At 43.8% G+C, this 144,179-nt stretch overlaps 7 protein-coding genes across 18 annotated transcripts in view; 1 reads left to right on the forward strand and 6 right to left on the reverse strand.

Moving 5' to 3' along the window:
• Window positions 1-4,595: 4,595 nt before the first annotated feature.
• On the reverse strand, window positions 4,596-48,093 carry LOC306789403 (class I histocompatibility antigen, F10 alpha chain-like). 2 transcript variants are annotated; one of them, XR_013772653.1, is made up of 7 exons: window positions 47,954-48,093; window positions 46,413-46,679; window positions 45,276-45,554; window positions 7,407-7,709; window positions 6,899-7,003; window positions 5,824-6,264; window positions 4,596-5,684 (listed from the first exon to the last, which is right to left on the reverse strand). XR_013772653.1 is itself a non-coding variant. In XM_079285327.1 (7 exons), exons 1-6 carry the CDS (start codon window positions 48,021-48,023, stop codon window positions 6,194-6,196), a joined length of 1,095 nt encoding a protein of 364 aa, XP_079141453.1. In that variant the 5' UTR covers window positions 48,024-48,093; the 3' UTR covers window positions 4,596-5,684; window positions 6,175-6,193. The 2 variants fall into 2 exon arrangements, 1 of the variants encoding a protein (XP_079141453.1); XM_079285327.1 differs by having other exon boundaries at window positions 6,175-6,264.
• Window positions 48,094-51,381: 3,288 nt separating this feature from the next.
• On the reverse strand, window positions 51,382-53,120 carry LOC306789739 (gap junction delta-4 protein-like; the record flags this gene model as incomplete). The annotated part of the gene is made up of 2 exons (XM_079285812.1): window positions 51,382-52,424; window positions 53,066-53,120. 2 exons carry the CDS (start codon window positions 53,118-53,120, stop codon window positions 51,382-51,384), a joined length of 1,098 nt encoding a protein of 365 aa, XP_079141938.1.
• Window positions 53,121-57,476: 4,356 nt separating this feature from the next.
• LOC306789401 (class I histocompatibility antigen, F10 alpha chain-like) lies at window positions 57,477-63,974 on the reverse strand. 2 transcript variants are annotated; one of them, XR_013772652.1, is made up of 7 exons: window positions 63,843-63,974; window positions 62,311-62,577; window positions 61,127-61,405; window positions 60,312-60,614; window positions 59,798-59,908; window positions 58,702-59,142; window positions 57,477-58,562 (listed from the first exon to the last, which is right to left on the reverse strand). XR_013772652.1 is itself a non-coding variant. In XM_079285325.1 (7 exons), the coding sequence occupies exons 1-6, from the start codon at window positions 63,910-63,912 to the stop codon at window positions 59,072-59,074; spliced, it is 1,101 nt and encodes a 366-aa protein (XP_079141451.1). In that variant the 5' UTR covers window positions 63,913-63,974; the 3' UTR covers window positions 57,477-58,562; window positions 59,053-59,071. The 2 variants fall into 2 exon arrangements, 1 of the variants encoding a protein (XP_079141451.1); XM_079285325.1 differs by having other exon boundaries at window positions 59,053-59,142.
• Window positions 63,975-69,694: 5,720 nt separating this feature from the next.
• On the reverse strand, window positions 69,695-71,432 carry LOC306789740 (gap junction delta-4 protein-like; the record flags this gene model as incomplete). Its single annotated transcript, XM_079285813.1, has 2 exons — window positions 69,695-70,737; window positions 71,378-71,432. 2 exons carry the CDS (start codon window positions 71,430-71,432, stop codon window positions 69,695-69,697), a joined length of 1,098 nt encoding a protein of 365 aa, XP_079141939.1.
• An 849-nt stretch (window positions 71,433-72,281) lies between these two features.
• LOC306788653 (cyclin-Y-like) lies at window positions 72,282-92,394 on the reverse strand. 2 transcript variants are annotated; one of them, XM_079284246.1, is made up of 11 exons: window positions 92,077-92,394; window positions 79,594-79,668; window positions 78,807-78,824; window positions 76,599-76,633; window positions 76,201-76,295; window positions 76,068-76,103; window positions 75,438-75,495; window positions 75,098-75,217; window positions 74,420-74,586; window positions 73,781-73,943; window positions 72,282-73,370 (listed from the first exon to the last, which is right to left on the reverse strand). In XM_079284246.1, the coding sequence occupies exons 1-11, from the start codon at window positions 92,228-92,230 to the stop codon at window positions 73,254-73,256; spliced, it is 1,038 nt and encodes a 345-aa protein (XP_079140372.1). In that variant the 5' UTR covers window positions 92,231-92,394; the 3' UTR covers window positions 72,282-73,253. The 2 variants fall into 2 exon arrangements, with proteins under 2 accessions (XP_079140372.1, XP_079140373.1); XM_079284247.1 differs by lacking the exon at window positions 78,807-78,824.
• A 3,153-nt stretch (window positions 92,395-95,547) lies between these two features.
• Window positions 95,548-107,702, reverse strand: LOC306788672 (cAMP-responsive element modulator-like). Its single transcript, XM_079284276.1, has 8 exons — window positions 107,582-107,702; window positions 106,108-106,225; window positions 105,840-105,950; window positions 104,272-104,360; window positions 103,545-103,717; window positions 102,795-102,971; window positions 97,483-97,642; window positions 95,548-97,108 (listed from the first exon to the last, which is right to left on the reverse strand). Exons 2-8 carry the CDS (start codon window positions 106,213-106,215, stop codon window positions 96,964-96,966), a joined length of 963 nt encoding a protein of 320 aa, XP_079140402.1. The 5' UTR covers window positions 106,216-106,225; window positions 107,582-107,702; the 3' UTR covers window positions 95,548-96,963.
• Window positions 107,703-112,743: 5,041 nt separating this feature from the next.
• pard3ab (par-3 family cell polarity regulator alpha, b) overlaps window positions 112,744-144,179 on the forward strand; it is a 191,504-nt gene continuing 160,068 nt past the window's right edge. For all 9 annotated transcript variants that reach the window (XM_079284636.1, XM_079284637.1, XM_079284643.1 and 6 more), the window contains exons 1-2: window positions 112,744-113,122; window positions 139,940-140,041. In XM_079284636.1, the coding sequence (XP_079140762.1) occupies window positions 113,003-113,122; window positions 139,940-140,041 (222 nt within the window). In that variant the 5' untranslated portion in view covers window positions 112,744-113,002. The remainder of the gene's footprint in view (window positions 113,123-139,939; window positions 140,042-144,179) is intronic.

The raw sequence follows: 144,179 nt of genomic DNA on the forward strand, positions 1-144,179 counted from the left end.
GTGTCCTGTGGCTCTTGAAGGATCGTTCTTAAATCTGAGGAAATGACGAGAAAAGCCTTTCCTGGGAGGTCAGGTTGAAGAACACAATGCTGTTGATTTTGGGAAGCGTAGGTTCTCCACCTCTTCTGCTTGAACTTTGACCATTTTATTCTAATCTGTCTCTCCGAAATATCCATCTTTCTCAAAATGTCATAATAAGTTGAAGTGCCCTTTTGATGGAACAGCATAAAACAGAGTGTATGTGATTCAATGTGCTCGTTTGAGGGTTGATGATCGCATAAGGGCTGTAAAACTGAATTCAACCGCCATTTAAAAACGGCACACACAACGCCTTCAGCTTCCTCCGCGGTACACGCGCGGCAGATTTCAACCCTTCAATAAACAGCAACTGGAACTTTTTTTTTATTGCTGGCAGAAGAAAAAAAATAAATAATAATAATAATCATAAAATAATAATGTTTTTATTTTTTTTCGGGGGGTGATCTTATTTTTTTAATTCCCTTTTTTTTGGCTGCAGAAATGTTCTTCCATACTATTTGGTGTGGTATGGGGAAATGAAATGATTGATAGTCTCACACTGGGAAGGTAGCTTTTCATTTCTCTCCATAGGTTCTTTGTATAACGCAATATTTACCTTTGACCACTAGAGGGCGGTACAAGCAGCACTCTCCTCAGGTTCCATGATAAATGCAGGCAAAGATAACCTGTGAGGGTCATTCAAGGGCCAACACTTGAACGTGTTCTTCAGCAAAAGAGGGTTTCAACCATCAAAACTCCGGTTGATTCAGTCAATGAGTAACATTCACCATCATTTGTAAAATATTGCCTGATTTTGGACTATCTTCTGCAACCGAAAAAAAGAAGAAAGGAATACCAGAAAGTGATTTCATATCAGATCCAACTAGAAAAAGCATTTCCTGCTGAAAATGCATTGGAATGCTGAAAACTGAAATTAATTGCAAAAACATTGCTGAAAATAGAAATCCAATTCAAAAACAAATTGCAAAAAGCTTAATAATTCAAAAAGTTTAAAGATTACAAATATGAAAAGTCATATCACACCTCTCCTGAAAGAGCTGAACATTTTGATATTTGAACAGTTTCTGTGGCTTAAAAAAATTCATCAGTGGTGATATTTGTAGTAGTATAAGTTGTAGTAGAAGTATTATTAGTAGAAGTATTAGTAGCATTAGATTAAGTACTAGTAGTAGTAGTGATATTTGTAGTAGTAGTAGAAGTTGTAGTAGAAGTATTATGAGTAGTAGAAGTATTAGTAATTCGAAGGAGTAGAAGACGTCGTATCAGTAGTCATCGTAATAGCTGTCGTATTGGTCGTAGTATTTAATATCACAGTTGTAGTAGTAGTAATAGTAATAGTAATGGCAGTAGAAGATGTAGTAGTCGTACTAGTAGCAGTCGTACTAATAGCTGTAGTAGTGTTACTACTTTTAGTAGCATGAACAGCAGTAGTAGTAGTAGCAGTTGTCATATAAGTAATAGTAGTAGTGGTAGTAATAGCAGTAGTGGCAGTAATAATATTGATGGTAGCAGTAATAGCAGTAGCAGTAGTAGTAATAGTAGCAACAGCAAAAGTTATAGTAGAAGTAGTGGTAGTAGTAGTAGCAATAATATATTAGCAGCAGCAGTAGTAGTTGTCGCAGTATTAGTAAGAGCATTCATTTTTTTAACAAAAAAGCCTAATTTTGAGCTTGTTTAAATACAGTTAATCCATGGGGCTTTTATTTTGAAAGGGTGGTGCTGGGTGGGGGAGAGGAGACATAATCATGTCTGACACACAAACAGAGGTTATTAAATGCCTGGCTTCATCACAAGCATTTCAATTAGAATTCACTCTTTGCGGCTTTTATTTTGAAATGGGGTGTGTGTGTGGGGGGGGGTCCTCTAAAAGTCTCTAAGACCTGAATGACTGTATGAGAGAGAGAGAGAGAGAGAGACTCTGATATCTCTGGCAAACTTTCTCATTTGGAGATTGTACTATGTTTTATCTTTTACAGCTTACATGACTGTTGTCCTGCTCTGCCATGTCTTTCCTCGTCTCTCCCTCTTGTGTCGCCGTGTGTGTAAATGTCACTCGAATCAGGAAACTTATCAGAATACTCATATCTGATTGGCCGAGCTGCAATACGTAACACCTGCAACAAATCATGTGTGTGCGGCTTTTATTTTAAAATGGGGTGGGTGTGTGTGGGGGGGTCCTCTAATAGTCTCCAAGACCTGAAATGACTGTATATATATGAGAGAGAGAGAGCGAGAGAGTGCGCGAGAGAGAGAGAATGCGTGTCTGTGAGTCTGTGTGTTTATCAACATCACTAATTGGCTCAATCGCAAACACCTGTGTGCCTGAAGCCATTTCATGGAGATAAAACAGGGAAACACCTCTCAAACAAATCCTCAAAACTCCCATAACCGTAGCTCATATTGCTCCGATATTAATAAGTGCGAGGAAGGATGAGTTGAAGAACAGATCCTATAAAAATTGTGTCTGTAGTGTAAAAAATGTGGCTTAATTGGCGATCTAGAAATGGGGTACATAGCAGTAGTAGCAGTAGTAGTATAAGTAATAGCAGTAGTGGTAGTAATAATATTGATGGTAGCAGTAATAGCACTAGTAATAGTAGCAACAGCAAAAGTTGTAGTATAAGTAGTAGCAGCAGTAGTAGTAGTAATACTAGAAATATTAGCAGCAGTAGTAGTTGTCTCATTATTTCAACAAAAAAGCCTAATTTTGAGCTTAATGTTTACATACAGTTAATCCATGGGGCTTTTATTTTGAAAGGGTGGGGCTGGGTGGGGGAGGGAGGGGGAGAGGAGACATAATCATAATGTTTGACACACATAAACAGAGGTTATTAAATGACAGGCTTCATCACAAGCAGTTCAGTTAGAATTCACTCTCTGGGGCTTTTATTTTGAAATGGGGTGTGGGGTGTGGGGGAGAGGAGACAGAATCATAATGTTAGATAAACACAAACCGGTTATTAAATGACAGGCTCATCGCAAACATTTCAGTTAGGATTCATTCTGTGGGGCTTTTATTTTAAAATGGCATGTGTGTGTGTGTGGGGGGGGGGGGGGGTGGAGGAGGGGGGAAAGACCTCTAAAGATCCCTAAGACCTGAATGACTGTATGAGAGACACAGAGAGAGAGAGAGAGAGAGAGAGAGAGAGAGAGAGAGAGAGGAGTGTATGTGCGCGTGTGTCTGTGAGTCTGTGTGTTTATAACATCACTAATTGGCTCAATTGCGAACACCTGTGTGCCTGAAGCCATTTCATGGAGATAAAACAGGGAAACACCTCTCAAACAAATCATCAAAACTCCCATAACCGTAGCTCCTATTGCTCCGATATTAATAATTGAGAGGAAGGATGAGTTGAAGAACAGATTCTGTAAAAATTGTGTCTGTAGTATAAAAAATGTGGCTTAACTGGCGATCTAGAAATGGGGTACCGTGTTCTGTGGAAGATGTTTTTGAAGCAAAATTTAACATTGGTCTCTATGGAGCAGAAAGTTGGTTTTCCTCTCAATTAACGGCTTCTGTGTAACAGAGAGAGAATTTATTTTTTTAAATGTTTCTAAGTGTTTTCTCGTGGCCCTGGTATTCATAATGACTACCAGAAGGATGGAGGGAGCCAGGCACCCTCTCTGGCCCGCGCCAGAGCCTCCAAATCGTCCTGAACTCACCACAGACAGCCTGGATGAATTTAATTTAGAAGTTTTTTGTTTTTTTCGTGCCCCTGGTTATTGTTATTATCTTTATTTTGGTACTATCCCTCCCTTTATTCCCTCTTAACCCCACTTCCCCAGCAATCCCCTCCCTGCTCACGAAACATAATAATAAAAATACAAAATGAATCATTTAAATTATTCTGAATAGCCCAAAATCACAAATTTGGTTCCCCTACCTTTCCCTCTTCATCATCTAACATCTACAGGTGGGGGTCACGTTCATCAGTGCTCTATGAGAACAGTGAATATAATATTCATAGGGCTGCTACATAAAAACAGTTATTATATGTGTGGATCTTAAGAAGAGACATTTAAGTCTTACTGAACAGGAAACAAGAATAAAAGTGATATTACACATTACTGCTCAATGTCTACGGTTACGACCTGGCTCAAGGGCTGCAACATAAGAGAAACAAGAGTGAAAGAAGTAAAGAATAGACATATTTAACAGACAAATAACCAAACTAAACTCAACCAAACAACCAAAGAATGAATCAAAAGAAGCCGCTGCCGAGAGGAGGTGAGGCACAGCGCCATGTTCAGGTGGTGCATCTTTATAGCTGCTATTTCCAGCAGGCTCAGGTGGGGCTCGTGAGCTGCCGATCAACAACCTGAAAGACAGAGTGGGCAGCAAACAGGACACAGACCCCTAGTGGATGGGAGGGGTCGTCACACTACAAACACACAAAGTCCTTATTTCAGCATCATACATCAGGTTATATGATGCTCGATGAGGAACTTTATTTGTGTCATACCTGTGTGCGCTTCTGCTTTTAAAAGGTTGAGTCACAAAGAATATGTGGTGTTAATAAGCATATCTGCTGAATCACAGAGACACACATTTGGAGTTTTGGGCACTTTATTGAAAAGCAAAACAAAAGTAGAAATGGAATGAAATAGAGCCGCTTCATCAGCATTCATTGTAAAGCCAACAGCCTCCTCGTCCCTAAATACTATCAGGAAACATATTGAAGAAGATTTCTATCAGCTGAGAAGCTTCCAACATCTCACTGCCCTTTAGAAACTAGAAGCCCTCATTTACATAAAACAATGTTTCAAATCAGATCAAAAGATGAGATGAAACAATAAACATCCTCTTGATTATTGAAGAAAACACACAGAGACATAAATGATTCTTTCCTTTGACCTGCTGCTAGAAAACAAGGAAACATACAAACAAACTATTCACACAAGTGTGAAATAAAGGCGTGTCGTCCTGCTGAGAGTGGAGGCGGACTGGAGTCAATCCCAGTCCACACTGGGAGAGAGCTGGAGTCCAGTTTACCAGCAGCAGAGACACAGATAGGAAACCATCACACCGACACCTACGGGAGACTCCGGGCGTCCGGTTCCCGCAGCGTGTTTCTGGATGCTGCTGGTTGATTTGCAGCGTTTCCCCCAGTGATGGAACCCAAGCAGAGAAGCAGAGAACGACTTCCTCAGTATGAAAAGAGAAGAAACTCGACTGGTTGACAAAGATCTCTGATCTCAAGCTTTATGTCTTCATATCACCAGACCCGACAGTGTGTGTGTGTGTGTGTGTGTTACCAACATCGATTGAACCAGAAACCCAACAGCAGAAGCATTGAAGTGTAAATATGGAGGATTTGTTTGAGATGAACACGTCTTTGTGTGTGCAGAGTGCTGTGATGCTTTCATTGTTCTGAAGATCTCCAACAATAATCTTCCTCGTTTGATTTAAGAACGTCTCATCAGAGGAAATTACATTTTGTTCAGTTGAAACCAAACGATCCAAATCATTTCACGTCACCACTGATGTTTGCTCATAGCTTTCAAATGTGTTCCGATCGATGAGCATCTACAGCTAGATTCAATGGCTTCATGACATGAACGATGAAGAAGTGGTGAGGTCACAGTTCATGGAGGAGAGTGTGGTGGCACCACTTCTTGATCCAGTGAAATATTTATCCATAAACCTGAAGAGACCCAAAGAAAAGAAACACATCAAAGAGAAAACTAAATCATTCAGCACAAATGTTTCAATCAGAACAAAGACACATATTTACAGACTCATTGAGACATCAAATATTCATGACTCAGTCACAGAAGTGTTACCTTCTGTAATATTGAACCATCACGCTTATGAAGTCATAACTGCTTATTTTCATCTGATAAACTGGTGTCCCTGTTTGTAAAGGTTGATGTTTGAGACGTGATCTGAGCTGCTGATGTGAAGCTTTCTGAACTCATCTGTGTCTTTCTCTGAATCATCTCACTTCACATCAGATGAAGCAGCTTCACCTTTGTTGTGGAAGAAGTCAAAGATGTTCTTCACAGCGACAACGTGTCCCAGAGCTTCTACAGCGGACAGAGAACCGATCACAGCAGCTTCTTCTGCTGCTAGTTTAGAGCAGCTTTGTTTAACAGCAGCTGTGAACAGTTCATGTCCCGTATGAAGCAACTCACTGTGTGCAGGGCGCTGACTTCAGCGTTCAGCCTCAGGGTTCAGCTTCATAGAGAGCTCAGAGCTGTTTTCAGAGGTCAGAGGGCAATTGGCTGAAATAAAAAGCAAAGACGACGTTTTAGTTCTCCAGAGCCAACATGTCAGAATGTGTTGTAGCAGCTTCCTCCCAGTGGAGAGGATCCCCTCTTCTAGCCCCTCCCACTGATGAAGACTTCACTTCTCTCTGACATCATCACGCTGTCATCACTGGAGGAGGCAAAAGCAGCTCCACAGAGTAAACCTGTGACTGAGTGATCCTAAGCACACCGCTCACTCTGACTCCTCTCCGAGATGAAAGAGGTTTTATTCATCATCTGAGCCTTGTAGAAACAATGTGCATGAAAAAACTGACATTATTCTAATTACAAAAATACTGTTTTTATTTATTTTCCCCCCAAAAGTCCAAATTACTTTCATCAACAGTCTAAAAGAACACGTAGAAAACAACCAGCTGCCTTGAAGTGTTCGTCATATATTATGAAGAATAAAAGCAAATATGATGAAATAACATCAATAGAAATGAATGTTAGATATAAAATATGAATTAGTCTCTTCTAGTCATGTCATCATGACATTACCGCTGACTGTTGAAGTTTGCTTCTCTGTCACATTCTGAAGAAAATGCCGAAAATCCAAATACTACTGAAATACTACTGAAACACTAACGTCTGTGTTCGGGTCTCTCACCTTTCCTGTTCCTGTTCCTGTGAAACATGAATCCACCCACAGCGATGCCGAGAGCAAGAACCACTGCAGCGATGATGATGATGAAGGTGATGTCAGCGGGCTTCTCTGTTGAGCAGAAAACAAGAATAAAATCGTCACAACCTGAAGAGATGAAGCAGGTTAGAAGAGGAGAACATCCGTTCATCCAGCAGACCACAGTCCTGAACACACACACCATGTGTCTGTCCTTTCTTTATCTGCTCTACACGATGACTGTCTCTCTGCTTGTTGATCTCGTCCAGCTGTGTTCTCTCTGTCCAGCTGTGTGTTTCTCTTGCTTTCTGTCTCATGTTGGTTTTTGACACGACGACAACTTCTGACAAACGTCTTCAAACTCCTTTCTGACCGTCAGCACATTTTGAATAAACTTGAACTGAACTCAACTTCCCGTCCTCATAAAAACACACAAAGTGTTCCAGTGAACTGAAGGTGTGCTTCCCACCTTCATCACACCTGATCTCAGCCTCACCTTCGTTGGTCTCGATCACCTTTCGGTCCAGTCTGGTGACGATGTCCTCCTCCACACCAGACAGCTGGAACACACAGTCGTACCTCCTCCAGTCTTCAGCTGGGACTGATGACAGGTCCAGGTCAGCGCTCATCTGGAAGGATCCATCGTGGTTGGGGAGGATCTCTCCGAGGTCCACGTCCTCATGGAGCTCCTCTCCATCTTTGCTCCAGAACAGTGTGGCTCTGTCAGGGTAGAAACCTGTAGCGTGGCAGCTGACTGGAGAGGAGGAAGTCTTCTGGAGGAGAGACACTGAGGGAAGCTCTGGAGAGGGAAGAGAGAGACGGGTTATAGGTTCTTCAGTGTTATTATTTACTGTGGATTCATATCATCATTCATGTTGGATGAATGTGTTTTAAATGCCTTGGTAACACACACACTATATAGATATATTGATGTATGTATGCAATGCAAATACATGTCATTGAGGTTGAATTGATGAAAGAAGGGAGAGACAAACAGATGAAGAGGTGAGATGATCAGAAAGGGAGGACAGTGAGTGTGAGAAAGACAGAGCAAAGAGACAGAGAGAGAAACTGAGACAGACAGAAACAGTTCAGAGACAAAGAGAGAGAACGGAGGGACAGAGGGGTGATGAGTGTGAGGGAGGAAATGTGGTGAAGGAGAGAAGGAGGCAGAGAGAGGAAGAGAGGTGAGGGAGGAGAAAGGTGTGACACACAGCAGCTCTCTGTACGTGGCTGACATGTGTTGTGTTGATAAAATTAGCATATATACAGTTTTAATCAGCAATTAGCTCATATACAGCTTAATCAGCAGCTAGTTTATATGCAGCTTTAAGTAGCAACTAGCTTATATACAGTTTAATCAACAGCTAGCTTATATACAGCTTAATCAGCAACTAGCTTATATATACAGTTTAATTAATCACTAGTATATTTGCAGTTTTAATAACCATTATCTTATGCAGCACTATTAACCACTTATACAGTGCTCACAACACAGCAAGGCCAGAGAGAAGCAGGTGAAAGGTTACTTATTTAACTGCGTCACAAGGAACCGGCAGCCATCTTTCAGAAAGATAAGACAGTGAGATTCAAGCGAGGGACTACGCCCAGCTGAGCCCGGCTTTCTCCACACACTACTTCTGTAGGTCCTCATGCTTACAACACCTCACTCACACTGACGGAAACCAACGCCTATTGGGAGGGGCCAAAGGTGAATGGACATTCACGGCCTCCAACCAAGCGTTGGAGGCTTAAACGTGCTACGTTTGCATCTTTGACTTTGACTAATGTATCAAGGGGGCGGACCCCATATATTAAGGATCATGCTGATGTGTTGAAGTGTGTGTCTAATGGTGAATCTCTGCGAGTGAAGCTATTAGTGACCCGTGCACGTATTACTGCAGGGCTGAATAACTTTGTTCGATAAATAAACCTATTGCTTTTGATTTAACTATACGCCTCTGAGAGCTTCTGTTTCATTCTTAAACCTGCTCTAAGTGTGAAAACAGCTACAACACATTTTTTCACAACAAAGTGGTGACCCCGACGTGATCTGATACGATACAGAGCTTCAGGTTAGAATGTTAACAGGCCTCTCCTTTTGATTCCAGATAACGGCGCAACTCTCCCTTCGAGGCTGGGAACCCGATAATTGCCATCGGAGCGAAATTGCAGCTTCGGGGAGTCTGAGACGCACCGGTGCACATCTCAAGGTGAGGCAGAAACCTATTTAACTGAATTCTGCAACATTGTATTCATAGACATATACTAAATTTTGCTCAGACTGTCCGAACTGTAAGTATTTGCTTAGAAATAGAGTAATTGTAAAGATTAAACACACAGCAACAGAGTTGTTATACAGCCATTTGGGGGGTTCTGTGAATATGTATGAATGAGCCCATCAGAAAACGTCAAATAAAGGCGAGAAATTACGCACTTGTGATAGCGTAGATGTGAGGTGTTGTGAGCCGTGTAACGCATTTGCTCGCAGACACGCGCTCCACGCTGAGCACTCAAATTCGTGTTACAAAAGGCGTAATTTCTAACGTACTTATGGGATGTTTTGGGCTACGAAGAAATTGCATAACATGACGGGGATATATGTATATGTCATTGATGTCATTGATAAACTGTAAATTGTATTGAGAGAATTGACCGTGAAATATTCGTATCAAGGCATCGAGTGTGTTACGTGTGGTGTAAAAACCAAGTTAACTCTGCTTAGAGTAACTCTTATAAAGTTTCTGCATGGGAGCACAAGTTTTAAGTTAGCCGATGTATCATTGATAGCGGACCAAGAGAAAATTACCTTATTGAGATCATCAAATCTCCGGATCTAGATTTGTGTGTGGCGCTTAGTGGAAAACCATGATATCTCTGCTTAGAGAATCCTCGACGGAGTTTCTGGGCGAGAGCACAAAATTTACGTTAATTGATGTGTCGTTGATAACGGACGTTGTGTAATAAAGTAACCTAAAGCGAAAAGGACCCGCAGAGTCCTAGGTTACTTAAAAGTGTATTAAATTGTGTTGTTTGATGTATTGCGTTGGTGGTGTGGTTGGTAGCACCGCGGACTTCCACGCGGAAGGGCCGTGATCACGGCCCAGCCAAAGCAGATATTGTGATGCATTAAAATAGCGCTGTTTTCTTTGATATGTGTACGATAGGGACAGAATTGATTATAATTTGACTGATTGTTTGCAAAAAGCAGTTTTTCATTTGTATCGTGGTCAAGTGGTCAGCGGTACACAGTCTGTTTGATGAGATCGAGATAAAAGACAAATTGCTGTTAAAATGCGTTCCTGATAAATGTGTGTCTAAAAGAAAAAAGAGTCAGCTCATCCGAAGGCCGTGCTTGTGACTGATTTATGCTTAAAGAGACGGCAGCGTGTGTTTTGATTATCTAGTATGAATGCGGGTGACTCCGTGCTTGTGACTGATTTATGCTTAAAGAGACGGCAGCGTGTGTTTTGATTATCTAGTATGAATGCGGGTGACTCCGTGCTTGTGACTGATTTATGCTTAAAGACACGGCAGCGTGTGTTTTGATTATCTAGTATGAATGCGGGTGACTATTTGCTGAGCTGTACGTTTTAACTTTTGTTTATTTGTTTGACTGTATTTCTAAAGATATTCCTTTACCGCATTGGTGATCTCTGCGCATTTAAAAATGGCAGTGTGTTGCAATTTTGTTTGAATGAAAGTGAATGTTTGAAGCGTACATAACCACGGCTGTGTATGGATTCGATTTCGTTTAAATGAGTGCGATTATTTGGAGCATATATGTGAGCGCTGAGACCTGGTTCAGAGTTTATGCTGTTTTTGTGTTTGAAAATGTTCGTGCGTTGTTTCAAAGGTTGGTGTCCAGAGTAGGAAAAACACACATTATACACGACTGTTACATTCACACACACACATAAATCACTAGAATATGCTGAGAGACAGCTGAGGGTTAATATAAGTGTCAGTTTTACTGGCGTAGTTAAATTTATTGGAAAATTGTGTTCCTTAGGGATCGTTAGCAAAGTGTAATGCGGAAACACAGCAGTCACTCATGCAACCAGAGAAAAAAAAAAAAAAAAAAAAGTTTTAAAGCTAATACACAGCTTCTATTGTTCCAGCCAGACAGTCGCTAAAAATTATGAATGTACAAGGTTAAAAGCTGCTACAAAACTTCTATTCATTTAGTCAAGACTGGCGCTGGGAATATTAGGGAGGGTTTGACTACTCCTGATAAAAACACAGATGCGGCCTTGCTTTGTGTCTACTTACAAGGACAGTTAGCGGCAGATATTTGAAAAGGTGGGGGCAAGGTTGACTCTCTCTGTCTTATAAAATATTTAGTTACAAGCCATTGCTTGAGTAATCAAAACATAGCATTTCACACCTAGCAGGGGTATATAGGGAGATTTGTAAATAATATATATTCATACACTGTTAAATAATATGCGTTATACTTGTAAAGCTATATTGCGGAGTTGTGAGGTCACTGTATGAAGGTTTAAAACGCCGAAAGAAGCACTCCGTCATTCTTTCGTACAACAGAATAAAGGTCAGTGACCTCTGAACAGTAATGCTTGCTAAAACCATAAGATTAGGGCTGAAAATTGCCAAATTAGTATAATGGACGAGCTTTTGTGTCCATTCACACAGAGACTTCGAAATAAATCTATAACTGTACTGTTTCCGTCCTCTTCACCATAAGTGTTAATAATAAAATAGATCATCATTTCACACACACACATATTACAGAGAAAAGCAGGTTTTAAGACATGCAGCAGTGTGAATGACATTGATCTGAGTTCAAACAGACACCAGAAGACTTGGGAGAAGCGTTGGCTCCCTCTGCTGGTGCTTCATGATAAGAAAAAAAAAAAAAACATTTTTCATGCATGTTGGTTTTTTCTGTGGCCTCTTCAAGAACTGCAACAGGAACATTGGACAGGAGCTTTGGCTCCATCGTGTGGACATTTGGGAATACTGATTTCAGCCTTTTATTGCATATTACAGAAACACACATCATGGCTGAGAAATACTCCTCTTATCTGTGCATCTTGGAGAATGCAGTCCAGGAACAGAGCAGGATTAATGGACGAAGCAAACTTTGGCCAGTGGAACAACACGCCTACAAAAGATTGATAAAAAGATGGAAAGATAAAGCCATTTGGGATGGAGAACGGCTGAATTGTTCCCCTTCAGAAGAGATGGTACAACAAATGAGCAGGGAAGTGATGAGACACTGTGAAGAGAAGAAGAACGAATGGCAGGACAGAAATCCAAGATATCTAAACATGGGAAAAAGAACAGCAAGAAACAACGCAGCTGCAGAAAAAGGCGTCTGGCCTTATCTTAAAAGGTGCTTCGATTTTGATAACAACAGGATGGGCAGTAAGCTGATTCTCACTGGAATCGAGAAGAGATGGATGGAGCGGGCTGGCAAAGAGCCATGGAACGCAATGGAGCTGGATGCTGAAGCAGCACGTTCACCACTAGAGGCCGCCAAACACAGCGGAGGCATGTTCCCGGCCCTAACACCCTCATCCACTGCCCCTCCCTCATATGCCAACAACCCATTCACCCCTATCGACAATGACAAGCCCAAGCATGAACAAAGCAACCTGTATCCTGACCTGCCACCGCAACACAAAGACAAGCATGAACATGAACAAAGCCAACTGCACCCGGATCTCCCACCTCCCCCTCCAGATTATGTGCCCACAAACCCTTTCATTCAGGCTCCAGTAAGACCAGTATCAAAGGGGTTCCTGAAAGGCATCTTCGCAGTAGAGGAAGGAGAGCTGCAGATACCTGTCTCAGTAGAGGAAAAGGAGAGAAGAAAAAGAGCGAAGCAAGTTGAGAAGACTGTGGGATACCTGATGACTCAACTGAGCGCCCTAGGGCTGCCAAACACACCCGGACCTGCAACTACACCTACACTAATTGTCGACGCACACAATGGGCCACGCTTCGATGCTTTCGAATTGACAGCCCCACTCGAAACTCGGCACAGAGTGAGCAACTCAATCAGAGACCGTTACCAACACAGACAAGAAGACGACACACAAGAGGATATTCAAACCCTGGAACAACAACTGGAGGAGCTCGAACAGCTGGAAAAAGACCATGCAGCAGCAACAGGCTATACGCCTTACATGGAGGCTAGGGGATATGCTATACCACAAACGGACCTGTGGGTTCCTGGTACAGAGGAAGAGAAGGAGCTGATCGAACTAGCTGCACAGCCAGCCAACGAACACAAATGGCCACAAACACATGAGGTACAGAGGCTAACGCTAAATGGAAATTTCACAGGATATGCCACAGCCCCATCAACAACGCGCAGTGGACAACAATATGGGCCTAACTCATGTCAGATGCCACTCAGAGCAGCTCCAACAGCTGCAGCCCCTCACCAGATGGCATTTATTCCCTTCTCCTTCATGGACATGTCAACACTGCTGACTGCCCTTCCTTCACTGTCTTCAGGAGCAGAGCCATGGCTAGACGAGCTAGATAAATATACAAAGTCCCACAAACTGGCACTTGGTGACTACAGAGGCCTGCTGGCCAGAGCATCAGACCCACACACACTGAAAAAGCTTGAAGCCGCAGCAGGAACCACAAACGTGCCTGACCCCACGCCCATAGGCGGTGTCAGGCTGGTACTACATCAGGCCTTAAGGAGAGAGTACCCCACCCCAACAGACCACAGCCAAATGTCAACCTTCATGGCCAAGCCTGGGGAGCCTGCTGCAGATCTCCTAGCTCGCGCTGAGCAAGTATGGAGAACAACATTTAGAGAATCCCCAGATGCATCTCAGACATCATTGGCACTCTGGAGAAGCATGGTGACCAAAGGATTGCCTGCAAAGGTAAGAGAGGCGATTGAAAACACTGTGGCCATCGCCTCCTTCACTCAATCGTCATGGAGAGAACATGTACTGCATCACTATGATAAACACAGAACAGCTGCAGAAGCATCAGATGTGGAGCTCAAGGCACTGCAAGTGGCACTGATGAAGAGACAGCTGTCTGACCTGGACACGGCCCAAAAGATTGCAAAGGACAAAAAGAAGCAGATGGCTCAACTGGAACCACTAGCAGCACAAGTGGTCCCTGTAATGGTGCAGCAACCATGGCAACAAAACCAAAGAGGAGGACAAAGAGGAGGTGACCAAGGGGGTGGCCAAGGAGGCACTTTCTACTGCTACAACTGTGGAAAACCTGGTCACTATTCACGTGACTGCCGCTCACGTAGTCAGCCGCAACAACAAGGCCCAACACGTGGAAGAGGAGGAGGACCCAGAGGAAGAGGAAATTCTCAGAGAGGAAGAGGAGGCTTTCAGGATCCACGAAACCAGAATCAAGCTGGACAGCCATACCAGGCGCCACTAGGAGGCACTGAGCAATGGACGCAAAATGATCCTAGCTCCGGAGAAAATGTCAACCAGGCACTACAAGCTCAGTGGGCGAATAACTATTATCCCTACTAGGACACCCCACAACCACCTGGCACCGGCATCATGAAATTTGGACTAGCAAGTGAGCCAACTCTCACTTGCACAATAAACGGACAGGCACACACATTTTTGGTGGACACAGGGGCAACATATTCCAGCCTCACGTCTCCACAGGTCCTGTCATCTAAATATGTGTCAGTGGTTGGGGTCTCAGGCGCGCCAGAACGCCAGTGGTGCACTAAACCTTTAAATGTCCAAATTGGAAGTCAACAATGGTCACACAGCTTCCTATCAGCGCCAAACTGCCCAGTAAACCTACTGGGCCGCGATCTGATGACTAAATTCGGTCTAACAATATGGCTAAACAACGAAGGGGTCCAGGTCTCACTGGACCCTCCCCCTGCAAGCACACTATCAATGCCTGTGCGAATACTATCTATGCCACAAACGTCCATTAATGTGGAATCATTGGATGAAGAAGTGTACTGGCTGAGATGTCTAGCCACAGGACCAAGTACACCAACAATTCAATTCTGGTTCAACATACACAGAGAACAGATCCAAAGACTGCATCCATATAAAACTCCTCTGCCATATGTGCACTGCACTATGAATGTCACGGACGATCCAGACTGCCCATATGCTGAAGATTGGGACATCAATATGGCACACCTAACTCCAAAAATAATATGTCATGATGTGTATTGTGGAAAAGAAGGCGTGGCTGCAGCAGTGATATTGGATGATTATCAGACCAAGTGGTATGGTCTCAGCAAAGAATCTGCTCCACACGTCACCCTAGCGGTTGGATTTGGACAAGAGGCCAGAGGACTCGGCCCCATGATAAAAAGAGCACATACTCTGTCATGGACACACACAGATACAGCAGGACTGCTGAAGGCAACAGAAGAAGATATGTGGCGATGGATCATCTCTACCAAAGAACACACACTACCTGAACATTTACCACTGCCACGCCATCATGGTAAACCATGCACTGACCATCCTGCAACTCAAGCTCTATTGGACGGCGTGCCTGCGAAACTATGGACGACTGGCCCTTATGATGTGGGAAAATTGGCAACGGTCAAACCTGTGAAGGTGACGCTGTTGGATCCATTTGCACCTCCTATCTGGCATCCACAGTACAAACTAAAGCCAGAACAAATCGCAGGCATCGCTCCGACCATTGCAGGTCTGTTACAAGCTGGAGTGTTGGTGAAAACTCAATCACCATACAATACAGCAATATTGCCAGTGCAGAAGGCCGGAAACAACACAGGCTGGCGGATGGTACAAGATTTTCGACCAATCAATGATGCCACACAACCGGCGTCATATCCAGTTCCAGATCCACATATTGCCTTAACAAATCTCAGCCCACAGCACTCTTATTTCACAGTAATTGACCTTGCTAACGCCTTCTTCAGCATCCCTCTGGACAAAGACTCACAGACACTGTTTGCTTTCACATTCAACGACCAGCAATACACCTATTCTCGCCTGCCACAAGGCTATCGTTGTTCTCCAGGTTTGTTCAACCATCATCTCAGACTACACTTGTCTGATATAGAGGTGCCGGATGGTGTCGTCCTCATACAATATGTGGATGACCTCCTGATTGCTGCCCCATCTTCTGCCACCTGCCTGGAGGCCACTGAGACTCTGCTGCTGCTGTTAGCCTCAAAAGGCTACAAAGTTAAGAAGACCAAGGTCCAAACATGTAGGAGACAAGTCACATTCCTGGGTCGCAATCTCTCATCTAGCGGCCTGGCTGTAAGCACAGCCCACAGAGACAGCATTCTCCATCATGACAGACCTATCACCGTGGGACATATGTTGTCATTCCTGGGTCTAACAGGCTACTCTCGTAGTCACATTCCAGACTACACTGACCTCACCACCTGTCTCAGAAGCCTGCTCAAGGAACCAGGAACTAGAAACACCTCTGCCCCACTGGTGTGGACACAAGACGCTGAAGACGCGTTCACCAAACTCAAACAGACTTTGTCACATGCCTCGGCACTTCACGCTCCAGACTATTTACTCCCTTTCCACCTAGATGTTTCTGAACAAAAAGGAGGGATGGTAAATGCAGTTTTGTATCAGAAAAAAGGGGGAGAAAGAGTGGTACTCATGTATCACTCATCAAAACTGGACCCAGTTGAAGTTGGCCAATCCACCTGTACAAGACACATGGCGGCAATTGCAAAGGCGATCGAGAAAACATCCCACATTGTCATGTGCCACCCTCTGAAAATCCACACACATCATGGTGTGGCTGCATTCCTCCTCAGCAAAGAATTCACGTTCGGAGCTGCAAGAAAATCGAAAATTCAAAGAGAATGCACAAGACCACATATTGTCTATGAAACAGGAGGAATCAATATGGCGTCATCACTACAACAAGGACAAGGAGATCAACCACACAGCTGCGAAGCAAGAGCAATCATTGAAAACAAACTAAGGCCAGACCTGGGAAATACACCAATCCCAGGAGCAGAAATGTGGTTATACACGGATGGATGTTGCTACAAAGGAGATGACGGAAACACAGCATCCTATGCTGTGGTGAGACAATTCGAAGACATGGAACACACAATAGTAGCATCAGGTATCCTACCTCAACCAGCATCAGCACAACTGGCAGAAGTCGAAGCGCTCATACAAGCCTTGAAAATAGCAGAAGGAAAATCTGTAAACATCTTCACAGATTCTGCTTACGCACATGGAGCAGCTCACGTTGATGGGCCCATGTGGCGAAGAAGAGGATACACAACATCAATGGATGCACCCATCAAACACAAGAAGGAAATCATGGCACTAGTGGAAGCTATGAAGCTACCAAAAAGAGTGGCAATCATGAAATGCAAAGGACATGATGGCAAGGCAAAGACCAGAATAAGTGTGGGAAACGACAGGGCAGATGAAGCTGCTAAAGAAGTAGGAGGATACAGACCAAAACAGATGGTTCTGAAAATAGCCATACAAGAACCCGAAATCACTGAAGAAACACTGATTGAGATACAGAAGAAGGCTGGACCATACGAATGGTCTGAATGGCAAAGGAAAGGAGCAACAAAAGGAGAAAGTGGACTTTGGAGATCCCATGATGGCAGAGTGGTATCACCAGCAGAATTATGTGTCTCACTGATACCAGAGGCACATGGACCAACGCACGAAGGAAAGAAAGGAACATTACAAAGGGTGGAAGCACTGTGGTGGCACCCACGCATGGAAAGTATGGTGTCCCTCTTCTGCGACGAATGCACCACCTGTGGGGATCATAATGTGAAGAAACCATACAAAACACCTATGGGCTCTTATCCTGTACCATCAGCCTGCTTCCAAGACATCAGCATAGACTTTACTGACATGGGACATGATAACAGAGTACAAGGAAAAAGATACATTTTGGTAATGGTGGACAGATTCTCAAAGTGGGTGGAGGCAATCCCAACTAAAAAAGAAGACGCACAGACAGTAATAAAGTGGCTGCAAACAGAACTGATACCTCGCTATGGTGTTCCTAGATGCATAAGGTCCGATAATGGTTCACATTTCAGTAATAAGCATTTGCAGGAAGTGGAAGCCAGACTAGGAATCAGACATAGATATGGATCAGTGTAGGGCTGGGCGATATGGCCTAAAAAAAAAATCTCCGATTTTTTTACAAAAAATCCGATTCACGATTTAAATCGATTTTTTTCCCCCAAAATTTTTTGCAGATGACAGAAGCTGTTGAAAACAATTTTTTCTTTTATTTTGTGATGATTTTCCCAAGTAGGTTGATAAAAATAAAGTGCAAACAAAACCTGAACATTGTAGAAAGGTGCCTGTAGTATACAAAAAGTATTTGGTCACTCTTTTGTTTGCCTGAATCATTTAAATATAAAATTAAATTAAACATAACATTAAATGGCATTAAATAGTAGCCTTCCATTGTAAACAACTGTGCAAATGTAACTTTTTACAGTAAGCTTTTCTAACTGAATACACTGATACAAACACAGCATGAAATAAAATGTATATGACCCTTTAACATTCACATTTTCAAAAGTGCAACATCTGATCGAACATCAACATAACATATTTTGCACAGTAAATAAGTGCATGTAAACAAAATCAAGTGCATTCACAACATAACCAACAGTATTAAACAGTAGTGCATGTTTTTTCTAAATATTTTTTGCCAGGAAGACAAGCCTGTCTACTACCTCTGGCTTCAGGCATGCACGGTGGCATGTAACAATGCCCCCCCCACACACTGAAAAGCCTCTCAGAGGGGGCACTTGTAGCTGGCACAGAGAGGTATTTCTTTGCTAAAGTACTTAGCCTTGGAAAGTTAAGTTGGTGACGCTTCCACCAGTCAAGTGGATCGGTGTCTGGGTCAACCTGCTGGACCACAGGTCAGTTGTTGCGGAGTAGAATGACATCCCCTCCAGCTCCGCAGAGATCCTTTGGCGTGTACTATTGTACAGCCGAGGCAAGGCAACGTCAGAAAAATGTTTACGGCTTGGTAGCACGTACCTGGGGTCCAAAGCTTTGAGACGGTGAATAAACCCCGGCTTTTCCACGGTGTATATGGGCACCATATCTTTTGCGATATACATCGCGACTGCATCCGTGATGGCTTTCCACCGGGCACTCTTCTTCTCATGCGGAGTACAGTTGGTGAATGTCTCCAAAATGCTGGGTTGTTGTTGTGAGGTGGCGGCGGCCAGCAGTGAAGCTGCTGGCCGCCATTGTTTTAGTTTGTAAACAATGCGCGCGCACTCTACTACGGGAACCCAACGGGGGGGAGGGGTGGGGGCGATTTTCTCGATTTTCAATAAAACACATCGCCTTAAAGCACACATTCGAATTAATCGATTAAATCGATTTATCGCCCAGCCCTAGATCAGTGTATCATCCACAGTCACAAGGACTGGTAGAGAGGGCAAATCAGACGCTAAAGTCAAAAATAGCAAAGACATGTGCGGCATCAAAGCTGACATGGGTTGAAGCCTTACCATTAGCTCTAATGGCAATGAGGAGCGCACAAGGAAATGAGACGCATCTTTCACCACATGAGTTAATGACAGGGAGGCAAATGCCTGGTCCTCCAAGAGACAGTAGTCATATACCAGCCTTAGATGTGCAGCAAGTTGAAATGAAGGCATATATGACTGCGTTAATCACTCTCACGGAGGCTCTCTCCAAACAGGTCCAGCGGACCAGTGCAGCTGACCAGGAGGAAGTGAAAAATCTCATCCGAGTGGGTGACTGGGTCAGGGTCAAAGTTCACAAGAGAAAGTGGACTGACCCCAGGTGGACAGGGCCGTACGAAGTGAAGGAGGTTACTTCACACTCGGTCCAGGTCATAGGTAAATCAGGAGCACCTTGGCACCACCTGACACATTGTGCCCCAGCATCTGAGCGTTCCAGACCCTTAGCAGAGGTCCGAGGTGATCTGGCGCAAAATGGAGTGTGAGTGTAATCTGTTGGGGAGAACGGACATCCAGCCACAGGGGATTCATCCCCCAGTCACCTGGAAAGACATGGGGATAGGTAAAAGAACTGGGTGGGTCCTATTGGGTTTGGGTGTGGCATTTGTGATATTCTTGACTTTGGGATTGAAAATGGGGGACAAAACAGTGAACAAACCAACTAGCGGAAACTATGACTGTCTGCCAGAGGCAATGCCAAATCTGACAGGGTTTGAGAGTCATCCAAGCTGCAATCTGACAACAAGTGGCAAGGATGTGAAAATGCCAAATCTGACAAGGTTTGAGAGTCATCCAAGCTTCAATCTGACAACAAGCGGCGAGGATGTGAACAAAACTCAAAACGACCTCGAGAGAGGGAAGGTTAGGCAAAAAAGAGATGCCTCAGAACCGGCATACAAGCCACCACCAAAAGCGTGTCGTGCATATCTGACCTTAAACTACACCCAGGGGAGCAAAACCGTTTTTACTTTTGATTTGTGTGATGTGATTAACTGTGGAAGAAGACCAAGAGCATGGAGAGGTCGTGCTGTGTATTTGTGTGCTGACAATGCCATAGTCAACAGATGTGAGAATTACGTGAACGTCCCGTCCATAGCGTTTTGTCATTCCTGGGGGGCGGTAACTAAGTACACAGGGCGGTGGAAGCCAACAATGCGAGGGGAAAGTCCGAGAAGGACCTTATGGGACAAAATAGACTTCCAACGAGACTTTTCAGCAACAGCCAATCCCTTATCTCTGTCTCTGAACAACGTCACCAAAAGCAGCACAGGAAAAAACATAATATGGTTCGCCCTATTAGTGGACGTCCCAGGCAAAGACCCGAGAGTAGGAATTCAAATAAACATAATTCCGCACAGACAACCGCTACCACCAGACCCACCTACTGTCTTATCAGAAGACTTTTCTAAATGGACTCCCCAACAGGTGATCCAATTAGCTACAGGACAAGGAAGCGACAATGTATGGTTAAATTGGATTGTTGATAATGCTATAAAAAACAAAATGAGTGGCTGTGTAGCTTGTGCTGCAGCTAGACCAGCTATGTTCACCGAACCAGCACCACTATATCCTGAATCTGACCAAACAGGATACGCGTGCATGACAAAAATGACTAAAATGGCTACTCCACCACATTGCACTACTCTGGCATCCATATTCCCACCGATTGACAACCAAACTGCAGTAGGTTATTTCAAAGCTTACAAAGGACTAGGATCCAGATATGTCTGTTACCATTTCACCAACGATAGAGCTCAAATCCACCTAGGTAGTGTGCCAGAAGACTGGTGCAACATGACACGACCAGGCTCAGAGATAGGTTCTTGGGCTAGGGGAGGGCTATTCTACTACTGTGGGGGTCTGCGCTTATTCACTAACATACCACCATCTACAATAGGAGTCTGTGCTATGGTGAGGCTGGCAATGCCACTTACCTTAGTGGGAGACAAAATAGTACAGGACCAAAACAAAGTACAAAGCCTGACCCAACGCAGACGCAGACATATCTTAGCTAAAAGAGCAGCTGCAGCTGAGTTCAGTCTGGACAAAGGTCCAACATACATAGATGCTATCGGAGTGCCCAGAGGAGTGCCTAATGAATACAAATTGGTAGACCAAATTGCAGCAGGTTTTGAGAGTGTCGCAAGTATTATTCCATGGATAACTGTGAATAAAAATGTTGATCGTATCAATTATGTGCATTACAATGTTCTTCGTTTGGCTAATCATACTAGGGATGCAATAGAGGGTCTGGCTGAGCAGCTGGCCCCTACTTCTTTGATTACTGTACAAAACAGAATGGCTTTGGACATGTTGCTTGCTGAAAAAGGAGGTGTTTGCTCAATGTTTGGAGACCTGTGTTGCACTGTCATCCCCAACAATACTGCGCCGGACGGTTCAGTCACAAAAGCACTGAATAGTCTGAGGGCACTGTCAAACGAAATGCAGGAAGCATCAGGTGTGAACAATCCATTTGGAGATTGGATGGAAAACATGTTTGGAAAATGGAAGCACCTGATCTTGTCAATAGCAGTGTCAGTGGGTGTGTTCATTGCAATATTGGTCTCATGTGGATGTTGTATAATACCCTGTATTCGTTCTTTGGTTGGCCGTCTCATCACCACTGCCCTCTCCAAGGAACCATTACCACCCCCTCCTTATGGAGCTTACCCAGTATGGGAAGAGCAGAACAGCCTGGTAGGGTCAGGAGAGGCAGAGGAAGACACCAGCGTGTGAACAGGGTAGGAAAGTAAAGAAAGTGACGTCCTTCAGACGTCAAGAGAGGGATTTGTTGATAAAATTAGCATATATACAGTTTTAATCAGCAATTAGCTCATATACAGCTTAATCAGCAGCTAGTTTATATGCAGCTTTAAGTAGCAACTAGCTTATATACAGTTTAATCAACAGCTAGCTTATATACAGCTTAATCAGCAACTAGCTTATATATACAGTTTAATTAATCACTAGTATATTTGCAGTTTTAATAACCATTATCTTATGCAGCACTATTAACCACTTATACAGTGCTCACAACACAGCAAGGCCAGAGAGAAGCAGGTGAAAGGTTACTTATTTAACTGCGTCACAAGGAACCGGCAGCCATCTTTCAGAAAGATAAGACAGTGAGATTCAAGCGAGGGACTACGCCCAGCTGAGCCCGGCTTTCTCCACACACTACTTCTGTAGGTCCTCATGCTTACAACACCTCACTCACACTGACGGAAACCAACGCCTATTGGGAGGGGCCAAAGGTGAATGGACATTCACGGCCTCCAACCAAGCGTAATACACGGCTTAAACGTGCTACGTTTGCATCTTTGACTTTGACTAATGTATCAAGGGGGCGGACCCCATATATTAAGGATCATGCTGATGTGTTGAAGTGTGTGTCTAATGGTGAATCTCTGCGAGTGAAGCTATTAGTGACCCGTGCACGTATTACTGCAGGGCTGAATAACTTTGTTCGATAAATAAACCTATTGCTTTTGATTTAACTATACGCCTCTGAGAGCTTCTGTTTCATTCTTAAACCTGCTCTAAGTGTGAAAACAGCTACAACACATTTTTTCACAACAAAGTGGTGACCCCGACGTGATCTGATACGATACAGAGCTTCAGGTTAGAATGTTAACAGGCCTCTCCTTTTGATTCCAGATAACGGCGCAACTCTCCCTTCGAGGCTGGGAACCCGATAATTGCCATCGGAGCGAAATTGCAGCTTCGGGGAGTCTGAGACGCACCGGTGCACATCTCAAGGTGAGGCAGAAACCTATTTAACTGAATTCTGCAACATTGTATTCATAGACATATACTAAATTTTGCTCAGACTGTCCGAACTGTAAGTATTTGCTTAGAAATAGAGTAATTGTAAAGATTAAACACACAGCAACAGAGTTGTTATACAGCCATTTGGGGGGTTCTGTGAATATGTATGAATGAGCCCATCAGAAAACGTCAAATAAAGGCGAGAAATTACGCACTTGTGATAGCGTAGATGTGAGGTGTTGTGAGCCGTGTAACGCATTTGCTCGCAGACACGCGCTCCACGCTGAGCACTCAAATTCGTGTTACAAAAGGCGTAATTTCTAACGTACTTATGGGATGTTTTGGGCTACGAAGAAATTGCATAACATGACGGGGATATATGTATATGTCATTGATGTCATTGATAAACTGTAAATTGTATTGAGAGAATTGACCGTGAAATATTCGTATCAAGGCATCGAGTGTGTTACGTGTGGTGTAAAAACCAAGTTAACTCTGCTTAGAGTAACTCTTATAAAGTTTCTGCATGGGAGCACAAGTTTTAAGTTAGCCGATGTATCATTGATAGCGGACCAAGAGAAAATTACCTTATTGAGATCATCAAATCTCCGGATCTAGATTTGTGTGTGGCGCTTAGTGGAAAACCATGATATCTCTGCTTAGAGAATCCTCGACGGAGTTTCTGGGCGAGAGCACAAAATTTACGTTAATTGATGTGTCGTTGATAACGGACGTTGTGTAATAAAGTAACCTAAAGCGAAAAGGACCCGCAGAGTCCTAGGTTACTTAAAAGTGTATTAAATTGTGTTGTTTGATGTATTGCGTTGGTGGTGTGGTTGGTAGCACCGCGGACTTCCACGCGGAAGGGCCGTAATCACGGCCCAGCCAAAGCAGATATTGTGATGCATTAAAATAGCGCTGTTTTCTTTGATATGTGTACGATAGGGACAGAATTGATTATAATTTGACTGATTGTTTGCAAAAAGCAGTTTTTCATTTGTATCGTGGTCAAGTGGTCAGCGGTACACAGTCTGTTTGATGAGATCGAGATAAAAGACAAATTGCTGTTAAAATGCGTTCCTGATAAATGTGTGTCTAAAAGAAAAAAGAGTCAGCTCATCCGAAGGCCGTGCTTGTGACTGATTTATGCTTAAAGAGACGGCAGCGTGTGTTTTGATTATCTAGTATGAATGCGGGTGACTCCGTGCTTGTGACTGATTTATGCTTAAAGAGACGGCAGCGTGTGTTTTGATTATCTAGTATGAATGCGGGTGACTCCGTGCTTGTGACTGATTTATGCTTAAAGACACGGCAGCGTGTGTTTTGATTATCTAGTATGAATGCGGGTGACTATTTGCTGAGCTGTACGTTTTAACTTTTGTTTATTTGTTTGACTGTATTTCTAAAGATATTCCTTTACCGCATTGGTGATCTCTGCGCATTTAAAAATGGCAGTGTGTTGCAATTTTGTTTGAATGAAAGTGAATGTTTGAAGCGTACATAACCACGGCTGTGTATGGATTCGATTTCGTTTAAATGAGTGCGATTATTTGGAGCATATATGTGAGCGCTGAGACCTGGTTCAGAGTTTATGCTGTTTTTGTGTTTGAAAATGTTCGTGCGTTGTTTCAAAGGTTGGTGTCCAGAGTAGGAAAAACACACATTATACACGACTGTTACATTCACACACACACATAAATCACTAGAATATGCTGAGAGACAGCTGAGGGTTAATATAAGTGTCAGTTTTACTGGCGTAGTTAAATTTATTGGAAAATTGTGTTCCTTAGGGATCGTTAGCAAAGTGTAATGCGGAAACACAGCAGTCACTCATGCAACCAGAGAAAAAAAAAAAAAAAAAAAAGTTTTAAAGCTAATACACAGCTTCTATTGTTCCAGCCAGACAGTCGCTAAAAATTATGAATGTACAAGGTTAAAAGCTGCTACAAAACTTCTATTCATTTAGTCAAGACTGGCGCTGGGAATATTAGGGAGGGTTTGACTACTCCTGATAAAAACACAGATGCGGCCTTGCTTTGTGTCTACTTACAAGGACAGTTAGCGGCAGATATTTGAAAAGGTGGGGGCAAGGTTGACTCTCTCTGTCTTATAAAATATTTAGTTACAAGCCATTGCTTGAGTAATCAAAACATAGCATTTCACACCTAGCAGGGGTATATAGGGAGATTTGTAAATAATATATATTCATACACTGTTAAATAATATGCGTTATACTTGTAAAGCTATATTGCGGAGTTGTGAGGTCACTGTATGAAGGTTTAAAACGCCGAAAGAAGCACTCCGTCATTCTTTCGTACAACAGAGTAAAGGTCAGTGACCTCTGAACAGTAATGCTTGCTAAAACCATAAGATTAGGGCTGAAAATTGCCAAATTAGTATAATGGACGAGCTTTTGTGTCCATTCACACAGAGACTTCGAAATAAATCTATAACTGTACTGTTTCCGTCCTCTTCACCATAAGTGTTAATAATAAAATAGATCATCATTTCACACACACACATATTACAGAGAAAAGCAGGTTTTAAGACATGCAGCAGTGTGAATGACATTGATCTGAGTTCAAACAGACACCAGAAGACTTGGGAGAAGCGTTGGCTCCCTCTGCTGGTGCTTCATGATAAGAAAAAAAAAAAAAACATTTTTCATGCATGTTGGTTTTTTCTGTGGCCTCTTCAAGAACTGCAACAGGAACATTGGACAGGAGCTTTGGCTCCATCGTGTGGACATTTGGGAATACTGATTTCAGCCTTTTATTGCATATTACAGAAACACACATCATGGCTGAGAAATACTCCTCTTATCTGTGCATCTTGGAGAATGCAGTCCAGGAACAGAGCAGGATTAATGGACGAAGCAAACTTTGGCCAGTGGAACAACACGCCTACAAAAGATTGATAAAAATATGGAAAGATAAAGCCATTTGGGATGGAGAACGGCTGAATTGTTCCCCTTCAGAAGAGATGGTACAACAAATGAGCAGGGAAGTGATGAGACACTGTGAAGAGAAGAAGAACGAATGGCAGGACAGAAATCCAAGATATCTAAACATGGGAAAAAGAACAGCAAGAAACAACGCAGCTGCAGAAAAAGGCGTCTGGCCTTATCTTAAAAGGTGCTTCGATTTTGATAACAACAGGATGGGCAGTAAGCTGATTCTCACTGGAATCGAGAAGAGATGGATGGAGCGGGCTGGCAAAGAGCCATGGAACGCAATGGAGCTGGATGCTGAAGCAGCACGTTCACCACTAGAGGCCGCCAAACACAGCGGAGGCATGTTCCCGGCCCTAACACCCTCATCCACTGCCCCTCCCTCATATGCCAACAACCCATTCACCCCTATCGACAATGACAAGCCCAAGCATGAACAAAGCAACCTGTATCCTGACCTGCCACCGCAACACAAAGACAAGCATGAACATGAACAAAGCCAACTGCACCCGGATCTCCCACCTCCCCCTCCAGATTATGTGCCCACAAACCCTTTCATTCAGGCTCCAGTAAGACCAGTATCAAAGGGGTTCCTGAAAGGCATCTTCGCAGTAGAGGAAGGAGAGCTGCAGATACCTGTCTCAGTAGAGGAAAAGGAGAGAAGAAAAAGAGCGAAGCAAGTTGAGAAGACTGTGGGATACCTGATGACTCAACTGAGCGCCCTAGGGCTGCCAAACACACCCGGACCTGCAACTACACCTACACTAATTGTCGACGCACACAATGGGCCACGCTTCGATGCTTTCGAATTGACAGCCCCACTCGAAACTCGGCACAGAGTGAGCAACTCAATCAGAGACCGTTACCAACACAGACAAGAAGACGACACACAAGAGGATATTCAAACCCTGGAACAACAACTGGAGGAGCTCGAACAGCTGGAAAAAGACCATGCAGCAGCAACAGGCTATACGCCTTACATGGAGGCTAGGGGATATGCTATACCACAAACGGACCTGTGGGTTCCTGGTACAGAGGAAGAGAAGGAGCTGATCGAACTAGCTGCACAGCCAGCCAACGAACACAAATGGCCACAAACACATGAGGTACAGAGGCTAACGCTAAATGGAAATTTCACAGGATATGCCACAGCCCCATCAACAACGCGCAGTGGACAACAATATGGGCCTAACTCATGTCAGATGCCACTCAGAGCAGCTCCAACAGCTGCAGCCCCTCACCAGATGGCATTTATTCCCTTCTCCTTCATGGACATGTCAACACTGCTGACTGCCCTTCCTTCACTGTCTTCAGGAGCAGAGCCATGGCTAGACGAGCTAGATAAATATACAAAGTCCCACAAACTGGCACTTGGTGACTACAGAGGCCTGCTGGCCAGAGCATCAGACCCACACACACTGAAAAAGCTTGAAGCCGCAGCAGGAACCACAAACGTGCCTGACCCCACGCCCATAGGCGGTGTCAGGCTGGTACTACATCAGGCCTTAAGGAGAGAGTACCCCACCCCAACAGACCACAGCCAAATGTCAACCTTCATGGCCAAGCCTGGGGAGCCTGCTGCAGATCTCCTAGCTCGCGCTGAGCAAGTATGGAGAACAACATTTAGAGAATCCCCAGATGCATCTCAGACATCATTGGCACTCTGGAGAAGCATGGTGACCAAAGGATTGCCTGCAAAGGTAAGAGAGGCGATTGAAAACACTGTGGCCATCGCCTCCTTCACTCAATCGTCATGGAGAGAACATGTACTGCATCACTATGATAAACACAGAACAGCTGCAGAAGCATCAGATGTGGAGCTCAAGGCACTGCAAGTGGCACTGATGAAGAGACAGCTGTCTGACCTGGACACGGCCCAAAAGATTGCAAAGGACAAAAAGAAGCAGATGGCTCAACTGGAACCACTAGCAGCACAAGTGGTCCCTGTAATGGTGCAGCAACCATGGCAACAAAACCAAAGAGGAGGACAAAGAGGAGGTGACCAAGGGGGTGGCCAAGGAGGCACTTTCTACTGCTACAACTGTGGAAAACCTGGTCACTATTCACGTGACTGCCGCTCACGTAGTCAGCCGCAACAACAAGGCCCAACACGTGGAAGAGGAGGAGGACCCAGAGGAAGAGGAAATTCTCAGAGAGGAAGAGGAGGCTTTCAGGATCCACGAAACCAGAATCAAGCTGGACAGCCATACCAGGCGCCACTAGGAGGCACTGAGCAATGGACGCAAAATGATCCTAGCTCCGGAGAAAATGTCAACCAGGCACTACAAGCTCAGTGGGCGAATAACTATTATCCCTACTAGGACACCCCACAACCACCTGGCACCGGCATCATGAAATTTGGACTAGCAAGTGAGCCAACTCTCACTTGCACAATAAACGGACAGGCACACACATTTTTGGTGGACACAGGGGCAACATATTCCAGCCTCACGTCTCCACAGGTCCTGTCATCTAAATATGTGTCAGTGGTTGGGGTCTCAGGCGCGCCAGAACGCCAGTGGTGCACTAAACCTTTAAATGTCCAAATTGGAAGTCAACAATGGTCACACAGCTTCCTATTGTAGGAGAAAATCTGCATTATAACTGAACTGAACTGGACTTGAACTAAAAACAAGTTACGTAACGTGTTATTGTGAATTCGAAGGAGATATCGGGAAATGGTTCTGTCTCTGTTAGCTTTCGGGAAATGCCTCCCTCAGACAGATAGTGTGATTAATCTCTCAAAAGGATGAAAACAACCCCTTACATAGAGTTGTTTTCTGCGAGAACGAAATAGCACCCACCCAGATTAGAAGACCAGATGTGTCCTGTCTGGATTGAACAGACAGGTTTGACTGATGAACCACAGCTGAAAGAAGGCGTGTATTTGGTCTATAAAAGTGTCCTCGGACAGTTCGATGTTGAATCTGTTTCCATATGCCATGTCGCATGTTCGAATGTGCATTAAACAAATTCCCGCTGGATTGCAAACTCCGATTCGTCCTGTCTCCATCCTCATTTACGCTTCAACATAATTGGCGCCGCAACGTGGTTCGGGTCGAGACCTTCGACATCTCCTCTACGCCAGCCAACCGACAATCACGCTTCAGGCGCCGAGACAGGTATGAGATCTTCATATCTCACCATAGTATATTTCTGTACAGCGTGATTCTCGCTTGAGTGATAGAGAGGGAGTGTTTGGGGTCCCCTCGACGGAATCCGCGCTGTTTTGCGGAGGAGGAGAGAGGCGGATTGGTGTGTGCTGGAAAAATGCAAAAAAGATGTTGATATGATTCAATTTGATCTCCAGCTGTAAAAAGAGAGCCCTCTCGTGTGCAGGCGTACGCAGCATTCTGTTGGCGTGACGCCTGGTTATGGCCAAGTTAAGCTCAAATGCGGAGTACTCCGTGCATCTCTCAAGCTCAAGAGACTTTTGTACGCTAATGACAAAGCGACTGTGTGCTATTGATAAAGCAATTTCTGCAAATAAGTGTAAGGAGCTCCAGTGTGAGTTCCAGTGTGAGATACGTAGGTCTTGAAAATAATCCTTTCTCGAGAGGGAAGAAGCGAAAAGACTGGCTTAGATTTAAATAATAATCCTATAATATGAATCTGTCACGAGTGAGCGCTGTTTAAGGCAGGACACTGCGCTGACGAGACTCAGAAATTTTGTGCAGAAATCTAAATGAGCAGGAAAAGTAATATCTAACTAGACAATAAGATTAATAGTACGGTTTGAAAAGGTGTGCACACGACTGTAACTTATTGACATTACTGATAAAGTAATACTATGAAGGAGGGATCCATAGACGAATAAAGGGAAGAGACAATACTCCCTGTTAAACCCCCAAGAAGGATAAAACAATATGAGCCTCTGGTGAAATAAAGAGGACATTTGTAAACTGTGAAACAGCCCAACAATAAGAATCTCTCCTTAACAAAGCCTTGAGTACAAGAAATACTGTTAAAAAACTCCCACATAGTCAAAGTCTGACATTAGAAAGAGAAATAAAAAATACCTGGACAAGAAACTGACTGACAGACTGGGACCGCTGACTTTTGATGTGATATACATCCGGATGGCTTTGCATGTATATGAGCTATTGGCATGTTTTTGGTTGTTTACCCAGTGGTAACGCTTTTGCAAACAAATATAGTTTGTTTCAATCCGTCTGCATATATCCAGGCTATATTGTGTCCAGATCCTATTCTGTCTGCAGGAGGAGAAAATAGTGAAAAAATAGAACGTTCATGCTCCGTGTACTTGGAGATGGCGGAACGCCCAGATGTGTGTGTGTGAAATTCGATTTATGAGCCAAAATAAACCCTTGCGCTCCCTCCCTAGTGCATGATTGGCTGTACGCCCAGATTTTGGGGCCTGACAGGCTCACTCACTCCGTCCAGAGAGGAGTAGAGTTATCATACATACAGACATTGATCATACATAGTCCTAAATAATCAGAGGAAGAGTGTTGATGGAAAGGTGTTGTGGAGATCACAGGAAGGATTGTTGGTTGCACTTGGTGCATTGCTGACCATCTCAGAATCGCACAGTGAAAATCACTGTGCGAGGGGGGAAAAGGTTAAAAGGTTAAAGAGACAAATTGGTTAAAGTTACAAGACATGGTTAAAATATTTATCAGATAATACTATTTCAAGTATAATAAGGACTATCCAATAATGTATCAGAAGTAAAAGCACAATTGTAACTTGTAAAATGTGGGGATTAGACGAGTAATCTGAACTCTGTGGGACGACAGAAGCGCGCAATTAATAGCTGATTCCTCCCAGAAGGTGAGAGGCTGTCCTCAGACGCAGTTCCAGATTGCCGCTCTGATCCTGGAACTGGAAAAAAGAATTCCACTTGTGAAAAATTATTTTGTGATATAACAGACACTTTGAAGTGATAAACTTGTAATCTTGCACTTAAGTTTCGTAAGAGTGTTGGACAGACGTGTCCTGGTTAACGTGTAGTATTTAAAGAAGGTTTGGTGTTTCCATTCAAGTTGAACTAAGTCTTGACACGAGTGTTTTGAAGATACTGTCAACGACCAATTAGGTAAAATGGGTAAAAGTCAAAGTGAGTCTGAGCAGCTTGATGCCAAGGTTTTACCTTCAATAATAAAATATATGCGAGACAAAGATAATCTGACTGCCAAACAATGGCAAGAATGGATCAAATGGGTTCCCTGAAAAAGGCAGTTTCAGCCTACAAAAATGTTATTAACTCAAAACTTGTTTAAAGCAAAAGGAGAAAGAGGAAGCAGAAATGTATGGAATAATGTCTAAGGGAGAAAGAGAGAGATTAAGAAATAAAGGTCAGAAAGACAAATTAGAAAAAACAGGGACCAATAACAGATAAAATTGAGTAAATAAAAAGGAAAATATACTGCCGAGCTCTGTTCTGTTTGTTCTATTTCTGTCCAAGGGACACAGTCAAGTGGACCCCAGAGAGGGAACCACGGACGCACAAACATTAACACAGAGGGTGAGTTAACTTTAGATTCTGACTGTTTAGTATAGTTTAGACTATGACAAACTAGACAAATACATACCAGATGTACGCAAATTAAGGTTTTAGAAAGTTACCACAAGACAAACACTATTAAAGGAAAAATGTTCAGAATGTCACATGCAGGCTGATTAAATGGATTAGATAAAATGTTTGAGGAAGTATTATTTAGAGAAGGGAAATAAGTGGTGAAGTTACGTATAATGGACAGAAAATACTGCTGCTGTATCTGTTTTTCTGTCTCCCAAGCAGTACGAGTGTGTAAGGGGGAAATCACATGTGTGTACTTGGCATGAGGCCCAGGAATGGAGAGGATGTCTGACTGGCTGCACAGTCAGACCCACACTCATTGACTTCAGAAACAGAGGATCCTGGTAAACTCTACAGTGATAAGGGTGACGTATACAAAACAAGAAGTACATCAATATCAAAGAAACAACTTAACTTATGTTTGATGAGAAAACACACACCAGGGGTCCAAATGTGTGATGTAAGACAGGTGAGGGGTGCTAGTGTTCACCTAAAATCGTGATCTGCCAAAGTTCAAAATTTGATTTCCACCCATGCAAGAAGCAATATCTACTCAATCGAGATATTAATGATATTGCACCCGTTCTTGAGTCTTTAATGAAGGTTGGTATAATAATCTAATCTTATGATACACCGGTGCACGCACTAAAATTTTTCCTGTAAGGAAAATTCGAGACTTGAGGGAACCACCTGAGTGATGATTGTCTAAGATTATAAGTAGTTAATGTATCGGTGCATCCACGAGTACCTCAAACGTTGGCTGCCTAAGGTCACAAGGCTAATTGTCCAAATTGCAATTTGCTCTCGATAAAGTTTCATATCTGGGACATGTGATCACAGCAGAGGGCAGAACCCTCCCTCCCAAGAGAACACAGGCAATTAAACTGTGCCGAAACTATAAACTGAGAAACAAATGAAGAGCTTTTTAGGAATGACGTCACAGAATGACAAACCACTCAGAAACAGAGGCTTTCCTCTATCCATGATTCATGGTAAAGATCTTTATGCGCATGACAAACTGATCTGGACCGACCGCTCGACTGATGCCTTTACTGACAAAGATTTTAATCCTGCTACTCTTTTTCCTGCTGCAGCAGATGGAGAGCCACATAACTGTTGTTTCTCCTGAACAGGTCTGCATACCGAGACCTGACCTCACACACACGCCCACCGAAGCTGATTTACAACTGTTAGTGGACGGTTTGGCATCCCGCTCGCCGGACACGAAAGAAGGGCTGGTTGGTTTGCTGTAGTCTCATCACATCACATGACACACTTTTCTGCTCAAGCTGCAGATCATGTGGCTCTCAGAGGAGCCGGTAAGCTTGCTGCCAACAAAATAGTTAACTTCTACACAGACTGTTGCTATGCCTTTGGTGTAGTGCACCACTGTGGCACCTTGTGGAAACACAGGAGCTTTTGGAAATCATCCGGCAAAACCATTTCTCACCACCGTCTCGTGGCCGACTGGCTAGAAGCCATATTGCTCCTTAAAGATTGTTTGTGTTATGAAATGAGATGCTTACACTAACGCTTCTGATCCCATCTCAACAGGAAATGCTGCAGCTGATGCTGCGACTGAGCAAGATTTATTTATCAACAGAAATATCCATCACTTATGATGTTCAAATATTGCAGACATTAGCGACCCCTGCAGAGAAAGTGTTGGGCCTAATCTGGTGCAATTTAAACATTATTAATGGATAATGGATTATTATTAAAAAGTATTATGAGCCCAGACAACTTCCACATGAATTATTCTATTGTTCAGCTAAATTAGCCCACATCAGTGATAATTTGGCAAAAGGGAGAATATGTGATATATTTTGAAAGGTAGATCCACATTTTGTAGAGTTTTTAAAGTTAAAAAGGAAATTTAATAAGATATTAAATCTTATACTTTCTTTAGCTGGTCATATCAATCTTGATGTATCATCAAAGCAAATAATAACACCACGTAAATACAATTAGTATCGATATTTTGAACATTTTTATCTCTTTTACACAACATTTAATTCTTGTGACAAAAGGATGATGTAATGAACTGGCCCTCGATATTAGATCATTTAATTACAGTATTTGAATTAGTTTTTAACTGACATTAGGGAATGTAGGAAATGCAACAACAAATATTATTTATATTTTGTTTGGTTATAATTTTAGAAAGCACGACCACAGTCCATGCTGGTACCAATGACACACATCAGCAGAGTGCCAAAGATCCAAAACATCTTCGACATCACACTATGCCACTGTTTAATGTGATACACCAACTTGTCCGACACTAAGGTGTTCAAAGATTACATGTCCTGTAAACATGTCTTGTACCATAAATATAGATATATCTATGAGTACACCAGACGTCCCGCCTCGTCATCCCTGTGACAGACCTTGACGTTCCAAAGAACCTCACTTTCACTGACTGCTTTGAATCACAAGGCACCCGGCACAACGCATGTTGTATTCTAAAAAGCCGATCCTGCACATCAGACTTGTTTGTCTGACTGTTTTCCTCCCGTAGAACTATTACAGCTTGCTGGCTGAGAAACATGATCTCATAAAAAAGCCTGTGCTTTCTTTTATTATTTTACTTGATTAGGAATCAATTGAACTGACAGTTGATTCTGAATGAATATAATAGGAATATAAATACTTGGATGATAGAATTTTTACAAATTGTTAAAATTGTTGTGCGTTATGAGCCCCACTGATATGTTATCTCTCTATAACAGTTCAACAGAGATGGAGGTCCGACGTCTGTGTTTCGCCTCATCTCAGGAGATTTATTTTGTCATGTTGAGGTTAACATTCCCAAGCTAGCTACAACATGGAGTTGCTTCAAACTCACAAAAACAGCTCATGTTTTGACCTCATCGATTATGTGATCATATGTTGTGCGTATGTAAACCATTTTTGCCATTTCGATAAATTGTAAACACTTTAGTGGCCATGGGAATGGCCAGAGGGGGGAGTTGTTGGCAATTGGCAATTTATCATGTTCTGTTAGATATAACTTCTATCGCAGACGAGGACATCCGAACCCATCCAATGTAACAACTACCAGGACTTCAACCTTGAGAGCCGTAAGAGCCCAGACGGTGGTTCAGCCGTCCTGGAGGAGAGCCAGAAGCCATGAATCAAGATGAGTGCGATGCAACCACACATATTCCATCCCATGTTAGACCAGGACCTATGCCAGCATTGCCATTTAAGTTCAAACAGCCTATCCAGTGTTCAGACAGTTGCACGTTAATCCACGTAGAAAGAGACGACGTCACACCATGTGGAAAGGGGAAACTAGCACACAGCTGAGGCTGATGACAGAATGAGCCGAATGTGGAATCCAAATCATCTTTATGATGCACATGTGAAATAAAAACATTGGCACTTCCTACATGAGAAGTTCAAGTGGACTCTTGTATGGATCTCAAGAGAAACACGACTATTGAGATCAGTATCCTGAATATCAAGTGTGGAACACATGTGCAGAAATTATGATTTGCACATCGCAAAATAAGCCTCCCACTAATCATAAAGCAGATCAATTGGAAAAGTATGAATGTTTTGCCAGTGGTGGATTTGCGTCAGACAAAAGAAGGGTTGACGTAGGCAATACTGCTGTGTACTGTAAAGTAACCCGAGTGTCCTGGTTCCACAGGCTAACATTACTCCTTCGTTCATTAGGAGACCGATATGATATGAAAACCCAATACCATGAGACCAAAGTTGTGAAAACACAACTATGACCATTCCCACTCTTCATCTGTTAAGCAAACAAACATCAGACATAGCCGACATGTATGGAATGTGTTGCGAAATGCTTTACTGAATATACTGGTGAAATGGAGAAGAATTTGGGGTTTGAGGCAAGAGCTTGAGGAGAGTGCTGGCAGGGGGGTGGTCAGGGGATTGGTTAGACTAAATTTTGGGAAAATAGGGGTCTGTATTGCTAAAAGCAGGCATTAGCGCATTAATAGTTTTAATTGTGGCTTTTCTATTGGCATGTTGCATCGTACCCATCCTGAGGAGACAGTGCCAGAGGAGCATGGACAAACCGATGGGTGTCATGGCAAATCTCCAACTGGCTCAGATGATGAACATGATGACGATGGAGCAAGGGACAAAGGCCCAGTTCGCTCAAATGGTGGTTGGACGACCGGACCTGTTTCCGGACCTGTTTCCCATTCCGGACTATTTGGAGGACTCAGAGGACATGGGGGAAACAGGACTTGGGGGCAACTCACCATAAGAACGAGAGCCCGAACTTTGTTGAAAGTACACACGTCCAAGAAACACCACGTCACATGTTTTATCATCTGTTCAAACTGTTTCACTATAAATTTGAATGTATTGTAATCAGATATTTCTATATTGACGTATATTCATAGTCATGATTCATATAATCAGTGCACAAGTAGTATAGCATATAGGTTTATCACAGACGTTGCATCTAATGAATACTGAAACATTGTTCAATATTTTGCAGAAATTAAATGTGTGATGTATCTGTTAATACATGTTTGTAAGCAAGAACAGATTCACTTCATACCAAAAAGGTGGTCGCTTGGCGGGAAAGGACCATAAGGGAGTTTTTCCTGCATTGCAATCTGTTGGTTTTTTCGCCCTTATATGAAGGTGAATCTGAGCATTGAATGATGTTATTTGAATTATCTTACGAACTCAAATGTTCTGTATTGTATTGTTACTGTATTGGTATATAATCAATCACATATAATTTACAAAAATCACTTGTGTTGCAATGAAGGCAGGGATCAAAATTTTAGGTTCCAGTTTCGCAAATTGACAAAAGTTATAAAAAGTTAGGATGAGGGTTAAGAAACCCTCAGAGGAGGGATGTGTAGGAGAAAATCTGCATTATAACTGAACTGAACTGGACTTGAACTAAAAACAAGTTACGTAACGTGTTATTGTGAATTCGAAGGAGATATCGGGAAATGGTTCTGTCTCTGTTAGCTTTCGGGAAATGCCTCCCTCAGACAGATAGTGTGATTAATCTCTCAAAAGGATGAAAACAACCCCTTACATAGAGTTGTTTTCTGCGAGAACGAAATAGCACCCACCCAGATTAGAAGACCAGATGTGTCCTGTCTGGATTGAACAGACAGGTTTGACTGATGAACCACAGCTGAAAGAAGGCGTGTATTTGGTCTATAAAAGTGTCCTCGGACAGTTCGATGTTGAATCTGTTTCCATATGCCATGTCGCATGTTCGAATGTGCATTAAACAAATTCCCGCTGGATTGCAAACTCCGATTCGTCCTGTCTCCATCCTCATTTACGCTTCAACATAATCAGCGCCAAACTGCCCAGTAAACCTACTGGGCCGCGATCTGATGACTAAATTCGGTCTAACAATATGGCTAAACAACGAAGGGGTCCAGGTCTCACTGGACCCTCCCCCTGCAAGCACACTATCAATGCCTGTGCGAATACTATCTATGCCACAAACGTCCATTAATGTGGAATCATTGGATGAAGAAGTGTACTGGCTGAGATGTCTAGCCACAGGACCAAGTACACCAACAATTCAATTCTGGTTCAACATACACAGAGAACAGATCCAAAGACTGCATCCATATAAAACTCCTCTGCCATATGTGCACTGCACTATGAATGTCACGGACGATCCAGACTGCCCATATGCTGAAGATTGGGACATCAATATGGCACACCTAACTCCAAAAATAATATGTCATGATGTGTATTGTGGAAAAGAAGGCGTGGCTGCAGCAGTGATATTGGATGATTATCAGACCAAGTGGTATGGTCTCAGCAAAGAATCTGCTCCACACGTCACCCTAGCGGTTGGATTTGGACAAGAGGCCAGAGGACTCGGCCCCATGATAAAAAGAGCACATACTCTGTCATGGACACACACAGATACAGCAGGACTGCTGAAGGCAACAGAAGAAGATATGTGGCGATGGATCATCTCTACCAAAGAACACACACTACCTGAACATTTACCACTGCCACGCCATCATGGTAAACCATGCACTGACCATCCTGCAACTCAAGCTCTATTGGACGGCGTGCCTGCGAAACTATGGACGACTGGCCCTTATGATGTGGGAAAATTGGCAACGGTCAAACCTGTGAAGGTGACGCTGTTGGATCCATTTGCACCTCCTATCTGGCATCCACAGTACAAACTAAAGCCAGAACAAATCGCAGGCATCGCTCCGACCATTGCAGGTCTGTTACAAGCTGGAGTGTTGGTGAAAACTCAATCACCATACAATACAGCAATATTGCCAGTGCAGAAGGCCGGAAACAACACAGGCTGGCGGATGGTACAAGATTTTCGACCAATCAATGATGCCACACAACCGGCGTCATATCCAGTTCCAGATCCACATATTGCCTTAACAAATCTCAGCCCACAGCACTCTTATTTCACAGTAATTGACCTTGCTAACGCCTTCTTCAGCATCCCTCTGGACAAAGACTCACAGACACTGTTTGCTTTCACATTCAACGACCAGCAATACACCTATTCTCGCCTGCCACAAGGCTATCGTTGTTCTCCAGGTTTGTTCAACCATCATCTCAGACTACACTTGTCTGATATAGAGGTGCCGGATGGTGTCGTCCTCATACAATATGTGGATGACCTCCTGATTGCTGCCCCATCTTCTGCCACCTGCCTGGAGGCCACTGAGACTCTGCTGCTGCTGTTAGCCTCAAAAGGCTACAAAGTTAAGAAGACCAAGGTCCAAACATGTAGGAGACAAGTCACATTCCTGGGTCGCAATCTCTCATCTAGCGGCCTGGCTGTAAGCACAGCCCACAGAGACAGCATTCTCCATCATGACAGACCTATCACCGTGGGACATATGTTGTCATTCCTGGGTCTAACAGGCTACTCTCGTAGTCACATTCCAGACTACACTGACCTCACCACCTGTCTCAGAAGCCTGCTCAAGGAACCAGGAACTAGAAACACCTCTGCCCCACTGGTGTGGACACAAGACGCTGAAGACGCGTTCACCAAACTCAAACAGACTTTGTCACATGCCTCGGCACTTCACGCTCCAGACTATTTACTCCCTTTCCACCTAGATGTTTCTGAACAAAAAGGAGGGATGGTAAATGCAGTTTTGTATCAGAAAAAAGGGGGAGAAAGAGTGGTACTCATGTATCACTCATCAAAACTGGACCCAGTTGAAGTTGGCCAATCCACCTGTACAAGACACATGGCGGCAATTGCAAAGGCGATCGAGAAAACATCCCACATTGTCATGTGCCACCCTCTGAAAATCCACACACATCATGGTGTGGCTGCATTCCTCCTCAGCAAAGAATTCACGTTCGGAGCTGCAAGAAAATCGAAAATTCAAAGAGAATGCACAAGACCACATATTGTCTATGAAACAGGAGGAATCAATATGGCGTCATCACTACAACAAGGACAAGGAGATCAACCACACAGCTGCGAAGCAAGAGCAATCATTGAAAACAAACTAAGGCCAGACCTGGGAAATACACCAATCCCAGGAGCAGAAATGTGGTTATACACGGATGGATGTTGCTACAAAGGAGATGACGGAAACACAGCATCCTATGCTGTGGTGAGACAATTCGAAGACATGGAACACACAATAGTAGCATCAGGTATCCTACCTCAACCAGCATCAGCACAACTGGCAGAAGTCGAAGCGCTCATACAAGCCTTGAAAATAGCAGAAGGAAAATCTGTAAACATCTTCACAGATTCTGCTTACGCACATGGAGCAGCTCACGTTGATGGGCCCATGTGGCGAAGAAGAGGATACACAACATCAATGGATGCACCCATCAAACACAAGAAGGAAATCATGGCACTAGTGGAAGCTATGAAGCTACCAAAAAGAGTGGCAATCATGAAATGCAAAGGACATGATGGCAAGGCAAAGACCAGAATAAGTGTGGGAAACGACAGGGCAGATGAAGCTGCTAAAGAAGTAGGAGGATACAGACCAAAACAGATGGTTCTGAAAATAGCCATACAAGAACCCGAAATCACTGAAGAAACACTGATTGAGATACAGAAGAAGGCTGGACCATACGAATGGTCTGAATGGCAAAGGAAAGGAGCAACAAAAGGAGAAAGTGGACTTTGGAGATCCCATGATGGCAGAGTGGTATCACCAGCAGAATTATGTGTCTCACTGATACCAGAGGCACATGGACCAACGCACGAAGGAAAGAAAGGAACATTACAAAGGGTGGAAGCACTGTGGTGGCACCCACGCATGGAAAGTATGGTGTCCCTCTTCTGCGACGAATGCACCACCTGTGGGGATCATAATGTGAAGAAACCATACAAAACACCTATGGGCTCTTATCCTGTACCATCAGCCTGCTTCCAAGACATCAGCATAGACTTTACTGACATGGGACATGATAACAGAGTACAAGGAAAAAGATACATTTTGGTAATGGTGGACAGATTCTCAAAGTGGGTGGAGGCAATCCCAACTAAAAAAGAAGACGCACAGACAGTAATAAAGTGGCTGCAAACAGAACTGATACCTCGCTATGGTGTTCCTAGATGCATAAGGTCCGATAATGGTTCACATTTCAGTAATAAGCATTTGCAGGAAGTGGAAGCCAGACTAGGAATCAGACATAGATATGGATCAGTGTAGGGCTGGGCGATATGGCCTAAAAAAAAAATCTCCGATTTTTTTACAAAAAATCCGATTCACGATTTAAATCGATTTTTTTCCCCCAAAATTTTTTGCAGATGACAGAAGCTGTTGAAAACAATTTTTTCTTTTATTTTGTGATGATTTTCCCAAGTAGGTTGATAAAAATAAAGTGCAAACAAAACCTGAACATTGTAGAAAGGTGCCTGTAGTATACAAAAAGTATTTGGTCACTCTTTTGTTTGCCTGAATCATTTAAATATAAAATTAAATTAAACATAACATTAAATGGCATTAAATAGTAGCCTTCCATTGTAAACAACTGTGCAAATGTAACTTTTTACAGTAAGCTTTTCTAACTGAATACACTGATACAAACACAGCATGAAATAAAATGTATATGACCCTTTAACATTCACATTTTCAAAAGTGCAACATCTGATCGAACATCAACATAACATATTTTGCACAGTAAATAAGTGCATGTAAACAAAATCAAGTGCATTCACAACATAACCAACAGTATTAAACAGTAGTGCATGTTTTTTCTAAATATTTTTTGCCAGGAAGACAAGCCTGTCTACTACCTCTGGCTTCAGGCATGCACGGTGGCATGTAACAATGCCCCCCCCACACACTGAAAAGCCTCTCAGAGGGGGCACTTGTAGCTGGCACAGAGAGGTATTTCTTTGCTAAAGTACTTAGCCTTGGAAAGTTAAGTTGGTGACGCTTCCACCAGTCAAGTGGATCGGTGTCTGGGTCAACCTGCTGGACCACAGGTCAGTTGTTGCGGAGTAGAATGACATCCCCTCCAGCTCCGCAGAGATCCTTTGGCGTGTACTATTGTACAGCCGAGGCAAGGCAACGTCAGAAAAATGTTTACGGCTTGGTAGCACGTACCTGGGGTCCAAAGCTTTGAGACGGTGAATAAACCCCGGCTTTTCCACGGTGTATATGGGCACCATATCTTTTGCGATATACATCGCGACTGCATCCGTGATGGCTTTCCACCGGGCACTCTTCTTCTCATGCGGAGTACAGTTGGTGAATGTCTCCAAAATGCTGGGTTGTTGTTGTGAGGTGGCGGCGGCCAGCAGTGAAGCTGCTGGCCGCCATTGTTTTAGTTTGTAAACAATGCGCGCGCACTCTACTACGGGAACCCAACGGGGGGGAGGGGTGGGGGCGATTTTCTCGATTTTCAATAAAACACATCGCCTTAAAGCACACATTCGAATTAATCGATTAAATCGATTTATCGCCCAGCCCTAGATCAGTGTATCATCCACAGTCACAAGGACTGGTAGAGAGGGCAAATCAGACGCTAAAGTCAAAAATAGCAAAGACATGTGCGGCATCAAAGCTGACATGGGTTGAAGCCTTACCATTAGCTCTAATGGCAATGAGGAGCGCACAAGGAAATGAGACGCATCTTTCACCACATGAGTTAATGACAGGGAGGCAAATGCCTGGTCCTCCAAGAGACAGTAGTCATATACCAGCCTTAGATGTGCAGCAAGTTGAAATGAAGGCATATATGACTGCGTTAATCACTCTCACGGAGGCTCTCTCCAAACAGGTCCAGCGGACCAGTGCAGCTGACCAGGAGGAAGTGAAAAATCTCATCCGAGTGGGTGACTGGGTCAGGGTCAAAGTTCACAAGAGAAAGTGGACTGACCCCAGGTGGACAGGGCCGTACGAAGTGAAGGAGGTTACTTCACACTCGGTCCAGGTCATAGGTAAATCAGGAGCACCTTGGCACCACCTGACACATTGTGCCCCAGCATCTGAGCGTTCCAGACCCTTAGCAGAGGTCCGAGGTGATCTGGCGCAAAATGGAGTGTGAGTGTAATCTGTTGGGGAGAACGGACATCCAGCCACAGGGGATTCATCCCCCAGTCACCTGGAAAGACATGGGGATAGGTAAAAGAACTGGGTGGGTCCTATTGGGTTTGGGTGTGGCATTTGTGATATTCTTGACTTTGGGATTGAAAATGGGGGACAAAACAGTGAACAAACCAACTAGCGGAAACTATGACTGTCTGCCAGAGGCAATGCCAAATCTGACAGGGTTTGAGAGTCATCCAAGCTGCAATCTGACAACAAGTGGCAAGGATGTGAAAATGCCAAATCTGACAAGGTTTGAGAGTCATCCAAGCTTCAATCTGACAACAAGCGGCGAGGATGTGAACAAAACTCAAAACGACCTCGAGAGAGGGAAGGTTAGGCAAAAAAGAGATGCCTCAGAACCGGCATACAAGCCACCACCAAAAGCGTGTCGTGCATATCTGACCTTAAACTACACCCAGGGGAGCAAAACCGTTTTTACTTTTGATTTGTGTGATGTGATTAACTGTGGAAGAAGACCAAGAGCATGGAGAGGTCGTGCTGTGTATTTGTGTGCTGACAATGCCATAGTCAACAGATGTGAGAATTACGTGAACGTCCCGTCCATAGCGTTTTGTCATTCCTGGGGGGCGGTAACTAAGTACACAGGGCGGTGGAAGCCAACAATGCGAGGGGAAAGTCCGAGAAGGACCTTATGGGACAAAATAGACTTCCAACGAGACTTTTCAGCAACAGCCAATCCCTTATCTCTGTCTCTGAACAACGTCACCAAAAGCAGCACAGGAAAAAACATAATATGGTTCGCCCTATTAGTGGACGTCCCAGGCAAAGACCCGAGAGTAGGAATTCAAATAAACATAATTCCGCACAGACAACCGCTACCACCAGACCCACCTACTGTCTTATCAGAAGACTTTTCTAAATGGACTCCCCAACAGGTGATCCAATTAGCTACAGGACAAGGAAGCGACAATGTATGGTTAAATTGGATTGTTGATAATGCTATAAAAAACAAAATGAGTGGCTGTGTAGCTTGTGCTGCAGCTAGACCAGCTATGTTCACCGAACCAGCACCACTATATCCTGAATCTGACCAAACAGGATACGCGTGCATGACAAAAATGACTAAAATGGCTACTCCACCACATTGCACTACTCTGGCATCCATATTCCCACCGATTGACAACCAAACTGCAGTAGGTTATTTCAAAGCTTACAAAGGACTAGGATCCAGATATGTCTGTTACCATTTCACCAACGATAGAGCTCAAATCCACCTAGGTAGTGTGCCAGAAGACTGGTGCAACATGACACGACCAGGCTCAGAGATAGGTTCTTGGGCTAGGGGAGGGCTATTCTACTACTGTGGGGGTCTGCGCTTATTCACTAACATACCACCATCTACAATAGGAGTCTGTGCTATGGTGAGGCTGGCAATGCCACTTACCTTAGTGGGAGACAAAATAGTACAGGACCAAAACAAAGTACAAAGCCTGACCCAACGCAGACGCAGACATATCTTAGCTAAAAGAGCAGCTGCAGCTGAGTTCAGTCTGGACAAAGGTCCAACATACATAGATGCTATCGGAGTGCCCAGAGGAGTGCCTAATGAATACAAATTGGTAGACCAAATTGCAGCAGGTTTTGAGAGTGTCGCAAGTATTATTCCATGGATAACTGTGAATAAAAATGTTGATCGTATCAATTATGTGCATTACAATGTTCTTCGTTTGGCTAATCATACTAGGGATGCAATAGAGGGTCTGGCTGAGCAGCTGGCCCCTACTTCTTTGATTACTGTACAAAACAGAATGGCTTTGGACATGTTGCTTGCTGAAAAAGGAGGTGTTTGCTCAATGTTTGGAGACCTGTGTTGCACTGTCATCCCCAACAATACTGCGCCGGACGGTTCAGTCACAAAAGCACTGAATAGTCTGAGGGCACTGTCAAACGAAATGCAGGAAGCATCAGGTGTGAACAATCCATTTGGAGATTGGATGGAAAACATGTTTGGAAAATGGAAGCACCTGATCTTGTCAATAGCAGTGTCAGTGGGTGTGTTCATTGCAATATTGGTCTCATGTGGATGTTGTATAATACCCTGTATTCGTTCTTTGGTTGGCCGTCTCATCACCACTGCCCTCTCCAAGGAACCATTACCACCCCCTCCTTATGGAGCTTACCCAGTATGGGAAGAGCAGAACAGCCTGGTAGGGTCAGGAGAGGCAGAGGAAGACACCAGCGTGTGAACAGGGTAGGAAAGTAAAGAAAGTGACGTCCTTCAGACGTCAAGAGAGGGATTTGTTGATAAAATTAGCATATATACAGTTTTAATCAGCAATTAGCTCATATACAGCTTAATCAGCAGCTAGTTTATATGCAGCTTTAAGTAGCAACTAGCTTATATACAGTTTAATCAACAGCTAGCTTATATACAGCTTAATCAGCAACTAGCTTATATATACAGTTTAATTAATCACTAGTATATTTGCAGTTTTAATAACCATTATCTTATGCAGCACTATTAACCACTTATACAGTGCTCACAACACAGCAAGGCCAGAGAGAAGCAGGTGAAAGGTTACTTATTTAACTGCGTCACAAGGAACCGGCAGCCATCTTTCAGAAAGATAAGACAGTGAGATTCAAGCGAGGGACTACGCCCAGCTGAGCCCGGCTTTCTCCACACACTACTTCTGTAGGTCCTCATGCTTACAACACCTCACTCACACTGACGGAAACCAACGCCTATTGGGAGGGGCCAAAGGTGAATGGACATTCACGGCCTCCAACCAAGCGTAATACACGGCTTAAACGTGCTACGTTTGCATCTTTGACTTTGACTAATGTATCAAGGGGGCGGACCCCATATATTAAGGATCATGCTGATGTGTTGAAGTGTGTGTCTAATGGTGAATCTCTGCGAGTGAAGCTATTAGTGACCCGTGCACGTATTACTGCAGGGCTGAATAACTTTGTTCGATAAATAAACCTATTGCTTTTGATTTAACTATACGCCTCTGAGAGCTTCTGTTTCATTCTTAAACCTGCTCTAAGTGTGAAAAACAGCTACAACACATTTTTTCACAACAGTTGTCATGTGACTGTTGGTCAGAAACAACAGAAGCTTTATGAAACTACATCAGGTCATGTGATTCTACCTGTTCTCATCAGAGAGCTCCTCCCGTAGGTCACATGCTTCTTCACCCACTCAGGACAGATGTGAGTCAGGTAGTTCTTCCACTGTGCTATCAGAGCTCTGTTATTATCCAACTTGTGTTTGGTGATGACAGCCTGTTGTTTTGGAGCGATCCATGTCTCTGTCTTCAGGTCAAATGATATGAAGTCTTCTCCATCATAACCAAACTGATAAAAACCTTTGACCTCATTGGTCTCATCATCCCATTCACAGCCCTCCATAGACTGGACAATGTGGACACCTGTGAGAGAGAGAGAGAGAGAGAGAGCGAGAGAGCGAGAGAGCGAGAGAGCGAGAGAGCGAGAGAGAGAGAGAGAGAGAGAGAGAGAGAGAGAGAGAATCAGAGGAAAGCAGAACTTTCTCATATTTGAGAAACTGGAACTGGAAAATGTTTGACATGTTTTCTTGATGAAAGACTTGAGTGATCATCTGATGATCAACATTTAAGTCAATTCATTTCCTGTTAAACTAATAGATTCCTTATTCTAACATGATGTATGTTTATGAAGACATAAACACACCAGAGTGAAGTTCAATGACTCTACTCTGTATTATTCTCCATATTTAGGGCTCAAACTCATTATTCTCGTCTTTGCTGATTATGGAATGACTATTTTTAATGAATCCATAAATAGTTGACAGTGTAAATGTCAGTAAAGTGTGAAGACGCCGTTAAGTTCAGAGTCTGATGAACTCTTTAAAGTGCTTCTTCAGTCTGAACAACACTGAACAGCATTTCATTCACAACGACATCAATCAGAGAAAAGGAACAAAGTCTCACACTGAGGAACCTGAACTACAACATGTTTGACTTATTGCTTCAATTAAAGACTGAAATTATCATCTGATTATCAGAAATGTAGCCAATTCATTCGTTTAACTATCGAAACAAATTCATAACGTGTTTCATCACTGAAGATGTACAGCAGCATCCAGTCGACTCAGCGTCAGTCATGTTTCTGCTGAGTCACACCGTTTCATCTGTGTGTGTGTGTGTGTGTGTGTGTGTGTGTGTGTGTGTGTGTGTGTGTGTGTGTGTCATCTGTTTACTAAAGTACAGCATGACAATATCAACAAAATGTGTGAAACATAAACAAACCTCCAGTTTGGTTGAAGCGCTGCTTTAATATTTCAATGTCGGCTTTGGAGACCTGCTGGTTACTCACACAGATCTCAGTCTCCCTCTGCCAGTACTGAGGATCATCTGCTGTGAGTCTGCTCATCCAGTCCTGTTTGGGTTCTGCTCTCCTGGTGTTACTGTCATAGTGACTGATCTCAACGTCATCAACCAACCCAACAGCCACAAACTCTGGGAAGTTTGTGACTCCAGAGGACGCAGTTTCGAAATACTTCAGAGAGTGAATCACTGGAACAGAAAGATAAAATCATCACTTTCAGTTTAGATATCACGCTTTAATAAATCACTGAACAATGTTGTTCTGCTGCTCACAGAATCAAAAAGAACTACAGTACAATAAATACATGCTGATAATATCTGCTGAGCACTCAATACACACAGGAATAAATGTTTACTTTAATATTTCTGATGATTGTTTTAAAACTATCTGTTCTGAAATGAAATATAAATATGTTTGTTATTGATTCACTGTGAGAGGCTGATATACAATATGATTTTCTTCTTCTTCCTTTTCAATCATGAAACATGTTTTATTTAGTGACAGATGACACTTTGCATCTTGTTTAAGGAGTGAACACTGAAGAGACTGAAGAACAAGATGATTCATGAGTAATGCTGAAAGTCTGAGCCTTCCACCTCCAGCTCAGCCAATGGGAATTTAAGCTGAGCCTGACGTCACGTGTAACTAGGTAGAAGTGAGCCACTCAGGTTGTCAGTGATTGAGTTTATGAGTGAACGATATTAAATATTACAGCAACAAAGCAGGAAGTAGTTTGTCTTCAGCAGGAAAACAACCATCAACTGACTCGTTGTTTCAAAGTAAAAGTCCAAAACCTCCACAGCAGCCTGAGAGATGAAATGTGCTGACGTGTTTCCTGACTGTATGAATATGTTCATTCTGTCCACTGAATGACAATAACTAGCACTAAATATTGACATCGTTGACGCAATAACAGTGATTGTAAACAGCACTGAATGAACCGCAGCACACATTCTACATCAAACACCAACAAGTTCGATGTTGAAATAGAAAAGAGCACTAAATCTCGTGCTGTTGTGACGTCATGCTTCATGCTCTTTCCTCGTCGGACTGGTGTTGGACTGTTGCTGCGCTGCGTCATGCTGACGTCTGAGCTTTAAGCGCGTGCACACCGTTTCGCTGTGAATGCTGCTGATATGATGAAATAATGTCCCAAATCAAAGCGACAGCAGAGAGAGAAAGAACACACTTCTGTCCTTTTCACTCAGTCACTCGAGGACACAGCGGCTCCCTCAGAGACATGTCGGGACCAATCACTGAGCTGCACACACAGGATCTACGAACGTGGACTTTAAGAGCATTTCTGACTTTTTACCACATTTTCTGTGGTCAACGAGGAAGTCCTGGAGCTAAACATCAAAGACGATCAAAAGCAGCTTCAACTGATGAACACAGTCTATAAAGACACGAAGCTTTCCTTCTTCTACAATCACACAACTTATCAAACAAAGAGTGAACTCACCTGCTGCCGCGCCGTGAAGGTGTATCATCAGGAGAGACAGAATCAACGGCTCCACAGTGAAATGTCGCATCTTAACTTCTGGTGCTTTCTGTTCTTAAAGAGAGAAAGTGATCCGGTCCGCTCTGCTCCAGGATCAGCACTGAACTGCGGGAGAGAGAAGAAGCAGCGCTGCCTTCCACCTCCACCTGAGCCAATGGGAATTTAAGCTGAGCGTGACGTCACGTGCAACTAGGTAGAAGTGAGCCACTCAGGTTGTGAATGAAAGTGAAAGTATTGATGTTGTTTGAGCGCGTGAGAGGATGAAGGAGACGCGGACACGCGGGGCTTTATTCTGCTGTTCTCATGTGAAAGGAGTGTTTGACCTCCTGCTGCTCGGGTCTTCTCTCATGATGTGTACTCTGATGTCACGTCACGTGCACAGACGTCACATGACGTCGCACTACAGTGGTTCACAGCTGCACTTGATGAGCAGCAGGAGAGTTTCTCAGACTCTTATTATCTGTTGTGTTGAACAGGTCTGTGTGCGATCAGAGCGTCTGCTGATGGAATGAGATGGAGGGGAGCTCCATATCCAACAAGGGCTTTTATTGATGTGTGAGCACGTGAAGGTGTTCAGTACAGGCCTGCACGCTGGTCTCAGCACACATGAGGCCTGAAGCATCAGCACAGACAATACGACACAACACAAGAGAGTCTCCACCAAACAGCATTTCACCTCACAGTTTGTCTTTGAGAGGAAAACAAGAGGCAGAGAAACGAGAAGCAAAGCAGGAAGAGAGTCAGAGAGCTTCTCCAACACAAGCATCAGATGAGGTCATCTCTGTCCGACAGCCCACGTGCTCCTGAAGTGACTCAGAGCTGCGGACGCTGGAAACTGCTTGAAGAAGAGAAATGTAACACCTCTGTTGATGTTTGAACACCTGATGCTGTTTTTCACTTTGGAAGCGTTGAGACTCTGTTTCACCCCTCATCACTTCCTGTTGTTCAAGCACTTTATGAAAGATTAGAGTTTAAATCTGATCTCAAGAACTCATGCTTTGTTCTCACTGCTTTACTGAGACAGCCTTATTTATCGTTATTGCAGTATTATTGTCAATTATTATAGTATTATTTATGATTGTTATCTCTGTTGATCAATAACTGAGTTTCTCTGCTGATCAATAACTGAGTTTATCTCTGCTGATCAATAACTGAGTTTATCTCTGCTGATCAATAACTGAGTTTCTCTGCTGATCAATAACTGAGTTTATCTGCTGATCAATAACTGAGTTTATCTCTGCTGATCAATAACTGAGTTTCTCTGCTGATCAATAACTGAGTTTCTCTGCTGATCAATAACTGAGTTTCTCTGCTGATCAATAACTGAGTTTCTCTGTTGATCAATAACTGAGTTCATCTCTGCTGATCAATAACTGAGTTTATCTCTGATGATCAATAACTGAGTTTCTCTGCTGATCAATAACTGAGTTTATCTGCTGATCAATAACTGAGTTTATCTGATGATCAATAACTGAGTTTATCTGATGATCAATAACTGAGTTTCTCTGATGATCAATAACTGAGTTTCTCTGCTGATCAATAACTGAGTTTATCTGCTGATCAATAACTGAGTTTCTCTGCTGATCAATAACTGAGTTTCTCTGATGATCAATAACTGAGTTTCTCTGCTGATCAATAACTGAGTTTCTCTGTTGATCAATAACTGAGTTTCTGTGTTTACCTTCACAGTGAAGTCAGCAGTGTGACAGCGCCCCCTGTGGATGATTCATGTATCTGCCTAGCTTGATCTGTGAAACGTGCCAGTAAGAAGTCCGTATGTCTCTATAAACCTGGTGGATGCCGGCACACTGCTCCATGTGATCTTATTGTAGATCACTCAACAGAGCGCTGCCTTTAACAGGCTGATATCATGACTACACCATGTGTTGAGACAGACGCGGTGGATGGGATTTTGCCAAGGACACATCGCTAACATTGTTTCTGCGTGTCCTGTCTCTTTAGGGACAGCGTCTTGTGGTGGATGTGGGTCAACGCATGTTCAGGGGACTGTCTCAATGATTGTGTTGTTGCATTCAGTGCCATTGTTTGTTTTGATCAGACAGGAGTGTCAGTTACTTACTCAAGTTACAATGTCTGTTCCTGTAATTACGATTATTTCAGTGGAGAGTTCTTTTTAGTTTTGGACGCTTTTAAAAATAGAGAAAACAATAGAAGCTCAATGCTCATAGTTATAACAAAGAACTCCCAAAAGAGGACAGCTAATAGAACAGCTTTCTCTCATGGGCAAAATGACAGAAGGATGCTGAAAAGTATGCAGACGGAAAGCATCATGAGACCATCATCCCGTTCTGAGTTTGTGAACAAAGGTTTTTAGACACAAGACGATATCCTAAACGCAGCATCTGTGAAGTTAAATGAGACCATCCATCTCTTTCATGTGTCGTACAGGGACGTTGCTAGCAGGCTGAGCTAATGCTGTACGACGGCGGCGAGAGGGTTGAAGGTCTCATGTCATGCGAGCAGGGTTGTTCCTAAGTCAGGCTGGGTGGAGGTCAGAGGTCAGGTCAGTGTGTCTGTTGTGGCTGCCAGCACTCAGTCATCCAGACGACAGCTGAGCACCGGACGTCTGCTTCCTCAGAGGCAGCCGGTGTTTTTGTGACAGCTCTGTTGAACAAACAGGTGAATGAGAAGAAACATCTCAGTGGGAATCAGCTGCACGATCTCTCTGACCAATTAACTCATTTTATTATTGTTAATTAAACAGAATAGCTTTCGGTAAGCATGCATAAAAAAAACCTACATTTCGGTTTTGTCTTAAGAAACCAACCAACTCCAAACTAAGGTGAAGAACGAGACATTATGGTTCATTTTGAATCCGTTGTTTTACGTGTGCAAGAACCCTCTTTTTCAACACCGTGAAGTCTTGACCTCATGGCACATTTCTTAGTTTTCATACAGGTGAGCAAATAGAAATAAATAAAGATAGATTGCTTCAAAAGCAGCACGAATTGACTTTATGGCCACTTGGGGGCAGTGGAACAAGCTGAAAATGTGTCATATCACTTATAATCATTTTAGTTCATCAAATCATTGCATATCAAGCGGACATGGGGCAACTTTGTCATTATTTGTCATTTTTCAAGCTGCCAGATAAATGTAAGTCTCATGTTAACTCTGATTTTAGGTCTGTTTTGGTCTCCACCATCTCCTGAGAAACATGTTCTTTTCTTTAGTTTGCCAGATATTGAGCTTGCCGGCTCACTGTGTTGCTCAGCTCATCGCTGTTTGTCCACCATTTGGCTCTGGCCTTCTAACGTGAATTTAAGCTTAAAATGATAGTACGGTAAATGAAAAATATTTGGGCACTTTAAAAGGATGCTGTACAGCAGTTTCTGTCCGATGAAAGGAATAAATGGCCACCCAGTCAACTACACCCATGCCCTCTTGTCTTTAGATTGACTGCTGTCAGACCGTTGGCCTGAGTTCGCCCCGACTGGAGCGTACGGGTCCATCTTTTTGACACCCATTGGTGTTGGCATCCTGGGGCCTGGTCCTCTGTCGGGACGGGGGGGCAGGTGGCTGTGGAGGACGGAGTGAGTTGGCACTGGAGCGCTGATGGGAGTGGGCGGCCGAGACGTCCTCAGCTTAGCGGTTCCATCATTCACCTTTGTGTGAAGAGGTTCATCAGGCACATGTTTGAGGCCGTTCTTTGAGCTTCCACTGGGGCCGATTCTTCTGATTGAAAGGACGTTGCTGTCCTCCGTCGTGGTTGTCGTAGTGTCCGCACTGCTTTGCTCCCCTTTACTCATCTCCTCCAACAACATCTCCCTTCTCCTCCTCCACGTCACCATCGCCTTCACGGAGCTCACCAGGTCCACCAAACTCAGCAGGACGGACAGGGAGGCCACGGCCAGCATGGAGTTGAGCATCAAGGTCTTCTCCGTTGGTCTGGAGATGTAGCACTCGACGCCGGATGTGCAGGGAGCCTCGTAGCAGTGGAAGCTCCTGGGAACGGACAAACCGAAGAGGAAAAACTGGCTCGCGCCGAAAACCACTTCCAGAAGGATGCGTAGGATCACAACCAGGAAGTAAGCGCAGTGGAAGCGCGGCGCTCCCCGCTCACGTGGGAGGTCGTGGAGTGGGGCTTTGTGCGGGGACGGGTCTCTCGAGGAGGTGAACGGTGACCCTCCTCGACTCCTGTCGCAGTAGAAACCTCCAACATAGGGATGCGACAACACGTTGTGCACGACGTAGGTTGCAAACAGCACGTGGGGAAGACAGAGGAGAACGAGGTGGAAGAGCCAGAGACGGACGACGGACACGGGGGCAAAGACGTCAAAGCACACGTTGGAGCAGCATGGCTGGATGCTGTTGCAGACGAACCTTTCCTGCTCGTCGCTGAAGAGGGTGAAGCCGGCCAGCAGGAGGACCAGCAGACGGAGAACCAGCATCAACATCCACCACATTTTGCCTGCAATGGAAAACAAATGATAAATTACAATGAATGATAGATTACATGAGGATAGAAGAGAATAAATATAGGATGTATAGGGTGCATAAAATAATCAAATGTATCAAACTCAACACAATGAAAAATACATTGTTGTGATTATTCCTAGTTACATGAACATAAAAAGCAATAATTATAAAATATCAAGATCATGACAAAATACACACAAGAGTGACAAATTTCACTTTACTTAAAAAAATGAATTCCCAAGATTTAGCAAAAAATGCATTGATCTTAATGTATTCTTTAATGCGCCTACACCGTTAATTATTTCCAGGGTTTCACAAGATTTAACTGTAATTATTTTGCAATAAATGACGGTGTTATCATGGCAGTAATTCCACAGCGGCATACCGTTAAATTACAGTAATATACTGGCATAAAGTATACAGCTGTCATTTCACAATAAGTTACTGTTAAATCTTACAGTAACTTACTTTGAAAGTAATGCAACTAGGCAGTAATTCACTGTAAATATATAAAATCAAGCTAAGTTGTGTATTTGGGTTAACAGGCGTGTAATCATCATCATTATAGAAGATAAACATCAGTATACCAACACTGCCTCAATTCTAATGTTGTGAAAGAGAAAAACAGCGTACCCATAAAGGAGACATTGTGGCTCATAGTGATGAAGAGTAGATCTTTTGCTGCCATCATCGTCATTGTTCAGCGCAGACCCTGATCCCATACAAGAAGCCAGGACTCCTTTAAAAGCTCCTTCAACACGAATCCACGAGGGAGCCGCTCCTGAGCCGCTGTCCCCTTCAACACTGTCCCAGGACGACACACCGCCGAGCCTCAAAGCTCGCCACCAAATACAGTCACTTGGTTTTCTTACCGCTTCTCTCTGTTGTCTGCGGAGGCCGGGACCCGTGGAGGGAGCTATTCTTACCGGGCTGCCATCAAAGCATTGTTGGGATGTCGAGGCACCTGACGAGATGCTGACATACGTAGGCCGGCTTGTAATAGAAAATCATAAACCTGAGTGAGATCGCTACATGGCATTGAGTAAATCATCACATCATAAGACATGAAAGAAGACATGAAAGTGTGTCAGCAGCAGTTCGATTAGAATTAGAATTTATTGTGCGTTCAATATAATGATTTGGGGTTTTTCAATTTCTATTCTTTTAACTCCAAACTGTGAACATCTCAGGAAAGAACAGCAGCTCTGTTCTACCAGTTTTTAGTCACTATGTTTTAAAGAGTAGCTGAAACCCCTTTAACCCCTTAGACCCCGTGAGCACGTGCACGCATGGTGTACTGTGGTTAAATGATCAACATCAATCACTCACACTGATTGGCTGTGAAGAGGTCCGCTCGGAAATAAAGACACTGGAGAAGCAGCCGGTGAGCACAAGAATTTTTATTTTCCGAATGCACTGTAGAGTTATCTTGCTCTGTTGTACTGAAAAAACAACAAAATGATCATTCCTTTTAATATTGCAAAACCATATCGCAACTGCAATACTATTCAATATAATCACAATCAGATATGTTTTAACCCCCCCCCCCCCCCCCCCGTGACTTCATGACTTCATTCGAGTTGTTTTATGGCTGCACTAATGTATTCAATAATTTGAATATTTTAGATATCTTATATGTTGTTTATATATCATATTTTATATTCAGGGAAAAGGATCACCATGAACGTGAGTGCAGTGCTGTAACATGCGTTTGTGACGTTGTTACCAGTGAAGTTAACTTCCAGTTGAACTTCAGCATCCGTACAATGAAACAAGTGGAAATCTGACTTTCACACTCAATGACCTGATCAAATTGTTGCTGTATACACAAGTTATTGCTGTAGAATAGAATATACTGAATATAACCAACAGTTACAGCCTACAGAGCTCGAGTTGTCTCATGTTGTGTGTCCCCCCCCCCCCCCCCCCAGATAATTATATCACTCAAATTAAGAGACAGCAGCTCCTGTTCCTCTGTCCAATAAAAACAAATTGCTCTGCTTCTGCTTGTTAACCATGAGACAAGTTAGCTTCCTCTTCGTGTGTGTGTGTGTGTGTGTGTGTGTGTGTGTGTGTGTGTGTGTGTGTGCGTGTGCGTGTGCGTGTGCGTGTGCGTGTGCGTGTGTGCGTGTGCGTGTGCGTGTGCGTGCGCGTGCGTGTGTGTGTGTGGCAGGGGGTCGGGCATGTTCCCTCAAGCACAAAACAAATCCACAGAGGAAATGGGTTGAGAGGTCATGCCCGCTCCATCTCCCTCCAACATAAACAAGGCGTCGGCCTTCAGGAAGAGCGAGGGATCCGATTGGGTGAAATTCCGAGACGCCGTCTTCTTCTCCGCTGGTTGGGATGCTTCTGAATGCCGTCTTTGTCTCATGATCTAATGATCTGTCTGACTCTGATTGGTTTGGAATAAATCATGTTAAGATGCTTTCCATGGGATGTCTAAAGGTCACATGCTGTCATTTACAGAGCGTATACACATCTGGGTGGGAAGCGTTTTGCTTTCAATAACAGCTATTGACACGTCACGGCTGATTAAACAATGCAGTCCAAAACAAACTTTTCTTCTTCAACACTCGGCGGGCCTCGTGACGGACAGATGACCTCACTGCTTTCTGGCCCAAAGCATGCTGAGATCAACCATTACGTGACTCTGAAAAGATGTGTTCATCAGTAAGAGACTACAACAACTATTACACACACAGTCTTTAGCAAACAGCGGCCCATTTAAATATCCAGTAGACTCATGGTGAATGGAATAATGACTCTCTTTTGGTCTCAGCCAAAGACTATTTGTAAAGATGGACGACATGACAGCTCTCCAAAAGTGAAGCCGAAAACATCCTGATCGTCCCCTGGAGCCCCGTCCCTCATAGCGGATGGGTCAGGGGCCGAGCTAAGAGATATACATTCTTCCCAAAGATGGTTTCTCACGCTGATTTATGTTCAGGTGTTCATCTTTCCGACATGGTTGGCTCTTCAATGCTGTCGAAAGGGAACGTGTCGTCATGACCGGCCGTGCTCAGCTCACGACTGAGAACAACACGGATGAGAGGGAACGTCAACGGCACATTTGAATAGTGGGCTGTTAAACCACACAAACAGTTTGAAGACGTACTGTCATCAAATAAAAGGCCATAAAGCTCTGTAGAGCTGAGAGGAGGCTCATCACCGCGAGCCACCCCAAGTAGTCGTGTTGATGGAAAAATATTGATCATAGCGGCTTTACTAGTACAGGCTGAACATCAGCTTAGCATGTGTACAGTTAGCATGATAATGAGTAGGTTATTGGTTCTGTTTCATGTTCTCAGCGCTGTAAGCGTTGGACATGTGGAGCAAGATGATAAATCAGGAGATGACTGAAGTCATTCAGATGTGAGAGCTTTACTCTGTATATGAATGTATATAAACTCAGAGAGCCATCACGCTCGTGTGCTTGTGTGTGTGCATGCAGGGTGATGGGTGTCGAGGTGAGAGAAACATCTTCTTCAGCTTCACTTCTGTCACACAACAGAACTCTTGCTGCAGTGTTCTTATGAACTGAATAGTTTGGAACATATCTTTTGAATGTTTCCAGACTTAAAGATGTACATTTTACACCAGCAGCACTACAGACTGTGTTCTGTGTCCTGTGGCTCTTGAAGGAGCGTTCTTAAATCTGAGGAAATGACGAGAAAAGCCTTTCCTGGGAGGTCAGGTTGAAGAACACAATGCTGTTGATTTTGGGAAGCGTAGGTTCTCCACCTCTTCTGCTTGAACTTTGACCATTTTATTCTAATCTGTCTCTCCGATATTAATAATTGAGGGGAAGAATGAGTTAAAGAACAGATTCTGTAAAAATTGTGTCTGTAGTGTAACAAATGTGGTTTAACAGGCGATCTAGAAATGGGGTACCGTGTTCTGTGGAAGATGTTTTTGAAGCAAAATTTAACATTGGTCTCTATGGAGCAGAAAGTTGGTTTTCCTCTCAATTAACGGCTTCTGTGTAACAGAGAGAGAATTTATTTATTTTTTAAATGTTTCTAAGTGTTTTCTCGTTCCCCTGGTATTCATAATGACTACCAGAAGGATGGAGGGAGCCAGGCACCCTCTCTGGCCCGCGCCAGAGCCTCCAAATCGTCCTGAACTCACCACAGACAGCCTGGATGAATTTAATTTTTCCAATATATTTCTAAGTATTTTTTTTTTTTTTCGTGCCCCTGGTTATTATTATTATTATCTTTATTTTGGTACTATCCCTCCCTTTATTCCCTCTTAACCCCACTTCCCCAGCAATCCCCTCCCTGCTCACGAAACATAATAATAAAAATACAAAATGAATCATTTAAATTATTCTGAATAGCCCAAAATCACAAATTTGGTTCCCCTACCTTTCCCTCTTCATCATCTAACATCTACAGGTGGGGGTCACGTTCATCAGTGCTCTATGAGAACAGTGAATATAATATTCATAGGGCTGCTACATAAAAACAGTTATTATATGTGTGGATCTTAAGAAGAGACATTTAAGTCTTACTGAACAGGAAACAAGAATAAAAGTGATATTACACATTACTGCTCAATGTCTACGGTTACGACCTGGCTCAAGGGCTGCAACATAAGAGAAACAAGAGTGAAAGAAGTAAAGAATAGACATATTTAACAGACAAATAACCAAACTAAACTCAACCAAACAACCAAAGAATGAATCAAAAGAAGCCGCTGCCGAGAGGAGGTGAGGCACAGCGCCATGTTCAGGTGGTGCATCTTTATAGCTGCTATTTCCAGCAGGCTCAGGTGGGGCTCGTGAGCTGCCGATCAACAACCTGAAAGACAGAGTGGGCAGCAAACAGGACACAGACCCCTAGTGGATGGGAGGGGTCATCACACTACAAACACACAAAGTCCTTATTTCAGCATCATACATCAGGTTATATGATGCTCGATGAGGAACTTTATTTGTGTCATACCTGTGTGCGCTTCTGCTTTTAAAAGGTTGAGTCACAAAGAATATGTGGTGTTAATAAGCATCAGCATATCTGCTGAATCACAGAGACACACATTTGGAGTTTTGGGCACTTTATTGAAAAGCAAAACAAAAGTAGAAATGGAATGAAATAGAGCCGCTTCATCAGCATTCATTGTAAAGCCAACAGCCTCCTCGTCCCTAAATACTATCAGGAAACATATTGAAGAAGATTTCTATCAGCTGAGAAGCTTCCAACATCTCACTGCCCTTTAGAAACTAGAAGCCCTCATTTACATAAAACAATGTTTCAAATCAGATCAAAAGATGAGATGAAACAATAAACATCCTCTTGATTATTGAAGAAAACACGCAGAGACATAAATGATTCTTTCCTTTGACCTGCTGCTAGAAAACAAGGAAACATACAAACAAACTATTCACACAAGTGTGAAATAAAGGTGTGTCGTCCTGCTGAGAGTGGAGGCGGACTGGAGTCAATCCCAGTCCACACTGGGAGAGAGCTGGAGTCCAGTTCACCAGCAGCAGAGACACAGATAGGAAACCATCACACCGACACCTACGGGAGACTCCGGGCGTCCGGTTCCCGCAGCGTGTTTCTGGATGCTGCTGGTTGATTTGCAGCGTTTCCCCCAGTGATGGAACCCAAGCAGAGAAGCAGAGAACGACTTCCTCAGTATGAAAAGAGAAGAAACTCGACTGGTTGACAAAGATCTCTGATCTCAAGCTTTATGTCTTCATATCACCAGACCCGACAGTGTGTGTGTGTGTGTGTTACCAACATCGATTGAACCAGAAACCCAACAGCAGAAGCATTGAAGTGTAAATATGGAGGATTTGTTTGAGATGAACACGTCTTTGTGTGTGCAGAGTGCTGTGATGCTTTCATTGTTCTGAAGATCTCCAACAATAATCTTCCTCGTTTGATTTAAGAACGTCTCATCAGAGGAAATTACATTTTGTTCAGTTGAAACCAAACGATCCAAATCATTTCACGTCACCACTGATGTTTGCTCATAGCTTTCAAATGTGTTCCGATCGATGAGCATCTACAGCTAGATTCAATGACTTCATGACATGAACGATGAAGAAGTGGTGAGGTCACAGTTCATGGAGGAGAGTGTGGTGGCACCACTTCTTGATCCAGTGAAATATTTATCCATAAACCTGAAGAGACCAAAAGAAAAGAAACACATCAAAGAGAAAACTAAATCATTCACCACAAATGTTTCAATCAGAACAAAGACACATATTTACAGACTCATTGAGACATCAAATATTCATGACTCAGTCACAGAAGTGTTACCTTCTGTAATATTGAACCATCACGCTTATGAAGTCATAACTGCTTATTTTCATCTGATAAACTGGTGTCCCTGTTTGTAAAGGTTGATGTTTGAGACGTGATCTGAGCTGCTGATGTGAAGCTTTCTGAACTCATCTGTGTCTTTCTCTGAATCATCTCACTTCACATCAGATGAAGCAGCTTCACCTTTGTTGTGGAAGAAGTCAAAGATGTTCTTCACAGCGACAACGTGTCCCAGAGCTTCTACAGCGGACAGAGAACCGATCACAGCAGCTTCTTCTGCTGCTAGTTTAGAGCAGCTTTGTTTAACAGCAGCTGTGAACAGTTCATGTCCCGTATGAAGCAACTCACTGTGTGCAGGGCGCTGACTTCAGCGTTCAGCCTCAGGGTTCAGCTTCGCAGAGAGCTCAGAGCTGTTTTCAGAGGTCAGAGGGCAATTGGCTGAAATAAAAAGCAAAGACGACGTTTTAGTTCTCCAGAGCCAACATGTCAGAATGTGTTGTAGCAGCTTCCTCCCAGTGGAGAGGATCCCCTCTTCTAGCCCCTCCCACTGATGAAGACTTCACTTCTCTCTGACATCATCACGCTGTCATCACTGGAGGAGGCAAAAGCAGCTCCACAGAGTAAACCTGTGACTGAGTGATCCTAAGCACACCGCTCACTCTGACTCCTCTCGGAGATGAAAGAGGTTTTATTCATCATCTGAGCCTTGTAGAAACAATGTGCATGAAAAAACTGACATTATTCTAATTACAAAAATACTGTTTTTATTTATTTTCCCCCCAAAAGTCCAAATTACTTTCATCAACAGTCTAAAAGAACACGTAGAAAACAACCAGCTGCCTTGAAGTGTTCGTCGATTCTATAAAACTGCAGATATAATATATTATGAAGAATAAAAGCAAATATGATGAAATAACATCAATAGAAATGAATGTTAGATATAAAATATGAATTTGTCTCTTCTACTCATGTCATCATGACATTACCGCTGACTGTTGAAGTTTGCTTCTGTCACATTCTGAAGAAAATGCCTAAAATCCAAATACGAAAGAAATACTCATGAAATACTCACGTCTGTGTTCGGGTCTCTCACCTTTCCTGTTCCTGTTCCTGTGAAGCATGAATCCACCCACAGCGATGCCGAGAGCAAGAAGAGCCACTGCAGCGATGATGATGATGATGATGATGATGTCAGCGGGCTTCTCTGTTGAGCAGAAAACAAGAATAAAATCGTCACAACCTGAAGAGATGAAGCAGGTTAGAAGAGGAGAACATCCGTTCATCCAGCAGACCACAGTCCTGAACACACACACCATGTGTCTGTCCTTTCTTTATCTGCTCTACACGATGACTGTCTCTCTGCTTGTTGATCTCGTCCAGCTGTGTTCTCTCTGTCCAGCTGTGTGTTTCTCTTGCTTTCTGTCTCATGTTGGTTTTTGACACGACGACAACTTCTGACAAACGTCTTCAAACTCCTTTCTGACCGTCAGCACACTTTGAATAAACTTGAACTGAACTCAACTTCCCGTCCTCATAAAAACACACAAAGTGTTCCAGTGAACTGAAGGTGTGCTTCCCACCTTCATCACACCTGATCTCAGCCTCACCTTCGTTGGTCTCGATCACCTTTCGGTCCAGTCTGGTGACGATGTCCTCCTTCACACCAGACAGCTGGAACACACAGTCGTACCTCCTCCAGTCTTCAGCTGGGACTGATGACAGGTCCAGGTCAGCGCTCATCTGGAAGGATCCATCGTGGTTGGGGAGGATCTCTCCGAGGTCCACGTCCTCATGGAGCTCCTCTCCATCTTTGCTCCAGAACAGTGTGGCTCTGTCAGGGTAGAAACCTGTAGCGTGGCAGCTGACTGGAGAGGAGGAAGTCTTCTGGAGGAGAGACACTGAGGGAAGCTCTGGAGAGGGAAGAGAGAGACGGGTTATAGGTTCTTCAGTGTTATTATTTACTGTGGATTCATATCATCATTCATGTTGGATGAATGTGTTTTAAATGCCTTGGTAACACACACACTATATAGATATATTGATGTATGTATGCAATGCAAATACATGTCATTGAGGTTGAATTGATGAAAGAAGGGAGAGACAAACAGATGAAGAGGTGAGATGATCAGAAAGGGAGGACAGTGAGTGTGAGAAAGACAGAGCAAAGAGACAGAGAGAGAAACTGAGACAGACAGAAACAGTTCAGAGACAAAGAGAGAGAACGGAGGGACAGAGGGGTGATGAGTGTGAGGGAGGAAATGTGGTGAAGGAGAGAAGGAGGCAGAGAGAGGAAGAGAGGTGAGGGAGGAGAAAGGTGTGACACACAGCAGCTCTCTGTACGTGGCTGACATGTGTTGTCATGTGACTGTTGGTCAGAAACAACAGAAGCTTTATGAAACTACATCAGGTCATGTGACTCTACCTGTTCTCATCAGAGAGCTCCTCCCGTAGGTCACATACTTCTTCACCCACTCAGGACACTCCAGAGTCAGGTAGTTCTTGTTCTGTGCTATCCAGGCTCTGTCATTATCCCACTTGTGTTTGGTGAAGACAGCCTGTTGTTTTGGAGCGATCCATGTCTCTGTCTTCAGGTCAAATGATATGAAGTCTTCTCCATCATAACCATACTGAAGAAAACCTTTGACCTCATTGGTCTCATCATCCCATTCACAGCCGTACATCACCTGGTTAATGTGGACACCTGAGAGAGAGAGAGAGAGAGAGAGAGAGAGAGAGAGAGAGAGAGAGAGAGAGAGAGAGAGAGAGAGAGAGAGAGAGAGAGAGAGAGAGAGAGAGAGAGAGAGAGAGAGAGAGAGAGAGAGAGAGAGAGAGAGAGAGAGAGAGAGAGAGAGAGAGAGAGAGAGAGAGAGAGAGAGAGAGAGAGAATTAATCAGATATCTCATGAACTGGAAAATGTTTGACATGTTTTCTTGATGAAAGACTTGAGTGATCATCTGATGATCAACATTTAAGTCAATTCATTTCCTGTTGAACTAATAGATTCCTTATTCTAACACGATGTATGTTCATGAAGACATAAACACACCAGAGTGAAGTTCAATGACTCTACTCTGTATTATTCTCCATATTTAGGGCTCAAACTCATTATTCTCGTCTTTGCTGATTATGGAATGACTATTTTTAATGAATCCAGAAATAGTTGACAGTGTAAATGTCAGTAAAGTGTGAAGACGCCGTTAAGTTCAGAGTCTGATGAACTCTTTAAAGTGCTTCTTCAGTCTGAACAACACTGAACAGCATTTCATTCACAACGACATCAATCAGAGAAAAGGAACAAAGTCTCACACTGAGGAACCTGAACTACAACATGTTTGACTTATTGCTTCAATTAAAGACTGAAATTATCATCTGATTATCAGAAATGTAGCCAATTCATTCGTTTAACTATCGAAACAAATTCATAACGTGTTTCATCACTGAAGATGTACAGCAGCATCCAGTCGACTCAGCGTCAGTCATGTTTCTGCTGAGTCACACCGTTTCATCTGTGTGTGTGTGTGTGTGTGTGTGTGTGTGTGTGTGTGACATCTGTTTACTAAAGTACAGGATGACAATATCAACAAAATGTGTGAAACATAAACAAACCTCCAGTTTGGTTGAAGCGCTGCTTTGCTATTTCCATGTTGACTTTGGAGACCTGCTGGTTACCCATAGAGCGCTCAGTCTGAGTCTGCCAGTACTGAGGATCATCTACTGTGAGTCTGCTCATCCAGTCCTGTTTGGGTTCTGCTCTCCTGGTGTTACTGTCATAGTGACTGATCTCAACGTCATCAACCAACCCAACATACACAAACTCTGGGAAGTTTGTGACTCCAGAGGACGCAGTGAAGAAATACTTCAGAGAGTGAATCACTGGAACAGAAAGATAAAATCATCACTTTCAGTTTAGATATCACGCTTTAATAAATCACTGAACAATGTTGTTCTGCTGCTCACAGAATCTAAAAGAACTGCAGTACAATAAATACATGCTGATAATATCTGCTGAGCACTCAATACACACAGGAATAAATGTTTACTTTAATATTTCTGATGATTGTTTTAAAACTATCTGTTCTGAAATGAAATATAAATATGTTTGTTATTGATTCACTGTGAGAGGCTGATATATAATATGATTTTCTTCTTCTTCCTTTTCAATCATGAAACATGTTTTATTTAGTGACAGATGACACTTTGCATCTTGTTTAAGGAGTGAACACTGAAGAGACTGAAGAACAAGATGATTCATGAGTAATGCTGAAAGTCTGAGCCTTCCACCTCCAGCTCAGCCAATGGGAATTTAAGCTGAGCCTGACGTCACGTGTAACTAGGTAGAAGTGAGCCACTCAGGTTGTCAGTGATTGAGTTTATGAGTGAAAGCTCATTCCATCAGAGCAGGAAGTAGTTTGTCTTCAGCAGGAAAACAACCATCAACTGACTCGTTGTTTCAAAGTAAAAGTCCAAAACCTCCACAGCAGCCTGAGAGATGAAATGTGCTGACGTGTTTCCTGACTGTATGAATATGTGCATTCTGTCCACTGAATGACAATAACTAACACTAAATATTGACATCGTTGATGCAATAACAGTGATTGTAAACAGCACTGAATGAACCGCAGCACACATTCTACATCAAACACCAACAAGTTCGATGTTGAAATAGAAAAGAGCACTAAATCTCGTGCTGTTGTGACGTCATGCTTCATGCTCTTTCCTCGTCGGACTGGTGTTGGACTGTTGCTGCGCTGCGTCATGCTGACGTCTGAGCTTTAAGCGCGTGCACACCGTTTCGCTGTGAATGCTGCTGATATGATGAAATAATGTCCCAAATCAAAGCGACAGCAGAGAGAGAAAGAACACACTTCTGTCCTTTTCACTCAGTCACTCGAGGACACAGCGGCTCCCTCAGAGACATGTCGGGACCAATCACTGAGCTGCACACACAGGATCTACGAACGTGGACTTTAAGAGCATTTCTGACTTTTTACCACATTTTCTGTGGTCAACGAGGAAGTCCTGGAGCTAAACATCAAAGACGATCAAAAGCAGCTTCAACTGATGAACACAGTCTATAAAGACACGAAGCTTTCCTTCTTCTACAATCACACAACTTATCAAACAAAGAGTGAACTCACCTGCTGCCGCGCCGTGAAGGTGTATCATCAGGAGAGACAGAATCAACGGCTCCACAGTGAAATGTCGCATCTTAACTTCTGGTGCTTTCTGTTCTTAAAGAGAGAAAGTGATCCGGTCCGCTCTGCTCCAGGATCAGCACTGAACTGCGGGAGAGAGAAGAAGCAGCGCTGCCTTCCACCTCCATCTGAGCCAATGGGAATTTAAGCTGAGCGTGACGTCACGTGTAACTAGGTAGAAGTGAGCCACTCAGGTTGTGAATGAAAGTGAAAGTATTGATGTTGTTTGAGCGCGTGAGAGGATGAAGGAGACGCGGACACGCGGGGCTTTATTCTGCTGTTCTCATGTGAAAGGAGTGTTTGACCTCCTGCTGCTCGGGTCTTCTCTCATGATGTGTACTCTGATGTCACGTCACGTGCACAGACGTCACATGACGTCGCACTACAGTGGTTCACAGCTGCACTTGATGAGCAGCAGGACAGTTTCTCAGACTCTTATTATCTGTTGTGGTGAACAGGTCTGTGTGCGATCAGAGCGTCTGCTGATGGAATGAGATGGAGGGGAGCTCCATATCCAACAAGGGCTTTTATTGATGTGTGAGCACGTGAAGGTGTTCAGTACAGGCCTGCACGCTGGTCTCAGCACACATGAGGCCTGAAGCATCAGCACAGACAATACGACACAACACAAGAGAGTTTCCACGAAACAGCATTTCACCTCACAGTTTGTCTTTGAGAGGAAAACAAGAGGCAGAGAAACGAGAAGCAAAGCAGGAAGAGAGTCAGAGAGCTTCTCCAACACAAGCATCAGATGAGCTCATCTCTGTCCGACAGCCCACGTGCTCCTGAAGTGACTCAGAGCTGCGGACGCTGGAAACTGCTTGAAGAAGAGAAATGTAACACCTCTGTTGATGTTTGAACACCTGATGCTGTTTTTCACTTTGGAAGCGTTGAGACTCTGTTTCACCCCTCATCACTTCCTGTTGTTCAAGCACTTTATAAAAGATTAGAGTTTAAATCTGATCTCAAGAACTCATGCTTTGTTCTCACTGCTTTACTGAGACAGCCTTATTTATCGTTATTGCAGTATTATTGTTCATTATTATAGTATTATTTATGATTATTACATCATTATTCATGATTATTGCACAAACTAACAGATATGTGTCATATTGTATCTCTGCTGATCAATAACTGAGTTTATCTGATGATCAATAACTGAGTTTATCTGCTGCTGATCAATAACTGAGTTTCTCTGCTGATCAATAACTGAGTTTCTCTGATGATCAATAACTGAGTTTCTCTGCTGATCAATAACTGAGTTTCTCTGCTGATCAATAACTGAGTTTCTCTGCTGATCAATAACTGAGTTTCTCTGCTGATCAATAACTGAGTTTCTCTGATGATCAATAACTGAGTTTCTCTGCTGATCAATAACTGAGTTTCTCTGATGATCAATAACTGAGTTTCTCTGCTGATCAATAACTGAGTTTCTCTGATGATCAATAACTGAGTTTCTCTGATGATCAATAACTGAGTTTCTCTGATGATCAATAACTGAGTTTCTCTGTGTTTACCTTCACAGTGAAGTCAGCAGTGTGACAGCGCCCCCTGTGGATGATTCATCTATCTGCCTTTGAACGTCTCATGAGAAACCACGTGAGGACGTCACATGACTTCGTGTAAACGTCCTGATGCTCCATGACTGTGATCACATGTGTCGATCAGATGAAGAAGATAAATACATATAGAATGTACTTATTGTCTGTGAACATCCTCAGTGCTCCTGAAAGCTGAGAAACACCTTCAACAAAGCAGAGTTCAGCAAAACACTTGAATGTGAAGAAAGAAGAAGAAAGCTCCAACAAACAAGAAGGAAACAACTCACTCACACACACACACACACACACACACACACACACACACACACACACACACACACACACACACACACACACACACACACACACACACACACACACACACACACCAGTTGTAATGAAAGAACACCTCAAAGGAAACTGATAAATAAATCGGAGCCATGAGTTGAAATAAAGAGTTTGCAGCTCCAGATGAGACGATCACTGTCAGCTTTACATCTGATTCACTGGAGTCCTTTTGAAGTGAAGCAGCGTCAGCAGAACTGTGTTGAAGAGGAACTCCACCGAGTCTCAGTGTTGAGTCACAGGGTTTGTGGATTACAAATGTTTCAGTGTCACATTAATATACAGCTGATGAGACGATGAAGACCTCCTTCAACTGAAGCCTCGAGTCCAATGTTTCTGATAACCAGTGTTTTATGCTCAACCATATCTTCTGAATATTACATTTAAACCATCAAGTGAAAGCATGTCTCCATCTTCTCATTACTTGTTACAGTGGTGGGCCGTGTGTTTTATACCTGGGCCTTCAGTGCCGTCCTACTACAGTTGAACCAGCTCCTAATAACCTCATGATGACACAGCTACGGGTTATTATTTATTCATGGGAAGCCACATATTCACAAAATCACTCAACAACATCGTCCCCATTTACTTAAACTGCAAAGGGATGCACTTGTGAGTCTGCAGGCCTCGGGCCTCTCTTCTACCTAGAGACACAGAGGTGAAATCTGATTGGATGAAAGCTCTACTTAAAACAAGCTGCACTGGAAGCAGAGCAACTGAGGGAGACAGGAGCTGTGCAATGAGATAGTAAGATAATGGGAAGAATATTTAGAATACATGTCGTGTATTTATGAAAAATGATTAAATAATAAATTCGCAATAACTTTGTGATTCTGTCTGGCAAGCAGAGAAGGCTTTGCTGGCCCTGAGGGCCCACCACTGATGTCATGTGTGCGGAATAAAATAACTAGAAAAAGCATTTCCTGCTGAAAATGCATTGGAATGCTGAAAACTGAAATTAATCGCAAAAACATTGCTGAAAATAGAAATCCAATTCAAAAACAAATTGCAAAAAGCTTAACAATTCAAAAAGTTTAAAGATTACAAATATGAAGTCATATCACACGTCTCCTGAAAGAGCTGAACATTTTGATATTTGAACAGTTTCTGTGGCTTAAAAAAATTCATCAGTGGTGATATTTGTAGTTGTATAAGTTGTAGTAGAAGTATTATTCGTAGAAGTATTAGTAGCATTAGAATAAGTACTAGTAGTAGTAGTAGTGATATTTGTAGTAGTAGTAGTAGAAGTTGTAGTTGTAGTAGAAGTATTATTCGTAGTAGAAGTATCAGTAATTAGAAGAAGTAGTAGAAGACGTAGTATCAGTTGTCATAGTAATAGCTGTAGTATTGGTCATAGTATTTAATATCACAGTAGTAGTAGTAGTAGTAATAGTAATGGCAGTAGAAGATGTAGCAGTAGTAGTGGTACTAGTAGCAGTCGTACTCATAGCTGTAGTAGTATTCCTACTTTTAGTAGCATGAACAGCAGTAGTAGTCGTAGCAGTTGTCGTATAAGTAATAATAGTAGTGGTAGTAATAGCAGTAGTGGTGGTAATAATGTTGATAGTAGCAGTAGTAGTAATAGTAGCAACAGCAAAAGTTATAGTAGAAGTAGCAGTAGTAGTAATACTATATTAGCAGCAGCAGTAGTAGTTGTCGCAGTATTAGTAAGAGCATTCATTATTTCAACAAAAAGCTTCAACACATAAACAGAGGTTATTAAATGACAGGCTTCATCACAAGCAGTTCAGTTAGAATTCACTCTCTGGGGCTTTTATTTTGAAATGGCATGTGTGTGTGTCCCATTGAAAATAAAAAGCTGAATAATTCAAAAAGTTTAAAGGTTAGAAATATGTTAGAAAACATTTTAATAGTTGAACGGTTTCTGTAGCTTAAAATATGAAGGAGAAGAAGAGGTGGGACAGAAGAAATAGAAGTTGAATAAAGATTCGAAGATTAACAGCATTCCAACAATTAAGATACTTTATATTCGACAGCGTCAGTGATATGATAGACTAAAGTGCATCCAGCCTTGCATAGCGACAGTTGGTGGAAGGCCCTGTCGTCTTCCAACACGACATGACAAACTAGATCCGGCCTTTTCGTCCAACACCAGCGGCTCACCTCACTGATGCTCTTGTGGCTGAATGGGAGCAAACGAGTGCAGCGAGCTTCCTCAATCCAAAATGTAACAACACCAGAAAATGGAATACAATTTGCACTTAACCTGGTCGAAAATGAAATCAAACCGAATCAAGTATTAGCTTGATCTGTGAAACGTGCCAGTAAGAAGTCCGTATGTCTCTATAAACCTGGTGGATGCCGGCACACTGCTCCATGTGATCTTATTGTAGATCACTCAACAGAGCGCTGCCTTTAACAGGCTGATATCATGACTACACCATGTGTTGAGACAGACGCGGTGGATGGGATTTTGCCAAGGACACATAGCTAACATTGTTTCTGCGTGTCCTGTCTCTTTAGGGACAGCGTCTTGTGGTGGATGTGGGTCAACGCATGTTCAGGGGACTGTGTCTCAATGATTGTGTTGTTGCATTCAGTGCCATTGTTTGTTTTGATCAGACAGGAGTGTCAGTTACTTACTCAAGTTACAATGTCTGTTCCTGTAATTACGATTATTTCAGTGGAGAGTTCTTTTTAGTTTTGGACGCTTTTAAAAATAGAGAAAACAATAGAAGCTCAATGCTCATAGTTATAACAAAGAACTCCCAAAAGAGGACAGCTAATAGAACAGCTTTCTCTCATGGGCAAAATGACAGAAGGATGCTGAAAAGTATGCAGACGGAAAGCATCATGAGACCATCATCCTGTTCTGAGTTTGTGAACAAAGGTTTTTAGACACAAGACGATATCCTAAACGCAGCATCTGTGAAGTTAAATGTGACCATCCATCTCTTTCATGTGTCGTACAGGGACGTTGCTAGCAGGCTGAGCTAATGCTGTACGACGGCGGCGAGAGGGTTGAAGGTCTCATGTCATGCGAGCAGGGTTGTTCCTAAGTCAGGGTGGAGGTCAGAGGTCAGGTCAGTGTGTCTGTTGTGGCTGCCAGCACTCAGTCATCCAGACGACAGCTGAGCACCGGACGTCTGCTTCCTCAGAGGCAGCCGGTGTTTTTGTGACAGCTCTGTTGAACAAACAGGTGAATGAGAAGAAACATCTCAGTGGGAATCAGCTGCACGATCTCTCTGACCAATTAACTCATTTTATTATTGTTAATTAAACAGAATAGCTTTCGGTAAGCATGCATAAAAAAAACCTACATTTCGGTTTTGTCTTAAGAAACCAACCAACTCCAAACTAAGGTGAAGAACGAGACATTATGGTTCATTTTGAATCCGTTGTTTTACGTGTGCAAGAACCCTCTTTTTCAACACTGTGAAGTCTTGACCTCATGGCACATTTCTTAGTTTTCATACAGGTGAGCAAATAGAAATAAATAAAGATAGATTGCTTCAAAAGCAGCACTAATTGACTTTATGGCCACTTGGGGGCAGTGGAACAAGCTGAAAATGTGTGATGTCACTTATAATCATTTTAGTTCATCAAATCATTGCATATCAAGCGGACATGGGGCAACTTTGTCATTATTTGTCATTTTTCAAGCTGCCAGATAAATGTAAGTCTCATGTTAACTCTGATTTTAGGTCTGTTTTGGTCTCCACCATCTCCTGAGAAACATGTTCTTTTCTTTAGTTTGCCGGATATTGAGCTTGCCGGCTCACTGTGTTGCTCAGCTCATCGCTGTTTGTCCACCATTTGGCTCTGGCCTTCTAACGTGAATTTAAGCTTAAAATGATAGTACGGTAAATGAAAAATATTTGGGCACTTTAAAAGGATGCTGTACAGCAGTTTCTGTCCGATGAAAGGAATAAATGGCCACCCAGTCAACTACACCCATGCCCTCTTGTCTTTAGATTGACTGCTGTCAGACCGTTGGCCTGAGTTCGCCCCGACTGGAGCGTACTGGTCCAGCTTTTTGACACCCATTGGTGTTGGCATCCTGGGGTCTGGTCCTCTGTCGGGACGGGGGGGCAGGTGGCTGTGGAGGACGGAGTGAGTTGGCACTGGAGCGCTGATGGGAGTGGGCGGCCGAGACGTCCTCAGCTTAGCGGTTCCATCATTCACCTTTGTGTGAAGAGGTTCATCAGGCACATGTTTGAGGCCGTTCTTTGAGCTTCCACTGGGGCCGATTCTTCTGATTGAAAGGACGTTGCTGTCCTCCGTCGTGGTTGTCGTAGTGTCCGCACTGCTTTGCTCCCCTTTACTCATCTCCTCCAACAACATCTCCCTTCTCCTCCTCCACGTCACCATCGCCTTCACGGAGCTCACCAGGTCCACCAAACTCAGCAGGACGGACAGGGAGGCCACGGCCAGCATGGAGTTGAGCATCAAGGTCTTCTCCGTTGGTCTGGAGATGTAGCACTCGACGCCGGATGTGCAGGGAGCCTCGTAGCAGTGGAAGCTCCTGGGAACGGACAAACCGAAGAGGAAAAACTGGCTCGCGCCGAAAACCACTTCCAGAAGGATGCGTAGGATCACAACCAGGAAGTAAGCGCAGTGGAAGCGCGGCGCTCCCCGCTCACGTGGGAGGTCGTGGAGTGGGGCTTTGTGCGGGGACGGGTCTCTCGAGGAGGTGAACGGTGACCCTCCTCGACTCCTGTCGCAGTAGAAACCTCCAACATAGGGATGCGACAACACGTTGTGCACGACGTAGGTTGCAAACAGCACGTGGGGAAGACAGAGGAGAACGAGGTGGAAGAGCCAGAGACGGACGACGGACACGGGGGCAAAGACGTCAAAGCACACGTTGGAGCAGCATGGCTGGATGCTGTTGCAGACGAACCTTTCCTGCTCGTCGCTGAAGAGGGTGAAGCCGGCCAGCAGGAGGACCAGCAGACGGAGAACCAGCATCAACATCCACCACATTTTGCCTGCAATGGAAAACAAATGATAAATTACAATGAATGATGGATTACATGAGGATAGAAGAGAATAAATATAGGATGTATAGGGTGCATAAAATAATCAAATGGATCAAACTCAACACAATGAAAAATACATTGTTGTGATTATTCCTAGTTACATGAACATAAAAAGCAATAATTATAAAATATCAAGATCATGACAAAATACACACAAGAGTGACAAATTTCACTTTACTTAAAAAATGAATTCCCAAGATTTAGCAAAAAATGCATTGATCTTAATGTATTCTTGAATGCGCCTACACCGTTAATTATTTCCAGGGTTTCACAAGATTTAACTGTAATTATTTTGCAATAAATGACGGTGTTATCATGGCAGTAATTCCACAGCGGCATACCGTTAAATTACAGCAATATACTGGCATAAAGTATACAGCTGTCATTTCACAATAAGTTACTGTTAAATCGTACAGTAACTTACTATGAAAGTAATGCAACTAGGCAGTAATTCACTGTAAATATATAAAGTCAAGCTAAGTTGTGTATTTGGGTTAACAGGCGTGTAATCATCATCATTATAGAAGATAAACATCAGTCTACCAACACTGCCTCAATTCTAATGTTGTGAAAAAGAAAAACAGCGTACCCATAAAGGAGACATTGTGGCTCATAGTGATGAAGAGTAGATCTTTTGCTGCCATCATCGTCATTGTTCAGCGCAGACCCTGATCCCATACAAGAAGCCAGGACTCCTTTAAAAGCTCCTTCAACACGAATCCACGAGGGAGCCGCTCCTGAGCCGCTGTCCCCTTCAACACTGTCCCAGGACGACACACCGCCGAGCCTCAAAGCTCGCCACCAAATACAGTCACTTGGTTTTCTTACCGCTTCTCTCTGTTGTCTGCGGAGGCCGGGACCCGTGGAGGGAGCTATTCTTACCGGGCTGCCATCAAAGCATTGTTGGGATGTCGAGGCACCTGACGAGATGCTGACATACGTAGGCCGGCTTGTAATAGAAAATCATAAACCTGAGTGAGACCGCTACATGGCATTGAGTAAATCATCACATCATAAGACATGAAAGAAGACATGAAAGTGTGTCAGCAGCAGTTCGATTAGAATTAGAATTTATTGTGCGTTCAATATAATAATTTGGGGGTTTTCAATTTCTATTCTTTTAACTCCAAACTGTGAACATCTCAGGAATGAACAGCAGCTCTGTTCTACCAGTTTTTAGTCACTATGTTTTAAAGAGTAGCTGAAACCCCTTTAACCCCTTAGACCCCGTGAGCACGTGCACGCATGGTGTACTGTGGTTAAATGATCAACATCAATCACTCACACTGATTGGCTGTGAAGAGGTCCGCTCGGAAATAAAGACACTGGAGAAGCAGCCGGTGAGCACAAGGATGGAGATTATTTTTATTTTACGAATGCACTGTAGAGTTATCTTGCTCTGTTGTACTGAAAAAACAACAAAATGATCATTCCTTTTAATATTGCAAAACCATATCGCAACTGCAATACTATTCAATATAATCACAATCAGATATGTTTTAACCCCCCCCCCCACCTGAAAGTACAGTTTAATCCTCAGATGTCCACTAGATGGCAGCACTGAGGAGGGCTGGCTGAGCCTTTATTACATGGTACAGCTTGAAAAACACAAGTGGTAGTCATTGTTTGGTTGTTCACGTCCCCCAAAACAGGAACGTATCTGTTGTCACTTTTTTCTATTATCTATTCTGTCCTCTTTTATTCTTTGTAATAATCTTTGTTCAAACCCAAAGTATATATGACGGAGCATCAGAGGATTAAACGTGAGAACCTGAGTCTCGAGAGGTACGCTAGAAATACTGTAAACCTTGAATACAAATATTCACAAAGGAGAAAACTTGCTAACACTTCAGGTATTCTAAGACATGTCAAAGGAAATAAATAACCGGTGGAAAGTCCAGTGCAACGCGACTGTTTCTGAAATCAGGCCGCTGCAACTGTTCAACTCGCATGATAAAAGTCAAATAAATAATACGCTTCGCTGTTAAGTTGCAGGACCGTCTCAAAGGCAAGTTATGTCACATCTTTTAGATCAGATACAACCCGAGAACATTCAACAGAGAGTCGACACATCAAGACACGGTGCTGCGTCCTCAGAAGCTGTCCCGAGTCTCGCAGGACTTCCTCAGTTGGTCCAAAGCTAGATTTCTCCCCACGGATGATATAAAAACACCGTTTCTCCTTCACGACCAGAAGAGTTGAGGCACTGTGAAGGCATCGGGTGAAGTCAGAAAGCCCCTCTGGCCTTCACTACAGATGTGGTTTCACCTTCTCGTCTCCAGAATCCACGGTGTGAAGGTCCAGAAGCTGATCTCAGGTTTCAGTCACTGTTCCGCCAAGATCCACGTCTTGGTATTATCTGAAACTGACATTTCTGAACTCGGCACAGAACCGTGTTGGTACGTTTTTCGGGTTTTTCTCATCCAGCCGGTGCCGATGTTCAGTGTATGGCAGATGAATGGTGGTTAGGAGAGGATTGCAGGAACCCACCTAATCCCACACAGATTGTCCGTGCTGGCCGAGCGCTTCCTGGCAGCTCTGCGCGCGTCCTTGTACCTGTCGTCACATAACCTGGAAATAGCCTGAAGACAGAGGACATGGAAAGGATTCTTGTGAATTCTCCTTTCAGTATTGACAGTTTCTGTCTGTGGTGATGATTAAAAGAACACATTAAAGGGACTAAATTCAAAATTCAGAGCATTAATATGGCAGCAAACTGCTATTTGCTATAAAGATAGAGTGGAACGTCTGCCTGAGCAGAGAATTTTTACAATTATTCTGATTGCTCAATGTTCTATGTCTTTACCTCTGCTTCAGACTGCCACCACATTGTATCAGTTAGAAAATAAGGAAAGCACTGCTTTCTACTACAGTGTCTTCTTCCACACTAGCACTGGGGCTGCCGAAGTAAGAGATCCTCACGTTCTACACATGTCATCTTTACGTCTCGTCGTTGAGATGAGAAACGACTGAGTGGTTGGACGCGCCTCACCTCTAGTCTCTGGGCCTTGTCTCTGCTGAGCGGCTCCAGGGGGAAGCTGAGGTTGTTGGACTCCGACAGCGATCGCAGGTCGAAGTAATACTTGGCGTAGACGCTGGACGGCACGTTGATGTTGAACTGCAGCAGCTCCAGAAACTGCCGCTCCAACTCGTTCCTGTCGGAGAGGAGTGAGCTGGAGGTTCATTCGGGAAAAGATGTTCCACATCACCTGACTGAACCGCTGGCCTTCTGGAACAAACGTGTCTCCATACAATGTGTCAAATATTTACAGAGTCCTCGTCTTTTGTCCCACTTTTTATTCCCAGGCGATCATGACCAGTCCTGGTAACTGGAGGGTTTTAACGCTATCGGTCAAAGAAGTTAAGTTACTACCTTCCAAAACAATAACAAACAAATGAAGACAAAAAGATTTCTCACTCAATATATAAGTGCTCACTTATCTGTTGAAGAGAACTGAGTGAACACGCTGTGATGTAAGACCAAATCTACAAGAAAACTATTTTGAGGGATTCATCTTCGTCGTCCCCTTTTGTTCCGGTTCTGAGCTCAGCTCTCATCCTCATCCTAATATGAATCTGAACCAAAGTGCTACACATAAAGAAACAATCCCGTTTCTTAGAATCAGCTCACATGTCCTCCACAGTGATGTCCTTGAGGATCTGGCAGTAGTCGACGTTCCAGACGGCCTGGTCGTCCCAGACCTTGGAGGCCAGCAGGATGGCCCCCAGAACGATCCTCTTCCAGTTACCCGGGCCGATGGTGATCTCTGCGTAGGTCAGGAGCCTCTCCAGGTAGATCTGCCCAACAACGCGGATAAAAGGGGGCCGTCACTGAAAGCTGGCCATGAAAGTAAAGCAAGTAGGCCGTGATTTAAAAAAAGACAAAATAAGAAGCGACGAGAAAGAATAGCTGCAGGCCGAACACGTGTTGGCGTCAGGAGGTATGCATCCGCTCTTCCATGTGTCACATCCTGCATTCACCACCGGCCTCTGAGACCCCCCGGCACACGCAGACAACACGGCATTTTTTGGGATGCACAGTCTCGTTGTCGCCAATTTACACACATCCCTGGCTTGTCTCAACACATCAGGGTGATGTGTGCCCCGGGGCTGAACACAAACTGTGTGATGGTGTGAGTGTGAGGGTTTGAGGCAGGTCGCACCTCACTGTAGACGCTTTGGAAATGCTTTCTCTTGCTTCTGTTTTCCTTCCATGACACCAGCCAACCAGAATGTAGATTTGGGTATGTGTGTTTTATGTTCTGATCCAGGACATTGAGGAGGATGGAGGAGGTTAAAAGAATCTCACCAGTGTGACGATGGCGCACTCGGCAGTGAGCTGAGCGGAGCTGAACAACGTCCTGACAAACCGGTAGATTTGCTTCTGCTCTGGGTCGTGGTGGTCGTAGTCCGGCGGCACCTCTGATTTCTGCGGGAAGAGATGGAGGGAAGAGGTGACGAGAGGAGGGAAAGATTTGGGTATCAAGAAGAGAGGAAGGGTTAAGATGAAGACATAAATGAGGAGATTTAAAAGCACAATCTGACCCAATACTATCAAGTTAAAAGGAGGCCAATCGAATGGAAATCAATATGAAAATCATGCAGATATTTGCGCAAAATGTGTTTTATGAAAACTAATTCGGTCTTACTGAAAGAGGATGAAGCTTCTCATCAAATATATCCACCAGCATTCCTCCTTCTGTTTCCCTGGCATCAGATAAAAAAAAGTTAAATTGTGGATTTCATTCAATAACACAAATTTTGACATAAGACTTAATGTGAAGCTTCTAGCTGTTAAATTGGGAAACGTGTGATGGGAAAATATGTCAGAGTATCATGAGAAACAGTCATTCTGTAGACGAGTTTTGGATTCCAGGCGTCTTGTTATCTCTTCCGGCGAGGGTGAGAAGTGAAGAGACACTGTGTCTTTGTCTCAGGAGGACACAGAGAGACCTTGACTCCAGAAACTGAATGTCCGCAGAGACAGACATCCTGTCTGTTTCACTTGTACTCCCTTTTTCACACATGATCTGAACCTTTTGGTATTTGCATAAATGCTGCTGAATGTTGCACCTTTCAGAAGCCTTCTCACAGGACACTGAGATACGTGTCTTTGGGACTGCTCTCTCTCTATTGCAATAAAGACCAACAACTTTGATTCTTTCGAGACTCTGTTTATTGATCCAGATTGAAAACTACCACCCTTCTCCCGATTAATCAATCTTCCATCACACATGTTAATACATCAGTGTCTGTTGGAGATGACTGAGGACCCCTACCTGTTCTTTATATGGTAGTAAATCGCCAGTGACACACTGTGAACAGCAAAGAAAGTATTACATGTGTTGATATGTTTTAAATACACTAGAACTGCAGAAAATAAATGTGATATCTTCCGATCATGCTTTTTACCATTTGATGGTGTTTTTGAGGTTGGGCTGGCTGACTGTGTTCTCGTCTAAGAAGATGGTGGAGCAGGAGTTGTATTTCCGCCTCGACATTCCGTGCTACAGCCACACACACACACACACACACACACACACACACACACACACACACACACACACACACACACACACACACACACACACACACACACACACACACACAGTGACTGTTATTAGAGTGCATGTTTTTGTCTGACCCACATAGAGGATGCAGGGTGTCGTGAGAGTCAGGCAAAGGGACACATTCTTCTGTTGCATGTTGTTCTTTAGCTTCCTCTGTAACATTTAGTCCTTTCAAAATATCACAAAGGTCAGCTGATTTTGATTGGTAAATTTGAGGTTTTGTAACAGTTGTGTACTTACATTATTGATGAAGAGGCTTTTTCGTTTGTCTCGCACTACAGACAGAAAGACAGGTTTGTCAGTAAATTCAATTCCTTCTGCTTTGGCAGCAGCAAAAAGACAAATACAAAACCCAGCAACCAGTAGGACACGCTGCTATCACAGGAAGCGCAACACAGCGGCGTAGGACACGCTGCTATCACAGGAAGCGCAACACAGCGGCGTAGGACACGCTGCTATCACAGGAAGCGCAACACAGCGACGTAGGACACGCTGCTATCACAGGAAGCGCAACACAGCGACGTAGGACACGCTGCTATCACAGGAAGCGCAACACAGCGGCGTAGGACACGCTGCTATCACAGGAAGCGCAACACAGCGGCGTAGGACACGCTGCTATCACAGGAAGCGCAACACAGTGACGTAGGACACGCTGCTATCACAGGAAGCGCAACACAGCGGCGTAGGACACGCTGCTATCACAGGAAGCGCAACACAGCGGCGTAGGACACGCTGCTATCACAGGAAGCGCAACACAGCGGCGTAGGACACGCTGCTATCACAGGAAGCGCAACACAGCGACGTAGGACACGCTGCTATCACAGGAAGCGCAACACAGTGACGTAGGACACGCTGCTATCACAGGAAGCGCAACACAGCGACGTAGGACACGCTGCTATCACAGGAAGCGCAACACAGCGGCGTAGGACACGCTGCTATCACAGGAAGCGCAACACAGCGACGTAGGACACGCTGCTATCACAGGAAGCGCAACACAGTGACGTAGGACACGCTGCTATCACAGGAAGCGCAACACAGCGACGTAGGACACGCTGCTATCACAGGAAGCGCAACACAGCGGCGTAGGACACGCTGCTATCACAGGAAGCGCAACACAGCGACGTAGGACACGCTGCTATCACAGGAAGCGCAACACAGTGACGTAGGACACGCTGCTATCACAGGAAGCGCAACACAGCGGCGTAGGACACGCTGCTATCACAGGAAGCGCAACACAGCGGCGTAGGACACGCTGCTATCACAGGAAGCGCAACACAGCGACGTAGGACACGCTGCTATCACAGGAAGCGCAACACAGCGACGTAGGACACGCTGCTATCACAGGAAGCGCAACACAGTGACGTAGGACACGCTGCTATCACAGGAAGCGCAACACAGTGACGTAGGACACGCTGCTATCACAGGAAGCGCAACACAGCGACGTAGGACACGCTGCTATCACAGGAAGCGCAACACAGCGGCGTAGGACACGCTGCTATCACAGGAAGCGCAACACAGCGGCGTAGGACACGCTGCTATCACAGGAAGCGCAACACAGCGGCGTAGGACACGCTGCTATCACAGGAAGCGCAACACAGCGACGTAGGACACGCTGCTATCACAGGAAGCGCAACACAGCGACGTAGGACACGCTGCTATCACAGGAAGCGCAACACAGCGACGTAGGACACGCTGCTATCACAGGAAGCGCAACACAGCGGCGTAGGACACGCTGCTATCACAGGAAGCGCAACACAGCGACGTAGGACACGCTGCTATCACAGGAAGCGCAACACAGCGACGTAGGACACGCTGCTATCACAGGAAGCGCAACACAGCGACGTAGGACACGCTGCTATCACAGGAAGCGCAACACAGCGACGTAGGACACGCTGCTATCACAGGAAGCGCAACACAGCGGCGTAGGACACGCTGCTATCACAGGAAGCGCAACACAGCAACGTAGGACACGCTGCTATCACAGGAAGCGCAACACAGCGACGTAGGACACGCTGCTATCACAGGAAGCGCAACACAGCGGCGTAGGACACGCTGCTATCACAGGAAGCGCAACACAGCGACGTAGGACACGCTGCTATCACAGGAAGCGCAACACAGCGACGTAGGACACGCTGCTATCACAGGAAGTGCAACACAGTGACGTAGGACACGCTGCTATCACAGGAAGCGCAACACAGCGACGTAGGACACGCTGCTATCACAGGAAGCGCAACACAGCGACGTAGGACACGCTGCTATCACAGGAAGCGCAACACAGCGACGGGTTAGCACGCCTCGCAACGTTAATTGTGATATAGAAAAAAATCTGGAAGTGTTGAGAGAGCACGGCTAAATAGCAAGTTAGAAAGGTTCGAGCTTCAACAGACAGAAGAGAAATGTGCTGTTGCACCGCTAGAGGGAGACAAAGTCACACTCAGGACTACTCACCGTTCCTGCAGGGCACCTCTGAAAAAAGAGGAACCAAAAACCTTATTCCGCGTGCAGCAGAGTCGCTGGGTCTGTGACAGCAGGGCCCAGTTACACAGCAATAGTTCTGCTCGTTCCTAAATATAACTTCAAGACAGACTTTACCGATTGCATTCAGCTTCCCTATGACTGACTAGTTCAAGACTGACTTTAGATAGTCTGTCAAGCAATGCATTATGGGTGAAATAAGACACTTCAGACACATTTAGTTCATTAATATTAAATATGATGCAACGCCAAATCTGATATTTGTATGACACAAAGGATTACATTTAACAGGGGAAAGCATTCATCATGTGCTTCAACATCACAAAGCTTGACTTGTCTTGCTGTTTGTTCCCCCGGCCTCTTCGACGAGCGATGATCTCATGCTGTGGTGTTCATGGCTCTAAAAAACATGTTAATATTTCCTCTGTCACAGGATGAAAGAACTCCCCCACAAGATGCTGAAGCTCTCATTCAGACGCCCCCGGGCAAATTAGTAGTCATCAGCTGGCCACGAAAGAAACTGCTCTGGGATCAGAGATCCAAAATATTCAGTATTACTCCACTAAACATCTTTTTATTTTCATCCAGAGCCTCATTATCTTCATCATATTTCATTATCATGTGTGTTCTGTGTGATGCATGCATGTCAAACGAAGGCAAACTTGGTGCCACTGACTTCACATCTAGTTTGCATTAAAAGGACAAATTTAAAAACGGATAAATTCGGTCACATCCCATAAAACGGAGCTACCGTACTCACCGTCGTTCTGGGATTTGCTGAGGAATATGGTGCTGGCCCGCGGATGGTCCGATGGATTGTACGCCATGTTCAACTCTGGCAAAACACAAAGCATTCGAGTCACTTTGTGAGATGGGAACAATGATCAGGAGACACATAGACTGTATATTCATGGTCAATATCTGCATGTTAGCGTGAGAATGTCAGTATGCTGACTTTGGCATTTAGCTCAAAGCGCAGCTGTACAATCTCACAGAGCTGCTAACTGCTGTAGACTCTCAGTCTTCTCTTCGAGATGACATCAAATAAAACGACACAGCGAATTAAAAGAGCTCTTAAAATGTATTCACAAGGTGACAAGATTCCCCTATATTGTTCCATGTGTTTCCCTTTGAAGGTCTTTATGCTTATTTTGTGTCCCGCCGCGCTCACAAACACACCCAGGCATGATTCATGTTCCCATCGTGGCCTGAGGGCACGAGTCACATAGCGTCTGTGTCTGTGCACATCTTATGAAGCACGAGTGGAGCACTCCAAATATATGAGCCCTCATCACGCACGCCAGGAAATGCTTTTTCTTGCAGGTAACAGTTGCAAGACAACGGTGGTTAACTGAAACCGCTGCTTCCTTTACTCTTTTTCACCCTTTAAAAAACTAAAACCCGCCGCGGCGCTCAGGGAATCAATGGACTCCAACCGTTCCTCTGTGGTCTCAGCCTTAGTATTTTGTGCTCCCAGCCTGAACTTTGCATTTGGATAATTGGAATCCAGCAGCGCTCTCCATCAAGTGAGATACATGCAAAGTGGTAGCTTTTGGTGCAATCATCGTTCAAAAATGCCCGGCATGCAGATCTGCACTGCCAAATGTTCTGAGTCCTACACGATATGACTGCAGCAGACCCAGATTAAGAACCAGGATGTTTGATTACAATGCAGACGTTCGGGGAGCGGCGTGGACGATCATCTGTCTCAGCGACAGCAGCTGCTGTGGGACGACTGTCTGTAAGGGAATAAAAGAAATACCGCTGCTGTCAGCTGTAACAGAAGTGTGCTAACAAACAGGCTTCTCTTTCTAACCACCAGGCCAGCCTGCAGGCTGTATTCATAGCACAGAATACCAGCACAGAGGGCTGTGGGACTGATGGGCGGATGTCAGTGTGTACCCCAGTATATAATCTGAACATTTGTTAAGAATAACTAGAATAATAGCTCCCACGAATATGTTTTTTTATGTGTGAATGTAATGTATGTGAAAAAATAAATATCATATCTTGTTTAATATTAGGAATGAGAGTTTTGGTGAGGCAACCCTGAAGACGGCGCTAGCCACAGCAGACAAACCTGCTGGTGGTGATTGGTGAAGTGTTGCAGAAGGCCTGTCTGAAACATCTGTGCATTTCACTCCCCTGAAAAACAGAATGAAAAGAGCATTCTGGGAGATTTTGGTGTGCAAACTCTTTTGTGTGTACAAATGCCACCTGAACGGTCAACCCTGCTCACCCCACCAGGCTGAATGGTCTGAGCTTGGATTAGACTTGTGACAGTTTAGCACCTTATGCAACAGGTATCGCTGCATCCGGCCGATTTCAACACGTTCTCATATCGGAGCTTAAACAGGAGCTGAGCTGGTGTTCAGTGTGAGACCACTGGTCCAGTTGGGGTTCAACATGAAGGATCCCCAATTGACTGAACAATAAAGCATGCTGGTCTAATCTTACACATTTATCGCAACACTGCGAGGAAGTTGCATGTGCAGGTAAACACGAACACAGGCCAGTTCCCATCACTGTGGAATCATTTCTCACAGGGGACACCGATGTGTCAAATACATCACACACGTGTCAAACAAGAGTCAAGGCTGCCAGTCACACACAGCTGACTGAGCTTTGCTCTTCAGTCTACAATAGAAAACAGCTGCCTGCGTGTTAGGAGTTTCTGTAAGCCTGTATGACGGGAGCAAAGTTAGGCTTTTGAATGTTTTCTTTCAGCTTTTTTTTCAACAGCAGCAACAGGAGGTTTGGTACCCTCTGAACCCCAAAACCCGCCCGCGGGATTGAAAAGAATGTTTTCTTTGAACAATCGCCAACACTACACCGTTTGTCTTAGCCAGAAGCTGGAAAAAAAACGTCATTATCGTCAGATTTCCATCTGTCCAACATTCTTTGAATACATCATGTGCGACGATCGCTTCCATCAGAAAACGCAACCAAAACAAAGCATTGTGATATTTCATCAAAGACATCATTCTTATTCTAAAAACATATTCTACATTTCTCATTGAAAAACTCGCCCCGAATACACATTTTGATTTAACCAGATTCTGTAAAAAACATTAAATTCTGCGCTACTCAGGGCAACTAGGAAGCCGTGATTGACTCGGCTGAGACCAACAATCACGTGACAAAAATTCTGTGAAACTTCGACTAAACTGCAGACTGCTGATCACGAGGAGAAGAGGAGACGCTGTAAGTAGAGGTTGCGAAAATGTTAATAGTTCAATGTATGAAGCACGTACACAACACAAAAACAACGAATGTTTTGACCATTAAACCGTTATCATGATGTAGAATTCCCATAAGAGTCTCAATATCTTGTCCATATGCAAATACAGGCCGACCGAGTGGAATTCCCAGAGTGCACAGCAGCTGGTGTCGAGTGTTGACATGTGATAGTCAGCACCTCCAGTACACTTTAACGAAGACTCACGGTCGGCATCTGCACAGTGAAACAGGAGAAGCTAGCAAGCCTACCTGTCTGCCTTACTGCTCTTACATAATGAATTAACAGGCGCACCCTGCTCTTAACGGCCCGATCACTAATTGCACTATAGCGTTTCTAATATTGTGTTCATTTTAAAATGTCCTTTTTAATTCGGCAGCACACAGGGCTGCAGGTGGACAAGCGTTAGATTCTGCAGTTTGTATTCTGTGTCTGTTTGTTTCAAGAACCTTACTGCGTCAGTGTCTCTGTCCTTAAAAGTGGCGGTCTCAGCAACATGCCGCTGCTATCTGTTACCACAATCGGTTTTCTTTGAGGCTGCATCAACCTCGTCCAGTTTTCCCAATTATTTACTTTAGGTCTACGACATTCAAACGTCTTCCGGGGTTTTGTTAGATTTTCAGATTATGAAGTTGAAATTTACAATGTACACAACTTTAAAAAGTTCAATATTTTTACTTCAATGCCTCAAAGGGCCAGATAGACAATTTCTCAAGTGACCTACATCTCAAACTTTAATGGTACCAAATCAAAAGATTCTGAGCATCGGCCAATCTATGATTGAGGGATTGCCTCCACGCGATGAGCCTGCGGCTAGGAGCTAACAGTGCTAACAGCAAAAACAGTGCAAACAGTGCTGACAGAGCTAACATTGTTAACCTGAGGGGGAACCTGCGAGTGGGCGCTAAGCTTCCGCAACAACGCCACGGGTTCGGGACGACGCATCGCCGTACACAGGGAGAATGACTTCATTATCTGCTCAGGACGCCATTACTCCACAATATCTTTACACAGCAAATCACTATTTGCTGCTATATTAATGCTCTGAATTAAAAATGTAGGCCCTTTAAATATTACTTTTGGCTTTTTACTGAATGTGCCTCTTTTAGCTCATCCATTGTTTAGTTTACTCATTCGTTTAGTCTCGCAGGTCTCAATACAAAAGCTCTGACTAGCCAAGGCTTCCTGCTGACACCAAAATGGCAGAGACGCTAAGTAAACTAGCCGGTGAAGAAAATGGACCTTCTAGCTCTATCTATAAGCCAAATGTTGGCCGGATTGGATGTGTTAGCAAACATTCTAGCCGTAAAATCAGTTTCTACCAGGCTTGCTATTGGTTTCCTCTGCTGTATCTTGTGTTGAACTTCTACGTTAGCTACTTTAGCTAGTCAAGCTAGCCTAACTTTCTGGGTAAGATAGCAATTACAGTCACAAATTAATCAAAAACTTGCATGTGTTTTTTTTATTAAGGTTCTTTTTTGTATCGTAAATGATCAGGCTTTGCCTTCTGGGATTATTTACGCCTCAGGAGCAGCTCTGCCTCTGGACACTGTTTGAGTTGCGTCGACAACGTGATCCCAGTGTTATTGTTGGAGTCTGTGGATGAGCACCAACCCTAATTCGCTCCCATGCAGTGGACGAACATGTTCACTGTTCAGTCATGCTTATGAATCGATGCTGGTTTTATTTTACAGAGCCGTTTGGATTCCTTTCAAATGTGCTACAAGGCAAGGCAAGTTTATTTGTATAGCACATTTCAACAACAAGGTAATTCAAAGTGCTTCATGTAGCAGAAGGGAGCATCGGTGTCCCTTTAATTACCGGGCCAATCGCAGTGGGCGGGCATCGCATAAATGCGCCAGGGATCCCCTCTGCTCCCTCCTGACGTCAAACGCGTGTCCCGCTTCCGGTTTGCTGGACATCCGCCGCTGTGCAGACTATCTCTGGGCTCCCCTCGTCCTGCACAGGTGATTCACCTGCGGAGCTGTCGGTGAGTCTCGATTGGGTCCTGATTTAAATATACTCGTGTTCTGTTAGTGACAGTGCTTTGCTTGTATAGCTGCCGGTAGCTACGCTACATGCCCTCCTCCCCCCTTCTGGAGCCGACGCACATTGCCTGATCGGTAAGGTGATTTTATTCTGTTAGTTTATATACTTTGTGTTAATTATCCTTTTATTCATGTTTTGCTATCCCGTATTACAGGGGACTTTTGGTTGGGTTCAAGCGGAACGCCGCCAGAGCTGCGGCTACAGCTAACCCTGCGTAACTTAAGGACGCTGCTGTTTTGTGTACCGGTGTTTTGTCTATGGCCTTGGTTCAACTAACTGCGTTGGCCTACGGGATTGGTGTACTCTGACCGGCGCTGTGTCGCCTACAAGAGTCTGACGCTGCTGTTATCAGCACTGCGCCCCTGTCTTGTGCTGTTGTTAGCAGCACCCTTGTTTTAATGAACCACCTCTTTTTAGCCTGAGCCATTCACTTCTTGTATTCTGACCAACGGATGTGAAGGCCCACTTTAGCTTTTAGTGTGTCTAGATTGGGTTACTGATCACCCCCCGTGGCTGATCAGCCAACCCAAACTATTGTTGTTGTTTTCCTTTTTGCTTATTTTTGTTTTGTTTCCTTTCTTAAGAACCAGAGCCTTTTTATAATTGTGTTCTTTGTCCGAGTAGGAGCTGCTAAGCCAAGGTGGTGGGGTTGGTGCTTCCAGGTGGTGGTGTCTCCCTTTGTGTGCTGTGTCGTTTGGTGTGCCCCGGGTTGAGACCCTCACGTGTGGTTGTGTGTGTGAGTGTTGTGTACACGGGTGATCGGGGTGCCTCCTCTTTCGGGATCCTCACCTGCGCTGGTCCACCTCGCCACTGGTAAGCCGCAGTCCTCCTCTTTTTAAATGTATAACGGCTCTCTTAGATTTCGTGTATAAACTGTAAACAGTGCATTGTGTAGCAGAATAAAGATAATTTTGTATTGGAACCACGTCTCCTGCTCATTTGTATAATGAACCTGAGTGTCTTTGGTACCCTGATACAGATCAGGGGAAAGTGAATCTCTAGGTGCAACTCCTAGGGTGGCGTTGTTGTGCGCTGATAAAACAGTTAGTCCACGTTTCGCCACATTCACATGAAACCATTAAAAACATAAAGGCAAAAGTAAAGGAGATTTACATTACGCTGTACTCAATCAACCATACACTGCCGCAATTCTGCAATTACTCGCACACAAACCACGTCTGGAAAAGATCTCTGCCGATCTGCGTTTTATAGTGTACGCCTTGCACGAACTCGGTCCCGAAGGAAATGGCGATATATTGTGCAGTTATTTTACTTGTCTTCACATAAAACCATTAAAAGCATCAAAACATAAGGCAAAAGAAAAGGAGATTTAAAAACAATTAATAACATTCATTAAAACATTAAAAAGCAGTGTAAGAAATAAAATGCAGTCGTAAAATGCAGAAATGCAGGAAATTGATTAATATATGAATTGAATGTGGTTCAATTAAAGGCAGCAGCAAACAGAAAAGTCTTCGATCTTGATTTAAATGAGCTGAGGGTCTCAGCAGACCTGCAGCTTTCTGGGACTTTGTTCCAGATATGTGGAACAGAAAAACTGAACGCTGCTTCTCCACATGAGTGTGTGTTGTGCTAAATCTATGGTGAGTGTGTTGACTGTCTGCTGATATGTTATCCTGATAAAGGTAACAATGCTAGAGGTCTAGTTAGATGGCATTGGTTGTTGTAGCTTTGCAGGATTCAGACAATTTATGTATTGAATATTACAATAAGAATACATTTAGGTCAGGAAGAGATTAATGACGTTTAAAATAAATCTGGTGAATTGTTGGGCCCTACTGCGAGTGTTGCACATTTGTTCCATCTTCATTATCATGTCACCGGTCAAACAACAGGAGGATGTCATCCTAGCCCCCTTATACTGTTTCAACACACACATACAACCACACACACACACTGATCCCAGGCCTTGAGCGGTACGGACCCAGCTAGAACTGACCCGCACACACATGACCCTATATGCCTGATGCGAGAAAGGGAGAGCCCTGATCACATACACTTCTTCTTTTACATGACGGTAATATAATTATATTTCCAATCTGTAGTTATGACAGGACCCGTATAAGGAATAGTTCATTCTTTTTTTCCGTTAGTGCCTCTAGGTGGCGTATCCTAAGTCAACGTATCCTCATACAACGGTTCACATGATATCTTACTAAAAGTCACTCTTTTTGGGCGTTTTCCTACAAGAAAGACAGCAACACGTGTCAAGTCTTTTCAAAATAAACTTCCGTCTTCACAGGAAACAACTCAGTTAGGTTTAGGCAACACAACTACTTAGATATGTTGAGCAATAGATCATGACTCATACTTTTGTTTGTAAGCAGTCAGAAGTCACACTCTCCTGTAACACAGTCTTTATTCATGTAAATCAGATTGTCTTTAAGTGTTTTCTGCCTCGACAGCTCAAAGCCAACGTGACTTTCTGAAGTGATAATTCGTGAGATGAGGTGGTCTTGGATGGGACTGGGGAGCAAATTATTCTCATTAATCGTCAATAAATCAAACAAGGCGCTTCTCCTGTGAATATCCTGACCCTGAAAGGAGTAATCCATCAACAACAACACAAGCATCTCTTTTCTGACCATTGATTTTGGGCGTTTTTTTCCAGCTCAGACTTTTAAAAGATCGGTTTCCTCTCCGCCAACGTGGTGAGCTCGCCAGTCTTCTGCCCCTGGTGAAACACATGGCTGCTGCTGCTGCTGCTGCTGTTGATGTGGCTTCTACAGTGGAAATAATTAAATGCATTGTGCTACTTCAACAAAATGCTGTTGCATTACTTTATTCCGCCTGGACCAAACTTTCAACCTAAACACAGCTGGAATCAGCAATGTGGTTTGCTTTTTGTTTTGATCTTTCAACTTAATTCGTGGCCCACAATTCCGTTGCTCTGGAAAGTGCTTTATGGCACACGGCTTGTTAAAATACTGTACATTTCTCCCTTATTTCCACACCTGTGTCCTCTGCATGTGACACGGGGTGCCGTGATCTGGATGAAAAGGATAACCCCGCATGACCTAACATGTTGTTTGATGTGCCGGCTCTGAGCAGATGAGGAGCAGCTGATTAAAAAAATAAAATAAGAAGAAAAGAAGAAAGCGGGGGTGGGGCACTGTGCAGCATGAATGAGACACTGAATGAAAATGACCTGCCCATGTGTGTTTATGTACATTTTAAGCATTCGGATGTGCTCCGTCTGTCATGGCAACATGCTTCATCCCCCTCTCTTCTCTCCTCATCGATGTCAATATCCTCTCTGTTGCTTTAAATATGTTCTATTAGTTTGCTCCATACAGCCCACAGCTTCCACGGCTCCCCATCACCTCTTCATCATATTCATGATATGACCAACTGCAATGCAGTCCTAACCTCTCCAGTCATTTCAAACACACCAGTTGTCCGAACGCACCACCTGATTAGCCACCGAGCCACCGTACACACCTGCTCTCAATTTGACATCAGTGCAAGCCGTTTCCTGCACAGCGCTGTTCCTCTTGCTCTATTATGCAAAGATGAAAGATAAGCGACGTGATTGTAGATGTCGCACTCTAACTTCACAAGTACAGTCAACCCAATGAAGAGGGGAATAAACAAGAGCTTAAGGTCGAACATAAGATATCCATTTGGTTCGTTACGGCACATGCACCTACACATCAAATAATGTAACAAATTAAAATAACATTTAAGTTTGACATTTACCAACTTTTAATCCAGCGATCCAAACAATCACAACACAAGGTTTACCAAACACTGGGGAGCACCCGTCCACACACTGCACCGACAGAGAAGAGCCTCAGCTGATGCATGATGCCTCGCAGAGGAACAGTCATCAGTCAGAGAAACACAGCGGGCTTTGTCAAAGAGAGGCCGATCACATGACGGCTACGTCTCTCTTTATCTCCGTCCATCTTCTCCCTCAGTCAGTTGGTGTCTCTCCATTAAACAGAACTTTCCCTCTTGTTACCCCAGCGTAATATACATGTCAACTATGACAACACAGTGGAAATGTGCAATTATCCAACGACAGTCTCGTGAAATAGTCTATGATATTATACTCTTGTGCCCAGGACCCAGAATCCTGTTTTGTTTTTTTCCTTTTTTTCACTTTTAGTTACAAATCGAAAGTTTGGTTCATGACAATATGAGAGCCATGCAAACCAGAGAAAACCTTTAGTTCTCCCAAACTAAGCTTTCTGCTGAACTCTATCCAGCGTTACAGCTCTGCCAACGCTTCAGGGCCGCAGGCCAGAGAAATGATGGTGATGGTGTTCAGCAGTGAGGAGATCTTAAAAAACAGAGGGTCCTGGGACTCCAATAGTGACGTAATAGTCCAAACTGAGAAACACACAACTGTCTGCGTGCTGTCCAGATACATTATGCTGATGTTTTACTAAAACTGACTGAAGTGATATTGCAGTTCGGGCTGTCCTTCCAAACACAACACATCACACCATTTACTCGCTGAGGTTTCCCATGACTCCTCAAATCCTGTTCACCTTTTTATGTGTGACAGCTTGTCCACCTTTTTGCATGATGATTGTTAAAATTGTTATTGTGAGCCAAAGAAAGCTTTCAAGAATAAAGACACCATCTTCCTGCGCTAAAGCCAAAGAAATGTCCCCAAAAACTGCGACACGTTTGGATGAGACCTACGAAGTTATGCATGTTGTTTTCATCTTAACAAAGTAACAATTCTATAAAAGCACATTCTTCAATCGACAAAGAAGCATTACGTTACCTGCTCCTAGCGAGTCCGCTTTAATGGCGACTGAAAATGTCATCATCGGGATTAATACGCTGCTCAACAATCAATTGTTTGTGCTCTGATGGCATTTGTATGTTCATGGTTGTTGGTATGTTTGAATGGGCTTACATGTTCCACGATTTAAATTCTATTTTTTAAACTTACTGATTGCACACACCTGAGACTGCATAATATCCAAATGATGAAAAATAAGATTTGTGTCCCTCAACATCAGGAGAAGAAACACAAAATGATAACAAGAAGCACACCAAGTGAGCAGAAAAACGAACCAATCAGCCGACAACAATCCAGCCAACGAATACGAAAAGGTGGAGAAAATATGAGCACACAAAGAAATAATTAGACATCAGACAATTTCCCTTCTTCTAAATTGTCCAAAGGATAATTGTGTTCATCCCTTCCATGTTATGTTGGTGGGGTTTGGGATAAGATAGAGGGGGCTCTGTTTTGTGTCACTGAGTTGTTGAATTTATCACCATTATTTTCATTAAAGCTCACAAATGTTAATTAACTTCCATGTTCCGTGCCTGAGGAACCCCTTGAGAATGAGATGGTGCATCTCAAGGGGTTTATCCTCTAATTCAATTCTGAAATAAAAAAGACAAACTCTTGATAAGGTGGTGTTCCATATCCGTACTCCGCCATATCTGAGGTTGGACTGGTCGTGATTCATTCAGCAAATGAATAGATTCACTGAAAATCGACTCCTGCCATTGCGTCGGCCATGACACTGGTCAACCTCTCTGTGGACAGAATTGGCTGCCACTGTATGGGATGAATGCAGCGGGCCCATTCCAAAATTCGACATCACACCCATTCAATTAGCAGCAGATGATGTCTTTGAAAGCAGCGCGTCACGCTCTAAATTGAGGCGTTAATTCTTGGCAACCGCGCGTCACCGGTGGCTGCTGCTATCTGCTCACAGGCTCACCGCTGCCTCTCCGGCCTTTTCTTTGGGAGGGGTGAAGACTCTTTCTGATGGTGCAATCCGTACTGAAGCCCACTAATCTCCATCCACCGCGCTGTCTGTGAACGAACATAATAGAGCCGACGCATTAGACACGCTGCGGTTTCAATCACCGCACCACTGCCGAGACATATACATATATATATGCATATATATATATGTATATATATATATATGCATATATATATGCATATATATATATATGCATATATATATGCATATATATATATGCATATGTATATATATATGAGCCTCTCTGTTTTGAGACCACTTCCTGAGACTGGGCCAGATTTAGTTTTAACACCCAACAAACTGCAAAACAAGCCCGGCAGTCACACCCACTGTCATGTAGCGATTCAACAGCTGTTCGGAGGTTTGAAAGTCGGCCGCGTTTGAACTTCTCTCTCAAGCTTTCTTTTTTTCGCCCCCTCAGTCGTTTTCGTCAAGAGCAACACCGTGAATGCCTTCAAGGAAAGACTGTTCAAAAGTGTTCCCACCCGTCCCATTCCTAGCACGCTCTTGAAAAGACATCAGGGAGAGAGTGGGATGCAGCCAAGAAGAGCAGCAGGTTTATAGAACACTGACGCTCATAACAAAAGGCTCATGGAGACTATTAAAGGCCATCACACACACAACCTTTAACGTTGGCTTTTGACTTCTGGTGATTGCATTTACGCTTCAGAAATCAGATAAGTAGTGTTCATTTGTGAAGATTATATTGTTGAACAAAACATGTAAATATCATGAACTTTTTTTTACCACAGAGTTTATTTAATAGACTAAAAAATGGGAAAAATCCCATTGGCTTTTGTGGAAGGAACCAGTGCGATGGTAACTTACCTCAAGATCTAATTCTTAAATGAGTCGACATGTTGATACACTTTGAAAAATACGGGATGTGCCCAATGACTATTGGCTTCAATGCAGACTTGCTGACGCTGTATTATGCAACACAAAATTTCAAATCATGCTGGCCTTAGAAAGAGTCAACATTTCTGATGAAATGTGTCGCATACAGCTTCTGAGAAAAACCATTCATTGGTCGGCTGTCGGCGGAAAATAAGCAACCCATTTAGTAGACACTTTCCAGTGTGAATGGGTCAATTGTAATGCATGTTAGCATGTGTGAATGGAGGGGGCGGCGCTCCATAGCTGCATTTTCTTTCATGCTCAGGCTGAAAACAAAGAGCAGCACAAAGGAGTCGCCCTCATGAACGGGACGCTGCCCGCACATCAGCCCGCAAGGACACGTGGGAGTGAAAACGCACACATGGCTCTTCCATGTGCCGATGGCTGACATATTTCTGCCAGTCGCTGGATATCGCAGGGACATGAGTGTGAACAGAGGCAGCAGCGATATGAGAAGATGTAACAGAGATCACTCAAGAGTCATCATCCAAGACTTAAAGATGAACGATCTCTTATTTTGAAGGCTGTAGTGGCTCTATTAGAAATACTACTTCTGCCCATAGTATACAGTGTCCAAGGCTACAATATACAGCTCATATTTAGTTTAATACTCTCGTATAACAGTGGATCTGGTATTCAATATTGAGTTAAAGTTGAATTTTTCTTGCTTCTACTTGTCCTCTGAAAGTGTGCTTGTGTCATGTTTTGGTGACTTGAAGACATTATCCAGTTGTGTTGTATTTCATTCAGTTATTAGTGAAATCATATGGTATTTAGAGTCCATGCACTTCACTAACAATCACTATAATATGCAGTGCCCCCGAGCCACATGGCCCTATGTGTAAACACATTGCTTGAGTGGGTTCACGTCATTTTTCTTTTAGAAAATAAACATATTTCACTCAATTGAAATGTAAAATTGCATTTTAAAAAGGTCACATTACAAAAGTATGTTTGCTCTCGTAGCCAAGAGCAGCTCATCAATAAACATACTTTGTTTTGGTGTAAAAATAATGTTTTAAATGTGTTGAAACACGACTAGATATTGACAGAAAGTGTGAATATAATATATATATATATATATATTTTCTTATCAAAGAATGAATCGTGTGTTTCAAGTAGTCTATGAGTTGTGAAGTAAAATGTATAAATATATCGATATACTGTATATTCACTATTCCCGTCTCCCCTATGTCTGTACTGTACACCGTTACCGTGGAACTGTATCACTGCGCTTGTTTCTTATTGCTCTCACATGTGGTGGTGACAGCCTAAACACTCTTTATATTGTTACCGTCGACGTTCTCCCGGTCGCTGATGTGCTGCAGGTTGCATCCCGTCCCGTCCCTGCTCAGCTCCGACTCCTGGTGGTACGAGTCCAGCCGGGAGTGGGCATTTCTGCGGAGCTTGGGGCTGGAGGGCACGCAGCAAGAGGTCGTGCTCCCCATCGTTCTCCCCCCTCTTATCGACCACCCCTCAGATGTAGCGTTAACAATTCCTTCCCGCTGAAATGGGAACTTGAAACCACGGGTTTGCCAACTCCACCGGGGCGAGCCGGTCACCGTAGATCACCAGAGCGCACGGGCTGCATCCGTACAGCAGCGCCCATGGATCCCGGCCACGGTCGGTGTCCGCGCAGTAGGCTGACGCGCGGGGATGAATATGTCACTTCCACCGGTTGTTATCCCAGGCAGGTCGCGGGTGTGTGTGTGTGTGTGTGTGGGGGGGGGGGGGGGGGGGGATCGGTGTTGTGGCTGGCTGGCTGTCAGGGCGATAGACCGACAAGGGAGGGCTGCAAATCCCGAGAAAAGGTTCCGGTTCAAGTGGGTGTTTACACAAGACAGAGCGGAGAAGATGAGAGGACGGGTGACACAGATACACCATGATTTATTGCTGATACATAAATATATGGACCTTGTTGTTTTGTTGTTATCCTAATAACAGTAATAATAGTCATTCGATGGGTTATTGTTCGGCAACTTGTTTTCCCTATCAAATAAGTGAGTCATCTGAACTTGCATAGAGCGCATTTAAATCTGAGATGTAACCTGTAACAGTAGACAGGTGATGCTGCACCTCTTTACATTCATGTGGATAATCAAGTGCTCTCACGCGGATAGAGAGATACTAATCAGAGAGAGTGATGTCAGTTAACATAACCATATTCAAGGGTTCTAGTCCATGAAGGACTGGGTTATGATTTGGGTCAAGGTTTTGTAGAGTTAATTAATCATGCATTGGGGGAATGCTGTCAAACAGGTGTGGATACTTCTCTTTTTTAAGTGCCCTTAGGAGATTCTATCATGTTGAAATGAATCTCATTGTCAGTGGGTGGACTCAGAGAAGACAGCAAGTTGGCAAAGGACCCAAAAAATAAATAGATAGCAGTCATTTCCAGGATTATTGTTGTTATTATTGTTGGAGCTTGTTGTTGCAGTAGCGTGTGTCGGACAGCAGAGGTCCTCCTCGAGCCGCCACAGTGGAGCACAGTTCATGTTGTCAAGGCACGAGGCCTCGGATCGCTGCTGGTAGGCGGTTCAGTCTCTAGGTGGAAATTTCCACTCCAGTCAAACTGGACCAAAGGCCATGAAGATGTTTGAGAGGTAACAGAATGAAATATTAAAGAGCCTCCCACACATCTTCCCCCTCCAGAGCCGAAGCTCTGGAGGGGGAAGATGATAAATGCAGATTCAGGGGTTGAGTAAATACTAAACAGTGCACTTTTAAACAGCAATTGACTTGATACTGACTCCACCAGAAAATAGAACAGAAGCGTTGTTATGCATGGAGAGTTTTCATATTTGCTTGAATGAAATGAAGTTCAATGATGACGGACACTCGACTCATACACGTTGAACAGTCCGCAAAACATGTCTTCAAACCATTTTAAGTGAAAACTGTAACGTTTCAAGAGCAGAGGCAGCATGTCAAAGAGATAAGATGATTCAGTGTCGGGGAGCGGCAAGGTTTCCTCTTCAGAAACACTCATTTCAAGGTTTCCTCTTCAGAAACACTCATTTCAAGGTTTCCTCTTCAGAAACACTCATTTCAAGGTTTTCTCTTCATAAAAACTCATTTCAAGGTTTTCTCTTCATAAACACTCATTTCAAGGTTTCCATCAGAGCCACGCTCCCTTTCAGCATCATATTGACCACTCTCTGTGTGTGTGTGTGTGTGTGTGTGTGTGTGTGTGTGTGTGTGAGAGAATGTATCAAAACAGAGAAAGAGAGTTTCATGTGTTTATGCAGTGTGTGTGTGTGTGTGTGTGTGTGTGTGTGTGTGTGTGTGTGTGTGTGTGTGTGTGTGTGTGTGTGCGTGTGTGAGATAAAGACAGAAGCCTAATTCCCTGTTCCTGCGGTGTGTTGTCATTTTGAGAGAAAACTCATTTGTATGCGAGGGAGAAGTATGAATATGTGGCAAGAAGAAGAGCAACCCCACTTCAATCAGAAACAGATCCATCCCATCATCCCCTTCGAGGTCAGCGCGATATCGCCAGATGTTGCTATGGAAACGACTCATTTTCATGCACATCCCCTTTTTTTAAAGTAATTTCTTGTTACTGGCTCCTGAAATCTTCGTTTGCTTCTTTTTTTGTATCCCATTCAGTGAGATATGAGGCGAATGAAGACATCTTGTTACTTAGCACAGGTTGAGCTGACCTTTCGTTGGCAGGACTACCAAAATAAAACTGAGTTTGCGTCTGTTCTTAGGTGGACGTTACATCATCTGTGACCTTTAGGGACCGGAGGAAATGGCACTGCCGATAAACAAGTTGCGGGTGAACCACTCCTCCCTTCACCCTCAGCTACAACGGCTGATATGAACACCAAGAAAAACAAAAGCAGCCACACGTTCACAAAGGAGAGGGTTGAATCGACGCTCGGCAATTATTTATTGACAGCGTTGTCTTCCATCACTGACTTATAACTTCACGAGGCTCTGTGAGATGTTTTTCTATCGATCATTAACTCCAAATCAACTTAGACCGACTCAGATGTGCACTGAGGCATGAACAAGAACAGGCTGCATCTGTGTTGGAGTGAGCTCCAACGTGGGAATGTGACGAAGAAGTTACAAAACGCTCCTCAACATGCTTTCACAAGATCCCATTGAGATTGGTCAAGTGTCCAGGACGGACAAACGGTGTGCCTGCTGCACAGCTAACAGCTAACGGGACGCAGTAACATGGTATCCTCTGCCCCTCACGTTGGTTCCGTGTACACTGTGGCTGTATATTGTGGCTGTGACTTTATTTAGGAGGGTTGTGTCTTGACGTTGTTTCTAAGATGTCGTCAAAGAGGAATTTCCACTTCAGTTGTACAGCGATTACAACATTTGAGGTGTTAAAGATGCAACTTATCATCAGCCTGAATCATTCTATCCATAATTAAACTGCTGATTTTGTTTTTTAAAAACAAAGAAAATCAATTGTATCTGCTCTATAAATAATCATTTAAAAAGTAGAAGCAGAGGTATTTATGTCCGTGCAGGAATATTAACCAGCAGCGATGCTTCCTTCCAGATTGTCATCTGTATGCAAAACAAATACCTCTGGAATGAATTCTCATTCATTTAAACATCAACTATACATGGATTTTTCATCATATATATATATGAATGTAATTGTATGCATATTAATGCAACTACATGTATCATGTGTTGTATGTAATGGGGATCCTTTAAACAAACAAACTTTTGAACATCAAACTGTGTCCTCTTCGTTCTCATGTCCCTCGATGGACAAATAAATCCAACTCAGTTGATATCAAATTAAACACATTTATTCACATTTTTTTCAGTTCCAGCGAAACTCCTGTGAAGACAAACCATGATGGGTCACAGCAGGACTACCACAGGATGAGTCATCGTGGTGTCACTGAGCTAAGCGCTAGTTAAATAGAGCTTTGGCAGCCATGACAGATGGTGTCTCTCTCTCTCTCTCTCTCTCTCTCTCTAAAATATCTTTAGTGGAACAAACTCAACAACTACAGAGACCAAAAGAAAGCAGGCAGTCTTTAAAATCACCAGAAACATCAACACACCATGATAGATGATCATTAAAATAAAATGTCTTTACATTTTTATTTTTTTTAAAGGAAAGGAAAGAAATTGGCATCACCCTTTAAAACAGAGCATTTTAATATCCAGCCATAATCAAATACAGTTTTACACCACAATGGATATCTATGATGTGAAAAAGACGCTTGCATGACAGTAAAGCAGTGACTTATCTTCAGATGTCTGTTTACAAAAGTTAGTTTTATTCCGGACAGAACAGTCGATTCAATTGTGTCGCGCGTTAGCCACTTGGTCACATTTGCTTTGTAAAATACACAAACTTGTGGAGTGAAATTACTCAAATAAATGTAATAGAATACATATTCTGATACTTTGGTACTTTCTGTGCTTTGACTGACGAGCAGTTGCGTAATTTCAAATGTTACAATCAACTCACTGTAGAGACGAACAATGATTCAGATGAAGATTCAGATAATGCCCCGGCCGCTACTTCGGTGTGAAACATGTGTTTGCAGCTCTGTGCATAAACCGCCATCTTGAATTCTTCACGTGCGTCTTGAAAGAACCTTTTTTTAAATTTTTTTTTTCATTGACCAAACGAAAGAACATCTGTACAAAAAGATCCCAATCGCTCTACAAAGAAAAAGCTCAAAGTGTTTTGTTTTTTTGCATGAAGGAATGCATGACACAGCCCACAACAGAGGCGCAGACGACGCAGATGACGTTGTCGGGTAAACACGGTGGCGTTGCCTGGTTGCAGCTGATGGTGGATCTGCGTAGCTTTGCGTGCAGCTCGTCTGACCTCAGAGGGACTCGGCGGCAGCGAGACCCGGCTGACATGCCGGGTCTTTTTTCTTTCTCTCTTTAACCCCTCACTATGTTTGCAGGAAGCACCTGTATTTCCTCTTCCGGTTCCTCTCCTTCAACTGCCTCTCGTCGGCGTGCACGAAAGCTACGGCGAGCGAAGCGCGTGCGACGCTTCGCATGCGAAGAGCGCAAGATAAGAACAAGGGCAATAACTGGCAAAGATCCCGGGACACCAGGCCTGAGTGAGCGGAGACAACAAAGTTTTTGTTCCAAAGTCTTTTCTTTTTTCTGTCGTTTTGCTGGGGCAGTTTTGTAAACGGCGCCGTCTTCAGCTGCTGACCAGAAACGGCCGCCGCTACTCGGCTTTGTGGCAGTAAATGTCCTTCAGCGCTTTCAGCTCTTCAATTAGGGTCTTGTTTTGGTTTTCCAACACAGCCACGCGGTTTTCCAAGCATTTCACGTACTCCTTCTTTTTCCTGCGGCACTCACGAGCTGCCTCCCTAGAGAGAGAGAGAGAGAGAGAGAGAGAGAGAGAGAGAGAGAGAGAGAGAGAGAGTTGAGTCGCTTGTTGAAAATGTAATTTAGGCTCCAGAGAAACAATATACAAACAATCACTGTTTATAAACAGTACGCTGCAGCTTCGACCTTTTGCACTTCTTGTGGCCAAAGAAAGTGTGAACGTCAGCCTCCAGACTGATCCATTGGATGGAGCCCTGGTTGGCTCTTTGAATCATTTAAAACCTGGTTATAAATGATAACTTGTGTATCTTTTAACTTTCATCCCAAAATGAGATTCATCATTCGGAGAGGTATGCTCTGCTGTAGGATAGAAAAGGACCTATGAGCTTGTTTCCCCTCCGTGAGCATCTCCTACCTGTTTTTCATCAGTCGGACCTCCCTCTTGCGGGTGGTGGTGTCTTCAGAGCGCAGTGGGGGGTTCTGCATGGACCCCGGGGACGCTGCCATCACGATGCTGTGAGCCAGGCCCGAGTTGGGCGAACGCAGCTGGTAGGCGGGTATGTCTCCTGTGGCAGCTGTATTGGGGGGGGGGGGACAGAAGCTTTAGGACTCCAAGTTCTGTAACTTTAACTTTTTAAATAAAAAATGTGAGACATGAAATGACAGTTTTCTCAGTCATACAGTGTGTTTCTTCACATGTTCACCTTTAAAGTACAGCAAACATGAATTTATTTCGCCACAGGATGTTAGACAGCAACTTCAGCCAAGAGCGCTCATCCGCTCTCCTTCCTGCCTCATAAGATGAAGTTCCTCTGACCTCGACGGCCCTCGTGAACAGGTATCTGTATTTAACCGACCAGACTTGTTTTGGGGAATGAAGTGGTGCCATTTGTTTCTCTGTCAGTGGTTATTATCATGCAGGTGTACAACACTATTTTTCGGCCCGTGACTCCTTTTTAATTTGCTATAACATGCTTTACATGCAGTTCCTCTAATGGCCACTAGAGGCTGGCTAAAAAGAAAATCATATTAATAATAAATAATAATAATACAAAAATGTAAAAAAGGGTACATTATATATAATATATATATATATATTATATATCAGGGTATATTACAAATATGGTAGAATAAAAGAACATTGGTCAAAATGAAACAAACTGTTCGTTAATGTGCACGTATTATTCATTCAAAAGAACAAATTCATGTTTTGTGTGCTCAAATTCTCCCCACAGACCGTCCAGAGGTTTCAATAGGTATGTTGTCTTTATGTTGTATTTGTCATTAAAAGGTGAAAAACAAGCAGCTTCCTGGATGTGCGTCATGACACGTACGAGTCCAATCATCGTAAAATGACTCTGCTGTTAACTGCTCTGCCTGGTGTCTCGCGCCGCTTCAGTTTCTCTTCTTCACTTTGTTCCTGAGAAGTTCCCCCCCCCCCCCCCCCCCCGTCATTGTGATAACAGAGTGACTCGCGCTGTGCTGACGTCAGTGTGTGCGTCTCACTCGCCCGATTTGCATTCCCTCCTCCCTGCCTGGCCTCTGTTCCAGGAAACTGGAGTGACGTCAACAGACAACTATCTTACCACCACCCCCCCACCCCCCCCCCACACACACACACACACACACACACACACTCCCCCACTGCCTTTCTGCCTGACAGCAGAGAGCAGAATGTGTGAGTGTGTGTGCAAGTGTACCAGCGGGAGACGGACTAACAGGAACATAGTTGAGCAAACTAACAAACGCTTTTCTTTTTTCTTATGTGAGTGAGCGTCCCTGTGGTGAAACAGGAAGGACGGCTTTCCAGTCTGCGCCATGTGTCCTCTGCAACTTCACCATGCATGAAGTAAAAGTGACAGAAAAGTAACTACAATTTCATCAATATTTCTCTGGAAGAGAAAGTCTTGCTCTCACAGTTGTCAAAATAAAAAAATGTCCTCTTACAGTTAAAAAAATCATGTCCAAACACCACAAAAGCATATTGTATTCACTGCTTATTTACAGGTGGGCGTAACCCGAGAAGCTCTTCGAATCCTTATCTTCACGCGTTACGTGCATAGATATCTCAAGAGTAAAAGAAAAGTGACTTTTGCACAAAACACATTTTTAAAACAAAGTGTGAGCGACACTGTACCTGACTCAGTCTCATCCCCAGTCACAGCCATCTCTTGTTTCCAATAACCCAGCACCACGGCAGCCAAACACTCTTCTAGCTCACTCCTTTGCCAGAGCCTCTCTTTCTCCTCCTCCCGTTTCCCTCTCAGCTCTCCGCGTCGGAGTGGTCACTCGTCAACTTTGCAGCCCGATTACAATTACAGGCATTGACATCACAATGACATCACTCCTGCCCGCTGAAGTCAGTGAAACACCCCGGATTAGAGTTCCTCCCCCCCCTCCCTCCCTCCCCCCGAGGATAAGATGGTAAAGTAGAGTCACACAATGTGAGCTGGGAGGGAGGGGGGGAGGGAGGGAGGGAGCTGGTAGTGGAGGGGTTGTATTTTTAGCACTGGTGACGCAGAGAGACGCTCAACAAACAAGAGGATATTGTGTCCGTGCAAACTGATGGGAGTTATTTTGTGATGACGGAGAGAATAACAGATAATTGAGCTTTTACATTATTTGTTTATAGTAATCATCACAACATGTTCATGGACTCATGTTGCTGAATTCTAGAGCATAGCCGATATTTAGCAGAGCCCATGAAAATGATATATCTGACTGCCTGATGGATCCGATAGTAAATGAGTGAAACGTTGAAGAGGAACAAGATTTGGCTGCTTCACCAACTCTGAGAACCCCGGGATTGCCGGCGATCACCGTCTTTCAGAGGTTGTATTCGCCTCAGTTTTGAAGCTGAAGCCTCTCACCCCGAAAAACATGTGAATGAAACTGGTTCTATGGTACAGACATACCTACTTTATGCTTATCCCATGCAGTTTTGGTCAAAAACCATGCAGCATACATGTGTTGTATACACCTTTTCTAAAAATGGTCTATTTGAATATTTCTAGATACTTGGGTCCCTAAACAGTCTTGAAAGAGCAGAACTTTGGTGTGACTGGAAAGCTGAAGCTATTGTTGATCCAATGAGCTCAAACATATCATTCAGGTTATTCTCCACTTGGTAGCTATTTCACATAGTGAAACCATTTTCTGAAACTTGACGTCACTGTATAAAATGACCTGAAACTAAAACTAGAGACCTAGAGTATTCAGAGGATGTATGGCTTTCCTAGGTATATGAACTATAAGGGACTTTTTATTGATGCATACCACTTCAATGTGGCACATACTGTTGAACCACATTCTCCCCCTAAAGATCCCCAAGCAACGAGAAAAGTCAAAAACAAATGCTGAGCACACACACAGCTCCTGTTAACATTGATCTTCCTGTGAAAGGCTTAACCACCTCGTCCTCCTGGTTTCCCAGGTACAGACGTCCATTGTGCTCAGACATTTCTGTGCTCCCGCCCACTTTTCAGGTCTGGCAGTAAAAGGATGGGCGTATACAACAACAAAGCAAATCGCAAGATCAGACAAGCCCATTCGCAGCTGATCGCCAAATACGTATGAGAAAAGAAACAGAGGGCTGAGTGAAGCAATCAGCCTCTCACGTTCACATACAAATGGCAGAGCAAGGATGTGATTTGGACCCAGACATGCTTGGCTGCTTGATCTGTCTGGATCTACTGAAGGATCCGGTCACTACTCCCTGTGGACACAGCTACTGCATGAGCTGTATTAGAAACGTCTGGGATGAAGAGAACCAGAAAACAATCCACAGCTGCCCTCAGTGCACACAGACCTTCACAGCGAGGCCTGTCCTGGTGAGAAACACCATGTCAGCTGATTTAGTGGAGGAACTGAAGAAGACTGGACTCCAAGCTGATCGCTCCTCTGCTGGACCTGAAGATGCGAAGTCCTGTCTGAGTTGTCAGGCTTCTTACTGTGAGCAACATCTCCAGCTGCACTGTGAATCCCCTCTCCTTGAACGAAATAACTACATAACTCCGAAATAACTACATAATGATGTCGATTTGTAGGTTACTGGTCTTCTCAATGGAGCTCTGATGGATCGGTGCTAGGCTATGCTAACATCGTAGCAGCTCCACCAGCACTCAATAACGTCACGTAGACGTAAATACGGCAGCGTCTATTTATTGTTTGTATCGTATGGTTTACACACACGCATGTACACACATAGTTTGGTCCGGTCTCTGTTGATATGAGGTATCGTAGAGCTCTGGGTGAACACAGACGGCTACAGGATTTATTTCCTGATTCAACAACGGCAGGAAGTCAGTGATGACAGGGGGAGCAACTCAACGCTGATAGGCTATCGCGCCACAGCGTCACGCGATTATGTCGCTGAAGTTGAAAAATTTCAACTCGCGCGTTGGCGGTTTTTGCGGCGTCCAACGCAAAAACGCGGCGCGACAGTCTCATCGCGTCTGTGCATAGACTTTGTATGTAATCTCGACGCGCGTCAAAAAATCAACGCAAGTTCCTCTTGTGCTGTGAGAGTACCTACTCTGAAATACAAGGGCAAATGAGGGTTCTTAGAACTATGTTCTTAGAAGTACGAAGAACTTCCTCCAATTCAAAAATGCTTAACATGGCATGGTGTGAGTAGCAAGATATCTCTTCGACATCATTTTCTATATAATTTGTTACATTTGTTCTAATTGGCTGCAACTTTAACGTATGAATGTAACGTATTGAACGATACTGTGTGCTTATTTGTTCACATCTTATTTCTATATGTATTTTTATTTTCCAATCTAGTTTAATTCTGGTGTTTTGTTTGCTGTTATTCCGCTATTTAGTATTCAGGGGAGCCCAAATAATATCCACTCTGACAAGCGCTTTGTGTTTGTTGTTATGTTCATCGTTTCAGGGGTTGAGGTGAAACTTATCCAGAAGGACAGAAGCCATATGTCACTATGAAACCAAGAAACCAAAACCAAGAAGGCACAGATTGAAACCCTATTCTTCCCACGGACGTACTCATCGTCCGTGGCAAAATGGAAAAGATGTGGCCACTGATGTGCTTTTCATTGGTTTTGGTCTCTACATCGTCCTCTCCTCGAGATTGCCCTGTAATCACAGTCAATTAGTCCGGCTAATACACCGTCCTCCGCCTCCACTGTGATGGTGCTGATGGTGACACGTGTGAGTCACTGGTCCGTAAGCCCTCGCACCATTTTGTGTCTGTGGTATGACTCAAACGGTATCAATTCAATCTCACCGATTCATTGAATATTGTAATAAAACAGGTTTAAGGAATCAAAGCTTCATTCAGGAGTCAAATGAAGACGTTACAAAATGATTGGTGCTCGTACAAACTCATATTAACATCCCTAATCATGCTGACACTTCACAGTATTCTACAGTTTTTCAGCCCTGCTTGTAATGTACTGGCCCCCAGGATGAACTCTTCACTATGGCTCCCATGGTTGTGGGTGTGTCTGGTACATTTTCTTTTACACAATCCCTCAATTTCATTCTAGGTCCTAATCCCATGATTTCTATTGAGGATTATAATGTTACATTTGATTCACACAAGATCGTCATTTTAGCCTCAATTCAAGCCATGTCCCTGTTGAGATGAACGTTATTCCACATGTTTAAGAGGACCTGGAAATGACCACCTTCTTTCGCTACACGCGATTCCAAATTGTCTAAACATGTGCACGTGAAATATTAAAATGCTTTGAACCCTACCTTGGACGAGCACCTGTCCTCCCTGAATGTAGAACTGCTGTGGGGAGTCCGCGCACTGCAGGATGCTGGCTCCAGGCTGCGGGACGTGAGAGCTGGCCAGCATCATGGTCTGGGCCCCATGAAAGGCTTCAACTCCTGGGCTGGTCAGCTGCACGGCTCCCCCGTGAGTGATCGCAACTGTGTGGAGTCAAAGTGAAGTTATGTCAGGTATTTAGAAAGTTTCATTCATGTTTCTAACAGAAAATGTGAGACGACTGATGGTTGGTTGTCTTAAACGGACATGACACCCTCGTGGTTGAGTCGTTAGTAGAACAATGAGAAACTGTACTTAAGTCAACAGTATAGACTGTTTCAACTGAACTGCATTGCATTGCTTGGCAGCTTGGGTCCATGTGTATTCCCTGTCAGCGTCTGTCATTCACACACACACTGCAACAGGAGACATTTAGAACATTTAAAACTGTGAAATATGAGTCGTATCGTCACGAGGCTTAAAATGATGTTCCTTCCCGGCTACTGCAGCAACTCTGATCCTGTTTTTTTGTTCCTGGTTCTTGTCACTGGGGGTACTGTTGTGTTATAAGCTATTTACCACATTTAACTGACAGAAAACACGGGATTAAGCCCACAGTTTGCTGCACTTCACAGGAAATGTAATATTTACATGGACACAATGAAGTGAGGCTGTAAGTAAATACCACTCTATGTTATCGAACAGTAGAGGGTGGGCCTGTTTACATGTGTACTGACTGTATTGTCCCGAGCTGGTCTGGTAGATGGAGGTCGGCACTGTTGCAGAGGCAGCACTGGAGACCGGCACCTCCTCCTCTTCCTCCTCGTCCTCCTCGTCCTCGTCCTCAGTCCTCTCTTCGTTGATGATCGGAACAGCCGGAGAATCCGATGAAAGCTCATTCAGGATTTTTCTGCGGGAGAGAAGAGAGTTCCATGAAGTGATTCCACACACACAGTTTAACGTTACGAGACTTTACAGACTTGACATTGTTTATCATGCTTTGGTTTCATGTTTTTCATACTTTATTGCAGCAGTTAACTTCAATTTGCTGACGTATGATGTCGTCCATACGTCCCTGCAACGTTTCTTTACATCTTATAGTGATAAAGTAATAATTATAGTAACATAGAACACAATTAAAAGACTAAAAAAGAAGGAAAAGATTAAGAATTAAAGAAAGAAATACCTACAAAATATACACATATAAAGTTACCGTTTCAATATTGTATTTTTATAAATGCATTTAAAGAAAAATCTTGAAACTCTTCAGGGCTGCATCATTTTATATTATTGAATGATGATCCTCATACATTTAGTCCACTGTTGCAAATATACTTGTTCTTGATGTCTGATTCTAAAGGTTATTATTTATTATTTGACTCCCAGTTGTTAAATGAAGGTCTATCCCGTGTAGATATCCGTCTCATGTCTGAACTCGTTTAACTTTCTTTGACGTCTTCTCACCGATAAGATGGACGCCTGGAGAGAAGCACCCGTCTCTTCTGGGTGTCTGTGACTGACTCGTCATCCTCCAGCTCCGCCACAGAGGCGATCTGTGGGAAACAACCAGCATTATATATTGTGAGTAATCCACAATGAAAGCATTTTTTTTTTTACATTTTGGCAACATCATTGGTGTTAAATGTTATCACTGAGGGGGCGGTGCTTTGCGTACGCAGACCTTTGGGATGCTGTGAAACAGAAGAATGACGTCAATGAAGGAATCTGAGCCGTTTCATTTCAAACCGTACCTTTTTCATCTCATCACACGTCTCAACGGAGTCTCTACAGAGAGTCTCTACAGAGAGTCTCTACAGAGTCTCTACAGAGAGTCTCTACAGAGAGTCTCTACAGAGAGTCTTTACAGAGAGTCTCTACAGAGAGTCTCTACAGAGAGTCTCTACAGAGTCTCTACAGAGTCTCTACAGAGAGTCTCTACAGAGAGTCTCTACAGAGAGTCTTTACAGAGAGTCTCTACAGAGAGTCTCTACAGAGAGTCTCTACAGAGAGTCTCTACAGAGAGTCTCTACAGAGAGTCTTTACAGAGAGTCTCTACAGAGAGTCTCTACAGAGAGTCTCTACAGAGAGTCTCTACAGAGAGTCTCTACAGAGAGTCTCTACAGAGAGTCTCTACAGAGAGTCTCTACAGAGAGTCTCTACAGAGAGTCTCTACAGAGAGTCTCTACAGAGAGTCTCTACAGAGAGTCTCTACAGAGAGTCTCTACAGAGAGTCTCTACAGAGAGTCTCTACAGAGAGTCTCTACAGAGAGTCTCTACAGAGTTCTACCTGCTGTGTGATTATCTCTTCATCAGCACGTTAACGTCCTCCGTTCTCCGAGCATGATTTCATTGCTACCTGAATAAACAGGCTTACATTTCTGCTCACACAAATGGGTGTTGTTGGAATGATGAACATGAATTTGACCTGGCTCTGTGTCATCAGTCGGTGAGCTTTCATGACTCACACTGGTGCGTCATGGTTGTGCATTCTCAACACAAAGGCTGCGATGGCCCTGCTAGAAGAAAATGTCTGCGCCAGACAAAGGACAGGTCTGCTTTATGCCAGGTTAAAGGGGGGGGGGGGGGTCCTCCACTACTTATTGATAATCATGTGAGCGAAGGTTCAGCCTATATGCTGTTCGGGTTATAAAAGCAGCAGAATGACTTCACTTGTCTTGTATCTGCTGCTTCGCGCTGTTGCCAGAAGCAAATCTTTGAATAAACTGGCTCAATCGGAACAGTGGCACGGGATATTTACTGATATGAAGGAGCGCTTTGAAATCAGTTAACAAAAGCACTTTGTGGTGGCCATCTGTGCCGTTCTCTTCCCCGACCTATATCTGCGTAAAGACACGTTTCATGTAATGTGAGGAAAATCTGCTGCGGCATGTTTATCTGATTTCATTTCCCATCTACAAACAGTTTTGTGTGGTGAAAATACCGAAACATCTGTGCGTCTGCACCACATTATTCAGTGAAAGAATCCCGTTATGACTTTTGTTTGGGCAGCGCCACCCTACAGGTTGTCTCACCTGGACGGTCTGGACGTGTGGAGACTGTATGACGGAGGTCTGGGGGGTCTGGATGACCGTCTGACCGTCACACAGCTGGACAACAGTCACACCCGGAGACTCCGCCGACACCTGTGTGGTGCAAAAGCAGGGAAAAGGAACACTTCTTCAGTCAGACATCCCATATTATAATGCCTCAACATTGTGTGCTGAACAGCTGTCACACTCTGTCCGTCAACGTTCGAGTGTCGGAGTGAAACGGACACCTCCTCTCTCATAACGAGTGTACCTGAGGACGCGCTGCAGCAGACAGACTGTCGTCGCTGTGGTTCTCCTCTCCGTCCGTCACCGAGCCGTTTAAACTGCCGTCCAGCTGAGGCGAGACCGAGGTATCCATAGTCAGTCACCTACACGGGCAGACAGAGCAGTCATTACCACCGCGGAGGCTGACCAAGGCCTTCAGTCTGTTCTCTCCAGCACCACTTGTACCATAACTCTTACATGTGATGCCAAAGACTCGTTGTCAAACAGGATCTCACTCGCCTCAAGTTTGTTCTACATGATATCCTGCATATATTACATTCTTCAGCTGTTTTCCCACTTTGAAGTATTTATTGATGTCTGTTTTAATGGAGTTTCATTGTCACATTTTAAAATGGTCTTCGTGGAACACACGTTTAAAGTCGTAAACTGAAAAGTCGTCACTTTTTAAAGTCTTTTTTTAACTAATGTGAGTAAATGAAAACCTTTTCTTGAAAATATCATTTATATTATTATTTATATTATTATATTATTTAATATCACGTCGTCACAGACTGGTTTGAACCAGAGATGATGAACAAAAGATGTCATTGAATTCGAAGGCAAAGGGATCACTGACGTCAGCAGCAGATCAGAGGCCAAATACTGCTTTTTAATTTCCCCATGGGCCCTCCCCATGTCCAGCTACGGGTTCCCTGTTTAATGCAGATTAGTTCCAAGCACACGCGCACTCTCAAGGTAATGCAGTGTTCTTATCTGCTACTGAACGAGTGAGACATTAGATTAGGAAGTGTTCTCATGGTGCACTGTAGGCAATGGAATTCCCCAAAGTCCCAAGTTTTAGAATAAACCCTGCAGTGTCGGAGCAGAGGACAACATATACACTCATTTTTAAATGTCTCTGTGAAACCACATGTTGTAAACACAATGTCCACTTCTGGTTTATTGTCTCTTTCAAATAACATAAAGCCCGCTTAGAATTGTTCAAGTGGAACAGACTCACTCAAAGCACGTCTTGAAGGCGAATGTGACTTCCGTTTTTTTTAGCAAAGTGAAAATAAAGCTGTACTATCACTTCCCCAATTAATTCCAAATTAAGACTTTTAATTTCAACTGTATATTATCTTATTAGCGCAATTGAGGAATAAAGAAATCATAAATTTAGGAGGAATTTGCGATGGACAAAAATGAAGCAATGATATTTTTCCAATATATAATCTTTTATTTTGAAGGGACACATTTTCGCACCAACTTCCGACACGCGTGACTCCGTCTGCCTTGACGCAGCTCCGTAAACTTAAACAAAAACAAAAAAGGAACTGCTGTGACCGCAGCTGACCGAGAACTCTTTTTTTAACACCATGTTGATCGTCTAATAATTCACCGGCCTGCTTCAGAAAACAAAGAGTTTTAATTAACGGTTTGTTTTGCAACACTTGTCACACGACTCTCTGCCCGACTGGCGCCGAGCGAGGAAAAGTGACAGCTTTGCAGTGACTTACCGAAGTTATACGTAGTCAGACTCGTCACTAATTACAGCAATGGGTTGGACGGCCTCGCGCCTTTTGCTCACGTAGTTTCACGTCAGCGCTGACGATGCTGTGCCGAAAATGTCGACCCGACAGGTCAGTTTAACGTCGAAGAGTGCGTAGGTGGAGCGAGACGGTTCACCTCCGCCTACTTCCGCGTTCGCTATGCGCGGCTGCAAAACGACCAGCGGGCGAAATCTTCTTTCTCTGAATATTTTAAATGCTGTATAGGACAAAATATATCAGTAAATTGACACTTACATGTTCATATACATTTATTTAAATATATAATATTTATACACATTTGTATATTATATTATATAAATGTATTATTTTAAAGATCTTTTACTGTGTTTTGGACCAAACCATATTGAGCAGCAGGCCGAGATAAAGTTCAACTCAACTGCACAAGGTGTTCTTATCAGTACAGATCAGTTGTCTGTATGAAGATATAGATATAGATATGAATCTTAAATGACATTACGTTAAATAAATGTCTTACAACGTGTCTATCATTCTAGAGGTAGGGCATTTAAATACTCAAATGTAAATTCACACAACAAAAAGCAATTCAAGTTAGCAACAATATGACGTTGACGATAGACGTCATTATACTATTAATGTCCACATACATTTAGGATATGTTTCAGTGTTTCTATGATGAGTCACATGTTTACACAGATCAATACAGATTAATGTCGCCATCTACTGGCTGACAGAAGCAACAGCACTTTAAAAAGCAGACATGCAACAGGATCAATTCAACCAAACATTCAGGCTCGTATGACATTTTATTTTAAGCACAGAAACAACAGTAAGTGTTTTAGCCTTAATGTAGAACAAGTTTCTCTCTAGCAGCAGTAAACAATACATGATAATAATAATAATGGAGGAACCACTTTCGGAAATGTACGACATCCATTTAAGCAAATGTCTCTACAAAGTCTTCATTCTTGAGTTTCTGTATTCAGAGAGTTTGAAAAGTGGAGTTGGTGAGAGGTTAGTTTCATGGAGGTTTTAAACATCCTGCATCATGACTGAATTATAACTGAGTACGTTTAAAAGAGCATACAGTAACAACACAGTATATGGCAGTCTATGATCATTTTAAAAAGCCTTCGTTGAAAGACCATTACAATCTGCGATATGTATTTTTCCTCTACTCCCTACGTATCGTTTCCTTCTGATATGAAGGTGCGTGGACTGTGGAATCTGATCTGTACTTGCTGACTTGCTTTATTTAGATGTGAGCCACCATCTGTCCCCCTGCATGCCAGAAGAGGTCCTGTGCAGACCGTGTCCCTGCTGGTATCAGAGCACTGCTCCGCGTCACCACAGTGCCTCCGTTAATCTGCCACAGTGTGGCCAAAAAGTGCCTCAGTCGGCAAAAAGCTGTGAATGAGGTGTTTTTTGTAGAATTTTGTACATTGTAAATGCATAAAACGCTCCAGTTTTGGAGACAAATGTTCCTTTATTCTCCATATTTTTTACAATGTAATGATAAAAACTAGTCATGTGTTAACTTTCCATAAATTCCTCCATGTATTCTCATCTATCCTGCTGTCTCTTATGTATCATTTATGAATTTAAATTGTAATTCTTAACATATTTCATTTTTTATTGCATATATGACACACACATACATATATAGAATACATATTTATCATTATTTGGCTGCAAAGCTTACATTTTCCTCCAGAATTTCTTTTGCCATCCATCATTTTATAAAACTAATTTGTCTAAATTTGAAGCTTTATATATACACAGTATATATAACATCAGTTCTTGTTTCCCCACCACTCACCCTCTGGTCCTTCCTCCCCATCCTCCTCATCCTCCTGCACCAAACTCGGCCTGTCCTGAGGGTCAGAGGATGGAGGATGGAGGCTGCAGATGGTCGAGCACCAGCAGCAGAAGGGGGACCCTCGGGGGGGCGGAGGGGGCACGAAGGCCTGACAGCAGGGAGCCATGTGACCTGGGCCAGACAGCTCTTTAGCACAAAATTAGCCCGGGATGAGCGCGTAACACATGACATGCTGATAATTACCAACAAAGAGCTACACGGGCGTCTGTTCGTGAGCTTAACTCACCTCATTTGTTCAAATTCACAGTCCCTTCTGGCATAACATCTCCCAGAAGTCAAGCTGCTTGACCCCCCCCCCCCACACACACACACACACTTACATAAAGTCATAAAGCACAAGTCATTACAGACGGGTCAGCTTCAAACAATTACATAATATCTGAGAGGATATACTTATATGACTTCTGTATTTCTAGCAGTATATTTTAGTATCTCAGACCACTTGATATTTAAAATGTACCTGATGATCCGTGTTTAATACAATTAAATATAATTAGTTTGAATTCTCTGTGATGTGTTCTCATCCAACCTGCATCTGAGAACTGTTGCTGTCTGATTCAGCGTTTTTAGGTCGATTACTAGTTGTATTTGAGGAAAATAATAATAATATCATTAGTAATAGTGATGATGACGATAATAAATATGACAAGATTAAATACACACTGAATATTAAAGTGTTTATAATTAAATAGACTAATAAGTGGTTCTAATTTAAATAAGTTCTTTCTTGAAAGAGAAGGTTTCACCAAATGAGGTTTGTAAATAATAACTAAAGTTTAAATCCTGGTGAAAGCAGTGACTGTCTGCTGAGCACCACAAGAGGTCACTACTGAATCAAATGTGTCAGACACAAACTCACATAATCTGACAGATATCAACATGTACAATACGCAGTACGCAGCTGAGATTTCAGTTGAAAGCTCTGGAAAAAAGACTTTTTTTATTTTCATATTATAATTTAGTTTTAAACTGATGACCAAGCAACTTTAAAAAAAGTGTTTTTATAGCATAAATGAATTATTTTGTGTTTGATGAAGTAGATTTATTTTCTATTGTTCTTTGGAGTAAACAATGTAATACATCGTCTCTCCATGGACCTTGAGTTATACAAAAGTCTCCCTGGACACTCCCTTCACCTTTGATGGACCTCTACTTCACTCTGTTTGCAGCGTAAAAGGAGAAAAGTGAAGCACATTCTGCTGCTGTGCCAGAACATCCACTGAATGTCTCACATGTAGAGTCTATTGTGATGCTACAACAGTCCTCCGTCACTTAAAATAGACAACTCCACTTTGAACGCGTGCTCATATTCTCCCAAACTGAGTCTGTTTAATGCGTTGTGACAGCTGCTGAGGCCGTGGTCGGTGGTCTGTGAGCGCTCCAGCTGTGTGCAAGAGTTAAAATAGTCCCACACAGCTGCACGCTGGCATTAGATGGCGGAGCGGCCCCCTTTCAACCAACACACGCTTTCCACATACTTTAAATGCAGTGGTTATCCTCTCTTTATGTGCTCTCAAACCTTGTGTCAAAGCCCTTTTTTAAATGAAAGTTTGAACAATTATGATATCTGATCTACTGGCTCAGGAGGATTAGTCTTAGACGTGTTCAGTGGTACAAGTCCATCCATGTGGTCCGGGTCCAGGTCCAGGTCTGGACAAGGTTTGGTCCTGCGGAACGATGTAGGAAAGCAGCAGGTGCACAAGAAGACCTGTGGCTTTTTAACCAATGATGATGTATCATTAAGTGCAGTAATAATATATATAGGCTTACTATATATACGTTTAAAGTTTGTCTCATCAACAATCCTAATCCTAATTCTAACATGAAACCTAAACTCAAACCCAAACAAAGTGGAAGAAAAGATGAAGAATAACACTCTAGATAACTTTACTCAACTATTCTAGTGAGGACACATCTAAAAGCTGCAGTATTTATAATCGGCATTGTTTTCAGTCACTTTATTGATTTTCATGTCTTTTTATTTTAACCACTGCTGACCTCCCTGCGCGCCAAAACATTACCCGTCGTGACCACAGCGGGGGGCCACACGGCAACTGTGGCCCTCCCTGCTCCTCTGCTGCCTTCAGGTACCTCTCGTAAACTCGGGAATCGAGTGTTAGAAGTCCCAAATGCAGGATTCTGAAGTATTCATAGGAACTTGCTCACAACCATGTAAGAAGGAAAATAGGCACAGGACAGAGCTGAAGGCTGGAGGCTCCTTAATGCTTTATACATTTTATTTGTAAAGCACTTTAAACGCTACTCAAAAGCACTTAACATGGTGAAAACAGAAACAGTAAAACATGATAAATAAAGCAAATAAATGCCATTATAACAGTAAAAAGTATTGTAGTCATGTGCTTCAACTCTTGCTGCAGCAGCTGTTCTCTCTTTAGCGGATGTTTCCTTTAAATGCAGGCGACACAGACTGAGACAAAAAGTTATTTGATACAAGAGTTTATAATTTACAGATGACCAGTAATGAAATGTCGGCTCATAACACTGGCTGGTCCCTAAATGCCACATCTCTGCTGATAAAGCACTATTCCTATTTTGCATTTTTATATCCCAGATATTAATAAGGCGCACTCCGTCGTCAGTAGGTTATGAAGTTTTCTCAGAGAGTTTCAACTCAACAAACATTGCAAAAAATGCAAAAGTGTGATTCATTTTGACCCAAATCTGTATGACAACATTTCAGGTAAATAGAAGAGTGGTTGATGACCATGAAGCTACTTTTTTCATTTTAATTTGATCCCGACCTGAGGACTGAATTGATTCAAAACAACTCTACCATGTTGTCATTTGCAAGTGCCTTCATCATCATTTCTTTAAAGAAATAACAAAATGTAAAGCGTACCATCATGTGTACCATCATATATATATATATATATATATATATATATATATAAAATATGTTTCCTATATTCTAAAGGAAACATCCCCTAGAATACAAGAGAGAACAGCTGCAGCAAGTGCTGTGTTAAGAGTTGAATCATATGACAAAACATGCTTTTTTACCGTTACAATGGCATTTATTTGGTTTGTTTATATTGTTTTACTATACAAATAGAATGTAATATTATATATGTATTGTTGCTTTCTCCTCGTCATACTGACAGTTTGCTCATATTTGAATTTAGGACTCTTCTTGCTCTTTGCCACTGACGTTGGAGGTTGAAAACCAACGTTCCTAAATACACCTGAACGCAACATATGACCGACCATGAGCTCAGCACAGAGGGAGAGACGGGATCGGGATCGAGAGAGAGGGAAGAAGGGAGAGAAAGAGAGAGAGAAGCTAAACAGGTGGTCTGAAAACACACAGAAAACAATGTCGCCCGGCGGGGAGAAGCGGAAAGATCTTTAGTCCTCGCTTTTTATAAAGGAATACCGGGACAGCCGCGGGAAGCCGAACAAACGGGAAAACCCATGCTCCTTTTTTATTTTCGCACGGATTTCTCCTCCTCCTCCTTTTCCTCGTCTCGGTTTGTACTCCGAATCTGGGCAGGATCTCGGACACCGAAAGCATGAAAGTCACGGTGTGTTTCGGCAGGACCCGGGTGGTGGTGCCGTGCGGGGATGGAAACATTAAAGTGCTCACACTCATCCAGCAGGCTGCCATGAGATACAAGAAGGCTATCGCCAAGGTGAGTGGCGGCTACTTTTTTTGTTGTTTTTTTGTTGCGGCTTTTGTGTTCCTGGAAACAATGTTGCAATGTTCCGGTGGGGGTTCCTGCGAGTGCGCACTCAATATGGCGCTAACTTGGAATTAAACGCAAAGCAGAGGGAACGGAGTGGGTGCCCGTTTTTCTGATGCCTCTAGGCTCGCGTTGCACAGTTAGTTCAGCTCGCGAGCACACGCATTGTGCGTGCGCGTGCTATTCGCAGTGTGTCACTGCTTTTTTCTGGGGTTCTTTTTTCAAAGAAAGGCGCACCGCCATTGTGGCAAAACTTCCTCTGGGATTCGAACTGTGGCACCGAGCGGAGTAGTCCGCGGGTTTGTTGCACCGTAGAAGCATAAATGTGCAAAAAGAAACGGTTAACGACTTGGCAACCCGGTTGGAAGACCTCAGGTCATGCCTCTGGAAGTTGTCAGCAGAGATTAGCCTACTAGCAAGTTAGCCAGCAGGCTGCAAAGGTGGGTCTGAGGCGTTCAGGCTCCGGTGCAGAGCAGGAAAAGTCCTATCAGCTCAGGCTATACACTCTTGTTTTAAAGTGTCTCTGAACGACAAAAACACCAAAAAGTTCCCTCTTTGTTGGACTTGTAATGAGCTCACTGTGATGGCAGAGAGGGTTAGCTGGAGTGTGCAGACACACGATGAGAGTTCAGGTTCAGCAATGATGCTTCAAATGCAAGAAGAGGAGGAAGAGCAACAGCACAGAAAAAAAGGTTCTGTTGCATTATAGTTTTGAGCTTTCAGAGAAGAAGCTGCCATGGCTGTCCCAGCAGGCACCAGGCCCTGGAGGAGAAACTTTAGTGCCGAGCTCCAGCTGACTGGTGGAGGAGGCTCAGAGCATAAATCTGAGGAGATGAAAGTCAGACCTAAGAAAACTCGTAGCTCGATGTCGGGTAGCAGCAGATAACCCTTGAACCCAGCTGGGTGCTGCACGTGTAAGGTCCTCTGGATGAGACTGGGAGCACAGCAGCATCAGGAACAATCTAATATCTCTTAATTACCTCTAAAATTACGTTTATTCCACCATAATTTAACGTAACTGGCAAATATTCGCTCAAATTCATTCAAAAATAAAGTATTTGTAATAATGTGACTGCACTGTAATCTTAAAGTTTACCTAATTCATCTTTTGGGAGTTTGGTTTGTTGTTCAGCCTTCGTTTAAGGAACAAATATGTGAAGGCAGGAAGTCAAGATGGATAAATAATTGAACTCTTTTCCCGTTCGCGCTCTAACTTTGCAGCAGTCTCTTGCTGTTGTAGTGATAGTGACCGAGAAGGCGTCCCGTATCCTCGGCCTCCTTGTCAATAATTCAGCGTGAGCAGACAGGAGCGCAGGAGACTATCTCTGTGTAGTGGAGAGGCAGGTGAAGAGCTGCTTCACTTTTTATTTGTCCTCAAGAGATTTAGGAAACAACTGTCACTTTCTGAGAAAAGTCAAGCGATGCCAAGTTCCATTTGGCAGAATTAAATGTGGCAATGTGATATCTCAATACACTCTTTATTTTTGGACCCAGTTCTTCACACTGGTTGAAGTCGGTGTGTCATGATGCTAGGAGCTCTGGTGGTATCTGAGGGTGGGTCGTGCCTCTGTGCTGGAAACGAGGCCACACATTCAGTTCTCATTCTGTCTTCTTCAGGCTTTGATCTAAAACAGAAATACATAAAACTCAGAGCTCCTCATGAACTTCTCACCCACAACAAAACACGCTGCCTCAAAAACAAACAACACCCATGTCATTTAATCGCCTCATATCTGTGTTTATTGCCCGAGTCCCACCCAGCAAGCTTTTTTTCCGGTCATCCCGCCACAATAAGAGGCCTGAATGTAAGATTGTTTCCCTGCTTTAGTGTTTGTGCGTGTAGCGTCCCCTGTCATTAGGGGGGAATGCTTCCTGCAGAAAGAGGAATGGTCCACTTCTAAAGGGCTCGATCCGTCTCATAGCTGTGGAATCAGGCAGATGATGACACTGGGATGAGTGTTCACACAGTTTGAGGGTTTTTTTGTCACTTTAAAGCCTCTGAACGTCTTGAGAAGTGAAACTCCGCTGCTCTTTCTGTTCCTCCCACAGATCACAGGGTAGATTCTCACCCATTTGACTCAGCATGGCAAGCCTTTTAAAATGACACCCTTTGACTGGAAAACCGTCTGGCGGCTTAACGCTGTAAACCCACAAGTGACATAAGCGTTGGCAGGCCAGAAGAACCACGAGAGTTTGTCTCTGTTCTGACTGTTGCTGACGCTCAGAAACCCTCCGGGAGGATATCGGGTGTCTGGATCGCTGCGTCCACACCGCAGGTTTCCATTCTCAGCCTCACAGCGCAGAGTTTTCCTCCGGAGTTTTCCTCCGGAGCAGTCTGGGCTATGGTGTCCGTGTTTGAGCATCGAGGCGGACGGATTTAACGAGACGTTGACCCGTCGCACATGATAGGATTAAGTGTCTGCTGCTGGTCTGGTTCAGGAAGTGGTTTTCTTTGGAAACGCGTACTTTCGGGGTGAAAAAAGGGGCGACGTTGTGCTTAGGATTTGATGCATCTTATAGTCATGCCAGGCATCAATGCTGATAGTTGCAACTGTAGTTGTCGACTTATAAACTAATAGACAACTGTTTAGATAATGGCTTATTCGGTTCGAGTCATTTTTTAAGGAAAAAAGTCTCAGATTCCAGCTTCTTGAATGTGAATATTTCAGGTTTCCTTCCTCCTCTATGACAGTAAACTGAATATATTTGAGGTGTGGACATTTGAGACATTTGAGGACCTCATCCTGTGTCATTTTTCGGACTTTTTATCGATCAACGAATCAATAATTGGGGAAATATTCAACAGATTAATCTTCAATGAAAATAAACGTTGGTTGCTGTGAAGTCAAACTTCAGGTGTCCACTGATGTCGAAATGGGACGATGACATGCTCTACAACAAGAACGTTTGAACAGTTTCACTTTGGTTAATCTGTGTTTTTACTTTGGAAACCAGAGGAGAGTGATTGTTTCAGTGAGTTTAGTCATTGGCAAAGTGTTAAACAAAAACCAGTTAAGTGTGTTAAAGAATGACATGTGGTTAAACTCAACGTTAGATGTGATGAGAAAGTCAAACAAAAAAACCCAGATTTGAGCTCATCAATCAGTGCAGTTGTTGACTGACTCCAATCTGTCAGCCTGCTTTTAATCTAGTCTTGATGTCCTTTCAGTGCTCAGTGTGCTCAGGATATTATTCAATCCATCGCACAAATGGCCGTTATTAGTGTGCTGCAGCCTTTGATGGGGGGGGGGGGGGGACCTGCTGCCGTTAGAGTCATACAGATTAACATGTTCACCACCAGAAATGTGCCACATCTTCAAAAGCTGCCACTTTTCATTTTGGCCACATTTTGTTCAAAAGAGCGACATAATTGCAGCATGAAAGGGACATTAAGCTCAATCTGACAATGAGGAAGGATCATAGCGTCACATGACCAAGACTGCATGTAGGATCAGGGCCGAAGGGTGGTGAGCGGTAACACTGACGGATGTATGAAAATGTATAATTTATAAACTTATAGAACATACGAATGCTCTGTTCAAAGCCACCAGACTCCAGTCAGAAAACAGTGATTTTACCTCGTTGGTCGTCGTAAAACGCATTCAAACTGGGCAGAAACTACCACAGTTGCCAAGACACGAAATTGGACAGAACTATTTACAGGTGTTTGAACCCTTGAGCAATACTGCACTTGAATGCAACAATTTTTACCTGGCGCAAAATAAAGAATAAATAAAAAGCTTCCAGTTCATACAGTGAAGGATTCCGAAGCGTTTACCTGGTTTCACAGAGTTCTATTATGTCATCTGAACAACCGGAGTGCATGCATACCAGGCTTATTTTATTCCAACTCAGGAATTTAATACATTTTTAATTCAGAGAAGCATCTACCCAAGTCCAGGTGAGAGGGGGGGGGGGGGGGGGGATTTACCTGGATTTACCACAGTCTGGGATTAAAAGCTCCACTGATGATCCCCGGGCCGCTGACTTTGCCCTTGACCAAACCACTGTGAAAAATGTCCTAAAACATGACCTGGCAAAGCTTTTCATTTCCTAAAGACCGGAAGAACCGAAGACAGTCGGCCACGTGAGGCTTCCTGTGTGGAATTGTGGGAAAATGTGACGGCACAATGGGTTCATAAAGGCTTTAAAACACCTCTAAAACCTCTTTATCTTGAGAAGTGAGCACCAGGAAAGATGAGTCAGCAGCAGCTTTACCATCTTGTCTCTCTAGGACATGACCCGCTTGTTGTTTTCGTCTTCTTATTACCATTATGATGATGTTGGCATAACCGCGTTTCCCACAGTTCTTTGCTGCGCTGTGCATTTTTCACGAGTGATACTTTTCGTTGTTCTCCAACTCATCAGCACCGCTTCACCGTCGTCCTTCTCACAAGCGTTACGCGTCATGATGTTGACGTGATAATAGAAAGACGCCACTTTCGCCATTTGCCAACTCCCATTGTAGAAGTTGAGCTCGTGCTGTTATTCAGAACTGTTGACTGTAAGAGGAATAATGACCGTCCCTTAAATTGTCACCAATGGAAGAAACCTGTGTTAAGTGCAAAGACCAATGCATCGGCACCCTGCAGGAGATTAAAGAATATATCTGCAACCGTATATTGTTATGTTGAATACATGTTCAAAGGGTTTCATGGAGAACTCTCTAGCTGCAGTATCCTTGAACTGAATGTTCAACATTTCATATGTCTTAAGAAGCAGAGCTGTAGACTTGAGACTAGACCTGGAGTTAGACTTAAGTCATGAAAATGAGGACTTGACGGACCTAGCTTGGACTTCCAAAAAGATGATCAGCTGTGTGCAATGACACGAAACAGACTAATAACTGACACATCTGCTGTGTGGAAAATCCAGCTGATCCCCCAACTAGCCACACAGATGTTTTTTTAATTTTTTTTAAAAATGTTCCCTCGCCTGTAGGTCGTCTGTAATGCGTCGCGGTGCAAACTCAACCCTGGACCAGAACAAAACCAGTTAATGAGTCCAGATCATCAGACCTAATGACACAGAGGGCTTAAGTGGTTTACAGAGTGCTATGAAAACAGATCACTTGAACCAGTCAGCTGAGCCGTGCCACCCCGACCGTGTGTACCAAAGCCGGCTACATATGGCGCGGCACCCCCCCCCCCCCCCCCCCCCAGCACGCCCCCACTACAGACAAAGTAGGCCAGACACTGACTGACTGACTATTTTTGGGTTGATGGATGCCTCGAAATTATCACCAGCACTTGATATTCTTTTGATGAATGCTTGCATAACAGGGTGGTGTTTTTCAGGTCAACCCCACCACACACACACACACACACACACACACCCTCTGGTTCAGCTGTAGACAGAAGAAGCTCCTGGTGCAGGGAGAAAGAATCAGGACGCTTACAGGAAAGGTTCTATGGTACCTCTACTTTTTTTGTCGACCAGGCTGTTCAGCTGGAAGCAATAGTTTATTTATGAAGGAGATTCTCGGGGTGTTTTCCCAGAAAGGAGGTTGGACGAGTGCAGAATACAGTCATTGTGGAAGCCAACCACAAGCGTGAGTTTACGACGGGTTGACTTCAAGAAGATTGTACGACTCGTTCTACAAACGTGGGTCTTGTTGAAGTACGGCTTTCGCTTCTTTTTTTTTTTTTTAAAACACGGTGCGCCATAAAACATCTGGCACGACCGTGTTATTAAAGTTGTTAGCAATTTGAGCGATTGCCCTCAAGAACAGTGTCATTACTTGTGTTGGGAACACTGCGTTGTATTCATCTGTGTGCCCCCCCCCCCACCTCTACCACCACCACAGAACTGTGTTCAAGTCCGCTCCGGTTTGGGTTTACTCAGGAGTCTTGTGGTTTGAACCACAGCAACATTTAAATCGTCTCAACTGATAGTTCTAGTAAGCCGGCCAAGCGTAACCAGACCAGTCATCAGCTTTCTCCCATAACAGACGTGCAGGCAACAAAGCCCAGACGTTGTCTCCAGGCCCCCGCTCAGAGGAACAGTGCTCTCTTTGGGCTCCTCCGCTCGTTTCTACGTCTGCAGCACGAGTACGGAAACCTTTTAGCTTTAGGTTTCCTTTTGTAGTGTAGCGTTTCGGGAGAAAATCTGTCTAACACTGATCCGTGCAGGAACACACGGACTGTGCTTCATACTGCTGCCAGCCATCACAGAGCATCTGGGAATACTCACAACTCAAATCCTTCATTTAGTTGTACAGCTGAAGCTTTAGCTTATTTTTTGTATTACAACCATGCTGCAAAATGACTTATCGATTCGTCCTTTGGTGTGTGAAATGTCCAAAAACCCAAAGATTTAAAATAAAGACGCACCGATACTGATATCGACATCGGATATCGGTCTGACTCAAACAGGCCGATGTGGTATCACCATTATTTTAATAAATAACATGAATTATGTATTTATTTGTTACATTTGGTTGTACAAAGTTAGGAAAGCAGTATTTAAGTCGAGCCTGTTCTCTTACTTATAAAAGATACTTGTTAATCAAACACTGTTATCGGATCAGTGCCTTTGTATCGGCTGATGTAAGAAGCAAAAACCAGCCAATTTTTGCTCCAAAATGGTTTGAATGATGCATAAAATTGTTGCCGGTCGATCAAACTATTAATCTCCTGGTGATTTCAGCTGTACTCATTTAATAATAGCGATACCGCAATGATCCATTTACTGAAGGTGCAATGTTTCCCTTTTGAAATATAGCAGAGTAAAAGTAGCTCAAACTGGAAATACTCACTCTGTCAGAGTTGTACTCAAAGGATTTTGGTTTATTACAGTTTTCGTCTGATGTTGTGATCATTGTGAGATCTCGTAACACACCAACAGATTAATAAAACACGAGCAGAGAGATGATCACACGGGTTGTAAACAAAACCTCTGAGTTTATTTCTCTGAAAACATTGAAATATGTGCTTATAAAAACATCACAGGTTCTATATTCTACGGTATCCAGTAAATGACGAGTTCCTTCAGTCCAGAGCATCAGCGACTGTCCCCCTCGTCCACCCGGAGGACGGACAGCGACCGAAATGTCAAGGCCTCGCTGTGTGGGGGGGGCGGCGCACAGGGGGGGGGGGGGGATTGTCTCTGAGGAATGTCAGGACGCTGAACAAACATGCTCACATATACTGTATCCCTCAGTGCAGCCTGGAGCTGTGGTCCAGTCTGAGGCCAAGTTCTTGTTTTGTTGCCTCATTGTTTAGATGCTGCTTTGTTACTTTCTCCCTCCCAGTCCCGCCTCTCACATTCCTGCAGGATCTTTCCTGCCAGAGGCTAAAAATTTTATTTTTATCCCTGTTGTTCTCAGCCAGCTGTTAATTGCCAGCAGCTAAATGAGAAACCTGGTGGTTTATTGATGAAAGAAAAAGTGCAACGCTCAGGCCGACGAACATGTTCTCCACGGAAACCTGAATGCATTTCAAAGGGATGGAGGCCCCGAGTCGGCAGAGTCAACATTTCTGAAAGATGTCGATGCTCGGAGACGAAGTGCGAGGTTTAGCTCATGCTGCTCAGAGCACGAAGAGCCCACATTAGCATAACCCAAATGATTTATGAGCGTAGATTAATGGTGTCCCCTGAAATTGAATTCAGTACTTAGGCTGATGAGGCTTTGTCTGCTAAATATAGGACCGGCTGAGCAAGAGCTCTGCCTCTCACAGATGCATGATTATTAGCCTTTAGGCATGGACTTCATTCTCCACGGGGTGTCTCGGTTGCTCCCGGTCTAGTCCACGTCAGGAGGTTTGGTGAACAGAGTCCCTGATCGCAGTGCTTTTTAAAGATGACACCAGATATACTTTATTGTCCCCATGGGGGGAAGTCTGCTTGGTTAATAGTGCTGCACACAGCTGTAATCCCCGTAATACAACACCGAGTATAACAGACAAGTTTTACACCAGTGATGAGGTAGAAAAACATGTCAAATACATTATGAAACAGGAGAGAATCGTTATAGAGACGGAATACAGGAAACAAAGCAGACGGTAGACTGAAGCACCACAAAGATGTTTCTGTCAGCTGTATGTGACGCACCAGGAAAACCTGCTTTCTGACTGACCAGCTGCTGATGCAACCCTCTCCGTCTCCCTCATGTCCGGACCGAAGCGACACGCTTTCTCGTTCCTTTCAACGCTGGTTACTTGTGTACTAAAGTTTGTGTTTACACCTTCTGATCCTGCGTGTGTGAACTTCCCCCTTTGTCCTGACCGCCACCACGCAGACACCGTGTTGAGTGACGGCTGCATGCGTTTCCGTGTTGCCACATTTCTAACCGTCAGTCTAAACCGCATGTGACGCGAACATGTCTGTCAATCACCGCGTCCGCCTTTCTGCAGCTGGCAGCATCAGTGCAGCTGGATCTGCAACAAAACTGCATTTGTGTGTTGGAGGAACTGTGTAAAATGGAACAAATATAAACTTTATGTAAGTGCACTTCATGACTTCTTCTGTGCTCTGTGCAGTTTGTGTTAGGCTCTTTTGATATTTCACTCCAAGTCAAAAAATGCACAATACAATTACACAATTAAGGGGAGCTACCACAGGCCAAACCTGTTTCACCGCACTGGTCAGTTTTTAGATTTTGGGCTATTTTGCTTCCACAACACGTCTTCTTTCAGACGAGAGGAAATACAACATCTAGGTGTTTATGTTGCTACTTTGTCTATTTGCATCTGTCATAATAAATTATATTTAAAAAGAGTGGGCGACCAGGTAGAGCCTCTTGAGAGTAGAGTGTCAAAAGCATCATGAGCTGGTTCCCACTTTCACCCAACCAGGCCGGCAAAACTGAAACCAAAGCTCTGCTCTTCTGGCTAACTTCTGATTCTGAGTTCGGATATTAAATTCAGGGTTTGTTTTAAAACTCTGTTTTTTGGTGTTGAATTTAAGTGAAGTTGGTTGTTGCTGAAGGAGGACACCTCTTCTGGGTCAGTGGAGTCGGTGGTGAGGAGGTAGCTGATCCGTCTGAGGGACCAGACCAGTTTAAACGTGTCGAAAAGATAAACTGAACTTTCAACGTCCACTTTGAATACAGGTAAAAGAAACTATCTGATTGAGCTTTGTGGCAGAAGACAGCTGCCTTTATTGCCAGCCAACAGAAGTGAGTGCAGGACAGAACAGAACACACGGACCCCACAGGGAACGGAGGTGAATGATCACTGGCGTTACTTTGATGCCTCACGGTTTCAGAAACATCTGATTTCATGAACTGTAAAGCACAGAAACACTGAGGCATTGTTCTGAGGCATCAGAGAGACGGGTACTTGTCATCTGTCCACTCATCTCTGGTTGGTTCAGACACCCGGCACCAGCGGGGGGTACGGAGATGAAAGAACTCAGTGAAACCAGAAATAGTGTCGACCAAAAACACGGAGAAGAGCAGCAGCGGTGCTGAGGAAGTACTGTGTGAAGGTTTAGAAGTTTAATTAGAACGTGGTCCAGGGGAAGAACACAAAGAAGTCAAAAGTAAACACAAAAATACAAAAACAAACAATGAACAGAGATATTTCAGACCCACTGTGGGAAGACGAAATGAGATATTTGGGGATTTGTTTTGGAAACATTTCCTTCTGAATCAAGAATCCTCTATTTCTTACTTCCCAGAATATCAGTCGACTGAAGGACATGAAGACTTTGCATCCGAACGGACATTTTAGGATGTTCTCTCTTAACATTAGAGATTCTCACAGACATCCTCCGCTTGGTTCACTGTGAATGAGTTAAACTGGAATAAAAGCCTTTTGTAATAAACAGTGGTGGATTCTTAATGCAGCTCATCACAGTGGTGACAGTCGAGCTGAATAAAAAGCTTACTGTGTGAATGAACTGTCAGGTTTGGCCTCCGACTTCTGCCTCTTTTGACATGATCAGACAAGAGTGTGTGTGTGTGTGTGTTTTCTGTCTCGCACACATGAATTAGGACACCGAACCCAACACGCCTGGCATTTCAAAGAGGAGGCCATTTGTTGGAAACAAGCGCCCCATTTAGACCCTCCTGATCCACGTATTGAACTGTGCCCAGAATCTCACCCCATCCCCCCCGAAGCCTGGACGACGCGCTCTTCTTTTGCACTCATGTCGCATAAATAAAATGCCGACGCGTCCGGTACGTGTAAGCTAAAGCGGCTACAGGCTCTTCTCTGTTTCAGTGTCGGAGATTTCTCTTTGTAGGAGGGAACAGCTGGCTGTTCATGAGACTGGTATCCAGGTTCAATGTACTTTGAAGGGTTAGGAGCAGTGATAAAACATAAAATCCTCCGCGATAACGCTGATTGATTTGTTAGATGTTGTCGGCGTGGTACTGCATACACACCTGATTCCTTTCCTTCGTCCCCGTCACGTCCTCGTGAATGAGATGTGTTCGGTCGTGGGATCGTGCAGCTGGGGATCGCAGCGCTTAGCCGCTGATCTCTGCTGTCCAAAGTGATTCTAAGCACAAACGTTACACGCCCGCATCCCTTGATTTCCATTTCAAGTGACTGCAGCTCCAAAGTCACATGACCTACTTCTTAGTCTACACGGCGGCCCGCTGTGTCACAACAGGAAGGCCTCGGAGGCATTCTCAGAGTCCACGCCGGGACATTTGTGGACCTCAAGAGAACATTCCTTACTGACCCACTAATCCAGCACACAGAGGCCTGCTCAATGCTCTCCATCATGGAGCAAGCCGGTCCGGACTGTTCAATGAAGACCGCGGCTGTGCTTTTACCGGCGGCCCCTCTTAGTTGATTAAGTCGATGAAGATTTATTTAGATTAGTCAGTTTTTTTTAAATTTATTTATTTATTTTTTTTGGAAGACTTTGAGCGGTCAACTTGCCTCCTCTGCGTTTTAAAGCTCAGTCTAAACCAGAGTCCAGCGAGGCTTTGTGGGAGCTTGAGACGGAGATGCTGCACATGCCTCTATCTTCAGCGTCCACACTGGACGGGTGGAAACAGCCTCGCTGCTGCCAAAGCTGCATCGTAATTTTCTCTCTTTTTTTAGACATATGTTGTATAAACCAGGCTATGAATCATTTATGAACCAAGCAGAGAGTTCTGGCTTAGAGTCTGGGAAAACAGCCTTTGAAGAAATGTTTTGTAAAATGACATATTGCCTGAAAGAAAAACTCTTTACTGGGCGGCATATTGCAATCTTTGTGCAACAAGAAGGAAGCATTAGAACTTGTTCCACATTGTTGGAGACTTGTGACTTCTTGGTTCTAAAGTGGAATTTACATTCCTCCGTCTGCATGAAGAGTGAATCATAAATGTTTTATGCCGCGTAAGCTTTCACGCAATCCTGTAGAGCAGATATATGATCCTTTGTAGCATATTCACGAACATGTTCAAATATTACATACAGATGGAAGACGGCTGCAGTGGCTCTAAAAACTATTTTTGGTAATTTCTTGTTATCTTTCATCTCCACGTGTGCAGAGAAAGAATTACAACCACGACTCACTTTTGACCCCAAAGCCAGATGCATCTCGCATACTTCTAAGGTTATGAATGTGATGTCATCATATCTTTCAGAGAGCCAAACGATCTCATCTCCTTTCCAGCTGTAACCACACACACACACACACACACACACACACACACACCTTTAAAAACAACAAGGAGAGGGGTAGTTAACACCAGTTTCTCTCCAGAGTCCTAGGAGGAGGTAACGACTGCAATCTGCATCTCCGTCTCCTGGTGCTCCAACCTCCCTTCTGCCCACATCCATCTCAGCATCCCAGCTCCATCACCTCCCCCACCGTCATCACCACCCACTTCTTTAAATATGCCTCTCTTTCTCTCCTCCTCTCTCTCTCTCTCAGCTTCGGTCCACATGGGCCTGTGATTGAGCTTTGAAGAAAGCTGTTCCTCTTCTTATTCTTGATTTAAAAACATGCATGAATACAAGCACCGTGTGCGTCTCTTGTGGGGCTGCAAGGGTTGGCAAAGCAATCGGTTTAACAAAGTCTCTTGCAGCGTGTTGTCCCCATCATCTTTTCTCCTGTTTAATGAAATACAGAGAGCATTAAGGACATTTTGGACATTCCCCTTCAAGTTGTATTTGATTGTCTCCAGGCTGGAGAACATCTTTCCTCCTTTTTCTGAAAAGTCTTCTGCTCAAATGTTCGGCGTTATTTCCAGTTTGTCTCTCACGGTGAAATGTGAGCTCATGTTCAGAACGCAAACTAAACTCTTCTAAGATTCAGTATTACTTCTGACGATAACGCAGAGATGGCTGATCAGGTCGGAGTGCGGTGCCTTGCTCATGGGCTTATGTCTGTTGGAGGACACACACCAGCTGTTGTATTAGAATGATGTTGCTTGCAGGGTAACTATTGTCCTGCTGCCAGACACATGGACTCTTCTCTTTCATGTCTCTCCGTCTCCTTTCCAATAACTTAGAAAGTGAGATGTTCAGTCTCTGCGAAGCGTTCCCGTCTGTTTGAAGTGCATCAGAAACGCATTACACAATCGTGTCTGTAAGACATCACCGTTCTGTTTTCTGCCTGTCCGGACCCGTCTGTCCCCTCCTCTGTCTGCACAGGCCTCCCGGTCCACACACCACACTTCTGCTCAGTCCTCTGAGATATTACGCATCTCAGTCGATTTCTGTGTTTTGTCTCATCATTGATGACGTACTTATGGATGTCCCGGCTGATCTGCAGGATCGGGGAGGCCCGTCACGATAAATACCTTTCTTTGGACAATATATTGTCCCAGAAATAACAGCAATTTAAACCACATTATTGTTGTTTTAAGACTATTTTATGCCAATGATTTATATTGATGATATAATAGCAAGTATGCCTTCGCAAAGAGAAATTCACTTTTGATGATGCATAATATTGAGACGTTGAAATTGAAAAAATAAATGAAAAAATGGCTGAAATATTGTTGACACTCATGCAAACAAACACGGATGTAAACACAACAGAGGTCAGCAAAAATGATCAACGTCATGTCCATATGTCGTACAGTAAGTAGATAATGTAAAGGTTATTAAAATCATGTCAGTACATCGTGCAATAAGTCACAACCTAGGAATGATTGAAGTCACGTAGATTATGTTTGTCTCTTTGAGAACAGGCTCTTGAGATGTTAAGTACGACTATGATATGGACATTGGGATTTTTGCTTGAGTTCTTTCCTTGCTTAGTTCTATATCTTTTTGGGACTGATCTTATGAAGGAGTATAATGCCCACTACAAATAAGCCTCCTTATTTTTGCCTTTTCCGTTTGCCGAGCTGTAATCTGATACTGAGGTCGTTGGCAGTTATTCCTCTGGGCTGTCGCATGACGCAGAGTTCTGACTGTGTGTGTGTCTGTGTGTGTGTGAGTCCATGTTTTACAAAATAATCCCACGCCTGCCCATTGACCAACTGTTCCTACTACTTCTGCCCCTGCAAATCCTCTTGTACAACATCTCCCAATCCCCCCGGATAACATTCAGCGAGCGTCATAACTGGATCAGGAGGAGTATGTGCGCAAGTCCTTTCTTTGTATCAGAGACTGGCGCCATTTGGGATGAGGTGGCACCAGATGCTTTGGGAGGAGGCGGAGCCATTGGTTTGGCCGTGACTCACCGCCTGAAAGCCTGCTCTTCATCTGGCCGAGGTGTGTGCAGGCTGGCTTCTGTCGCCGACATGTTTGGACCTGATGGGGCGCAGAATGACAGCAGCTTCTGTGGCACTCTAAAAGACAGAGGTTTTAATGTGTCTAATATGCCGATGAGAAGGCCCTTTATATGTGAGAATGTGTCGTAGTGAGTCAGAACATCTGTGAGCGGGAGGTGTGTTTTCTTAAGAGGGCAGAAGTGAGAGCCGTGTTTATTTAAAGCTCTAAACTGAAACCCAGTCTGGAGAATCTACTCCAGGTCCAGTGTAGAATGAAAACAACTCGGAGACGAGATTTCAGTACTTGCTGTTTGAGTGAAGCTTGAGAAGTCACTCAGAACTGCAGCAACAGCACTTTGCATACTGTATGCCACACAAACAACTTCCAATTCCTGTGTTGGGATATTTTTTAAGAATTAAAAGTTCATCGCTCTCTTAACGGATGTACTTGCATTGATGTAAACATCATATTGGCGGCATTAAATGGTCTGAAAATGACAATAATATTGTGTAAATCACAAAGATGTCGTCCAACAAAATAATAAAAAAACAACTTTGCAACAAGCTTGGTCATTTTTCATGCAAGGCTTTTGGTCTGACCTGCTTCTCAAGTCTCAAGTCCCCCAAGTGAGTCGCACCAGCACGTTACAACTGATTGTAACTGCTATTGTTAAAATAATAAAGTAATATAATGAATGTCAGATCTAATAAACCTGTTGATGAATGAAATCTGTAACGTCGTATTGTTAAACGGTCAGGAGTGACCTCATGGGGTGTATTACAGGGTCAGTAGTGGGTGTAGCAGTGGGAAGATACGAGCTTGGGAAATTGCTTGAATTTTTACATTTTTTGTATAATACAATGCATCAATAATATATTGTATTAATAACGTTTTAATCGTTGTAAGTCATGACGTCCCCAGCTGTTACTGTGTTGCGTTGATGAAGCACAGCTGCACTAAACGGATCTCTGCTGTTCTCTGAGCGTCCACAGCCGCTGCATTGACCTTTAACCCGGTTGTGCAAAGTTAACGGTTACATTCAATGTTTGTTGACATGAACAATTACGTTTCCCCCCCCGAGGCTCCCTGTGATTGAAGAACTGGTTCTGATGTCAACGTCTTCATCTTTTTATCACCTCGACTAGCGTCTCTGCTTGTTCTCAGAGGAGAGTCCTCTCTGTCCTCTACAGTATTTATTCTCTAACATGTTGGGTCTTTGCTTTCATTCTTCACGCGTCGCTCACCATCAGCACTCAGTCCCGTCCTCCTCTGTCATCTTTAACCACTACACATGTGGCTTCATTACTGCCGGCCTCTCTGTGGGCCTCTTGTGTACAACCAGCCGTCTCAGAGGCGACCGTTTCCTCGCTCTCCCCGCTGCTTCCCCGATTGGCCGAGGCAAGAACTCCGGGTGACCCCGGGGAATGATGTCAGTCTGTCTCCTCGGCTGCTGTTTTTTTGTTTTGTCATCCGAAGGGGGGGGGCTGGGATGTGTCACTGTTTGAGAGGACCAGAGCTCCTCTTGGCCGAGCTTCCATCGCTGACAACAAAGCCATGTGAGAGGCTGCGTGAGCAGAGATTAAGAGGTTTGAGCGCTGGTTCCAGACAGCTTCTCACCACGTGGACACAGCTGTGCTGTTACTGCACAGCTGTGTCCACGTGGTGAGAAGCTCCAATAACGGACGGTCTCAGTGTAGAGGACATGGCTGCAAATCAGTACGGGTCTGACAATGTTGCTTTTAGGCTACAACACTGATTATTTTACAATCGATTGATCTTTTTTTTCATCAGTAAAATGTCAAGGTACTGGGCAGCAGCAGTCTCACATTTGAGAAGCTGGCACCGAAGAGGTTTTGTAGTTTTGCTTCATCAAGCTTGTCATTGAGTGACTTGTCGTTTCTGCATCAATGTACGTTGGATCAGTTTATTGCCCCCTTGATGTGATTTTTAGGGGGGGTTGTGTCCTGTGTTTTTTTGGCTGTTTGGCTGAATTTGGCTGAATACCGAGACAAACATGGAGGCAGAGTGACATGCAAAAGACTATTCTGAAATATTGTCCCTCCCCCCCCCCCCCCCCTTATATTTATATATAACTGACATACAGTTTCAAGAGCATTCTTTTGTCCACGTCCTCGCGTTACTTCTGACTTTGCCATGGACCGGTCCAAATGCTGATGATGGACCTAGATATGCACGGAGTGATCTTTTTAAGGCTGACGTTTTGGGGAATTTGCTATTTGAATATTTGCTGCTAAAAGTCAAGTTGATAAGAGAAGTCCTGTTAGTTTGAACCAAAAGATATCCAGGAACATTGAGTAGAATAACCTGTTACAGCTATGGTGCCATGACATGTGATGGGATCCATGAAAACGATCTCTTGAGTAACAGCTGTTGGCCTCGAGGCGTTCACCATGTGGCCTTGGAATTTGTTGTGATTTGGGTCGATTTTAAAATCACGAATCGATGCATAAAACGTGTCTCTCTGGAAAGGAGAGCTGGCTTTGGTTTCAAAAGCGGTTTGATGTTCCGCCTCCGACAGGCAGGATATCCTTCTGTCACATTCTTCCACAGACCAGAGGAGCGTAACCACAAGATCTTCTCCTGATAGCAGTCAGTCAGCGTGCCACGAGCAGTGTGTCGTAATCTAACACCGACCGACTGAAGTCCAATAGAATCTACAAATGCTTCGTGGCCTTCGTGGATCCAGTTGGCTGTGGGGCCTCCTCACTCTGAAGCTCTCATTCCGCCGTTACCTTCTCACATTCTCTCGCCAACACGCCCACAGATTCCGACCATGTGTTTCTGCAGAAGTATGGGTTGCTCTGTTGTTTTAGTCATGTAGAACTGTTGAGGTTCACTATTGCCTCAGAATTCAAGAACGTCCTCCTCTGCAGGTTGAACATGTTTTATTGCCCAAGGGCCAATGAAACCTGCAGGGAAATATAAAATTGCAACGTCTCTCCGAAGAGATTCCTTGTGTTCTTGTGTACAAGATGTTTTTGGGGTGGGGTTTGCAAGGATGATTGCTGATTGGTCAAAAAAACACACAGAGCCACTGCTATAGGCTTCTTTCATAAAACAAGGAAGTATTCTAGCATCAATTTAGGATGAGGGAAGACAATTTATGTTTGCTTGACAACAGTTCTGAAACACACATAAATAACCATCAGACAGTCAGCAGTTCATTTACTGTAGAGTCAGACATCAGATTCATGCTACACGACGAGATTATTCTCAACCCGATACAGCTGACAAAACACGGCATATAAATGCAAATGGCCTGCTGCTACTGGAACAGTTTATTGTTGCGGTGCCAGAGTATCGATAACCAGCGATACTCTGGTAATCTGATCCACACCGTCTCTGGTGTAACAGAACGGGTTGTTGTGTTGCAGCGTGTGTCCTCTTTCAGGTCTCTTTCACAGGCTAGACTGCAACCGCACCCATGCACACCGACAAGTTGTGTGCATACAATGTTCCATGCACCAACACACACAGAGCTATACCTGCACATACAGGTATTCTAGCATCAATTTAGGGAGCACAGGATCGGGGATTCGGGGTGTTGGATGAGATGTGGAAGTAGCACTATGCTCACAAGAAGAGACTCAAAGTGGGGTCTTGTCGAGCTGGTCGGGTGCAGGTATGTTTGAACATTACCTCTGCTGCTCTGCAAACACATTTAGCTCAGCATCGTCTTTATTCTGCATGTGTCGCGGTGCTACAGAGCTCTGCTTCTGACTGGCCACGTATCACAGATATAGTGACAGTAGGGACTGGTGTGGGCAGAGCTGCTCTAGGTGAAAACAAATAAAGAAATTCTCTATTAAAGCGATGTTGGATGGAAATGAAGAGACACTGTCCACACTGATATATTAGAGCGCTCCCCCCTTCCTGCCTCCTTTGCAGTCGGGTGATGAAGACGTCTTATTTGCCTTTCCAGTGGATCAGTCGAGTCCTGACCTTGCCTGGTTGATACGACTGAAGTTCTCCTCATGTCACTCTGGTCTGCTCTGTGCTGAAGGCAGCGGTCAGTCGTTGCCTCTCTGAGGATCGTGTGTCCGATGCACCTGAACCAGTCGCCTCTGGCTCAGCTAGACTTCCTCTTTGTCTCCATCTCTTTGTGTCTTGGTTCTTCTCTCTGCCTCCCACGTCTTGTGGTTTTCCTCTACTTTCGTACAGATATCAAAGGAAGAATAAAGCTTCATCTCGTCACAGGTTCTCCGTATCCGTCTGTCAGTAATCCTGTGAGGGAGTGAGATTCCTTTTTCTTTCTTTCTCAGCTGTCTTGCTTCCGCTCTCTCCTTTCAAAGTCTCTTGTCATGCAACAACATGTTTTTGAGTCTCATCTGAAAATGTCAAAACTCAAATAGTCTGACAATAATCATTTGTGGGAGAGCCTTTCTCTTCCTTTTCAGTTGAACTTTTTGTTCCGCAGCATCAGTCCGTGGCCTCCTTCAGAGGTATTCATCGGCTCCGGTACATGTGGCCCGATGCCCGGTCTAAGCTTTTCCTTCAGAAAAGCCGTCTTAAGAGTGGCTGGATCATTGTTTTACCCCGCTCTGACTGTGTCTATCCTTCTCGTTGTTGAAGGATCGTGAGCAGTTGGGCCGGGGGTCTGACAGCTGGTGTAACTGTAGACGGCACTCCGACGTGTCTTTGATTTACCAGCCTGTTGTCACAGAGGCCGACCCTTTTTTTTTTAAAGAAACCGAACTTGACCGTAATCTTCTCCGACCAGGAGACTCCGACTCTTTGAGTTCAAATGAGCTTTGGTCGTTTTCTAGTGGCAAGGCAGGATTATTTTTGTTTGTTTGCATTGTAAAGCTGATTTACTGTTGTGACTAGGTCAAAGGAATTTCTTTACACAGAGGAATACATTCTGTCTATAAAGTAAAAAAGGTCTAATTCAGTCTCTCTTAACGACTTTCACGGTTTCCTGTCGATGTGAAGCTTTTTGACAAATACTATTAGCAAATGCTGTAACTCTTAGTTTTTAGGGATTATTACGTATGACGGTGGACCAACCACAATGTGTAGCCGATCTGACCGGACAGTTTAATACAGTCGCCTAATGGAATGAAAGTGACGATTTGCTCTGATAAGAAGGCCTCACGTTGTGAGATTAAATAGTTGTGTTCTAACTAACGGAAGTGGCAAATATAGCTTGAATATTTCAGCATGGGAACCCTTCTGAGCACTGCACCGTGGGCCTCGTGCCACACGATGAATGGCACCCACAGACTGCTGAGTTTCCTCATAAATGCGTTGCATGAATCCAATAGGAATTACCACGCTAATGGCAACAGCATATCATTCTAATGGCAGCAAACATCTGTTTGCTATGTCAAGATATAGTGGAGACATGTCTGTGCTCTGACTCGATAGCTGGGCCAGCTGTGCGTGGCGTTCAGTGCATGTGAGCGTGCCCCACCGGCTGGCTAATCGCTGCCACTGTGCTCAGATGGCACTCTTACGGGGGTTACAGGCGATAATGTCATCCAGACTGACTGCTTTGTCGCGTCGGCCCACCCTCAGGCTTACACCGTTAGCTTCATCTGCACTGTTGGGTGCACCGTTAGAGCCGTTAGCACCGTTAGCTTCATCTGCACTGTTGGGTTCACCGTTAGAGCTGTTAGCACCGTTAGCTTTATCTGCACTGTTGGATGCGCCGTTAGCACCGTTAGCTTTATCTGCACTGTTGGGTTCACCGTTAGAGCTGTTAGCACCGTTAGCTTTATCTGCACTGTTGGATGCGCCGTTAGCACCGTTAGCTTTATCTGCACTGTTGGGTTCACCGTTAGAGCTGTTAGCACCGTTAGCTTCATCTGCACTGTTGGGTTCACCGTTAGAGCCGTTAGCACCGTTAGCTTCATCTGCACTGTTGGATGCACCGTTAGAGCCGTTAGCACCGTTAGCTTCATCTGCACTGTTGGATGCACCGTTAGAGCCGTTAGCACCGTTAGCTTTATCTGCACTGTTGGATGCACCGTTAGAGCTGTTAGCACCGTTACTTTATCTGCACTGTTGGTTGCACCGTTAGAGCTGTTAGCATCGTTAGCTTCATCTGCACTGTTGGATGCACCGTTAGAGCTGTTAGCACCGTTAATGCATCGCATTATAGATGTGACTCCAAAAAAAAATCAAAGACTTAAAACTTCTTGTTTTATTGTTGATTTTTTTTGAAAAGTGAAAATACGCATTTGGCTTTACATGTGTGTTGCCAAAAAGTTTACAGAGGCAGATTCAGGTAAATAATATAGATGTATAATAAATGCTAAAATCTATTGATGATACAGAGTGAAACTGAGAAGTAAAGTGAGTCAGCCCGACTCTCTCTCAGCCCTCTCTGCTCTTATCTCTTTGTCACCCGTGTTTGGTGAGAAAACAGCAGCTTCTCGATTGATTCTTTAACATCAGCCAGTTAACATTCAACCTGTGTGAAGGACACCGTGGCGACGCGATGGAAGAACAATGTGTTCAACTGTTGATCCTAAAAGCCCCGACTCAGCTCTCCCTACTAAGCTGCTTATAGCTGCAGCGAGGGCCAAATGGATTGATAAAGATACAAGTCTAAGATGACAGTCATGCATGATTTCTGTTGCCGTGTAAAGAGCTTAGATAGTACATTTATAGTATGTTCCAAAAAGATAAAAACAAGTTGTCTCCACCAGCAGCTAATGAGAGGCTCTAAAACCCTGAATCACTGCGATGGAATCCAGTTCTTTCCGTCTGGAACAACCCGGGAGAAAAGAGAGAATGTAGCCGTGATTCTTATGTCGTTAAAGTGTAAACGCTGTGTTAATGTGTCTGGTGTAATGTTTTAAATAGGGTTTATATGTTCTGTTTCATCTTTTTAAATCATCTGGTTATGATTGTTAAAAATGGCATTTAAAAAAAAGTTATTATCAGGACTCATCTGCATTTTCTCCTCATTTCTTTTCCATTTCTCTCTTTGTTTTCTATTGTCAGAAACATATTGTCACCCGAGGTATAACTGACCTCACTGACTGTAACACTGCTGTGATCTGTAGTGGTCTTTATGCAGCACGAATCATAACCTGTTTCACACTTGCGGATATAGAAACCTCATCTCTTTTAATTACAACCTGGTCAACACTCAATGCCTTAATAATATGATGTTGTGTTATTAAGAGTTGTGAAAGTAGAAGTATTAAGATTCAGGGAGAGACGGTGACATGGAGACAGGAAGAGGAGAAGAAGAAACACAAAGGCTGCATGGATGCAGCCTGAGACCTTTGGCAGCCTCCTCCTCCTCTCCTCTCCTCTCCTCTCCTCTCCGTCTGTGTTTGTGTCTCCTCCGTTGAAACCTCTCAGCCTTCCCTCCCATCCACACTGAATATTTATATCGAAGGACCACAGCCTTTGGCCCCACACACACACACACACACACACACACACACACACACACACACACACACACGGTGTTGATTCTGCAGGCTAAATGGCCGGCAGTGACACTGGCTCTTGCATTTGGCACGTCCATGGGGAGGAATGTTTGGCCTGTAAATCAGTGCTCCGCAGTCACTCATGTAAATGCTGACATAAATATGACGAGCACACAGATGGGGCTGTCACGGTGAAGGAATTCCCCCAGCAGGGATCATTGTTATTATTGGAACAACAGCGCATTAATCTCTATATAGTAAGCTTTATTGTTTGGCTATTATTGGGTATATTGTTGCATTTTTAAATGACAAAGATGACTGTTTTAAAACGAAGGAAATACTTATTGTTAAATGCAGCACAGAAGGCCGTGAGATGCAGTGTTTCTGTTTGGCTGAGCTGCTTTGGTTGCGTCCGGTTGCTATGATACGGAGTATCTGTGTGATTTAAAATAAATGATGCTGCGAGGTAGAGCACTTGATCTGGATGAAGGCTGAAGTCCCCCTCTCCTCCGTCGTTGTTGTTCAGCACGAGTAGCCTTCATGTAGGATGCGACGGTTTGGCTTTTTATGGTATTTGTCCCGCCCCTTCCTCCATTGTGATTGGACAATGAGAAGAGTTCCAGTGACGAGTGATGTTTCTGCGACCAGAAAGCAGAAGCCAAACGCACAGCGCTCAATGCAGAACACGCACTCTGCTCATCAGTAGTGCGGTATTGCTGGTATTGCGACAGCCCTGCACACATACACGTGTTTCTGGCTGTGAAAGTGTTAATTTGGTCTCCAGTGCTGAAATAATGCCACCTGTTGCACCTAAAGATGAATATATGTCAATCAAAGTGTGAAGACTACATTTATTATGACATCACACCTGTATGAATATGTACCTCCCGTCACACCTGTCTTGTGCAGAAACCCGTCTGTGGTTTTTTGCTCACATCACCGATCACCTGAATGGCATTCGTCCGATTTCCGCTTCGCTTGTCACCGGTGCCATTTGTACTTCAATGAAAGGTTCTTTGTTTCTTACCTTCACCCTCGCTGTGACCTCGCAGCGCTGTGCACACATCCGAACATGAGAAGAGATCCACAGGGTTGGAGCCCCGATAAGCGGAGCAGAGAGATGCTTGTCTGCTCGATAAAGAAAGGTGGTCATATTTGCAGAAGTCAGATATTCTCCCTTTTGAAAGATAACTCACATGGACGTTCAGGGCCTCAGGAAACAAGTAGTTGAGCTGTATTCATCCAGGGAGGGTTCAAAACAAGCTTCACTCCATTCCAGCATTCAACTCTTTATTTTTAAACACTTTGAGAAGTTGGCAACTAATTCTTGCCCGATTTAACATATAAAAAACAGGGACAGCAAACGTGCATTAGTGATATTTAAATACTAAATATTTCAACATTTTGTGTCCTTGTTTCAGCACTTTCTTCTCCCTCATCAGTGCTTTGGTATGTAGTCTACAAGCAAACACAAACAATGTGCTGTTAGATTCCATTTGTGGTTACAGGGAAAATGTTTTGTAAATTAGGTGAACTGACCCTTTTTTAAGTAGACAAACCATCAGTAAGTGATTTTCCTCATTTCATCTAAGTACCACAGTAAGAAGTGCCCTCTGACCTGAAGTGACAATAAGCCTGCTGTGTTCTTAATCCATTGTTCACCAGGGCTGCCTGCTGTGAGGGTAAAGCATGTGTTATACAGATTGTATTGGCGTGTGTGTGTGTGTGTTTGTTTTTTTTAATCACCACAAGATAAGTGTCACTTTGTCTTTTAGCAGCTTCCACCATCTCACTGCCTTTAAGTGACTTCCTCCTTCAGTCTCCATCTGGCCCTCCCTGTTCTAAATCCTGAATCTACAATCACTTAATTGTTCTTTCAGATCCCCGTGTTTTTTTTTTCTTCTTCTGCACCCTCCATACTAAATAGGCTGAGAGGGCTGCAGCAAAATGCATTTATTAAGCTCTCTGGAGAGCACAAAACGATGTCTCACCAACACTCTCAAATGAATAAGAAAAGGCTTTTGATCTGCTGTAAACTGCATCAATGCAGCGCCGTGAGGTTCTATAGAGCTGCAGAGACGGGCGGAGGATCCCAGAGAGGAGCGACGCGCTGCAGCAGTTCATGATGTGAAACCAGCGCAAATGTGTGTCCAGTGTAGGACAACTGTCTGTTAAAGTTTTACAAGGACGGAGAGTGGTTGAGGAGACCGGAAAAGGAGGAGGTAAAAATAATTAGAAGTGAATGAGAAGTGATCCAGTAAGAGGTAAAGCCTGCTTTACAAAAACAGATGTCGATGTAATGAAGAGTAAACTGATAGAAACAGAGGGGTAGAGGGAAACGTCAACAAGGATCGTTTAAATTGTTACTCTTTTTGTCTTTTTACCCTAACTGCTTTTTAAATTGATTAAATTGTTCTCTCTCTCCACTTGGGGCTGTTCAGGTCAAACACATTTAGATTGGGTCTGGATCTCTTTGGGTTGAATCCAGGCGGCAACCTCCGGTTCTCCCGAGTGAAGCCGATGTGAAAGTGTCTTAAGCTGCATTCACTCTAGTGACCACCAGGGGGCGACTCCTCTGGTTGTATAGAAGTCTATAGAAAATGACTCTACTTCTCTCTTGATTTATTCCCTCAGTAAACATTGTAAACATGAGTTTATGTCTCAATCTCTAGTTGCAAGTCTTCTTCAATACAGCATGATGTTCATTTCGTACATTATGGTCCATTTAGAGTCACACAGACTATAAAGCAGGGGATGCTTTAGGGCGGGGCTACAGGGTGATTGACAGGTTGCTACCAGAGCTGTATACGACGTCTGTACGTCACTCCTCCGCTATCCAAACGTGGTCACTTCCTGTTTACCGCTTGCAAAATAACCGAAATGTCGTACTCGAGGCTTTAAAACGGCAGTCCACCAAACCAATGGGTGACATCACGACGACTACGCCCACTTCCTATACAGTCTATGGTTGAATCCAATCAGATCAGACTCACCAGGTTCCCCTGAGAGCCTCCATCTCTTTAGTTGAGATATTAAAGGTACTTGAATTTAACACTAACAATTAATCGATTCTGATGAAAGTGGACTGAATCCTGAGTTGCCACTTACCAACTTCTGACCACAAGCACCTGAGAAGAGGTTCTAACGCCTCTGAAATCCTTCGCTCTTCCTCTATTTAGTAACGGGCCATGATTGGCTGACAGCTTCCACTAAAATGAAACTCTTTTTCACAAAGAAAAAAACGATGCAGCTGTTTATTGGATTCTTTCCCAGCATCCCTGCTCCATCCAGCAAATAGTTGTCAGAGTCCGCATCGGCGTGGGTCAGTCCACACTCTCCTAGGACGAACCGGTGGAACAGTTGAGGACCGCTCCTTCATTCCACGGGACAGAATCCTCGACTCTGCTCGGGGCCGACTCGGAGCTTTACCCGTCCCCGGAAGAGGACGAGGAGGAAGTTGAGGAGGAAGTTGAGGAGGAAATTGAGGAGGAAGTTGAGGAGGAAGTTGAGGAGGAAGTTGAGGAGGAAGTTACGTCTTCAAAAATAGCACCCATGGCGGCCCAGATGAGATCCATCTCCTCGTCTTCACTGTCCGATTCAGAGCTCTCCATGTACTGTTGGAAATCCATTTGAATTTATTATACTATAACAGTGGATTGTTTGAAAGAGTACTCAATAGATACATCGTTAGCTGTCTTGCCTGCATGTCCATGATTGCGTTGCTGTAGTAGATGTTTTCAAAGCACATTAGATTGTTGTGCAGGCAGAGGAGCTCCATGTAATTCGACAGGTCGTCGTCATCATCATGGTCATCACTGTCTCCACAGCTCACACTGTCGCTCTCTGACCAGGAGTCCAAATCTTCCAGAGACATTTTAGTAGTTCGTCCTCCTCTAAAGCCCCCAGCTGACTCTCTGAGGCTGCATGGAAGTGATCAGAATCAGCGTTGCCACGACAGAGTCGGTTGATTGTGCTTGACAACCGTTTGGTGCTTTGATTTAAAATAAGTGCTTGTTGAGTTCTAGAGTTTTGGTTTGTGAGCTCAGAATCCCAGTTTGATGTGTTTCTTCCTTGTCCTCTTGTTTTTGCCTATTCTGCCTCCTGTTTGTAAGAAAATCGACTTTATTTCAATGCAACACACTGATGGTTGCTCTCGACCAGGGGTCTTCAACGGTTTTCAGGCCAAGGACCCCCAAACTGATAGATGGAGCAGGGACCCCCGACTATATATATATATTGTATAACATTGTGTTTTATATTAAATGGGCCTAGTACCGTGTATACCTCTTTATTGTGCATTCATTACTAAGCTATTCAAATGATACACAGGTTCATATATTCATCTTTTTATTTTAAACATGTGCAAGGCACAGTGAGGAGGGAGGCCGTGCCGCTGCCTTTTATAAACGCACCTTGTCAGCTGATGCCAATGCCAATATCAACATTGTCTGTCAATTGCATGATAATCATGCAAACAAGCTGTTCAAACTGATGTTTTCATTTTCAACATGTGGAAACGAAAATGAGTGATGGCCTATTCGTGCCAGATACCCGTTATCTTTCATACAATACTGAACGATTAAAGTAATGGACAGATTCATCTTTAGAGATTTTCTTTTTGCAGTGACACACACTGTATCAGACAATGGTTTAATCATAGAGAACATGTTTTTATTTTCATTTCATCTCCTCAATGCCCGGGCGCATTTCGAACAGTTTAAGACATACATGAATACACAAAGGGACACGGGCTGTCACGGACGATGACATCTGTCACGGCGTCTGACGGTCCTTGCATGTATCTGACAGGAAGCAACTCGCAGAAAATACTCATGCAACCGTTTGCTGCTACGTCCTCTCGTTTCCTTTGTGGCGCCGTTCGTCCTTCTTTGTCGTTTCGAAGGACTTTTTGCACTGGACTTACTCGAGATCACCTGTTGGTAGAGCAGCGTGGACACTGCTCGTTGGAAACATTGGAAAAAGACTTGAAAGGAGAAATATGAAGAACTTCAGCACTTGTACACACATTTTGCTAACCAATCAGAGCAGACTTGGCTCTTAAAGAGACGGGGGCGGTAGAACAGCGTTTCAGACAGAAAGTGAAAAATTCAGACACAACGAGAAAAGACATTTTTTAACATTAAAGCATATAAACATGTTCAGGTAGACGTCTAAAATACAAGTGTGAACCTGAAAATGAGTCAATAAGTGAGCACTCAACTCATTTTCTCCAGTGTTAGCTCACCCCGACCCCCTCTGTACTTCTTTATCTCCCTCTTCTACTCACTCAGCGTGACTTCTGTGTTGTTTTTTCATCTCCAAACATTTGACAATGAATTGGACTGAAGTATACAGTAGCCCTGGCTGGGATTCCCCCCCGGCCCTCGTGTTTGTGTATGTCCCCTCTTGATGTGTCAACAGTGACACAATAATTGTCATGCTTAAGTTCTTGTTTTGAAGTTTGTGCAGGCGGAGCTTTCATTCATACTTCGTGTTTATTCTTGTCGGTGCTGCCTGTCAAGTTCTTCTTAAACGCTTTTAACCACTTCTCCAAAGTCTTATTCTTTGAGCTGCTCTTCCTTAAAAATAAGAATGTATCTTCCACCCTCATTATCATGTCACGATGAGTGCGATTCAAACTCATTTAATTGCCACGAGAATTTTGCGTCCATTCAATTTTTTCCCCCAATTTAGTGTTTGTGGCCGTGGGTTTTTTTTTTGAATGTCTCTGTCTTCTCCTCCAGGATGCTAGTTACTGGCTGCAGGTCCACCGGTTGGAGCACGGCGACGGCGGCATCCTCGACCTGGACGACGTACTCTGCGACGTGGCCGACGACAAAGACAGGGTGAGTGAGCCGTGCGTCGGTAGATATGACGGAACTGGAGCAACGCAAGCTTTGGTGGTTATTTCACATCATCCTCAGGGCTCCATGTCGACGCTGACGCCATTAGCGTTGACATGGGTTTAGCGTTTAGCTGCTAGCACTCCTCTGTGGTAGATCACAGGAATGAATGCTTGTGTCTTTGTGTCAGACACTAAGTGCACAATTCGATGTCAAGTGTGCATATTTCTTCATCACATTTGCATGTTTTTGAAAATCCTTTGTCTGTTCGGTGGTGTGAAACCAGAGTTGCAGTAAAGCTGCACAGGAAGTGCTTCCTGACCAATCACATGAGAGGGTTTCTTGCGTACCAGAGCAGCTCTTATCAGTGGGTCAGCTTTTATTAATAGCACTGTTTACCGTCTTTGAGCTGTGAATGCCTCTGTATGTATTCCTCTGTTAATCTTAACAGAAATATGTGTCGGCCAATGTGCTTCACTCTGACGGTACCTGAAGTAAAGGACTGCATTGCGTTGCTTACCTCCGTCAGGCCTTGAACTTGACCGTTTTAAACGCCCTGCGATCGTTCTTCGGCGTGGTTCATCTGTCGCTGGGAGCGGTTTGAGAGAGAGAAGCTCGCGCTGACTGACGGGGTCACATTCTCTACTTTGGTCAGATGTCAGCAGATTGAGTTGTCTAAGTATGCATTCCAGCAAGAAACCGCTTCCGACATGACTGAAGAAACGTCACTACAAGGATACTCTGTGTAATGCTGATGACCTGCAGATAGTGAGAACATTGGCTCTGAGTCATTCTTAAATCCGGTCATCGGGTTCCTTTATGTCACAGAACAGGAAGTGGATGCTGATCTCAAGTGCAAATGCAGCTTAAATTTAGTGATGCTTTGTTCATGAATGTAAATAATTACGGGTATTTCTTTGTCTTTTACGATCAGAACAGTGCCATGCCGTTGCAACCGCACTCTTTAATTTCTGTGTGTGTGTGTGTGTGTGTGTGCGCTGTGTCATGCCATCTCTACACATCTCTCTACGTTCCCCTCGTTTCTTCGTCCCTACACGTGTTTTCCTCAGAGGGGATGTGAGCTCTTCATACCTGACAGCCCTTCAGCCTCGCTGACGCACATCAGCTCCGCTCTCACTGCCTTCACGTCTGAACCTTTGGGGAATCGCTGGGGTTCTTTCCGGTTCTCTGCCCAGTTTGAATGTCCATTTGAAAGAACAACAACAACAAAATGAACTATTTAAACGGTGTGTGTGAGTGAAAGGTTTCAGCAGCCAGATGTCTGAAGCAGGCCTGGAATCCTCATTCATTGAAACGATTGATACGTTTGTTAAAAATAGTCCATGTCTGTTCATTGCTTCTTCAGTCAAGAACTGTTGAAGAATGTATGTAGCCTCCAGACATAAAAATACAATTTGAATAACAGTGTTTTGTATACAGTATGATCTCCGGAGCCTTTGTGCAATCAAACTCCTTTTTACAAACCCCACCGTGTCCCTCAGGACCCTGAGCCAGAAGAGCACACAGTGGAAAGTGAGACTCTGAGCCACAGTTCATCGCCTCAGCTGGTGTGTGTGTGTGTGGGAACCCCAGTGTGAGACTGTGTGTGTGTGTGTGTGTGTGTGTGTGTGTGTGTGTGTGTGTGTGTGTGTGTGTGTGTGTGTGTGTGTGTGTGTGTGTGTGTGTGTGTGTGTGTGTGTGTGTGTGTGTGTGTGTGTGTGTGTGTGTGTGTGTGTGTGTGTGTGTGTGTGTGAACCCCAGTGTGAGACTGTTTGTATCTGCTGATGTCACAGCTGTGCGGCTGTGTGTGTGTGTGTGTGTCATGGATAAATGTCTGTCCTCCTGATGACAGTGAGTGATGTCGGGTTATGGTGAGCACAGCTGCTGTTGTGGGGAATTGAATGAAGGCAGACTCTTCTGTTGTTGTGTCCAGCAATACCAATTCAATTAGACTGACCTAATGCGATGGTCTTTAAAGCACCATCGGCCGGTGTGGTTGTGTGTGTTGAGAAGCAGAAGGAAGAGAAGGTGTGCAGACAAAGAGAGAGACACAATAACCCAAAGCTGTACCTGACAGTGGTTTGTACTGCACATGTGCAGACGGGTACCTGAGGTTCAGCATTCTCGCTCACCCTTCTCTGTCCCTCATCATGCTACATGAGAACATGGGAACAACAAATCTGTGTTGAACTCGGCAGGAGGAGAGCTAGCTAGCGTTAGCTGTTAGCAGCTGGTGATCAGCACAGTCGCTCAATAACGAGGCTAACGTGAACGGGGGTTGCATTGAGTTACATAACGGTGCGTTTGGCAAGAAAGTTGAATAAATGCAGTTGTCAGAAGGAAATGTTTCCACAGCAATATGAAGAAGAGAAGTGAACGTTTGAACACGCTGGTATCTGATCACTACTTGGTGTTCACACTGAGTATCTCAATCCACTGTGTTTTTATGTGTTGATGTATAAAGTAAATCTAATAATGTGGACTTGACCCAATTGGTACAGTCAAAAAGTAGCTCACGCAAGTCTGTCATTTCATCACGTGACCCCATATTCCATCCCTGAACTGAGGTTATGAAACTGCACCACACGTGGCTTCTACACATTCTGACGACACAGATGCACCCAATCGTCTGTGAAGGTGATGATTTCTAATCCAAAGCTCAAATTTCCTGTCTACAAAATGAAAAACACACACTCTGCATTTATGCATCAGGAAGTGTTGTCTGGTGTAGACGTGGCCTCAGAACGATGACGGAGTTCACGATCGACGAGCGAGCGATCCACTCTGTGTGCCACTGAACATGACTGGTGGTCTCCACAGCTGTGACTCACCTCTGCCATTCCACAGGAGCTTTTTAAAGACTGGAAGGAATGGCCCCTCCATCACACACACACACACACACACACACACACACACACACACACACACACACACACACACACACACACACACACACACACACACACACACACACACACACACACACACACACACACACACACACACACACACACACACACACACACACACACCCATCACTGCCGGGTCTGACCCCGGTCAGCGTGGCGTCTGGTGTGTGTGCCGCTGCTACAGCTGATCATATTTGGTGCTTTTGTTTGGTTTGTTTGTTGGTTTCTTTAAATATTTTCGCTGCTCTTTTTCTAAATGTTTCTGAGGGCAGAAATACTTCTTGGCCGTCTGAACGAAGCACTTCTCGTTCAGGTTTTCCTGTTTTGCTCGTGTGTGTGTGTGTGTGTGTTTGCTCTTGATCCAGGCGATATCCTGGTCCGAGCTGAATATAGACACGTCTCGCAGCGTAGGAGACGAGGAGACAGACAGGAGGGGCCGTGAGGTTAAATAAACCCAGAGGAGTTTCTTAAAACAACTCCTTCAGTCGGTTATGTCGTATCAATAGACAGACAGGCGACCAGTCACGTGTGTGTGTGTGTGTGTGTGTGTGTGTGTGTGTGTGTGTGTGTGTGTGTGTGGGGCTCCATCGGTGGAAGTGTGTCACCTGTCATTTAAAGTTTGCTTTCTTTGAGGTTCTCTTCTTACATGGCATCAGAATATTTGATGAGTGAATTGATTGTGTTTATTCAGCCCCTTCTCTCACTCTCGGGGGCTTCACACACTCGGAGGCTGCTTTCCACCCAAAACATTCCGGAAACAATTTCATGCAAAACTATTCACTTGATTATTTTTGGCACTGTGGTCCGGACACATTTCGACCTGCACAAGGAATGCATAGAGGACGCGCACGACTCCCTGATCCATACGTTACTCTAGAATTCCATCGTCCTATAAAACTGCAAACATGATCCATGTTTAAGTCGTAACAGATGAGGATAATTAATTGTAAAATAACCCTCCGCATCCATCAGGCTGCTGTTCCGGTTAAAGATCAGGAGAGAGGGCGGGAGATTCTCCCAGCATGCACAGGGTGTGAGAAGAGTCGCATCCCAGACGAGCTTCCAGACCATCGCCGCCTCCTCACACTCGGTATCGAGCCTGTTTTAGCTGACGGCCGTAAAAACACTGAAGTGTTTCCACAGATCGATGTCACGTCTCTTCATTTGGCTCGTTGTGTTGCGTCTGTAGTTGATATTGATTTTTTTTTTTCCACACGCAGACACACGGAGAT

Source organism: Melanostigma gelatinosum, assembly GCF_949748355.1.
Source record: "Melanostigma gelatinosum genome assembly, chromosome: 15".
Lineage (NCBI taxonomy): Eukaryota > Metazoa > Chordata > Actinopteri > Perciformes > Zoarcidae > Melanostigma > Melanostigma gelatinosum.

Excerpts from the sequence above, each read along its gene's own strand:
- LOC306789403 (XM_079285327.1), bottom strand. The coding sequence starts at position 48,023 with ATGCGACATTTCACTGTGGAGCCGTTGATTCTGTCTCTCCTGATGATA. Across the intron at positions 46,680-47,953 it reads CCTTCACGGCGCGGCAGCAG|TGATTCACTCTCTGAAGTAT; the intron begins GTGAGTTCACTC and ends TTTCTGTTCCAG. Across the intron at positions 7,004-7,406 it reads GGTGATCGAGACCAACGAAG|AGAAGCCCGCTGACATCACC; the intron begins GTGAGGCTGAGA and ends TCTGCTCAACAG.
- LOC306789401 (XM_079285325.1), bottom strand. The coding sequence starts at position 63,912 with ATGCGACATTTCACTGTGGAGCCGTTGATTCTGTCTCTCCTGATGATA. Across the intron at positions 59,909-60,311 it reads GGTGATCGAGACCAACGAAG|AGAAGCCCGCTGACATCATC; the intron begins GTGAGGCTGAGA and ends TCTGCTCAACAG. Across the intron at positions 59,143-59,797 it reads CAGGAACAGGAACAGGAAAG|CCAATTGCCCTCTGACCTCT; the intron begins GTGAGAGACCCG and ends TTTTTATTTCAG.
- LOC306788653 (XM_079284246.1), bottom strand. The coding sequence starts at position 92,230 with ATGGGGAGCACGACCTCTTGCTGCGTGCCCTCCAGCCCCAAGCTCCGC. Across the intron at positions 76,296-76,598 it reads AAAGCCTCTTCATCAATAAT|CACGGAATGTCGAGGCGGAA; the intron begins GTAAGTACACAA and ends GTGTGGCTGTAG. Across the intron at positions 75,218-75,437 it reads AGAAGCTTCATCCTCTTTCA|AAATCAGAGGTGCCGCCGGA; the intron begins GTAAGACCGAAT and ends CTCTTCCCGCAG.
- LOC306788672 (XM_079284276.1), bottom strand. The coding sequence starts at position 106,215 with ATGGATACCTCGGTCTCGCCTCAGCTGGACGGCAGTTTAAACGGCTCG. Across the intron at positions 105,951-106,107 it reads CTGCTGCAGCGCGTCCTCAG|GTGTCGGCGGAGTCTCCGGG; the intron begins GTACACTCGTTA and ends TGCACCACACAG. Across the intron at positions 97,109-97,482 it reads GTCCGACTGATGAAAAACAG|GGAGGCAGCTCGTGAGTGCC; the intron begins GTAGGAGATGCT and ends CTCTCTCTCTAG.